This window comes from Capra hircus, chromosome 15 (assembly GCF_001704415.2).
Source record: "Capra hircus breed San Clemente chromosome 15, ASM170441v1, whole genome shotgun sequence".
Lineage (NCBI taxonomy): Eukaryota > Metazoa > Chordata > Mammalia > Artiodactyla > Bovidae > Capra > Capra hircus.
In genome coordinates this window covers 26953375-27081186 of record NC_030822.1, presented here as the reverse complement: position 1 = coordinate 27081186, position 127812 = coordinate 26953375, and the positions used below count along the sequence as shown (strand labels likewise).

The 127812-nt window shown below is 39.0% G+C and overlaps 1 protein-coding gene and 1 pseudogene across 9 annotated transcripts; both read left to right on the top strand.

Annotated features, from left to right (window-relative positions):
- On the top strand, positions 8675-90677 carry EMSY (EMSY, BRCA2 interacting transcriptional repressor). 9 transcript variants are annotated; one of them, XM_005690007.3, is made up of 22 exons: positions 8676-9032; positions 10716-10824; positions 16007-16106; positions 17899-17973; positions 19303-19344; positions 22755-22930; positions 24527-24679; positions 26611-26870; positions 35833-36109; positions 40494-40748; positions 51924-52073; positions 54792-54962; positions 60564-60700; positions 63179-63352; positions 65516-65714; positions 73756-73920; positions 75615-75770; positions 76779-76820; positions 79640-79791; positions 81697-82260; positions 83224-83724; positions 87736-90677. In XM_005690007.3, exons 2-22 carry the CDS (start codon positions 10755-10757, stop codon positions 87928-87930), a joined length of 4014 nt encoding a protein of 1337 aa, XP_005690064.1. In that variant the 5' UTR covers positions 8676-9032; positions 10716-10754; the 3' UTR covers positions 87931-90677. The 9 variants fall into 9 exon arrangements, with proteins under 9 accessions (XP_013825266.1, XP_013825263.1, XP_005690064.1 ...); XM_013969812.2 differs by lacking the exon at positions 83224-83724 and having other exon boundaries at positions 8675-9032; positions 87736-89774; XM_013969809.2 differs by lacking the exon at positions 73756-73920 and having other exon boundaries at positions 8675-9032; positions 87736-88465.
- On the top strand, positions 104154-109927 carry LOC102176059 (annotated as a pseudogene).

Genomic DNA, 127812 nt, shown 5'->3' with positions numbered 1-127812 from the left:
TTGCCTTGTACATTTCAGGTAGGATGTGTCTCTGTGTGTGTGTGTGTGTGTGTGTGTGTGTGCGTGCGCGCACGCGTGCATGTGAGCATTTCCTTCCCACAATCATTTCTCACCACATATATTCCCTAGGCTCTCCATAAGCACGTTCCTTTATTACCTCTGCCTTTAGCAAGGATTGGATTTGAACTGCTGGCCTTGACGTGGTAAGTTTAAAGCCTGCAGCATCTCAGCAAGTGCCCTCTCCACCCAAAAGAGACCTGATCTGGTCTCCCACTAGCTCACTTAGAAAATAATGATCAATCCTAGGGTTACAAGGAAAAAAAACTCTCACTGAAACTGACAAGAAAGCAGACACTTTCTACTATTTCTCTGCAGACTTCACAAGTGCTCAACACTTCTTGAAAGAGAATATGGCTCCGAGGCTTTCGTTCTGCTGGCTGGAGCAGAGTTCTAAAAAATGCATTTCATCTCCGGCAAATCACCGCAGAACGTCATAAACAGCTGGAAACTCTCTGAGGTGAAGACAAGTTGAATATTATGTCTGGATTTATAGTCCCCTCCCCCTTACCCCATGTAGCTGATTTCCATTTCCGACAGGGTTATTATTTCCATCTTTATGAAATATCTTGGATCTCATCTCAGATAATTACTAATTATCATCAGCTCCTCACCTGAGGCACCTTAGCGCTTGGGTGAACCTAATTTTTTTACTTAAAAAGTGAACTAGGGAAAACTTAATGTGTGAGATTATGTCTTTATTTCTATTTTCACTTGCAATTCCCTTTGGCTTTCTAATGATCAGGTCATTAATCAGTGTCAAATCACCATCCAGAGCACAGACAGTACTCTCGTTACTTGGGCTCCAACATGGATTAAATGGCAGCAACTTGTGTTTTTAGGTCTGGTGCTCTTTTGCGAGGTGGTGTGGTGATTATTTAGGGTACAGACAAAATCTCAGAGGCCATCTACGGTTTTTAGCCAAGAATGTACATCACAGCCTTCTGAAATTTGATAGAGCTTCCCAAGTTGTTCTGACAGGTACTCCCAGTTGAGGACCACTAACTGGGAATCCAATATCCCTCATTTCACTTCTATGTGTCCTACGCTTCCATGCCTTTGCTTCTCCTATTTTCTCTGCTGTGACACTCTTGATACCCTCCTTCTCTGTCTGGTAAAAATCCTGCTACTTTGTGAAGCCCAGCTCAAATGCTACCTCTGCTAAGGAGCCTTCTATGATGGAAATAATCCTTTTCTCCTTGATCCCATAGCACTCATTAAGTGCCACGTCATCGTGGACATTCTGTGTTATCACATTCTCCTATGGTAAATAGAGCTATCTGCATATGTCTACCTTCCCTACTCAACAGTGAGGTCCAGGAGGATAATGGTTATAACTTATTCATCTTCATAACTTCAGGGCCTGACATTCATTCAAAGAATAAATTGATACCCAAAAGAAGTAAACATTGGCCTGCTAAATTTAGCCAGATCTGGGCTTCCTTTGCATTTATTCACTAGGATGCTTACAAAGAAAGATGTGCAAGGATGTGAAATGTAAGGACCTAAAGGGCCATGATGTTAAGCTTTCAACTTTTTTTTTTAAGAACATCATTTTCCCAACAAACACAATAACTGCTTTTATCCAAATTAGCAGTGTAAGGCTAGAAATTGAAGATGGGTTTTCAGAAAAGCAGACAATCTCACCAAAACCCAAATCTTAATCAACTGGTTCAAATGGTGAACTTTTACATGTGGATATCTATTCATATAATCCCCACTTAGATCAAAATATAGAACATTTATAGCACACTGGCACGTTCCTACATGCTCCATTCAAGTATTTGCTGTCTTCAAGGTATTTACTTTTCACACTTCTAAAACTATAGATTATATCTGATGGCTTTTGATCTTTATATAAATGGAATTTCACAGTATGACTGCAACCTGCTAGTCTCTGAGCAACCCAGGTCTGCTGTCATAATGAGAAGGAATGAGTGTGTTTTGCATGTGAGAGGGCTATGAATTGTTGCGGACATTTTCCAAAAATAGGCACAGCATCATTTCTGGCCCTACATGTTCTTTCAGGACTCTACCACTCTTCCATCAAGCAATGGAATCTATTTCCCACTTTCCCCTTGAATTCAGGTGGGCTTGACTGCTCCAGTCAAGAGTATGGCAGAAAAACGGCTCAGACTTCCATAGCTTGATCATAAAAATGATAGTTTCCTTCTCTTCAGTCACTTATCCTTCAAATCTGGCCACATGTTGTAAGGATGCCCAGGCCACATGGAGATGCCACATACCCAAGAATAATTCCAGCAAAGATTCCAGGCAACAACCAACATCAATTGCTAATCATACGAATGAATGAGCACTCATATACTTCCAGCTCCAGACATCAAGTTGCCCCAGCTCATGCCCAGAGTAGAGATGAGTTGTCCCCACTAAACCCTACCCAAATTTGGAGATTCATGAGCAAAATAAATTGTTCAAGCCAAAGCAAAGGTTTGTTATGCAACCACAGATAACCAAGAGTCTGTAGTGTCTGTATGTTCTTGAGAAGAGTCTTCTGGTGATATCTGACTTTGGACAATTTTTTCTCTTTAGGCCATTGTAAAATGGAACAATAATTACTATGTTAAGGGAATTTTGAGGTTTAAATGAGGTAATACACTCCCAGGTGCTCTTTTTATAATGGGATCCAAACCACCTAAAGGAAATTAACACTGCATATTTATTGGAAAGATTGATGCTGAAGCTCCAATACTTTGGCCACTTGATGCCAAGAGCTGACTCACTGGAAAAGATCCTGATGCTGGGAAAGATTGAAGACAAAAGAAGAGGGCAGCAGAAGACGAGCTGGTTAGACGGCATCACTGACTCAAAGAACATGATTTGAGCAAACTCCAGGATAGTAAAGGACAGGGAAGCCGGGAGTGCCGCAGTCCATGGAGTCGCAGAGTTGCACACGACTTAGCGAATGAACAAAAATGCTACCTAATATTATTTCAACTTAGTTTCATCAAGCTGTTCTAGATTTACTGTTTTGTACCAAGTCCCTTTCATGGTACGTATGTGTCATATACATAAGTATAAACCATCTTTCTGTATACACATATGCAGGCACATCATAATACCGCAGCTTCTATGTTGCTTAGATCACTTGCTCTGGGGGAATCCAGCTACAATGTCATAAGGATGCTCAAGCAGCCTTATAAGGCGTCCCTGTAGTGAGAAACAGAACTCTTCTATCACTAGTTTGCCAACCATGTTAGTGCCCTACCTTGGAAGCTGATCCTCCAGCCCCAGTCAGCCTTCAGATGATTGCAACCTCTTAGAGATCCAAAGCCAGAGCCACTCTCCTAAGCCACCCACAGAAACTGCAAAAACTGTGTTGAAATTTTTAAAAAATTTTATTAAGTCACTAAGGTTTGGGACAATGTATTATACACTAATATTTAACTAACAGTTCAATCAACATGGGGAGGGCTGCAGGGATAAAACTGACCCAAGATTGAGGGCTGCTTTAGGGTCTGTGTGGAAGGATAGAGACGGTTGAATGGACTTGAAAGCGCTGATGAGACTGAGCTTGAAATAAATCATCTGGGAGTCCAGGGTAGAAAGCAAAATCAGAGGAGGGAACAGACTTGGAACTAGGAGACTGTGGACTACAGATTGCACTGAAGCTGAAGAGCAGACTTGGTGAGGGTAAAGGAGTAAGAAATCTGCAGTAAATGTGGAATACCTTGCTTGGTGATTTCAAAGGTGGAACAGTTCTGGAGAACAAAGTGCAGGATGCAACGCTGGGGAAAGGTTTGTATACCTTTATGGGGAGTACATGGGCCAAGCAATGGGGTAACCTAAGTAGGTTATCAGCAGATTATTAAAAATCTCCTTTAGAGTCTTTCATCCCTAGAGTTACAAAATGAGGGTGGAATGGAGTTTGAATGGCTTGATGGTAAAAGCCTTAATACAAGAGTAGTTGGCTTTAACAGAGAAGGCGATGGCACCCCACTCCGGTACTCTTGCCTGGAAAATCCCATGGACAGAGGAGCCTGGTAGGCTGCAGTCCATGGGGTCGTGAAGAGTTGGACACGACTGAGCGACTTCACTTTCACTTTTCACTTTCATGCATTGGGGAAGGAAATGGCAACCCACTCCAGTGTTCTTGCCTGGAGAATCCCAGGGATGGGGGAGCCTGATGGGCTGCTGTCTATGGGGTCGCACAGAGTCGGACACGACTGAAGCGACTTAGCAGCAGCAGCAGTTGGCTATAATACAGATGGTAGTGACAAATTAGAAGAAAAGTCAGCCTTTATTTCTTGTTCAGGATACTGAAGACGCGGGGAGGAGAACTCCATTTGAAAGAGTTTCAAGGGAAGCAGTGAACTTAAGGAAAACATTAGATTTTGGACAAGATTAAAAGGTGACAGCAGTGTTCTAGGAACAGGTTAGATGAGTAAGGATGTTTCTTTAGCTCAGCATGGGTTTGCTCATAAAAAAGCTAAAACTTTATTCTTTTTTAAAAAATATTTATTTTTGTTTTTGGCTGTGCTGGGTCTTTTTTGGCTGAAGCTGCGTGGGCTTCTCATTGCAGTATTTCCTCTTGTTATGGAGCACAGACTCTAGGCCATGTGAGCTTCAGTAGCTGCGATTCCCAGGCTCTACAGCACAAGTTCAGTAGTTACTCCTCAGCTTGTGGGGTCTTCCTGGATCAGGGAAGTGAACCCATGTCTCACGCACTGGCAGGCAGATACTTTACCACTGAGCCACCAGGGAAGCCCTACAATTTTATCACTAGCATCTATGCATGCTTAGTTGCTCTGCTGCTGCTGCTGTTAAGTCGCTTCAGTCGTGTCCGACTCTGTGCGACCCTGTAGATGGCAGCCCACCAGGCTCCGCCGTCCCTGGGATTCTCCAGGCAAGAACACTGGAGTGGGTTGCCATTTCCTTCTCCATTGCATGAAAGTGAAAAGTGAAAGTGAAGTCACTCAGTCGTGTCCGACTCTTGGCGACCTCATGTACTGCAGCCTCCCAGGCTCCTCTGCCCATGAGATTTTCCAGGCAAGAGCACTGGAGTGGGTTGCCATCGCCTTCTCTGCTTAGTTGCTCAGTTGTGCCCAACTCTTTGCAACCACATGAACTGTAGCCCACCAGGCTCCTCCATACATGGGATTCTCCAGGCAAGAACTCTGGAGTGGGTTACCTTCCTGACCCAGGAATCAAACCTGGGTCTCCTATATTACAGGCAGATCCTTTTACCATCTGAGCCACCAGGGAAGCCCGTTGGCATGTGGGAGCTTCCCAAGTTTTATGTAGGTGACTGATGTGTTTGCAATTCACAAAACTCACCCTGACTGTAGTAGCTGTATGGCAGATATAGTGGCAAGGAATACAGAAGTTCCTTTGGAGAAAGAGGGTTAGTAAAAAGGTCCATTTCACACAGGTGATGAGGCATCACCATCAGCCTACTAAAACAATGAGGTCAGCTACTTAGGAAGTAGAGACTATAGAACTGAATGGTTAGCGGGAGAGGGGAATGGAGGCAGCTGACAATGCAAAGGCCAGATCTTTTAATCATTTTTGGACCTGTTCCAGACTGCTCAAAGCACTTCTGATCCTTCACTGAGCCTAAGTAAGTAAGTAAAGTCACTCAGTCATGTCCAAATCTTTGTGACCCTGTGGACTGCAGCCCACCAGGCTCCTCAGTCCATGCGATTCTCCAGGCAAGAATACTGGCGTGGGTTGCCATTTCCTTCTCCAATTGTCAGTTATCTCCAGTTTACTTCCCTTTTTTCTGTCCCCCAAATCCACTTATTTTTGATCTATTTGATTTTTTTTTTTTTAATCTTGGTTGTTATCCCCTTTTAGCACACACCCTGGCTATACCAGTGTGGTAATACAACTTTTTGATGGTAAGAATCTAAAGTCAATGTGATAAAGTAGAAAGGGCTGGTTTCCAGTCTCACTCCTGCCATGAAATTCCTATGACTCTGGTTAACTCACTTCACTTCTTTAGACACCCAATTTTTTTTAATTTAGAAAATGAATCTTTAAGGTCTTAACCATTTCAATTTTCCTACCTGTACAATATCATAGGAGCTTAACAGATATTTTAGTCAGAGTGAAATCTACCATCTCCAATATAGTACTGCAAAATTAGAATGGTAGATGGCATGCATCTTGAAGTTTGTTCCAAGAAACATACTTAATCTGCTTTGTCAATAGGGGAATAACGTTTGAAATAGGTATTGTACTACAATACATTTCCACAGACCAGAGGTAGAGGAGAATGGTTCTCACTTTACATTTCCTGGAGTTAAAGTGACTTCACTTGAAATCATGGCTCTGCTACTTACTAGCCTGTTACCTTGGGCAAACTATTTGGTATCTCTGTGCCTTAGTCTCTTCATCTATAAAATAGGGGTAACAATATATCTCATAAGGCTACCATGGAGATTAAATACCTTTACTAGATATGTAACTGCATCTGTAAGAGAAAGCCCTAGATAAGTATTAGCTATTATTATGTGCTAGGCAGAAGAGTACAAACTCTTGTGCCTCTCCTTAAAGAGCTCACTGTCTGTCAGAAAGATTTTCATACAAATGACCGTAACTCAATGTTCTGCGTTCTGTAACAAGAACTTACTACAATAAGTGGTGTAGGAGCAGAGACAAAAAATGCCTCTCTTATCCGAGAGGGAAAGGTAGGGACAGGATAATTGACTTGAGAGTAGAGTTTGAGTCTGATCATTACAGAAGAGAATTCAATGTTAGGAATATTTCGGGATATGGAACAGCAAGAGGCATTGTGGGGAAGGTAGCTTCTTGCTGCAAAAGACAAATAGGTTCTGAGCAAAGGGAGGATGTGTGGTAGCCCAGGGCAGACTCTGGAGCCAAGGTGCTTAGGTTTAAATCCTGCCTTTACCATTTACTTATTATTTTTCTGGCTGAGTCACTGCAACATGGGAATTGGTTCCCTGACCAGGAATTGAACCCATGCCCCCTGCAGTGGAAGCACAGAATCCTAACTGCTGGACTGCCAGGCAAGTCCCACCATTTATTTACTATATGTAACTTTAAGCAAGCTAACTTCCTTCCTATGCCTCAGTTTCCTCATTTGTAATTAGAGATCAACAGTATCTACCTCATAAGAGTTTTAAGAATGGAATGAATATTTTAAAAGCTTAGAACAGTACTGGCACCTATCAAGCACAAGGATAGTATCAGTTAGTCGCTCAGTCGTGTCCAACTCTTTGTGACCCCATGAATTGCAGCAGGCCAGGCCTCCCTGTCCATCACCAACTCCCGGAGTAATTCTTGATTCATACACTAATTATGGTCAGAGCTGGTCTTATAAGCAGCTTGTCTTTCCATTTCTACTCCATTACCTGTCACCTTGACATATGTTGTAGAGGAAGACACTTGGAAGTCAGAAGACCTGGGGGAAAACCTAGCTCCCTTCAATTCCTAGCTTTGTGGAATAGGGTGAGTTCTTGATCTGTGTTTTTCTTTTTCATAGCAGGGAGTAATCTTATTTAGACTTGGCTCACTAAGATGCTATGAGACTCAAATAAAAGAATATTCGAAATCTTCTATTAAAGTTTCATTTATCATCTTTCCAAGAGTTAAGAAATTGGTCAGAAAACAGGTGATACTTTAATTTAGCAGGAAACAGATGGAAGAGAATGCACTGGAAGATTAAGGATGGCGTGGTGGGAGACTTATTTGTCCCACTTCTTGACTTTCTCAAGGGACAGACTTGGGTTCCAACACCATAAAATTTTCCTGGGCCTCAGAGAGGATTCTTAGCTACTGGGCAAATAGTACACACGTGTTGTTATTTATTCTTTTCTACCTAACCTACAATGGAGATCCAAGAACTTTTCTGTACGTTGTGTATCACATCCCAATAGGGTAAAATTAACCTAACATTTATAAGAAACTTTGTTAATATCATAAAGCAGATTAAAAACTCTTTTCCATTTGAACATTTTTACCAGAGCAGTCGTTTCCCAAAGAAAAAAATTTGAAAGGGAGGGAAATCACAAAATTTGATTAGATCTTCAACAATAGCAGGTACTGGCTTCGATCTTACGGCCGCACTAACTATATTTTGGGCCCTTTTTCTCATCCATTAAATAGGGGCAACAATACCCTCTTCACACAATTGTTCTGTGATTAAGAACAAAGGCTAAAGGGTGAACCTACCAAGTCGCTGGGCCTCAAATAAATCCCTTCTCCTTCTTGCCTTTGACAGAAATGGCACTATCATTCCCATTTCACAGGTGGAGAAACCCGAAGTCGAGAACGTTCGGGTCCCCCTTCTCTACTTGCAACTCCGCAACCCCAAGTTCGGGTACGCCCAACTGCGGTTTCCAGTGTCAGGTCTGGCAGCGCGGATGCTCTCTCCTCGAGCTGCGTCTGGCGGGGCTGGAGGCCGTGATAATTGCTCCCAATACTCTTAAGGAAGCCGAGCCTAATCAACGGCGCTTCAGGGATCAGCAAACTTTCCAACCTTTCCTAACCCCGCCTAGAATAAAGGTCGCAGAGAACCCTCTGCTCCAGCTACCGACGCCATCTTGGTCGCTACGTGTGACGCCACACGTAGCTGAACACGTAGCGGAGAGCCAGCCCATTGGCTGAGAGACGCGAGGAGAGGCGCGCGAAGCCGGGAGAGGAGGGTATGGAAGAAACTACAATCCCAGCCTTCTTTGCGCGTGCCCACCGAGAGCGAAAGAGGAGGGAGTTTGAGTTCAGACCACAATTCCCAGCAATCCTCGCGATGTCTCTCCTTTGCTTCCAAAACGTGGAGGAAAAGAGGGACAGAAGAATGGAGATCTTCTGGTGTCAGTTCTTCGAAAGGCGGGAAAGGCGAACTACACCTCCCGACTTGCAACGCGCGGCTGCGCCTGCGCCCTGAGACCTGTCGCCATCTTGCCCGTTCAGAGGCACCGCAAACAAACCCAATTCCTGGTGTCCCCTAGTCTTGGCGGAGGAGCCTTTTAGATGAGCTCAGAAAGGCCGGGCAGGTGGGTGACTCTCAGACAGAGTGCTGGGAAGAGCTGGCAGGATAGCCAGTATGAAGGACCGCCGGGCCAAGCATTTGGAGCCTGGCTTGGGGCGCCCAGCCCCATCCTCCGTTGTCTCCTAACGGGATCGTGGGGCTCCCCTAGGTGGGCTTAGGGGAACTGGCAGGCCTGGGGCTGGAATTGCGGGGGTCCAGCTCCTGGGGGTCTGCCGGTGAGTCTTGGTCGTCTACCTGGGTGTCCGAGCGTCTACTCTTTCTCTCCGTTGTCCTCTCCGCTAAGGAGGGAGCGAGGCGCTGATGCCTACCAGAGCCCTTCACTCCGGCTACTGGTCCTTACAGAGCTTGGGTCGCGGGCTTGACATTGGGGTGGGTGCTGAGCGGCACGGGTGAGGAGGGTGGGCGGGCTACTCTTGTTGTGGTGTTGCGAGAGAGTGCGTGTTTGGGGAGGGGGCGGGGCAGGCTAGCCTCCTTGACACTTGAGTGGGGGGAGGATTAGACGGGATTCCGTTTTCCGGAGCGGGCTCCGGCAACCTCTGCCCAGGTTTCCAGTGCGATGCGGCCCCGCAGTAAGGTCCTCTGGCGGGGACGCATCGGGATGCCGTGACGTGGTGCTTGATTCCGGCGGTCGCCGGCCACCTCCAAGATCCTGTCGGGAGGCGGGGACTGGCTTGTGGAGGGAGCGGATTCCTTTGGCTCTGCCCCTTCTTCCTCTTCCCCACCCCTTTTCTTTATGTCATTCTGCCGACTGGGGCGCGCAGTCCAGTTCTCCTTGCTCTGGGTTGGTTCTTAGCTGAGAGGACTATGGGAAGTAGGGGGAGGGGGTTCAACTCCAGGCGTGGAGCTGGAGTTAGCAGCCCTAGCTCTTGGAAAAGAGATGGTAGTTATTACGGATCGATGCCTGACTCCTAGTCTAGACACTGAGCTCGCTCATTCTTACATTCACTCATTCATTCATTCGTGTTACTCTTCTCAATCATTTATTTAACAGATATTTACAGCAGATCTGCTGTGGGCTAAGCAGGTATTGTGCAAGGGCCCAGCGCCGTTGTCTTTTTCTAGACCAGGGGATTACCAGTCCGAAGTTTCTGACATCTAAACTTTTGGGAAACGCTTTTGTAAAGAGTTCGGGTGTAAATTCATCTTTCATTGTTAAGACGAGGAGACAGTTCCATTTACCCACTTAGCATCTTAGGATCTTTGCATACTGTATCTCATGTAATTCATAGTGAGAAACCTGGCAGAAGTCAAGTGAATTAATTGCCCAAGATTACATAGGTAGTGGCACCTATTTATTAAATAATGTGCCTGCCACTAGAATAAGAACTTCACATACACTATTATCCAGTTCTCATAACTGGGTGATAAAACCTCTACTTTATAGTAACACATGTTCAAGTAGACCTGTTTACCCAGGATCACACAGCCAGTAAGTTGTAAGATCTAATTAAAGCCATAGGTGTCTGATACCTGTGTTCTTTCCATGTGATAGGCTGGAATAGTAAGCTCCCAAATGGTTAAGTTCTTCATTTGTCAGAAGTTGTAAAGTGTGGAGGTGAAATAGGATTTTGAGATACTTTTACTGGTTTTGCCTCTTAACGTGTGGCTATCCAGGTGAGTGGGCTTTTGAATGTACTTTTGTAATGTGGTCTTTTGTAATTTGACTTTTTGGTTTTTGCTTTGGTAGGAAAGACAAGCTCTTTGGGGCTACCAAAAAGAAGCAGCAATGCCTGTTGTGTGGCCAACACTTTTGGATCTCAGCAGGGATGAATGCAAAAGGATTCTTCGAAAATTGGGTATGATTTTCATTTTTGATGTTTTGTGCCTCTCTGTGGTGCTTTTTTCTTTCTATTTGGGTCATGACTGTTTGCATGGATGTCATATTTCATGCTGTGTTAGAAATCCCTTATAGGTATATAGTTCTTGTTTTACTCTTTGTTATTTCCTTAGTGCCTAGCATAGTGCTTTGTACACAGTAGATGCATGAATCATATTAATAACAATAGCAGCTAAGAATTCTTCACGGCTACTGGACTGAGTCCTTTACATTCAACATCTCATTTAATTGTCACTCAAACCAGATAGATATTTTGCTTTTTATGTCCCCATTTTACAGATGATAAAACTGAAGCTTAGAACCCAGACTAATTCTTAAGTAAGTCATGGGGTCAGAATTTCAACCCAGGGAATAGGATTCCAGTCTCACTTTAACATACTTTCAGGCTTCATGAGTGTGTGAATTACTTGTGTGTGCGTGTGTGCTCAGTTGCTTAGATGTATCTGACTCTTTGCGACCCCATGGGCTGGAGCCATATTGTTTCTCAATTCTGAGTTAATGTAAGCTATGCTGACTTTCCCAAATTATATTTTACTATCAGTAATAAAACACCATTTACGCTTGTAATGAATTATTGAGTGCTTCTTTTCCTTTAGGGCAGTCTTTCTCTAGCAGCATTTAGGGAGAGAATTAAGCCCTAATGCTAAGGCCTTCATTGTATGTAATGAACCAAGTTTTCTACCTGATTCTAGAATGGTATGTTATCTATTGTTTTGGGGACAATTGAGAAAAAAAGAGTTACTCATATCATTTTCTGTATTCTGTGATTCAAATGAGAATCCTTGGTTGAGAAATGTAGCTTTAGGCTCTAAGATTCAAGGAGGACATTTTTGTCTTATTTACCACTGTAGTCTCAGACCAGCACATAGTAATGACTCAATAAATGAAAAAAATAATTCGGAAAAGAACATTAAATATTTTGGCAGAGGATAGCAATTATTTAGATATCTGTGATTTTGAAGGAGAAAGTGCGGACTTTGAATTCACGTAGATTTAGGATCTTGATCCTGTTACTAATGACTGACATCCAAAAGCAAGTTGTTTAATCTCCCTAAATCTATTGATACTTTTGTAAATGAAGGGTAATAATATCTGCCTCATAAGTTTGTGGGTTAAGTGTATACAGAAAGGGCCTATCACAGTGTCCGACATCTGAGTATATAGCATTTTAAAGCAGTTGCTTTCAGACACTTATTTATTTGCAATTGAATCTTTTCTTCACAAGAAGTCTTTGTTGGAAATTTCTGTGGATAAATCTGAATCATAGCTAGTCTGGCCTTAACTGCTAATAACCTTTGCCCTTTTTATTTTCCCTTAGGGGCTACCATGAAGATTTCTATGTTTTAAACTATTTCTTAGCATTGTACTTTAGTACCTTGGTTTTTTTAAAAGTAAATATTCTTAATTTTATTTTTTAAAATTTAACCTTATAAGTTAAATTTTTACTACCCATTCAAGGTTTTCTATACACTGATAGGCAATTGGCCTAACTTGTTAGCTACCAGTTATAAAATTGGATTTGTATTTATTTCATAGCTGAAATAGTTACAGAGTTACTGTGATCTGTTCAGATCACAACTGTAGTCAGTTGCTTTAGTCTCTGGGCTTTTGGGACCTCAAATCAAGAGACTATGTTTAAATATAAAAATTTAAGCTTTAAGTCTTAAATTTATCCTTTTAGTCAGAGCTGTGTAGGTAATGTTGCTGAAGAGCTGCTTCTGTACTGAAAAGAGCAGCCTTCCTATAGGGAATGTCATTTTCAGTGATCCTTCTTTGGGGAGGTGAGCTTTGACAGTGATTTGCAGAATGACTTCCTCCTCACCCGTTGGCTCATTATCATAACAGTGAAACCTTTGAATTGCTTTCAGACACTAGCTCTAGGTCCAGAGTATAGAGAAGGTACTGTGTTTAAGAATTAGCTTAAAATATTTTAAGGATTAGCTTTTAAAAGATTCTTTAAAAACAGTTATAAATTATTTTAACATGAGATGTTAAACATTTATATTTTACTTGTGAAAGTGTTAGTTGCTCAGTTGTGTAGCCCACCAGGCTCATCATTCCTTGGGATTCTCCAGGTAAGAATACTGAAGTGGGTTGCCATTTCCTTCTCCAGGGGATCTTCCGATTTAGGGATCAAATGCGGGTCTCCTGCCTTGCAGGCAGATTCTTTACTGTTTGAGCCACCAGGGAAGCCCACATAGACATTGGCATAGAGAATTTCTATCTCTGTATAACTCTAACTTGGGGCTTTATGAAATATAGTATTCATATTGGGTGGCAGGTTTGTTTAAATGGAATGGGTTGAGGCTTTATTAAAATAGTTCAGATCTTTTGTTTTCTGTAGTTTTTCATGTGTTAATTATTTCACTATACTTAAGTGTCATTAAAGTTAACACTGTAATAGAATGGTATCAAAAATAATACCAGAAATTCTACTGAGCTTGATATTGTCAGAATCTTAGGATTCTCATCAAAATGGAAAGCCACAAATGTGAATGAGGTTGGGAAGCTAGCTGATGTTCTTTACAGTGAGTGAATTTCTCATTGAATGAAGGGAAAGTGTGCCTTGGATTGTGTACCTGTGAGAATTGTGTTCTGAGTTATACAGTTTTGTGTGCAGTTGCTACCTCTTCTATGCATGACTTTTTAGTTAGACTTGGAATGAGACTTGAGATGTCAAAAATCTTTGTGTTTAGTAAATTTCACTTTCTAAAAAATACTGTGAAATAGTGAAATTTCGATCACCATAAATTTCACAGGCCAAAAGTGAACCTTTTCCTTAAATCACTTCTCTCTGACCTCTCCATTTCTTTTTATGGTATTGTCATTTTCCTAAATATCTTGGAAACTGAAAAACCTGGTTTTTAATCACTTTGAGAATAGGGACCTTGTTTTGTTTATGGAGAAGGCAATGGCACCCCACTCCAGTACTCTTGCCTGGAAAATCCCATGGACGGAGGAGCCTGGTTGGCTGCAGTCCATGGGGTCGCGAAGAGTCGGACACGACTGAGCGACTTCACTCACTTTGACTTTTGTTTATATAAAGATTCGCCTTGGTACCTTGCAGTAGTAGTAGTGTTCAGTTAGTAGTTAGGTTTGAATTAGTGACTAGCCAAGTACAGACATATTTTTACTCTTCCTAGTATAAAACTCTCAAAATAGTGACTATTACTGGAAATTTAACATCTTTATGAAACATTATATGCTCTTTTACTCTCTGTTCTTTTTGCACATTTGCATTTCCCCCACCTGCCTAGAGCACAGTTCTGTTTCTGAGTAAAGCTTATACTTCTAGACTAGATGATATTTTTCCTCTGTGCCTTTACCACTGTATTGTAAACTGTGTCAGAATTGTCTAATGACTTGATTCACTGTAACTTTATTCTAGAGTTAACTTCTTAAGGCAGGGTTTAGCATACTATCTCGTATATATAATGGGACTCAACACTGATTTGTTGAATAAAATACTCGATAAATGAGGCATGAACATTTGGAGTATAGTGATTTCTTAAATTATCCCCAGTGTCTTTCTGAACTCTACTTTGGGTTCTGATAAAAGCTGAAATATGTTTTTTGGATCAAAGTATTTCCAGGGAAGCAGAGTTTGTCCTTCCAGAAGGACATGAAACATCTACCTAATGTCCAGTGTAGGTTGAACATGCAGGATGTTTACACATGTTTACACATGGAATAATTCAGTTGGACAAGACATGTCTATTTAATATGGTCAACTCACTCTTCTATATAAATTCTTTTTTTTTTGACAGAACTGTGGATAATACAAACTGAATGAGGCTACTATTTTACTGTTATTGTAGTATCTTGAATGCAGCTATGCATGCCTTAGATTGGCTAACATTCAGTATCTATTATATGTAAGGCATTGGCAAATACTGGCAGTAAGTTGGATCTATTAAGAGGATAACTGTAGTCTAGATACTTATTTCCCATCATTTTGTTTTCTTCAGGTCCACTTGTCTCATAGTGTTTATGGTTTGAAACAACTATTTTATTATTTCTCATGATTCTGTGGGTTGCTCATCTTGCCTGAGCTCGCTCCCATGGCTCTATTCAGCTGGAAGCTTAGCTGGTTAGTTGGGCTCAGCTAAGATGGCTGGGCCGCTCTCTCCATGTGACCTTTCATCCTGTGCTTCTTCACAGCTTGGTGATCTTAAGGTTCCAAGAGAACAAGGCCCTGTGTTCAAGGCTGCTGTTTGCATCATGTATGTGATGTTCCATTGGCCAAAGCGAGTCACATGCCAAGTCCAGAGTCATTGTTGGAGGTACTATAGAAAGGTAGTACATGAGGAAGTACACTGAGAAGCAGGCATGGTTCATTGGGAGCCATTGAGGGCTTTTTGGTTTTATAGTTTAACCACTACTAGGGACAACAGTTTCATTAAATAATGGTTGTTGCTGTGGAAAGTTAGTGAAATGAAACTGTCTGGAATTAGGTTTCAGTGTATTATGTCCTGATTTCTGTAAGAGCGAAAATTCACGTTTGCTAATCTGCCTTAGTCATTTTGCTGGTGGTTTCAATTTGTTGGTGGTTTCTTCAGGGTACCTTCAAAGTGTCTTCTAGGGCACTAGGTAAAAAAACTAGGATCAGAGATGAGAAAGGACTTACCCAAGGTCACACAACTAATGTCAGTGCTGGAGCCAGAATCTGGTCATTTGACTCTTGATCCAGTAGTTTTTCAGTTGCACACTATTCACAGATGGAATATAGGTTGAATTCTTAGGCAAGCTTAAGGAATTATTTCAAAATTTTATCAGTAAAGCTACCTATCAATAATACTAAGAACTTCTCTTAGCAGCCTTATTACACCACTGGGAACCTATTCGCAGTTGTTGGTAGCATCCCAGTTGAATGTTCTTCAGTGATGATATGTAAAGCAAAATATTTAGACTTTTCTTCCTAAACTTTTACACACATGACTTCTATGAGGCAGTAAAAAAAGAAAATAAGATTATAAAAGCCACATTTAATGTATGTTAGTACATAAAATTTTTAATAAGAGGACATTAATGAAATATTTGCATATTGATTTTTAGGTTTCCTGCCCTGAAGTTTCACTGTATATAGCCATAGTATTAAAATATTGTTGGTCTATTTTGATAAAATAATTTTCTTCTTCTAGAATTGGAGGCATATGCTGGAGTTATCAGTGCACTTCGGGCACAGGGAGATCTCACCAAGGAAAAGAAAGATCTTCTTGGAGAACTCTCAAAAGTTCTTAGGTAAATTATCATAAAAATTTGTGAGACATGACTCTAGAAATTTCATTTTGAGATATTTTGGTACTTTTCACTCTTACGCTGAAGACAGAGGTGTTCAAGTTGTTGGTACTTAGAGATCCCATCCCAGTTGTGTGCTTTGTTACAGAAAATTATGTAATTTACCATTTATTCTGTACTCTAATCAGAAAAGGTTTAAGGCAGGTTATTTTAGCTTTGGGCCAGTTGGAAAAGGGAACTATTTTTAACCTGGGTAAAGCAAAGAAGAGCTAGGAGTGACTGGATATGAAGATCTAGAGTGGCCAAGTGGCATTTGTTAGGGGGTAGGAGAAGACACTAGGAAGTTGTTGTCTTAGTTTATAGAAATGGGTAGTGATTATATCGGAGAAGACAGTGGCACCCCACTCCAGTACTCTTGCCTGGAAAATCCCATGGACGGAGGAGCCTGGAAGGCTGCAGTCCATGGGGTCGCTGAGAGTCGGACACGACAGAGCGACTTCACTTTCACTTTTCATTTTCATGCATTGGAGAAGGAAATGGCAACCCACTCCAGTGTTCTTGCCTGGAGAATCCCAGGGATGGGGGAGCCTGGTGGGCTGCTGTCTATGGGGTTGCACAGAGTCGGACATGACTGAAGCGACTTAGCAGCAGCAGCATTAGGGACAGTTGATCCCTTCAGCTTCCCATTAGTGTGGGACTTCAATTCGTTAAAAAAAAAAATCTGGTGAAAGGGATTCTTTGATACTTTGCCTTGATCCATTCTTAACATCTTGAGCTTTCTCAGAAAATTCAGTGCTGTTTTAACTGAAATTTCCTTTCTACATTTAAGACCATTTTGTCATATTTTTAAAGTGAATATAGGGAAGAAATTTTTTTCCCCCTACATTCAATTATCAGCAATGTAGCTATATTATTAAATCCTGTCTTAATGCCTCCATACTTAACAATTTATATTTTTCATTTGTTGTTTATATTGCCTCATAAATTCTGCTTTTAAGCCCCTTAAATATTTTAATCAATGGTATAGATTTAGCTTAGCAATAAGGATTATAGTTTCAAGGGTGGTATTTATTTTATTATTTATGAATGGAATGGGTATAGCCTTTTTTTTTTTAATTTGTTTAGATTTAACTTTACATATATTTAATCAGGATCAACATAAGCACATTTTTACCGTAGTGGTGATGTGATATAATGCAGAAGACACATAGCTTCAGTGTTGAGTAATAAAGGAGTAATATCCTGGTGTCAAGTTTCATAGCATATGAAACAGTATCTTGTCACTTTCATTTCTTTGTTATATTTACTGAACATAAAATTTTAGACTCTTAAGCTTTAGAAAGGACTTTCTTTTGAGGGCCAAAATCTCAGTAACCATGATTAGAGGTCATTCAGTGGTGTGTATTTTTAGATAAGAGGAACCTCTGCTAATCCTGACTATGGTCTGACATTTCTGAGTTTTGGACGTTAATGACTTCATATCAAACTGAATGTCTTTCTGTGATTTGTAATTTGTATAATTTGTACACATTTATAATTTGTAATTTATAATTAGAATTTAGTTACAGATTCTCTCTACAATTATAATTCTCTCTACAATTACACAGAATCAGTCTGAATCCTTTTCTATGACTTTAATTAAAGCATTTGAAGATATATATATTAGACCCTTGTCTTTATCTTTTTTCCACATCAATTCCCCTCCTCCCCCACAAACAAAATGTTGACTTAAACACTAATATAGAGAAGAACTGCCTGCTTGGCAGAGTTCTATAATGGCTATTTTTTTTCATAGCATCTCAACAGAACGCCACCGTGCTGAAGTTCGGAGAGCAGTAAACGATGAACGGTTAACAACAATTGCACATAAGTAAGCCATTAGTCATACCACCCCTGATTTTTCATGACGTAGTATACCATAGTTTTGAAACAGTCTTCCTATTGTGTAGAGATTCCTGAGTCTTTTATCTTGATAGTAATATCTCTGTACTCAGGGATCCTAATCGTAGCTGTGTTAACTGTTTATTTTATTGGTTATGTTTTGCATTTGGTTAGGCAAGCTCTAAGTACTCAGGTCAAATCCTGTTACAATGTAATCTCTGTGTACCTAAAGGGCTCAACAGTTTAACAGGTGATTTCCTTATTTGAAACAAAGTTTAATAACAAAGTAGCCCCAAATTTGACAGCCCCTTAGAGTTTCTTTGTAACAGTATTTGATATGTATACATATTGCTTTATAAATAAACATTATAAATTTTTTGACTAATATTTCATGTATTTTGAGATTCAGAAAAAAGATTGTAACATATAGCCTGGTTTTAAGAAATATGAATACAGTGTATTTTAATTTACTTTGAAAAGTCAACAAATACAATTATAAAGGATTCTTATCAAGTTGCTTTCAGATCATTATAACTATTTGATAGATGGGGTGGAGGGTGGTGGAAGATAGTACTGAGCATTAATGGAGTATGAATGGAGAGAGTGCCTCCTGAAAAATAGAAAAGAGCAGAAATTATCCTTTAAAATGTTAATGCAAGATGGTAGAAACATTTGATAAAATAAGGTATGTTATAGAAGAATTCATTTGCTTTTTATTTTTGTCTTAATGTGAACTAAAGCTAAAAGAAAAATTTTGGTACCTTTCCATTCTGTAATAAATAGTGCTTTTAACCCAATTGGCAGTATTAGTATTGACCCCGAAGATCCATTAGCTTCATGTTGCACTTCTCTGTTCCTCATTTTACTTGACTGATAAAATGGGGTACTACCTTTTTAACTGCATAGTTTGAAAGATAAGCAGTTTGAATTTGGAGATTTTTCAATGGTAGATATCTATGCACTGTAGAAATTTGGAAATTTTCCTCTAGTGACATTAAGTATTGTTAGGCCAACATGGCTGAAACATTTAAATATTAATGTGCTCCTTCTTTTAAATTTCTCTAAACTTTTAAATTGAGATACTCTAAAAATAGTAATTGAGCCTAGATTCTAATTTGAGAACTGGTAATAGGAAACTTATGTGCTAGATAATGAAGTAGTGAATAGTAGTTTGCATTCAGAGGCACTTAGAGACAAAATTAGTACCTTAAAAACATTGGAACAATATTGTGGGGCAATTAGTTATAAGTTGATGCATCAGTTTCATACTTAAAGATAACATTTATTTAGTCTCCTTTTCCTTTTTTCCCCTTTAAAGAATGAATTTATCCTTATATTTGGGTGAAAGACCAAGTTACAGGTATGCAAATAGGTTATTATTATTTCAGGCTTTTTCTTGTATTTATTTCAAAATTGAAGCTCTCAATTATTCAGGGGCACATACTTCATTTATGAATTAACCAAGCCCCTTGCTTTTCCTCCTCTTCTCCTCCTCCCCTTCCTAATACTGCCCACCCTTTAGCTATTTTGCTGCTTGAAAGTAGTCAGAGGGTGGGAAGGGAGAGGAGGTGAAAATTTTACTTAGTCATTTTACTACTTGTTAGTTGTTCTGGAAAAGGTTTGATGGAAGAAATTTTAAGTATTTGCCAAAGTATTTTGGTTAATATGCGAGTTTCTTTAATCTGTTTGACCTCTCCCTTTCCCTCCTCTCTCTATTAGCATGGATAATTGAGAGTTGGCTTCTACCTACCTGTTTCCTCTTTTTTTCTCTACTTTTCTGATTTCTTTAATACATGAATTTAATTTTTTGAAAAACGTTTACTTCAGTGTATAATTTTAAGCTTCTCAGGCGTTTCCATACTCCTGTTTTAATATTTTATATTGTGGTTTTAGTTTGACCAGATGTTGTATTTACTCGTGGAGCCCAAGGGGCAATGAGTGGGTAATGCTGAGGAAGACGTAGATCCCTCATTCTCTCCGTCTCCTTTGCCCTCTGTAGCGACAGAACAGAGGGGATTCTAAAGTAGTTCTAAAGATTATCTATAGGAGGGTTTCATACTCTGAGCCTGAAAAAAGTAACTTGAGCCAAGGAGGAATGCATCTGAACTGACTGCATTCCCTTTCTCCTCTCCCTTCCCTCCCCCACTCAAAACAGCAGCTTAGGCCAGAAGGAATGTTTGAAAGGTGAAAAGAAAGCCAAGAAGATTGAGCACAAAGGAGGTGGAAACAAAAGGAGTCGAGTGTCTGGGATCAAAGAAAAGCCTTGCTTGAACCATAACACGTTTTTATTATTTGATACTCTAATTCAGTTTTGAGACATGACAGAATATTATAGTATCAAAGCCTGGAATGTTAAGAGGCCTCACAGTTTTTAATTGGGCCACTCTTGGCAGCATTGTATCTAAAGAAAGTAGCTATCCAGAATGACTGATCTCTTAACTCCTTCCCCATCAGCTAGACATTCATGGATACTGTGTGAGCCTCTCGGTGAGGATTTCATGCTGGTGCCATGAACACCAAAGGATGCAAGGGCCAAGGTGGTTCTACTAGTGTCAGACTTCTCAGAAAAGGGGCTTGGAGCAAGGTTTCCACCCCCCCCCCCACCTTGCTATATTTAGTATAAATAAAGAGATGTTCTTTGAAACTTAGGAATCCCAGGGAAGCCATGGAATAAGATGTTTACAGAAACCTGGAAAATTCTTTTTAGATGATTTGTGCAACTAATGCATATTTACACCCTTATTAATAAGCAAATAGGAATTTTAAATCTAATTCTAACATGATAATTTTTCACTCACTTAAAAAAATTTGAGCACGTTTGCGTGAGTAGAAATTTGGAAGATTTATAAATCTTTTTAAAAGTTGCAGTTGTGTTTTTTGCACTGTAGATTCTGTCTTTTCAATAGCATATATATTTGTGTGTTTAAATTATTAATCTTCCATAATTTCTGCCACTATTTAACAGTGTACCAGGTAAGTGTAGACATCATTTTATTTGTGTGGTAAACTTTGATCAAGCAAATTTCTTAGCGACTTTCTAGTAAAATGGTAGCAAAATAGGAGTAAGCCAAGAAAATACTGAATAGCTTTTAGAACTTTTTCCCTTTGACAATCAGTAATAGCCCTTTTCTGTCTCTCTTGTTTGTACCATTCTCTGTTTCAAAACTAGCATCAATTTGGAGATTACATGCTAACAGATTTGTGAGGGTTATCGGGGTTTTAGGAATCCCTCTTTGCCGTGTCTTAGGTAGGCCTGTGTTAAGCCATAGGGAATTTGCAGATTTCCCACAATAACTCAGTTGGATTCATCAACTCCTAGAAATTTTTTTCTTAAACTGAATGTAAATTCTTCTCAAGTTGTAATTTGTTTCATTCCTTGAAAGTTTATAGATTAGACAACAGTGTCTAGTTAGTATAAATCAAAGGCAAAAGTTAGACATGAAGCACATTGAAAATTTTTATACTTTCTACTTGTGATGTGGCAGTTCATTTCAATAGCATGATGTATGCTTGTTAAAGGAGTGGTTTAGTAACTGTGTGACCCTAAGCGAGTTATTTAACCTCTTGGTAACTCAATTTTCCCATCTATAAAATGGAGATGATAATATTACCAATTTCATAGGATTGAAAGAATTATATGAGTTAATACAGGCAAAATATTCAGAACAATATATCACATATACTAAGTGCTAATTGATGTTAACATCATCACCATCATCATCATCATCATCATTCCACTATCCACTAACAAGGGCTTTTGTGTACTCTGTCAAGAATCAGTGGACATACAGAATCTTAAACTCTAGATTGGGTTGTAGAATCATTGGTTTTGAAAAAGGTGCAGAAGTATTTCCAACTTAGTGAAGAAATTGATTGATTGATTTTGGATGAATTTTAAACATCGACAGTCACCATTAGTTAGACTGCTGCCTATATTGAAGCCAAGCAAAGGGAAGCGAAAAGCTGTCTTTTCATGCTTCAACCTTCATTTGGACTCCTAGGGTAAAATTTGCTCAACAAGTTTAAAGTAAAATTGAGAATAGCGTCTGCTAAGGAATAGAGTTCAGTTGCCTCAAACATTTCTAAGAGTGCAGAATGATATAAATAAGTAAAATTAAAATAGCGGCAGATTTCTTCCAGTGTCCTCAGATCTAGTCTGTTTATTTTTAATAGAAAGGATAATAATATAACACATTGTCAGTGACACCTGCAGTGATATGTACAGCTTCGCACCTCCCAGTACCTAGTCTCCCTCGTTTACTGCCTCAGTTTCCCTTGTTTGAAAGCCTTAGAACCTCTGGCCATGCAGGCAGTTAGGATAATTTTGCAAAAATTCAGTGAATTTCATCCTTAATTATTAAGAAAAGTCTGATTTTTGAAATTGAGTAATTTTTACCTTTTTAGCCTAATTACAACATTAAGTTCTAAAAGTTGGTAGAAATACTCGTTTTCATCTTCAATACCAGCCAGATGTAAACTAATGAAAATAATGTTGATGTTTATTTACAAGGCATGGGATAGTTTTCCACAGTTTCAGAGATGTTCGTTTTAAGATTCAGATTATGGAATAAAATGTGTGAAAACCTAAGTGTATGTAAGATTCCTTAAATTCTGATTTTTATTCATAGTTTTGATCTTGCTTAAAATAAAGCCTCTCCTGTTCACTCAGGGTACTTTTTTTATAATTTGAAAAGTTATATTTGAATATATGTATTTGATTCAGTTTTAGCTATTGAGAACTCTTGTAGCAGCATTTTCTTTTTTGTTTAGTATGTCTGGACCTAATAGCTCCTCAGAATGGTCCATTGAAGGTCGTCGATTGGTACCCCTGATGCCCCGGCTGGTTCCCCAAACTGCCTTCACTGTAACAGCTAATGCTGTTGCCAATGCAGCTGTTCAGCACAATGCATCTCTTCCAGTGCCTGCAGAAACAGGAAGCAAGGAAGGTGAGTAAAGAAATATTTCAATGTGTAAGGATGACTTCTCTTGGATTCTTCCAAGAAAAGTTATCTTATTTTTCTTCTGTTTTTGTCCCAGTATTCAAACTCTGTGAAATGTAGTGAATAACTCTTGTTCTGACACTAGAAACTGCCAAGTTTTTAGTCTCAGCCAAAATTAAATATCCCTTTGTTCAAAGTATGAATTACATTAATCACAAAATTGCAGAAAGCCTTGGAATGAATTTTTTGATAGGAACCTGTCTTGTTAGAAGTAGATAAAAGGCCTTGGAAAATTAATAAAGCAATAGAAGTCATTTATAATAGCTGCCGGAGAAAGATGCTGAATTGATACTTTAGAAAATAAAGTTCTGTTCTTGTCTTCTGGAGTCAATGGTATATGCTGTTTCTCTGTTCCAGTCAATGTGTTTAATCTGTTAGGGGTTGCATGGCTGATGGAGAAGGCTTTCTTATTGTTATTTAATCTAGTCATTGACACATGCTTTAAAATTCCTTGGAGTCTCCTGAGGTAACCAAGAGTAATATTAAATTTGAGAGTGCATGTTTCAGTTGACTTCAGTAGCTTAGTTTGGTGTTATATGAAAATGACCCTGAAAATAATGCAGTTGTCAGATTATTTTGGGGAATTATCTTTTTTTGAGTATCTATGGATTGTGGAACAGAATGAGACATTCCTTTCATTCATGCCAGACTCTTTTACACGTAAGGAAGCTATATTTAGGGAGAGACAGTTATCAGTGTGCAAATTTGGCCTTCATTGAATTCCTGTTTTCTTTGTTGCAGGAGAGATACCTTTCTTCTCTGCCCTCTTTTATCGTTTCTGTTTACCACCTCTCTGATTCAGTGGAAAGAATATAGAATTTTTGATAGTTCTAATCTAGGTTTGAGTCCTCATTTGTCATTTCCTTGCTTTGTGACCTCCACCCAGTCTTAGCTTCTGTGAGCCTTGGGTTCCTCATCCTTAAAATGAGGATGTGGCATTGTGAGATTAGTGATAAATATATGGGAAGAATTTAGCATAATCCTTGGTAATCATTCCTGCTTGTTGCTGTTATTCAAGCAGTTAAAATACTGTGTTGTCATTACCTTAGTTATTATTGCACTGTTTAGATGGCAAGTGACTAGTGAGTTGTTTATAAGAGAAACTTACCTTGATTCTCTCTAGGGGCTAAGTTGGAAATTTCTGTGGTTAGGGAAAACTGATCCATCACTCCATCATTGATACTGCTATTAGTATTAGAAAAGAATATAAGTATATGCTTTTTGTCTAACTCCTGGTATGAATAAATAATAATTTTCATTTTTCTCAGTTTTGAACTTGGTTTCTTTGTAACTGTGCTCTTCTCTATTGTCAGTGCCACCTGTAGACAGCTGCTAAAATACTTGGGGAAAATCTAGTTAAGTGATGGTTTTCAGGAAAGGTTATTAATTTTTTTAACCTGTGGACCTAATTCCTAGAATTGGCTGCTAACTTCTGGTTATATGAAAATGTTAAAATTGGCCTGCAGTAAAAAAAATTATCTTTGTGTATGTGTGGACCGTTTTGGTGAAAGTTAACAGCGAACTTTTTTATCGTTCCTTCAGTAGTGGTTTGCTATTCCTACACAAGTACCACGTCAACCCCAACCTCTACCCCTGTTCCAAGTGGCAGCATAGCAACGGTTAAGTCTCCAAGACCTGCCAGTCCTGCCTCCAATGTAGTTGTCTTGCCAAGTGGAAGTACTGTTTATGTCAAAAGTAAGTGATATTCTCAGTGTTATCAGGGCCATCTTGGCTAAAAGCTGCAGCATAGGCTCTGATTAGATCTGCCTTCCTGATTAATTCATTGGCCCACTGGCTATTAGCAGTGGTTAGTTTTTGAACATTGTAAAGAATTCCTTTCTTTACATGTGACTAGGTATATATTGCTTTTTAACCATTTCCGGGGGTTGACTAATTATCCTTTTTTTGTTTTCTGTGGGGAATCTGCCTTAAACAGTGCTATCCTCTTAAGTATTCACTTGTTCTGATTTTCATAGAATACAAATGTGAATAGAAACTAAGGGAATGTGCTTATATCATTTATTTAGTGTTTATTCCTGTAATAGTAGTCTTTGTAGTGTTTTTAAAAATTATGCAACATATCATCTAATTGTTAAATTTCAGTGAAGCATTCTAGAGCATCTTTCTTTCACATTTCTAGTTGACTGTAATTTTTGAGGTTTATTTGCAGTTGTTAACCCTTTGATTCTACCCTGTGAAGCACTTTGATGTCCAGTTCATTTTTTGCTTTCAGTGTCTGTTATGTCAGTATTGATTTGCTTTTAGTGTTAACTCGAGATCATTACTATTTGACTTTCATTTTTCTCAATGTAGTTATAAACTTAATTTCTTTGTAACTTTTAGAGGTGGACTTTACTGTTTTAGACGGAAATAATTTTAGGTCATTGTCAGTCTTGGTTAGAGTCTAAAACTTGAAGGTATAAGGAGTTATATTTTATCACCAATTACATGAGTCATGCTGTGTGCTTTTGTAAATGTCTGCTTTATAAAGGTTTCCTATGTATATTGCAAAATTTTGTTTTTCATTTGATTGTTTTCTTAAGTACAAGACAATTGAGGCTTTAGTACATAAAGAAAAATTTTAAACTTTGGGAGTATTATACCTGATTTCTGTGAATTTAGCCAAAATGGTCTTTTAAAATAACTGTAGAGGTCTATTTTTTAATTGTTTTTTAAATGTTGAAAGTGAATCCCAAACATGAAGAAAGTATTTCACATAATATATAGCTTGAAGTAACTGAAAGTTTATTGCTTTATTCTCAGAAATCACACAGGCAACATTAGTTTGAGATATAATCATTCATTCTCCTGACTTCATATGTGCAAGGCACTGTACCAGGGAAACAAACCAATAAGACTGAGGTGTTGCCCTTTGAGAGCCCCTTAATAACAGGAGATGTGCAGACTGCCTGCCACATTGCCATGGGATAAGTGATACCGAAAAGAATGTATGAAGTGCTTTCCAAGTTCAGAGGAGACATGGATTAGCTTTGCTTGGAGTAAGGGAAGGCTTCACTGAGGAAATAGCTTACAGGATGATGACTGCTGGATGATGAAGAGGTCGTTGATGATATGTGGTGTTTCCCAAAGAACAAGAGTACATAGAGATTCCACATGGATAGAGTATGTGATAAATTGGCTTTGGGGAATGGTGAGCATGTCAGTTTACAAGGATTATAGGGTGGGTGGAATAGAGTATTGTGTTCTTAGAAAAATATGGGACCTTGAATGAGACAGTAATGATTTTTGTGCCTTATCTTGTAGGGAGGTAAAACTAAAAGATTTGAGGCAGGGCACTGGCCTGATTAGATGTGAGATTTTTATAACTTGTAGTAGGTTGAAAGGTAGAATGGAAGTGGAGAAATTAGAAGCATGTACAACTTTCAGGAGGTTGTTGCTGACGTACAGGCAGGAGATAAGGAGGTCTGACATGGCTGTAGGGTTAAAGAAAGTTGGGAAGACGTTCAGAGATAGCTCCCCTAAGGGAGGATTGATAGAACTATCTGATTGGGCGTGAGGCAGAGGGAGAGGTCAAGGATGACTGATGACACGATGATTTTAAAATGAAGTATAAAATACAAGGTTAGATTGCTATAAAATTTAACAATGTTGTTATTGCCTTATAGGTGTTAGCTGTTCAGATGAAGATGAAAAACCCAGAAAAAGAAGGCGAACAAACTCTTCTAGCTCCTCCCCTGTTGTCCTTAAGGAAGTTCCAAAGGCTGTTGTTCCGGTCTCAAAGACGATCACTGTGCCTGTGAGTGGCAGTCCTAAGATGAGCAACATCATGCAGAGCATTGCCAACTCCTTACCACCCCACATGTCTCCTGTGAAAATAACCTTCACCAAACCATCAACACAGACAACAAACTCAACAACACAGAAGGTATGTGGTAGAGGGAATCTCTGTCTGCCAGGTGCTGTTTTAATCTCTTTCAGTCAATGTGATCCAGATTTAACAAACATGCACTGAGTGCTTACTATGTGCTTGGCATTATGGTGGGAATGTTCACATCTTTCTTAATTTCTACATATAAAGCTTTGGGTTAGATATTATTATTTTACTTTTTGTATATGTTTTTGTAGATGAGGCTCAGAGATGCCACATGACTTGCCTGATATGGCATAGCTAGCAGATCTTCTAAGACTTCATTTATTTCACTTTTATGGTTCTGTTTGGAAAAAAATTAAAATATAGAGGATTCTTTAAGCCTCAATTTGGATAACTTTACCTTTAGGAACTCAGTATTTATGTTTCCAGAGTAATGAAGTTGTCAGACAGAGTTAGGTGTTTCATAGAAGAAAGGAAGGATATGATTAAGTGGATTATTGTTATCTTATTTTTTTAATTCTTGAAAGCTATCATTAATTCATTTCTAAACTCTTCTCTCAGTATGTTCAAGTCATCAGTATTTGGTCAGTTTTGTTATTAGAACCCTCTACTTCCGACACTAATCTGGAAACTGATGGTACCCTAGGCTTGTTACACACTGCTGTGTCTAAGATCTCCCTTCAATGTCATTCTGATCTTCCCCTTTCTTGGTTTATTTACAAATTTCCTGAAGTATATCCTCCAGTAACTTCTTGGTATATGGGTGGGGTGGAAAGTAGAGTTGTTAAGACCTTTTTTTGTGTGTGTGCGCACGCACAAGCGCATGTGTGTGCGTATATTCAAGTTGTATCCGACTCTTCGCAACCCTGTGGAATGTAGCCCTCCAGGCCCCTCTGTCCATGTGATTGTCCAGGCAAGCATACTGGAGTGGGTTGCCATTGGAACCCACTGGAGTGGGTTTCTCCTCCAGAGGATTCCTGACCCATGGATCAAACCCATGTCTCCCACATCTCCTGCATTGCAGGTGGATTCTTTACCACTGTGCCACCTGGGAAGTCTTTGAGACCCTACATGGTAGACTGAAAATTTCTTTATTCTCCCCTCCTACTGTCTTGATGTCAATTTAGCAAGGTAGGTATTCTAGGTGGGAGGTCATTTTCCTTGAGAATTTTAAAGATGCTACTTCACTGGCTGTTGGCTTACAGTATTGCTTTTGAGAAGTCCACTAATGCCATTATAATTCCAGACCCTCATTTTCTCTTGGAAAGCTCTTAGTAACTGTCAGAGTTCTGAAACTTCAAGGTAATTTTCCGTGGTTGTGGGTCTTTATTTTATCCATTGAGTTGTAGACTCAAGTGGCCCCTGGTATTCTAGTCACTCCTATCCTTCAATTCTGGAAAATTTCTTGAATTATTTCTTTGATTCTTCTCTTTTTTTGGATCACCTCTTATTCTGGATATTGAATGCCTAGATTGATCCTGTAATTTCAATCTTTCTCATCCCCAATTTCCATTTGTTTGCTTTTTCTACTGTAGTAAAGTAGTTAAAAGCCTGGATTTTAGAAGTAGACTTCCTGAATTTTGAATCCCATTTTTTGCTACTTACTAGCTATGTGACTTTGGGAAAACTAAACTCTAGATGTAAGTTTTTCTGTTGTAAAATAGTGAGAATAGTATATCTATTTTATAGGGCTTTAGGGTGTAAATAAATGAGATAGTAAATGTAAATGAGTAGGATAGAGCCTGGCACATAGTAAATGCTCTGTAAGTATTATTTTCATAATTTTTTAACTTTATCTTTCATTACTTGTCTGGAATTTTTCATTTTGGTTTTTTTGTTTAAAATTTCTAATAACTTTCTTGCTCTCTGAAAGTTCTTGTTTTTTTTTTTTAAATAGTATCTTGCTCTTTCATGGTCACTATGTTCTTTTCTAATGGTACGAGAATTAAAAAAATTTTTTTTCTTTCATATTTTCTCTCTTGTAAATTTCTTTTACTTATTTGTTTTGATCTCTGTCTTTAAGTTTCCTTAAATGTTGGCCACATCTATATATGCAAGTGGGCACTAAAAAGCTGATGCAAGCTTTGTGAGTTGGATGGGATGTAACTGGCTGGTGACTTTCATTGTGGGTTGACTTAGCTGGGCTGTTCTGTTGATAAACACTCAGTACCACTTTACCTCCACCAGTTGTCATTCTCATTAAGACTTTTTCATGGACTGGACAGATTCTTTAGAGAAGAATCTTCTAGTCTTCACCTATAGTAGTAAGCCTATCTGCTAATATTTTGGAAACGAAGAGAGGGAGAGGGCTGGATAGTCTAATCATTCAGTACATAGACTTTACTAAACCCCTCTGTTTTTACAATAGCACTTACTCTCCTCAGCCTTGTATCATCAAATTCCCTTGGATTCAGTCTCTCCCTCAAGAGAATAAGTTTTTAGTCTTCCTTTAGGATAAGGGAGGATAGCTGGGGATCTTAATGCTGCTTGAACAGGTTTTCAACTGATTTCCATTTTTTTAATCCCTCTGTTTTCCCCACTTCAGAAGCATCTGGTACTCTCAAGTTCCTGAGTCTTTCTGGGATTCTCTGAAAGCTGTCTTTTTTGTTTCTCTGCTTGCTGGTCGTAGATGTTCAGTTTTTTGAGTATGCTTGATTGGTTATTACTTCTCTGTTTTCCACTTTTCAAAAACTTGGTAGCTGTTGTCTCCTTTCTATTTTAACCTTTTGGGTTTATGTGCTTCTTCTGAAAAATCCCTTCGAACTGTTTAAGAGGGATTTGGGGGAAGGAGTAGAGGTGAATTCTTGTTTTCAGTAGTTTGTCTTTCCTACTTTTAAATCTTCAGATACATGATAACTTTCATTTAAAGAAGCTCCTTGAGTTTCTTGGAAAGATGTCATTATATAATATGCAAAAATTTTAATTTTCTTGATAAACTAGAAATGATAATGAGTTGATCTGTGGAATATAATTCTGTCTTCAGTCTTAGGCTGAGGCATCGTAGTTTAGTATTAAAAATCAGGTAAGGATTTTTTGTACTCAAAGAGGCCTGGGTTAGAACCCCAGCTCTTCCAGTATGACCTGAGATAAATTAGCCTTTCTAAATCTGTTTATCCATCTGTGAGATGAGGATAATACCTATTTTGTAAGGTTATTGTGAGGATTAAATGAGACTGGGTATTTTATTTTATTTGGCTGCATAGAGTCTTAGTTGTGGCACGTGGGAACTAGTTCCCTAACCAGAGATCGAACCCAGCCCCCCTGTATCAGGAACACAGAGTCTTAGCCACTGGACCACCAGGGAATTCCCGAGACTGGGTATTTTAAAGTACACAAAATGTATGTACTCAAAAAATGTTAGGTCCCTTCCCTTGCTGGTGTTTTAATGGAAAGCATTGTTACCTAACATTAACTTTCTAATCTTTTTTGGTAGACTTATATAAAAAGATTTTACTGGAAGAGATAAACCTATAAGTCAAGTCAGTGAACTTAAAAAAAAATTTATTTATACTATTAGGAATGAACTGTTCTAAATAATGAATTTATTTCACTAAGCCTCCCCCTTAATATATAGAAATTGACTATTTTTGCTGACTTCTTAAATGTTACACTGAACATAATTTTTGTATTTGATGGCTCTGGGGTAATCTTTCTGAATATCAATTTTTATATATTTTAATTTTTATTTTCTGGGCTAGCTGTATATTAGGTGTCTTTAGTCTGCTATACTCCAAGAATATTTAAATCTACTTCTGTAAATTTTTACTACCTTCTTTGCTGGATCCATTTTATTAGTAATTCTCTTCTCGTCTCCCTCTTCTCTTCTGCTCTTTTGATATTTGAGAAATAATGTAGCAAAGTTATAGCTAAAGAGCACCCACCTCTAGTCTATGTCCTTTTATTTCTTTATTCTGTCTTATTATACTTCTATTCATTATACTTATAACTAGTTGACATTATGTTCCTTATTTGTTCATTTTCTGTTTCTCCCATACAGTATAAGTTACTGAAGGTAGAGACTTGGTCTTATTCATTACTATTTCCTAGTGTTAGAATAGTGCCTGACATGCAGTAGGTGTTAACTAATATTTGTTGAATGAATAAGTATATATGGTTCTAGTAGTCGCTCTCAATCTCTCTTGAGCCTCAGTTTCCTTTAAAAACAAAGATAATAATAGTGCTTACTACTTAATTAATTGAGATGATTCATGGAAAGTACTTAACATAGTACATATGATGAATACTCAGTAAATGTCACCTGACATTTAAATTAACTTTTCAGTCTTCATAGTAAATGTATATAAAAATTCTTAAAATAGATGGGGGCTCACCTTTAAGTGAAATTGGTGAACTTTTTAATTTTAATTTTTCCTTTTCTTCTGAATTGTCAATTGAAAATGGATAGTTGGGGTTGTCAGACTTGTAATGCTCATAAGAGGACATATTTATCTCCAAAGTCATGCATGAGTCATCCCATAATATTCCAGACTTAGAACCGTAGATTTGTCCTACTGTGTTGAATAAACATGTAAAACAAATTAAATTGGCTTTCCTAGTGGCTCAGTGGTAAAGAATCCACCTGCCAGTGCAGGAGACATGGGTTCAATTCTGGCTCCCAGAAGATCCCTCATGCCATTTAGCAACTAAGACCGTTTACTGCAACTACTGAACCTGTGCTCTAGAGCCCGGGAGCCATAACTACTGAGTCCACGTGCCACACCTGTTGAAGCCTGCCTGCCCTGGAGCCTGTGTTCCACGAGAGAAGCCATTGCAATGAGAAGCCCATGCACTGCAACTAGAGTAGCCCCCACTTACCATACCTTGAGAAAGCCTGCCCAGCAATGAAGACCCAGCACAGCCAAAAAAAACAAAATTAAGACTTATTCATTCCACAAATATTTACTAAGTATCTATTTTGTTTTAGGTGCAAAACTATACTCTTTTACTTCATGTGTATTCAGTGCCATTAATTTTGTTATTTCTTGGAGAAGCTGAATGTGGGTAGGACTAATAGATACACTGGATTTTTGGTATGTTTTTTGTTGTCCTTTGCTGGATAATTGGATTTTTTTGAAATCTCTGTAAAGCTGTTACCATTATTCTATTCACCTTGAATTTCTCACAAATTCTATGGAAGTCAACTTAGGAATTACTTTACATTACGTATAATTATTTATGAATCTGTGGACTTGATTCAAATTTAAATAGGTCATGTATTTTCAGGGTAGACAAATTTCCACCTGTGTTAATGTGGGGCCTTCATTTTAAGTATAACATTGGTACAGCACTTATATAAACAAAGCAACAGAATATAGCTTTATGCTTTCACATGCTTGATTGATATTTTTCATTTTATCCTTAGGGTGCAAGTCCCAGCACTCTTAAGGAGTTTTTGTGAGTGCTAGAAGGTCAGTAATTTGAATTATGGCCTGAATAAACACTGTTTGGTTCTCTTGGTTTCAGAATCCCTTTGTTTTCCTTATTGTAACACGTAACTGAAGTACAAGTAAATTTTCTTCAAGGTGGATCTCTAATTTTGGATAACCCCTTTTCAAATCAGAAATTAGCTTGCAGACTGAAATCTCAAAATATATTTTATCATTTACACCTATAATCTAAAACATGCTTTCAAAGATTCTATATTTATTTTGCTGAAATGTTATTGTCTTAATATTAGAAGTCTACATGTATACTCTAGTTCTAAAATTAAAAATATTTGACCCAAGTGTGAATGCTTCCCTTTCCCTACCCATGACAGATATTGCCTGTTAAGTGTGGCATACTTTCCTGCCAAGCCTTGGCGAATCTTCATCTGTGCCGCAGAGTCCCTCTAAAAACTATGCTCTAGGAAGGTACTGCTATTAGTTCAGAATTGGCAAATATGAAACCTACCATTGCTATTACTACTATTAATTGGCTTGGCTAGTTGGTAGTAACTGTGAGTTCTTTGGATTCTCAGTGGTATCGGAATTTGGGAAAAAGATATATAAAATTTTTTAATGAAACAAAAGTAGAGTACATTAAAATAAATTTCCACATTAATTTGATATATTAAAAAATCAATTTCCAGGTTGATTTGATCTATAACAGCTTTACTGATATCCTTCTAACATTTATTAAGTAGTAGTAATAAGATATTACTAAGTACCATTTGTAAACTGCCAAATATTGACCACCTGCTATGTGCCTAGCACTATGTTAAATGCTTCACATCATTATCTCACTTAACCCTTATAATGGTTTGTAAGGTAAGTATTATTATCCCTATTTTATAGATGAAAATTGGAACATAGAGATTTTCACATATCCGGGGCCCTACCATTTGTTAGTAGCGGAGATTCTCTACTCAGAGTTCTCAGGTTCATTTGACTCTTAACTTCGGGTCTTTTTACCATCTTGGTCTACTTCTCAGTTTATATGATGGCTAATGGTTGTGTTTGTAATAGTGCTATGTAGATGTTTGCTGATTGAGTCTATATAGAAGTATGCTGGTCAACTCTATAGAGGTTTTTGCTGGTCAAGACTTGTATGTCTCTCTTGACTCCTCAAATAATCAACAAACTTCTTAAAGTAATGGACACTACTTAGAATTCTCTAACACTGGAATATAAAATAATAATGATATGACGTCAAAGCTTCTTTGAGATGTCAGTACTGAGTACAGACATCAGTAAGTTTGACTGACTGATTTAATTTCAGACATTCTTTAGGACTGATATAAAAATTTTTAAAAAGGATTTCTCCCTTAAATTCTTTGGGTTTTTCAAAACAATTTTCTGTCCTAGGTAGGTAAAAAGTAATTCTGGTTAAAGAGGAAAAATTCACTCAGTATCGTTTGGGGTATCACTAAACTACCATTATACTTGCCCAGAATAAAGCTGATACTACAGATTTACAAGTGGTTTTGTGTTCTCAACTGTAAAATGGGGATAATAATAGTAATCTCTGTGGTAAGATTGTTAGGAGATTTCAATAAACCAGTGTGTATTAGCTCTAGGAGCTAATCTTGATTCTCTTCTTTTCCTCAACTCTGCCATTTCCATACATCAGCAAGTCCTGTTGACTCTGTGTGTTAAAATAATCTGAATCTGATCACTTCTCTTTGACTAACACCCTAGTCCGAGCAGCCTCTACCATTTCTTGCCTAGTCTACTGCAGTGACTTCTTTACTAGTCTTACTGCTTCCACTCTTACCTCTCATCACCTAGCAACTAAAATGATATTTTAAACTATAAATCAGGTTTTGTTGTTTCTTTACTTAAAATCTTCCCGTGGCTTCCCATTATACTTAGTATATTTAGATTCTTTTCTCTGGTTTGCAAATTTGATCTGGCCTCTGCTTACTTTTGTAACCCTTCCTTGTCCTGTATGCTGTTGCTGCACTGGCTCTCTTTTCTGTTTTTAAATACATCAGACTAATTCCTACCTCTGATCTTTTGCGCCGTCCTGTTCCCTCTTTCTGAAATGCTTTCTCCTCTGTCACCTACATTTTTCAGGTCCTAGTGGTTAACCTTGAAGTCTCTATCCTGCCTCTTTTTTCCTCCATTTTCTGTGTCTGTGAGCAAATCCAGTTGGTTTTACCTTTAAATATATTCAAAATTTGTTCACTTTTCATCAGTTCTACTACAGACATTTTGGTCACCATCTTCTCTGCTTGGTTTTCAGGAGCCTCCTAATTTGTCTCCCTGTTTCTCCTGTCTCTGCCTGGCTGTACTTTTCACCTAGCAAATTGAGTAATGCTTTTTAAAAAGTGCTTTACTTTTTAGAACAGATTTGGATAGGAAAATTGAAAAAACAGTACAGAGAGTTCTCATATACTCTGCATGCAGTTTCCCCTGTTCTTAACATTTTGTGTTAATATGGTACATTTCCTCCAATTAATAAACCAGTATTGATGCATTAATATTAATAAAGTTCATGGTTTATTCAGATTTCTTTAGTTTTTACCTATTGTCTTTAGGTAAACATTACATTACATTTTCTTGTCATGCCTTCTTAGACTCCTCTTGGTTGTGAAAGTTTTTCATACTTTCCTTGTGTTTGAGGACCTTGACAGTTTTGAGCACTAGTCAGATATTTTGTAGTATGCCACACTTCTTCAAGTTATTTCATGTTTTTCTTATGATTAGATTATAGTTACGGGTTTTTAGAAGGAAGACCACAGAAATAAAATGCCATTTTCATCATATCATATCAAGGGTATACATATCAACATGATCTTACATCATCTAGTGCCCTATTACTTTACTAAGTCTGTCTGCTACTACTCTCTGTCTTATAAATTCCAATCCAACTTATTAGGTCCTTGAGGTTTCTTGAACATACCACGCTTGTTTGTCCCTCAGGAGCTTAGTATTTGCTGTTCCCTGTTCCATTGGATGCTCTTCCTCTAGGTAGCAGTGTGATTCAACCCCTACTTCTAGTTTCTGCTCATCTATCACCCGGTCAGAGAGATCTTCATTGAACATTTTATAAAAAGCCGTATACCACCCCCTTTTTCTTTTGTTTCTACCCTGCTTTATTGTGTCTTCCATTTATCTCAACATGACACATATTTACTTTTCTATGTGTTTACTGTTTTTCTCCCCTTATTGGACTATAGTTTAATGGAAATTAGAAATTTTTCTGTTTGGTTCATTCCACTAGCCTTAGCCTCTAGAACCATGCCTGGCACATAGTAGATGCTCAACAAATATTTATAAACGAATGACTATCCAAATTATTTTCTAGAAAAATTATGCCAGTTGATACTCCCTGAACATGCTGAAATGCTGCATCTTGTACAGCATGGAATGTTGTCTTTTAAAATGTTTGGTTAGTAAAAGGTGTTTCTCTTAAATACATTTTGGTGATCACTAGTAAAGGAAAGCTTTCATATATTTTTAGTGGTAAATTTCTTTTTCTTGAATTGCTTCATTGTGTTTCATAAACTATTTTTAAATTGTATGTAACTGTGAGTCTAGATACATTAGTAGTGTGATAGGTACATGAAAATAACTTATTTTACCTTCCTTAGGTTATTATAGTGACCACATCACCAAGTTCAACCTTCGTGCCCAACATTCTCTCCAAATCCCATAACTATGCAGCAGTCACTAAGCTTGTACCAACATCAGTCATTGCTTCCACAACTCAGAAGCCACCAGTGGTTATAACTGCTTCACAGTCCTCTCTGGTCAGTAGTAGCAGCAGTGGCAGCAGCAGTTCTACACCATCACCTATTCCTAATACAGTTGCAGTAACAGCTGTGGTTTCTTCCACACCATCTGTGGTCATGTCAACAGTAGCACAAGGTAAGTGGTAATTCATCACGAAATTCTGTCCCTGTAGTGTATGGAATTTTTTTTCATAATATTTTAATTTTATTGCCGTATAATTGATATACAATGTGTTAGTTTCAGGTGTGCAGCAAAGTGATTCATTTATACATAGATTGATTCTTTTTTAGTTTCTTTTCTCTTATAGATTATCACAGAATATTGAATAGAGTTCCCTGTGCTATGTAGTAGGTCCTTGCTGATTATCTATTTTATATATAGTAGTGTTCATCCCAAGCTTCTGATTTAATCCTCCCCCCACCCACAACACACACACATTTCCCCTTTGTGAAATTGTTATTTGAGAAAAGAAGGGTATTTCTCTTGTTGTTGTTCAGTCACCCAGTTGTGTCCGAGTGTTTGCGACCCTGTGGACTGCAGCATGTCAGGGTTCCCTGTCCTTCATCATCTCCCAGAGTTTGCTCAAACTCATGTCCGTTGAGTCGGTGTTGCTATCCAACCATCTTGTCCTCTGTCGTCCCCTTCTCTTCACATCTTCAATCTTTCCCAGCATCAGGGTCTCTTCTAGTGACTTGGCTCTTTGCATCAGGTGGCACAAGTATTGGAGCTTCAGCTTCAGCATCAGTCTTTCCACTGAATATTCAGGGTTGATTTCCTTTAGGATTGACTGGTTTGACTGGTATTTCTCTTTGTTATTATTGAAATAGCTTTAGGCAAATGAATATTCCATGCTTCCATTTTTTCATTCTTAATTTTCTCCAGGTATCTTTTGAATCTCTTGGGAACCTGTGACTTTGACTTCCCTATTTTCTCCTTTGTTTCTTAGCATTCTGTATATCTTTGAGCCCTAAGTTGTCATAGGAGAGCTAGACAAGACATCTCAGAGATTTCTCCTAAATTCAGTGGAATTCAATAGAGCATGAGAGATATAAAAATAAACTATTCAAATGTAGATATTCCAATGAAACTGTATGATTATTTTGAGTTTTTGTTTGAGATATTTAGTTTAGATATAAGTGCTAAGAAATTAAGGGATTTTCTTAGAAAAAGGTAAATCTTAGAAGAAGTGGTAATATATAAACTGCAGTTGTGATTCTGAGTGCAGGGCTTCTTCAGTAGCTTCTGTGTAGGTACCTGGGGCACTATGGCAGTCAGTGTCTGCTGCTTTTGGGGACTAAAGACAAACTGTTTTAGAGCTGATGTATCTGTTTCTAGTTATTCTTCTAGGGGCAGCTGGTGGTGGAGGGGGAAGAGTCTTGGTAACAATAAGACCTGGTGGAGGACTCCATGTTAATAAGTGTAGCTGTTGTTGTTCAGTCGCTAAGTCGTATCTGACTCTTTGTGACCCAGTGGACTGCAGCACACCAGGCTTCCCTGTCCTTCACTATCTCCTGGAGTTTGCTCAAGCTCATGTCCATTGAGTCAGTGATGCTGTCCAGCCATCTTATCCTCTGTTACCCGCTTCTGTTGCCCTCAGTCTTTCCAACATCAGGGTCTTTTCCAGTGAGTTGGCTCTTCTAATCACGCGGACAAGGATTGGAGCTTCAACTTCAGCGTCAGTCATTCCAATGAATATTCAGGGTTGATCTCCTTTAGGACTGACTGGTTTGATCTCCTTGCAGTCCAAGGGACTCTCAAGAGTCTTTTCCAGCACCACAGTTAGAAAGCATCAATTCTTTAGCACTCAGCCTTCTTTATGATCCAGCTCTCACATCTATATGTGACTACTGAAAAAAATCATAGCTTTGACTATGTGGACTTTTGTCAGCAAAGTGATGTCTCTGCTTTTTAATACACTGTCTAGGCTTGTCATCGCTTTTCTTCCAAGGAGCAAGCATCTTTTAATTTCATGGCTGCAGTCAGCATCTGCAGTGATTTTGGAGCACAGAAAAATAGTCTGTCACTGTTTCCAGTGTTTCCCCATCTATTTGCCATGAAGTGATAGGATCAAATGCCATGATCTTGGTTTTCTGAGTGTTGAGTTTTAAGCCAGCGTTTTCACTTTCCTCTTTCACCTTCATTAAGAGGCTCTTTAGTTCCTCTTTGCTTTCTGCCATTTAAGTGATACCATCTGACTGGCTCTAAAAGTAGAGTGCAGGGGAATTGTGTATGGTTGGCTCATGTGTATGGAGAGGAACTGTATGTTTGGAATATAAGAAGTCCTAAATTATACCAATTAGAATGTTTATACTGAATTGGTCATCTATGAAATAGGATAACTGAAATTTTCTTTTTTATTATGGAAAATTCCAAACACATAAGTAGATAGAATAGTAAAATGAATACCCATGTGCCCATTACCCAGCTTCAGCGATGAGCAACACATGGTCAGTCTTGTTTCATCTATACCTGCTATTTTCCTCTACATATCCCTGACCCGGAATATTTTGAAGCAAATCCTAAATATCATAATTTCAGTTATAAATACTTCAGTATGTATCACAACATGATTCTTCTCTTTTATCCCCGCTAGTTTTCATACAGTATTTATCAGACTATAAGTCATAAATAACCTTTTTTATCTTATCTCTTAAATTCATCTGACTCTTATTCTTCATTAAGTGAAGAATGGACTATTATTTATTACTCAGGTTGATTACTATTATTTTTCTACTTTTTATTGTTTCTCAGATAAATCCTCTTGCCACTGTCTTTTTTCTTTGGTGAGAGAAATTTCTTTTGTCTCATTCTTCTAATAATGTTTTATAGACTTGATGAATTACCTTACCCAATATTGTGACAGTCTTCTGCTTTTATTTTCCTCCTTGATTGCACTTCAACCTAAGTAACATGGTACTTCCTATTTTATTGTATACACTAATACTCCTGTTCTCTTAACTATATTTATTTTTTTAGTCTGGCCCTGAACGTACTTCCCATTTTCCATTTCTGTTTCATGAAATCCTCTTCTTACGAAATCCCTCAACCCTGTCAATTCAAATGTGGTCCTGTATAAAAGGATATAGAGAGCATAGATTAGTTAGGAGGTTACTCATGTGCACAGTTTACCTCAGTTAATACAAGAGTTCATTAATGCAATATAAAGGTTAAAGTTTTCAGATAGTTTAAAAATACTGTCTTTCGCTTGAATAACACTTTATTTTCTTTAAGTTTTAAAACGCTGGCACTTGAAAGGGGCTCCAGAGATAATCTAGTTTAGTAAAACTAAGCAATATAGCAGACACATGTCACCAAAATCCTAGCAGTCAGGGAGGGATGGAGGTGAGCAAGGTGGAAGAATAATGTGTAAATAAGATGAGTAAGCCCTCGAGCTGATTCTAATTGCATCTTTCTTTTGTCTTCTCTCAAAATTATTCCTCAATCTGTGATTTTACCTGATCCGTTAAACAACCCTTAGAGAATTATAGTGCGGGATAAACTCAGCATATAGGAAAACTGAGTCAGAGTGTCTTAAGATTTCTTCTTCATTTTTATTATTCTCCAGAAACATTTTACATACAAATGTGATATTTTAATTTTTTTCTGTAATGCAATATAAATGTCATAATAGGGCTGTGGGGGAGGAAGGTGTGAAATAGCCTGTTGGATATTTAGATTTTTATAATTAGGCTATTAATTTATCAGTTTCTCTTCATTACAGATAATAGTTCTATTGTGTTGTTGATGAATTGTAAGATTACTGATGAAAAATCTGGGAGAAGGAATAATTTTTCTCAAACTCATACCATCTGTAGTGAAAATTGTTGGTATTTTCTTCTTATGCATGCTTGCTAATACTAGCTTTGCACTGAAAAATTTCTTAAAACCTCTTATCACGAGAATTTTTTGCTATGGATATAGTAAACAGTATGCCCACTTGTACCTTTCCACATGATTATTTAATGACCCAGTTCTCAAGAAACAACTGATATTTGCTTTATTGGAAATGAGATACAGAAAAGCTGTTTTGCCATGCTAAATAATAAAAGGTGAATATTTCAGTATGAATTATTTTGTCTAATGCCATTTTTAAATTGACTCATTAAAACCCGAAAAGCAATATTTAAAAAACAGTATTCAAAACTTAGTTTGCAAAGAACAAAACCAAACTTAGTTTGCTTTTGTTCTTCTTTCACACTGAGAATCTATATTTTCTAAGAGAAAAACCTATTGAGAGATGTGTGAGAATATGCTGGCTGATTTTTCTTTTGTTTTGACTCTTCACCAAGGGAAAATGAATTAGTCTTTTAAGTGTTAGAGCAATGATGCCTCTCTTGAAAAGTTTGAGGACTAGATATCAGATATGTAATATACTACATACATTATATCTGACACTAGGTGTTGAATAATCATTGTTTTTATTGATCTACCTAGTTTTAAACTATTACCTACTATAATAAGCAGAAGTAGCTTTAATTATGCTTTAATTTTAAATGTTCTTTTCCTTACTTTTCTATAGGTGTATCTACGTCAGCAATCAAAATGGCATCAACCAGACTTCCTTCTCCCAAAAGCTTAGTGGGTGCCCCAACTCAGATTCTTGCACAGTTTCCTAAACAGCATCAGCAGTCTCCTAAGCAGCAGTTACATCAAGTGCAGCAACAGACACAGCAACAGGTGGCCCAGCCTTCTCCAGTATCTCATCAGCAACAGCCTCAGCAGTCTCCTTTGCCACCTGGTATCAAGCCTACCATTCAAATCAAACAGGAGTCAGGTAAATGGAAAAATGTTTACAGGAGATGGTAATTCTTCCCCAGTCACCAGTTCTCTGAAGTTTGTAATAATATATATGGATTTACTTCCACATATAGGCTCCTTAAGCACAAGAGTTTTAATTCCAAACTATATTCTGAGGCCCTCATGTTGGGGATATTTATATAGAGAAAACTAATGCTTGGGAATAGAGAAGAATGAAAAAGCAGTTTGCACAGCAGGAAGAGGTTTTCTTCAGTGAACTTTCAGGAGAGATAAAGGAAGCAGAGGAAACAAATTCCCAGATTTTAGAACTATACTCTGGAGCCCACTGGGGTTATGAGAAGTGAGCAGTGGAAAAATTAGTCTGGGGAGTCTTGTGTTAGAGGTCATATTGTGAATTTGGCATGAGTTGCTAGGTGCTAGGCAGAGGTACTAAGATTAAAACACACTGTGTACAGTGAAGAATGTGGTGTAACAGTTTATTGAAATCATCTCTAGCACAGTGGGAACTCAGGGGTAGGAGACAATAATGTAAGTTACTGAATCATAAAGGTATTGAATAGAAAGGCAGATAGGATAGAGTCTAAGATTTAAGGAGATTAAAAGCCTTATAACATACTTAATATCTTTAAAAGAAAATGGATTTATTTTTCCTCCATGGAATCTATATTTTATTTCAGGGTAGAACAGGACTTTGGGAGATCCTGATATTTTCAATTTTTTGTTTACTTTTTTGATAGGAACATTTTATTATTTTTTAAGAAGAGTCAGACATGACTGAGCGACTGAACTGAACTGAACTGAAGATGTAATTGATATAACATTGTATTAGCTTTATATGTAGCATAATGATTTGATGATATATGTATATATTACAAGATGATTGCTACAGTAAGCATCATCACTACACATAGTTGCAGTGTTTTTTCTTGTGATGAGAACTTTTAAGATTTACTCTCAATGACTTGCAATATACAATGCAGTACTGTTAACTATAGTTATCATGCTGTACCTTACATCCCCAGCACTTATGTGTCTTTTAACTGTAAGTTTGTACCTTTTGACTGGATCTTTGTACCATTTGGCCACTGCCTCACAGCTAGTATGAGGTATGGATAGTACAATGTATCAGTAGTCATAGGAAAATTGATCTCTTGTTTTCTTTTTGCCTGCAGTCTCTGTCAGGCTTTAGTTTCAATGGTATATGTGCTTTCAAGAAGGAATTGTAGTTTTCCTTTTCAAAATGCTCTAGAATTTTTTTAAAAAAAGAGCTTTATTGAGAGAGAATTCACGTACCATTCAACCCATTTAGAGTACTATTTAATGGTAGGTAGTATATCCTTGGTGGCTCAGATGGTAAAGAATCTGCCTACAGTGTAGGAGACCTGGGTTCAGTTGCTGGGTCAGAAAGATTCCTTGGAGAATGGAATGGCTACCCACTCCAGTATTCTTGCCTGGAGAATTCCTTGGACAGAGGAGCCTGGTGGGCTACAGCCATGGGGTCGCAAAGAGTCGGACATGACTGAGCAGCTTTCACTCGCTCCGTATATTCACAGATATGTGCAGCCATCACCACAGTTGATTTTTAGAGTATTTTCATCACTTTCAAAAGAAGTCCCACCATGACAAGCTCTTAACCTTAAGCAACCACTAATCTACTTTCTGTCTCTAGATTTCTGTATTCTGGGTTTTTATGTGAATGCAGTCATTTAATGTGTGATCTTTTGTGACTGGCTTCTTTTACTTCACAATGGTTTCAAGGTTCATTTATGAAATAGCATGTATTAGTATTTCATTCCTTCTTAAGGCCAAATAATATTTTCACATTCTGTTAATCCGCTTGTCCATTGATAACACGTTTGTCTTTGATTTTTGGATTCTAGCAACTGTAGTTTGTGTGAAGTGATGTTTCGTTGTGGTTTTGATTTGTGTTTCTCTGGTGACTGATAGTGTTGAGTGTCTTTTCATGTGGTTATTGGCCCTTTTTATATCTACCTTGGAGAAATGTGTATTTATATCCTTTGCCATTTTTAAATTGAGTTATTTGTCTTTTTATTATTGAACTGAAAGGGTTTTTTTTTTTGCTATTCATATTTTAGATATTAAAGCCTTTATCAGATACACGAACTGCCAACATTTCCTCCCATTCTGTGGGCCGTTTTTTCATTTCTTGATGATGTCCTTTGAAGCACAAGTGTCTTTAATTTTGATGATGTACAGTTGATTTTTTTCTTGTGTTGCTTGTACTTTTGGTATCTTATTTAAGAATCTTTTGCCAGATCCTAGGTTATGAAGATTATCCTTATGTTTTTCCTAAGAGGTTGATAATTTTATTGCTTAAATTTAGATCTTTGATCTGTTTTGATTAACTATGTAATGGTGTGAAGTAAGGATCCTACTTCATTCTTTGCATATTGAGCTTTGATTATCCCAGTACCATTTTTTAAAAAGACTGTTCCTCCTTCATTCAGTGTTCTCAGTGCCCTTGTGGAAAATCCACTGAAAACATGTATGACTTTATTTCGGGATTCTCAGTTGTATTCCATTATATATCCGTCTCTGTGCTGATTTGATTACCATTGGTTTATATTAAGTTTTGAAATCAGGAAGTGTGAATATTCCTGTTCTGTTGTTTTTTAAAAGATGTTTTGGCTATTCTGAGTCCCTTGCGATTCTGTATGAATTTTGAAATCAGCTTGTCAGTTTCTACAAAGGAGAATGCTGGTTTTCAGTGTATTAACTTTACACTTTTGTTAATTTATTTTTTTTAATTTATTTTTAAGTATTTTATTTTTCTAGTTATTTGGATTAGTATAGAAGTGCCACTGAATCTATTGATTTTACATCTGCAGCTTAGCTAAACTCACTTTTAGTCCTAAATAGTTTTTAGTGAATTCCTTAGGATTTTCTATATGAAATATCAAATCATCTGCAAATAGAGATAATTTCTTCTGTTATAGTCAGGATGCCTTGTATTTCTTTTTCTTGCCTGATTTCCCTAACTAGAATGGTAAAATTTTGAATATAACTGGCAAGAGTGAGAATCATTGTTTTGTTTCTAGTTTTTTCTATTCATAGAACTTCTTTCAGTGTCTGTTGTAAGGTGGTCAGTTAGCAACAAATTCATTTTCAATTTATTTGGTAAAGACTATTTCATCTGCAATATTTGAAAGACAGCTTTGCTGAATATCAGATTCTTGGTTGACGGATTTTCTTTGACACTTTGAACACATATTTCTACTGCCTCCTGGCCTCCATTGTTTCCACTGAAAAGTCAGTTTCGAACCCCTATGCAGTTCCCTTGTAAATGAAAAATTGTTTTTCTCTTGATGCTTTCTGGATTTCCTCCATGTCTTTGACTTTCAGCATTTTAAGTATGCTATACCTGTTTGTGGATCTCTTCATATTTATCTTCTTTAGTGTTTGTCCAGCTTCCTGATGTGTAAGCTACTGCTTTTCAATAAATTTGGGACATTTTCAGCCATTATTTCTTTGAATGTCCCCTTTTCTCTCTATTCCTTCCTTTTTGTAGTTACATATGTGTTGTGTACTTATTGGTGTTTCACATTTATGTTCATTTTTTCATTCTTTTTTCCTTCTGTTCTTCAGCTTGCATAATCTGTAACTGATCTATCTTTAAATTTGTTAATTCATTTTTCTGCTAGTTCAAATCTGTTCTTAAGCCCTTCTAGTGAATTTTTTATTTCAATTACTATACTTTTCAGCTCTACATTTTCCATTTGATTCTTTTTTATAATTTCTATTGCTTAATTAATATTCTTTATTTGATGCAACTTTGTTATCATACCTTCTTTTACTTCTGTAATCAGGCTTTCCCCTAGTTCTGTGAACATATGTATAATGGCTGTTTTGAAGCCTTTTTGTTGTTGTTAAATCTGACATGTGGTTGCTCTCACAGTTTCTGTTGACTGCTTTTTTTCCCCTGTGTGGGTCATATTTTCCTGTTTTTTTGCATGCCTCCTGATGCTTTTGTTGAAAACTGAACATTTTAGACATTTACATTGACATTTTAGATTGTATATATAGATAATGGACATTGTATGTTTAAACTGGGTACAGGTCTTCCTTTACCCTCATTCGTGATTTGTTACTGTTACTTGCATGGTTATTTGTTGTTTAGTGACTGGATCAGTTATTTTGTTGAAGTTAAGCCCCCACTGTTGTTCCTTAGGGAGATACAGCTCCAGGGATGCCCAGTCATTCTGAGATGACAGTGGTGTTGGTATGGCTCTTTCTTCTTTTTTCCTGACCACATCTAGTTGTTAAACTTCACTAACTGATTTCTCTATTGTATCCAACAATGCTCTGGAGCATAAGTTGCTCAACAAACTGTTGCAAATTGTGGCTTCTTTGAAGGAATAATTTCAAAGGTCTATTTTTGATATTTGTTCTTACCACAGGAGCGTTCCTTTCAGCTTCCTTACTATTCGGCTCTCTTCTACAAACTGTCTGGCCTATAGTCTATCTTAATCAAATCCATGATTCTACTTATAGAATTGCCTTTCATCACATCTGCCACTGTTTTGAGATACCCTTAGGTTTGAACTTTTCCACTGTTTTTCAGTTGCTAAGTGGAGTCTGACTCTCCGACCCCATGCACTGCAGCATGCCAGGCTTCCCTGTTCTTCACTATCTCCTGGAGTTTGTTGAAACTCATGTCCATTCAGTCAGTGATATCATCAAACCATCTCATCCTCTGTTGCAGGAATGGGAAACCCCTTCCAGGGCCCGCGAGTGGGCTCTTGTTTAACACTTGGAAATGAGTTGTCCAAGGAGACATATGAGCTGACAAAGCAAGAGATTTTATTGGGAAAGAGATTGCTTGGCAGAAGGCTGCAGACTAAAGGAACCCAAGAGAAGTGCTTTGCCACGTGGCTTGCAGTCTCTGGTTTTATGGTGGTGGGGTTAGCTTCCTGGTTGTCTTTGGCCAATCATTCTGACTCAGAGTCCTTCCTGGTGGTGCAAGGATTGCTCAGCCAAGATGGATGCCAGCAAGAAGGATACTGGGAGGTAGTTGGACACATGGTGTCTCCTTTTGACCTTTCCCAAACTCTTCTATTACTGTTGGCTTATTAGTTCCGTGTTCCTTGCAAGGACCTCCTGTCATAAAATAACTCAAACAGATGATTACTATGGTGCCTGGCCAGGGTGGGTGATTTCATTCAATGTGCTTCTCTTAACAGCCCTCTTCTCCTCCTTCCCTCAATTTTTCCCAGCATCAAGGTCTTTTCCAATGAGTTGACTCTTCACATCATGTGACCAAAGGATTGGAATTTCAGCTTTAGTATCAGTCCTTCCAATGAATATTCGGGGTTGATTTTCTTTAGGATTGACTGATTTGATCTCCTTGCAATCCAAGGGACTCCCAAGAGTCTTCTCCAGCACCACACTTCAAAAGCATCAATTCTGTGTCACCCAGCCTTCTTTATGGTCCAACTCTCACATTCATAAATGACTACTGGAAAAACTATAGCTTTGACTGGACGGACCTTTATTGTTGAAGTAATGGCTCTTCTTTTTAATACACTAGCTAGGTTTATCAAAGCTTTTCTTCCAAGGAGCAAGAGTCTTTTAATTTTATGACTATGGTCTCTGTCCGCAGTGATTTTGGAGCCCAAGAAAATAAAGTCTGTCACTGTTTCCATTGTTTCCCTACCTATTTGCCACGAAGTGATGGGACTGGATGCCATGATCTTAGTTTTCTGAATGTTGAGTTTTAAGCCAGCTTTTTCACTCTCCTCTTTTACTTTCATCAAGAGGCTCTTTAGTTCTTCATTTTCTGCCATAAGGGTGGTGTCATCTGCATATCTGAGGTTATTGATATTTCTCCTGGCAATCTTGATTACAACTTGAGCTTCATCCAGCCCCACAGTTAGCATGATATACTCTGCATGTAAGTTAAATAAGTAGGGTGACAGTATACAGCCTTGATGTACTCCTTTCCCAATTTGGAACCGGTCTGTTGTTCCATGTCCAGTTCTAACTGTTGCTTCTTGACCTGCATATAGGTTTCTTAGGAGGCAGGTCAGGTGGTCTGGTATTCCCATCTCTTTCAGAATTTTCCAGTTTTTTGTGATTGACACAGTCATAGGCTTTAGCATAGTCAATTAAATAGAAGTAGGTATTTTTCTGGAATTCCCTTGCTTTTTCTGTGATCCAATGGATATTGGTAGTTTGATCTCTGGTTCCTCTGCCTTTTCTAAATCCAGTTTGTACATCTGGGAGTTCTTGGTTCATGTACTATTGAAGCCTAGCTTGGAAGATTTTGAGCATTACCTTGCTAGCATGTGAAATGAGTGCAGTTGTGTGGCAATTTGAACATTCTTTGGCATTGCCCTTCTTTGGAATTGGAATAAAAACTGACCTTTTCCAGTCCTCTGGCCACTGCTGAGTTTTCCAAATTTGCTGACATAATGAGTGAAGCACTTTCACAGCATCATTTTTTAGGATTTGAAATAGCTCAGCTGGAATTCCATCACCTCCACTAGCTTTTCGTATGGTACTTCCAAAGGCCTATTTGACTTCACACTCCAGGATGTCTGACTCTAGGTGAGTGATCACATCATCCTGGTTATCTGAGTCATTAAGATACTGTTTTGTATAGTTCTTCTGTGTATTCTTTCCATCTCTTCTTAATATCTTCTGCTTCTGTTAGGTCCATACCATTTCTGTCCTTTATTGTACCCATCTTTGCATGAAATGTTCCCTTGGTATCTAATTTTCTTGAAGAGATCTCTAGTCTTTTTTGTCACATCCTCTACTGTTTCTGAGAGCACCCTTAGGTTTGAACTTCTCCATGCTCTGTTACAAATGAGTTCAGTTTCTCTGGGAAGAGGCTAGGGAGCTGTTTTAAGACCTGTTTTTGTCCTCAGTCAGCTCTGGAACTGTGGGGGTAGGGTCATGGCAGGCTTTTCTCTGAATGTTACCCCTCCTCTCTGAGCTGACAGCACTCAGTGAAGTCAAGTGTGGGAGAGTGGGCAAACAGCCTGAGATCGTCTTGCCTTGCTTTCCCTGCTGGTGGAGCCACTGTCTTACAAGCCAGAGCAGGAGTGGTCACGAGCCCAATATTCTCAGAGGCTTTTTGCCCAAGATAGAGCCATGGATTGGGGGCTGGGCAGAAGGGAGTAGCCACCTCTTGACCGCAGTGGCCTGTGACTTAGCAACAGGTACTAGGGAGCACGATGAGATATACTGAAGTCCTTCTACTGCTCAGAAGAAAGCCCTCCAGGAGCTGGAGAAGGAGGAAACTCTGTGCCCTCTCCTCAGTCTGGAGAGGAGTCCCTGCTTCACCTAGGGAGGGATGAGGAGGAACAGGTCTTAGTTTAAATATTAGAGATCTCGAGACCCTGTCTTACCAAATGTATTCTTGAATAGATGTTTTTCGTTTGGTCTTGGGACTGTTGCCAGAGCCTTTCATTGGTTGGTTTTATTTATTTATTTTTTTAAAATAATTTTCACCAGTTTCATTGTCAGCAGAGCTCCTCATGTTTTCTTGTCAGAAATCAATCTCTCGAATGGTAATGTTTTGCTTATTTTAAATTGAGGTATAATTGACATATAACATATTATTAGTTTGAGGTGTATAACATAATAATTGATATATGCATGTATCATGAAATGACCCCAAGAAGTTTAATTAACATCCATTACCACACAAAGAGGAGAGTGAAAAAGTTGGCTTAAAGCTCAACATTCAGAAAACTAAGATCATGGCATCTGGTCCCATCACTTCATGGCAAATAGATGGGGAAACAGTGGAAACAGTGTCAGACTTTTTTGGGGAGGGCTCCAAAATCACTGTAGATGGTGACTGCAGCCATGAAATTAAAAGACGCTTACTCCTTGGAAGGAAAGTTATGACCAACCTAGACAGCATATTAAAAAGCAGAGACATCTAGTCAGGGCTATGGGTTTTCAAGTGGTCATGTATGAATGTGAGAGTTGGACTATAAAGAAAGCTGAGCACCGAAGAATTGATGCTTTTGAACTGTGGTGTTGGAGAAGACTCCTGGGAGTCCCTTGGACTGCAAGGAGATCCAACCAGTCCATCCTAAAGGAGATCAGTCCTGGGTATTCATTGGAAGGGCTGATGTTGAAGCTGAAACTCCAATACTTTGGCCACCTGATGCGAAGAGCTGACTCATTTGAAAAGACCCTGATGCTGGGAAAGATCGAGGGCAGGAGGAGAAGGGGACAACAGAGGATAAGATGGTTGGATGGCATCACCGACTCGATGGACATGGGTTTGGATGGACTCTGGGAGTTGGTGATGGACAGGGAGGCCTGGCGTGCTGCAATTCATGGGGTCTCAAAGAGTTGGACACGACTGAGCGACTGAACTGAACTGAACTGAACCACACAGTTGGCTTCCCAGGTGGCTCAGTGGTAAAGAATATGCCTCTCAGTATAGGAGACACAGAAGATGCAGGTTCCATCCCTGGGTTGGGAAGATCCCCTGGAGGAGAAAATAGCAACTGACTCTAGTATTGCCTGAAAAATCCCATGCAGAGAGGAGCCTGGTTGGCTACAGTCCATGTGGTCACAAAATGTTGGACATAACTGAGCAGTTGAGCACACCACACAGTTTGTTTTGTTTTGTTTTGTTTTGATGATGTTAGGGCCAAAATCTTGACTTTCTCTGCCTTCTGAAGCCGAATTAAAAAAATACAAAGACAGAGTTTGGAGGAATTAGAAAGATGGCTTTAATCCTCAGCCAGCAGAGGGCGGAGGAGCCTGATAGGCTACAGACCATGGGGTCACTAAGAGTCGACATGACTGAGCAATTCACTTTCACTTTTCACTTTCATACATTGGAGAAGGAAGTGGCAACCCACTCCACTGTTCTTACCTGGAGAATCTCAGGGATGGGGGAGCCTGGTGGGCTGCTGTCTATTGGGTTGCACAGAGTTGGACACGACTGAAGCGACTTAGCAGCAGCAGCAGAGGGTGACACAACAGCCTCGTGCCTCAAGAACTGAGCCTCCACTTCTATGCGGAGTCTAGGAGTTTATATAAGATGAGGGCTTGCAGTCAGGAGTCAATGATGAGGAACAAAGGTGTAAGGATCTTGTATTCTTCCTCTTGCATTGTTTCAAGAAACAATGATAGGGTGGCATCAGGTAACCCAGTAATTGAATCTGGCAGTTTGGTATCCCTGTGGCCTTCTTTGTGTAGTGCAAAAAGAGAAGAACTATAAGGGGTGGTCTATGAAGCGAGTGCTATAAAGGTGAACACAAGATTCAGGATGTAATTCACACAGAGTCGAAGGATAATAGGTGCAAAATGTAGCTCATGTCGAGTTAGGGGGCAGAAAAGCAATCTTAGTTACAGACTAGAGATTAGGTTTGATGCTTTTGAATTGCAGTGCTGGAGAAGACTCTTGAGAGTCTCTTGGACAGCAAGGAGATCAAACCAATCAATCCTAAAGGAAATCAACCCTGGATATTCATTGGAAGGACTGATGCTAAAACTCCAATCCTTTGGCCACCTGATGCGAAGAGTAGACTCATTGGTAAAGACCTTGATGCTGGGAAAGATTGAGGGCAAGAGAAGAAGGGGCTGACAGAGGATGAGTTGGTTGTATGGCATCACTGACTCAATGGACATGAGTTTGAGCAAACTCCAGGAAATAGCGAAGTACAGGGAAGCCTGGCATGCTGCAGTCCATGGGGTCGCAAATAGTCGGACACGACTGAGTGACTGAACAACAACGACAGATTAGGAACGGTTAAAGTGAAAAATAGGAATGATCAGGCCTGCTGACTGTTCTCTTTACCTTCTTTGTTCTGAGGAAAAGGGAAAGAAAAAACTTAATTCCTCTTTTTTCCTGTTTACTGCAACAATGAGAGGAATGGTTTTAAAAGCATAGGAGTTAGCTTCTTTATGTATCTTAAGCATTCATTAATGAGATAATTCTAAAATTCATTTTTCCCCTACAGCTTTATAGTTGATGATTTATTATAATCAGAATTTGTTTATACGGTAGTAATACTTTTTTATCTATTGAATCCTTGCTATGTAATAGGCAACTCACAGTTTTCCCATAATTAATCTTCACAACAATCCTAGAAGGTATATATACTAATATTATCTTTATTTTATGAATGGAAAGCTAAGTCATAAAGATCATTAAGTAATTTGACTAATTATGCATAGATGTTATTATTTTAACTTCTTTGTTGGTATTTTATAATTATTTAAGGCTATTAAATAAATATATTTGTTTGCTACCTCATATCTTAACCTAAATCACCATCCAAAAAAGTAATAAAAATTTTAGTTGTCTATTGAAATATATTCTGTTCCATGAATTATTTCAGTGAAGTTTAGTGGGGAAAAAGTGTTAGCAAAATTTTCCTTCCTTAGTTAACAGCTATTAGGACTTAAATTTGTTGTTAGCATGAGAGATTTCTTTTATTTATTTTTTTTTTTTAATTTTTTTAATTAATTATTTATTTTTTTTTGAGAGATTTCTTTTAAATGGACATCTGAAATTTGGAAAGTCAGTGTAAAAGTAACATTTAAATAAATTTGAAAAATATATAAAAAATATAACATCACCACCCTAATATTTTAATTTTATTTTTATATATTATTTTCAAATTGTTGTCCACATGTGTATTTTATGTAGATTCAATAACAGCATATTCTGTACTTTTGGCAAAGTGAGCTATTTAAATACTTTAAAGTAAGTTTAAAAATAAAAGGTTCAAAAAGAAAATGTTCTTGCTTTTTGTAATCTTAAGAGGGTAGAAAAATCTTTGATAGAGTAGAGAATATATAAAAGCTACATCAACTTTTATTTTTGTCTTCTTATCCTAATCCTTTCATCCCAAGTATTTGCATAGAACACAGATTGTCTGTGAAAGTTAAGATCAATGGCTAATTTGGTTTGAAAGCTCTCATGTGATGTAATCATAGACAAAAATCATTTTTCATTAAGAACTTGTTAAATAGTTTTTGTAGTATTTTAATTATATTCCTGAATCAAAGAAATTTGGAAAGATAGGAGTTTGAGGGATAAAAGTTAAAAGAGTATAATTCATCAGTATGAAAGAAAGCTTCTTTTTAGTCAAGACTCAGTAAATGTGTACAACTGCTGCCCTCTTGGGTTGATATAAAGCACGTTATTAAAAAATAATTTGTATTGAGATTTATCTTTCTTCTTTCAAAGGTGTTAAAATCATCACACAACAAGTTCAACCAAGTAAAATCTTACCCAAACCAGTGACAGCAACTCTGCCTACCAGTAGCAATTCCCCTATTATGGTGGTTAGCAGTAATGGTGCAATTATGACAACTAAACTGGTAACCACTCCTACTGGTAAGTTATCTTGAGCATCAGTCCATTCATTCATCATACTCACTGAGTAATTTCTCTGACCCAGTAATTTGCTTGACATTGGGAATATAGAAATTCAGGAGACAGTTCTTCAAAGAGGCCTCTCTTGACTCTTCCCTCCTCCCAACTTGAATTAGCTCTCTGCTGTTGTCATGGTCCTCTTTTTTTCCTTGTAACACATACTACAATTTCTAATTACTTAGGTACTTTTTTGTCAATTTGTTTGATGTTAATTACTTTATTAGCTCATGAGCTCCATGAGGATAAGGGACCGTGTCTGTGTTATTCACCATATGTATGTAGAGCTCATCTGTAAGTAGGTGTTCAGTCAGAATTTGTTGAGTGAATGAAAATACAGTCCCAGCCCAAGAGAATCTCACCCTGGCGAGGCTGAGAATCTTTGCTACATTATTGTATGGTACGTGTTAGTCTGACTGAGAGAAGCATTGGATGCCATTTTACCCAGTTATGAGAGCGTCCAGACTATGGCCCAAGGAAGTGACAGTATAGAGCATTTGAAATCGGACCATCCTTTGTGACTTTGACCAGTTTAATTCCTCTCAGTCTTTTCCGTTGTCTATTTCTATGTGATCATAATGCCTTTACTAAATCTGGTATGTTAAGTCCCCAGGAGAGTGCTTTACTAGCCATTACTGTAATAGCCATTACTATTAATTATAAATAAATAAATTAGAATTAGTATTATCCATTGCTGTTATTTTAAATTTCTGTAACTCATCAGACTCTTTGAAGAGGGCCAAGTTTAGATGATGAGATGAGATTGTTGGATGGCATCACTGACTCAATGGACATGAGTTTGAGCAAACTCCAGGAGATAGTGAAGGACAGGGAAACCTGGCATGCTGTGGTCCATGGGGTTGCAAAGAGTCAGACATGACTTAACAACTGAACAACAACAGATTTAGATGATAGAATCTGAAGAGTGTAAAATGATTCCTTTCTCAAGCTTATAAGCTATCACCTGTTGGCCATTATGTAAAAGTGTGTATAAACATTACCCTTAATCTCCCTTAAGCTTTAATGTGTCCGTTTTCAGAGACAAAGCAGAGACTTATGTTAAGTAGCATCACATGGCCACACAGTCTGTAAAATACAGGACTGGAATTTGAATCCAGATCTGTTTGACTCCCAAAACTTTTTTTAAAAGGTTGTGATAAAATAGAGATAACGTAAAATTTGCCATTTTCACCATTTTTAAGTGTACAGTTCATTGGCATTAAGTACATTAATGTTGTTTTGCAGCCATTACAGCCATCTAGCCCCAAAACATTGTTGTCTTCCCAAACTGAAACTGTCCATTAGACAATAACTCTCCATTCCCACCTTCTTCCAATCCCTGAAAACTGCCATTCTGTAATACTTAATCTTCTTGCAAAGCCTATGCTTTAAAAACAGTTTTTCTTTTATTGACTCTATCATTCTTCACCCAAAACTTTCTCCATTTTGTACAAAGATGTGATTCCTCATGTTAAGGAAAGGTAGTGAAAAATAATATATGCTTATGTATCTATATTAGAATAAATGTTTCTGCAAATTTTAAAACAAAAGCTAAAGTTGAAATATTTTCCAGTTGTAATTAATTCAAGCTATTTATCTTCATAGCATATTTATTTTGTACTATATTTATTTTTCTGATTTAGATGTATGTTTGTAATCAGTTTAATTCTACTTAATGTTCCTCTGCTTCTTCCTTTTTTTGGGTAGTGATTGTATTTTAAAATGGTAAATACTAACTGGATAAAACCAATTTTAGGGGGGTTTTGAAAATGATTATTACAGTGACTTCTGAACCTAATTATGAAAAAAATGTTCTCAGTTGAAGAAGGTGTTACCTGAATTATCTTCTTTCTCTCCAAAACTAACTGTTCTTAGGAACAGTTTTAGAAACTTAGGAATAGTATTTCTGAGTTACGAGATGTGTGAGACGCTACAATAGGCTAATCTGGTTAATTTTTAGTTCCTGTTTGGGGAAAGGAAAAAGTCCTAAAAATAGTGGAGAGGAGTGTAAAATCTTTTTGAGAGATATGAAGAAAAATATTCTAACAGGTCAGTTAAAGTTGAGGAAATATGTAAATAGTGAATTTTCTCAGTAAAAATATATTCCTGGCAACTCTTGGCAGCTACAGCTTTAATCTCTAGTAAAATGATGGAATAACTCTTTAATGATGGAAATGTATTTAGAGGGTAGCAGAGTACAAAACAGTAAAAGTTTATGAAATTTTAGGCAAACAATATACTGCCTTATTTGCTGAGTGCTGACATTGGATTTGGCACTGAGAGCATAAAACAGATGCAGAGACCTTGAAATCTAGAACAGAAATATCTAAAATGCTCTGGCAGGAAAGATAATTAAATTTAAGTTTCTTTTGGCACCAAGCTAGTGGAAGAAGGGTAGTGGAAGAAGGGAACAGAGTTAGTTATACTTTTTCTTGGGGTTAGTAATTTGATGCAACACATCACAAAATTTTATGTGTAAAGTTAATTCAAATTGAGTTGGCTGTAGTTCTTGCTATGTGCATTGAAAACTGGCTGTAAATTGTTACTTAATGGCTTGACACCTTGAAATTCCATTTTCAAGTTAAAGCAATGTAGATTACATTGAATTACAGTTAAACTGTATAAATTGTCATTCTTCTAAAAGTGATGACAAGTTTTTTCTTGGCTTTTCCCTTTTTATAGGCACACAGGCAACCTATACTCGGCCAACAGTGAGCCCATCTATAGGTCGGATGGCTGCAACCCCTGGAGCTGCAACCTACGTGAAAACTACCAGTGGTAGCATTATTACAGTAGTACCCAAATCATTAGCTACCTTGGGGGGCAAGATAATTAGCAGTAATATAGTTTCTGGTAGGTATATCTGAAATATGTTAAAGGTATAGGTGACCAATAAGAGGAAAAAACATTTCACTGTCAAAGGATACTGTTTGATTTCAGTTTTCTGCTTAGAAATCTAGAACTTTGTTTTTAGTCCTTATGTCTAGTGATTGAGTATAGTTTTTTAGTTCCAGTATAAAATCTTTACATGTTAAAAGTTTTAAAATAGAAAGAACATTTAGTTGCTTTTAATCAGAATGGAAGGGTTATAGTTTACATTTGCATAGAGATGTTTCATTTATAAAATATTGTCCCATCTATCAGTTCATTTCTACCTTAAAACTCTGAAATAGTTGGTATCATCTCCAGTTTATAGGTATAGATGTGTTTTACATTTCAAAAGATGAACTTGACCTGTCCAAAGCTACATAAACTAGACAGTGAAAGAACTAGTATTTATTTGTCTAAATATGTTTGTGGGATCATAATCTCAATTACTAACTAGTATTTATTTGTCTATATATGTTTGTGGGATCATAATCTGATAGTTTCAATTACTAATGTCACTTTAGCTTATTAAAAATAAAAATACTTAAATATTTTTATTTGCTTTTCACCATTTATAATGGCTTTTTACTTTTTAAAAATATTTAACTCAGATAATGAAAGCTAATATTTATTGGTATTTTAGAACCTTACCTGGTTTTTAATGGCTCATTTATTCCTGCAGTATTTGAGTTGTGTACCCTGAAGTGGAATGTTAACATGGTATCTATTTTCATTGAATATTGTTTTATAATTAAAATGATGTAAATAATCTCTGACCCGGCAAGCCCTGTGGACTTTCACTGTCTACCATTTTTGTAGACTAGCCGTATTTTGTATGCCCCCAGTGAATTGTTCTGACATTTTAAAGTGAAGGAATTGAAGTTCCTGGCGGTAATATGATGTTGCTGATAACTCAAGGAGTGAAAAAAAACAAGGCAGGTCGTGGTATTGGCATGAAGCTTTATATTTAAAGCTGCTAACTTTGGCTGTACTTTTTAAGTGTAAGTGAGAAACTTTGATGTTTGCCAAACTAAGGAGGGTGAAACCAGTAGGGAAAGAATCATCATACTCCAGCTTTTAAGAGGATATTTTAAATAACACAGTTAAAACTCAGATTGTAATTTATTACCTGACAATATCTTTAAATAGTATAGAGTACACACTTAAACATTTTTCAAAAAGTAATCATGTTTTTTATTAGTGTATAACTTTTTATGACCATAGGGTATTTCTTTACTTAGGTATAAGTTCTTAATACCATATAGCTTGAAGGAATGTCATGAAGCCTCTTGTTTTGAAACCTTATTTATGATTTAGCTGCTTTGTATGAGGTTAGAGCAGTATACACAAGCACATTTTCCTAGAAGCAAAGAGGCAGTGAGGTTTATACCCTTCACTTGTAAACATATCATCTACCTTTGTTCTAAAATATAAAGTAACTGGTGGTTAGTTGCTATTCCAAGTGTATGGATATATAGAGGAAGAGTTCTTAAACTTTTTCAGCACTCTAGGATATAATGGACACACAGTTGAAATAGCTTTATTCATTGCGTGGAGCTCGTTTTGCCTCTACCTCTACTTCATTATTTGACACTTTCATTCTAAAGAACTTCTCTCATTACTGAGTACTTTAAACTAACCCTTATGTTATGTGTCAGTGTTTCTTACTATATTCTCGCTCCATGATACTGGGATTATTGGTCAGTTTTTAAATTTTTCAATCCCTGTCTTTTCACAGAAACCAATAAGCCAGGTTGAATGAATTTAGACAGTTTTCTACCTTCATCTATGATCAGATGCTGGATGCTAGAGTCAATGCCGTCACCATCCCCACAACAAAAAAGAAATGCTTTGCTTAAAATATACTCATACATCTGGCTTTAAGAATAGAAGGCTTTAAAAAAAATAATACTTTTATGTTTATTTTGGGGAATTTTGAAAATACAGAAAGGTATACAAAGAAAACTAAAAACTATAATTTTTGCCATCTAGGGAAATAATCTGTGTATATTTCTGTTTATTCCTTTTTCTATTTAGATTTCTGTATAAATGTTTTTGTGCATATATGTATATTTTAAAAATTAAATTTAGATCTATATAATTAGTTTTAATCTTTTTTCATATGATAATATCATTTTCTCATTCCATTAAATGTATTTTGATACCTCACACCCCAGATTAATGACTATACAATATTCTTTCCTATAATGCACCATAATTTAACTGTTTATTCATTGCTGAATGTTTTAGGTTATTTAACAATTTTTTTCTCATTGATAATCCTATGAAGAATATTATTATACATAAATTATTATATGAAATTCTTATTTCCTTTGTATAATGTCCTGGAAGGCAAATTCATGCTTCCAAAGTACTTTTAGAAAGATAAGTTTTTATTTTTATTAGAATAAGCAGTTAAGTTGAAGGCATGACTGTTTTTGCAGTTATTTCATTTATGCAGTCAAATATTTACTTATATGTGTGTGTATATAGATATATATAGAATTATCAGATACACAAGTCTGTTGGCGAGCTTTGTTGAAAGTTGGTTGAGAAATCACGTCTGTTTTATGCAGAAGATGGATCCTTTAGAGGTAAACTCATTATCTTGAATCTAAGGACTTTATGGAACCTATGACAATGGCAGGACTTGATTTTGATTCCCCTTGTCTTTAGTACAATGTCCAGGCAAGGGGCTAGTGTTTGTATATATTTGTTCATTCGTTCATTCATTTGTTCATTCTTTGAGCAGAGTAACATATAAAAAATTACCCCCAAAACCAAAATTGCCAGAGTGCTTTAAGAATCAGTGAATAATAAAATATAGGATAATTAATTTGTGTTCTTTAAGCCTACATTCCATAATGCTCAAAGTTTTACAGGCATCTTATCTTCGAATAGGAATCTCTGGAATGCGTCAGTGTCATAGCCTTTGATCCAAATGTGATTCACAGTTACTTGCACCTATTGTATTTTGACTCTATAAGTAAGGACTGTATGTCTAGGTGAGCTCTCTAATATGCTATGAGCTAGATGTGGGGTTGGGTGCTGTGATGCACAGTGATGTACACAAGGGACATTCTGTGCCCTACAGAGTGCTAAACAAGTGAACTTCATACATTCTCGTGTAACATGAGAACTATAGGCTGAATACTATGAAAGAATAGGGGAAGGCTTTTTAAAAAAAATAATACTTCTGACTTCAATATAATAGATATCACCTGAGATACAAAAATATACTATTAGAATTTTAAATTTTTATAATTTGATAGTTCTAGTTATAAATTGTATTCTATCTTAATATAATGCTATACTTGCTTTTCCTTATGTTATGCCTTTTTCTTCAGTTTTCTAACACACCGCCTCCCATTTTGTTAAGCTAGTGAACTTGATTTGCAGCTGTCTCACAAACTGACACACCTGTAATAGAAAGGATTTGATATTTTCATAGTTATAAAGATAATTCATTTGTTAAGTAAGTTTTGTCAAAAATGTGACCCTTATACTTTGCTATAAAGTTAAAGCTTGGTTTATATTTCCTTCAGCTAGTATTTAATGCTTACTTTCTAAAAACACTTTTTTATTAACCAAATATTTGATGAGGGAGCATTGTCAGAGAAGGCATCATAGTCAATCACATGAGGAATTGGAGTTAATAAGAGTTAAGTTGATATAAGTAAATAATAGGCAGCTTGGTTTTTGTGGCTTTTAACAGCTTACTATTCACAGACCACAGATACAGGAAAAAATACTTGTGAAACTGGCCCAGGGACAAAAGTGCTTTTTTATGTAACCTGAGCATGTTACCTCAGACTGATGAGGCATTAGATGATGGCAAGCATATTGTATTGTAACAAGATTGCCAAAAATTGACATATAACTAGAACATTCTTATTCTTATCAATCTTATTTCTGAAACTAGTAGAGAATGCTGAGGTTTCCCAGTAGAAAATAATAAAATTTTAATTTTTCTTCTCAAGAGTATGTTAATCAGTCATGTATTTAATGTGTATCCATTCTGTGCTTAGTCATTTGAATAATGATATGCAAGCCTGTAGAAGAAAAATATGATTTGCCTGTTTGCATAGCCAGAGGAAATTATAGGTATAAAGGGTGCATTGGGTCTAGAATGCTCAAGGACTGATGTGGAAATCAGCACTCTGAAGAAGAGATATATATTGGGTAATCCTGAAAATTAGAGCCTGATGGAACCTGAAGGGCTAAGCTGAAGAGTTTGGTCTTTGGTGGTAGATAATAGGAAGCCGTAATAGAAGAAATTACTCATTAAACTATAGAGTTTATGGTGTACATTGTGCAGTGGGAACAAATAAGATTTATAAAGGATTTTGAAACCCAAGAAGTGAAGTTGAAACTAAATACAGTGAGGATTTGGAAGGTTTCTGACCAGTTTCACATGTTGTTGGTTCTTGGCATGATGAAATGAGGTGGTGTTTTTTTTTTGTTTTTGTTTTTGTTTTTTAAGAATGTTTGCTATGGCAGGATACATCAGAGCTATTTGCATGACAGAGAAGCTTGAAATAGGGAGAAGATACCGGAAAGCAAGAGAGATGTAGGCCTGTCTGTTGAGCTGACATTGATAACATTTCGAAAGAACATATTTGTTATGACAAATTTAGTTCATTCGTATACTCATTGAATGATAACTTGAGTAATTGCAATATGGTGTGTGTGCTAAAACACTGAGGAATCAGTGGTCTAAAAAAATATGGTTGGAGTTAAGGGGCTTCATTTTGTTAGAGGATGCAGAGTGAAGACAAGGCAAGAATCAAAGATTTGCACCAGGATTTCCAATTTGAACAATTAGAAGAATATAGGGTATGAATATGATAGGAAGATAAATTTAATAGAAGAGAAACATATTGTGGAAGGATGTGTGGGAGAGGGTAAGATACTAATGTTTGGATCAGTAGATATAAATCGATTATATAGATCTTAATGATTGAAAATATAAATATATATTTTTAAGTATATAAATTAGGGTTTCATTGTCAGACTTTTCAGAGTGTTGCAAATTATGAGTACACATTTCATCTGACTTGGTCTGGGACTAGTGTTCATTTTCTTTTTTGTTCTCATAAAAGTAAATGACATTTCTTTTTCATAAATTTTCTCTACAGTCTAGTGTTACATGAGAATTTTGATATACATTTACCCTTTTTTATGTTCTTTTTTTGAAGTGTTTTCCTGTCATACTAGTCACACAGGTAATACTATTGAGTTTGGGAGAAATATTTGTCATGAAATAGTCTAATTTGTTCCAGTTAACTAATCAGAAGGAGAATATCAGTAGGGAAGCAGGTGGTGATATATTTAGATTCTGAGTTTGTTATGTAGGTCTTCAGATTCCAAAAAGTTGAATGCTGTAAGAATCAATTCTTAATATTCTTTCATTCTAGGACAACTTGTAATTTATTATTCCAAGGCCTTCATTTTCATCCTCATGACAGCTTTGACATCATCTGGGGTGACACTGACTACATGTATTTAATTGTGTACAACATAAATAGAAATAACCAAATACACTAGTCCTTAACTCAGGCCTCCTTTTCTTCCCCCTTCTCTAAGGAACGACTACCAAAATCACTACAATCCCCATGACTTCCAAGCCCAATGTGATTGTTGTGCAAAAGACTACAGGAAAAGGAACGACCATTCAAGGCCTCCCGGGCAAAAACGTTGTCACAACGTTGCTAAATGCTGGAGTAAGTAAGAGCTTGAACTACAGACTCAGCAGTCCACTAAGGATTTCAAAGACCAGCTATATAAATATTTGTCTAAGGACTTTAGAACCCACAATGGCTAGAATGGCTTGATTTACTCCTACTGTGATGTAAAAAACACCACCTACTGATGCTATTTTTTACAGTAATTTCTAAAACATGTTGCTCATGGCTGTGTTGCTTATGACCATGATTTCAGTCGTAGCTTGGTTCAGATGGAAGATTCTACCAGCTTAACTCAGAGGGAACTCCATCAGTGGACAGTTTTGTTCCTGCTTATGGCCAGTAGATACCAGTCTAGTATTGGACGTAGGCTAGGCAAAGAGAAATATTTGGTGCTAAGACTAAATTAATGATAAGGATTTGTTACTTTCACTTTTACTTCTCTGAGCTAGTGGAAAAAAAAATCAAGTAAATTAAAGATGCATTTATAATTCTGAAGGCAGTTGTTACGAGGTTAAGAGATTTGAAGTTAGCCAAACCTAGGCTTTGTCTCTGAGTATCATAGGTGTTTGGCTAACTTATTCAACTTCTCTCATCCATAATTTCCTCATTTGTGCATTGGGAATGATGATCTCTACCAGTGAGTTTGTTGAGTAATGAGTAACTAACTGATAACTGTTTTAAAAGTGCTTAAAACAGTACCTGGCACATAAGTCCTCAATAAATTGTTTTTTCTTACTGTTACTATTCTTTGTACTTAACTATAGAGGTTTGATAGTATCTCTACTTTGTTAGAAAAAAGAATACTATGCTTCATTGTAGTTGATCTCTAGTGGCTTCCTTGGCATCATAGTCTTTACAGGGCTGGTGGGTGTCTTAAGTATTAGATTTTTTCATCACGTAGGAAAGCGTAGATTGTTCCTAGCTCAGTTCACAAAGTAAGCCAAAAATAAAGCCAGAATTAGAATATAGATTTTCAGAAATTACATGGTTTGTAATTTCATGGAACTTGATATTAAAAGAGAGGGGTACCATGTACTCTAGGTCCTATGGTCATATAGATATAAAAATAGTATATGTGAGTACTAGCTGCCGTATATATCTAATAGGAAAAAGTTTGATGCAAGAAATGATAGTCAAACAAGATCAGGGTATAAGACCATCCTCTTGACCACATACGTACATGCACTTATACTCGTAACTTGCTTACCTGTGCCTGTACACACACACACACCTGTGCATGTATGCACACACACAACCAGAAGAGCTTTTTCAAAAAAGAAGCCTGCTAGTTTGTTTTGAATGGGTCTTTATAATTTTACTTGGACAGGGCTCATTGAGCTTCTTAATAAAAGGTCACGCCTACTTGCAAACTAGCAGCTCTTGGCAAATGATTATAGAGCTCTTTCCAGAGATGCTGCCGTGAAGGGTGTGTTATGTATTAAAATAAGTAATCACATGGTTGGCAGACACTCCATGTTTTCCTTAGATTATTGCAGCAGATATTTAAACTTGTGAAGTTTGTAATCATTTAACCTAAATTCACAGAGTAATTACCTTTTTGCCAGTTCACCTAGGTGTTTTGTTTTTACTGGCTGCTTAATTTCAGTGGCCACACACTTAGGTGATGGTGACTGAAAAGAAAAACTGATAAGGTGAAAAAATTTTAGATATTTTCCTTTTTCATTTTATAGATTTTAATTTTTAAAATTTTTGTACTTTGGTAAAATGACTGTATTTGAATTTAATTTGTTAAGCTCAAGTATTGACTCCATAAATGATCAGAAAATAGTACTTAAAAATAAAGCAGATGAAAATTTAGAAAATGGTGAAAAGTTAATGGGCTTAAACTATCTAGTTAATAGACTAAAGTGATATTAGTAACATACTAATGTGGGAAATGTCCTAAGTTTTTTCTTTGTATTTTCCAGTGTAACTTCAGAAAAAATGTTAATATCGCTGCTGATTACATTTCTTGCCCATACCATTTCACATAGACATTCTTCTGTATAGCCTTATAACTTCATATTTGGGAAACTTAGTTTATTTTGTATGTGAACATTTAGCTGTTGGTAGAATGCACAGTAATTTTTTTATTACACATATGTTTATTTCATATAAACTGTCACATAAAGATGAATATTGGGGGAGCATGACCTGTAGTTCCAACACTTAGAGATAACATTTTAGTATATACTCTATAATTTTTGACTCTTTTAGTATATACATTCTGTGAATGACAGAGAATACTAAGTATTCTTAAATAAGGTAATTTTTAAAATTCACTCACCAAGAAATATTTACTGCCTTCTTTGGACAGAAGGTTGGTTAGGTGACTTCTAATCATTTCAACTAGGTCTAACATTTTTGATCACCTGGAAGCTTATACTTTGTTGCACAATTTGCAACCCTTTCCTCATCATCCTGGTAAAACTTTTCTATGATTTTTCAGTAAAAGGAGTTATTTTTCCCATTTAAATGTATATAAATCTCATGTATTTACTGACTTCAATTTAGGGAGAAAAGACTATTCAGACGGTGCCAACAGGAGCAAAGCCAGCTATTATCACTGCTACAAGACCCATCACCAAAATGATTGTAACTCAGCCAAAAGGTATAGGTTCCACAGTTCAACCAGCAGCTAAAATCATCCCAACAAAAATTGTTTATGGGCAGCAAGGGAAAACACAGGTATGCTAAGATATGGTGATTTTTCTTGACTGGTATATTTCAAATTCCTAAAATTCCAAGGTAGAAATCTGAACAAAAAGATGAGTAACATTTGAAGAACCAGATTATTAAAAGTTATGATTGAGTGTTTATAACCATCTGTTTTCAAAACCTGTGTTTCTCTTTTCAGTACTTAAAAAAAATTAAATATTTGTGTCGTGTCATGAGCAAAAGTTAGAGAATAGAATCCCCTTGGAGTAAAATTTGCTGAAGGTGTATGTTGTTTGAGAAGTAGATGGTTGAAAGAGGATAGTAATTATTCATAATCTGTCAAAGAATATTTTTGTAAGCTTATATGACCTTTGAAAGCACTTGAGATATTTACTTATAAATTTTATTTCCTTGAAACATAAATAATGGAGAAAGTAGAGATCTGTTCATTTTTCAACCAGTAAATGATAAGCGAGCTTTTCTAGAAATTTATCTGGGGAATTGAGGCTCAGGATTTAATCTTGTGTTGCTGGGCTACTGTTTACTTTGCAGGTACTTTACTTTCTTGAGAATATCAAAGGAAATGATGTCAGCTTTGGTTGAAAAATGCTATTTTAGAATTTTTGTAAAAGATAATAATTTATCTATAAACTAATAGTTTGCCTTTAGAGTCAGTTCCCTCAATATTATAGCCAAATAGTTTATATATCAAAACCATTAGTTTTGTGATTTTTCTAATAAGGTCAAATTGCTTTAAATTTCAGTGGTAAACAGTTACATTTGCTCCATCATCTTTGTCATAACCGATGTTTTCATTTTTGAATTTTTGGAAATGGGTGACTTAATAGAGTCTGAAAGATTTAGATTCTTATAAATGGAGAAGTAAAAAATAATTGTGGTAAAGTAACATTTTCATTGCATGTACCCCATTGGAGTTAACTCCTGGAATCCACACTTTGAATTGAATGGTTCAGTGTGAAACTTTCTTTGCATTTCACTTGTTCTGCTGTCTGCGGTTTTGACCTTTGCCAAGGATGATCTGTCACGTGTTCCTTATTGACTATAGTAGTTGTCTAAATTGTGGCTCAGCGGTAAAGAATCTGCCTGCAATGCAGGAGACACAGGTTCAATCCCTGGGTGGGGAAGATCCGCTGGAGGAGGGAATGGCAACCTACTCCAGTATTGTTGCCTGGAGATTCCCATGGAGAGAGGAGCCTGGGGGGCTACAGTCCATAGGATCACAAAGAGTCGGAAATGACTGAGCATGCACACATGCCCAGTTGTCTAAATTAGTGTCCCTTTGGAGATTTCTTAAAAGATGACTTAGGTCCTAAGCAAGATTACTTTGTACAGGTGTGTTAATTAGGAATTTCATTTCGTTTCCAAAAAGAAACCTGAAGAACAGTGGCTTAAACAAATTAGGGTTTTATTTTTATTATGTTGATAAATATTTAAAGGAAGGAAGCCCTGGACTGTTATTGTGACTCAAAAATTCTCCTGGGAGATCTGAGGAAATCTTTCCTCTTATGCTGACTATGTATAGTATACATGAATACTTAAATTCTATCACACACACACACACACACACACACACACACACACACACACACACACACACACACACACACACACACACACACACTTCCTGGGAGATCTGAGGAAATCTTTCCTCTTACGCTGACTATGTATGGTATACATGAATACTTAAATTCTATCACACACACACACGCACTTCCTGGGAGATCTGAGGAAATCTTTACTCTTACGCTGACTATGTATGGTATACATAAATACTTAAATTCTGTCATACACACAAACACACACACACACTTCCCCTGGGAATCTAGGCTCCCTGTGTCTTTCTGTTCTGCTGTCCTTAGCTTGTGGCTATCATTCTGCTATATAACTGCAGATTGTAAAATGATTCCTGAAGTCGTTATAGGCAAGAAAAAACAAGGCAAAGCCTCTTGTCAGGATTGTAGCTGTTGTAGCATGAAATGTATATGTGGCCTGGTATAACTGATTCATAGATTGAATTTGTCTGTGATGTTCAATGCTGTGCCCAAAGTATAATAAGTGGACAGAGTACTGTTTTCCATGTCAGGAAAATATTTGTTTTATTATGATCTAGAAGTGAAACATATTTTAAATGCTCAAAAATTTATACTGGTTGTATTTCCACTTGTCTTCTAGGTTCTTATTAAACCCAAACCAGTGACATTTCAGGCCACAGTTGTTAGTGAACAAACAAGGCAACTGGTCACAGAAACATTACAACAAGCATCCAGGGTGGCAGAGGCTGGTAATTCATCTATTCAAGAAGGAAAGGAAGAACCACAGAGTTATACAGATAGTAGTTCCTCTTCTACAGAGTCCTCCCAAAGTTCCCAAGGTAAGTCCCATTTTACTTCTGATTTATATAATTATTGCTGAGATAATACCCTAGTTCTAAAATAGTTGAATCTAAGGATCTCAAACAAACATGTATACTTTGACTTGTCAGTTCTTTTGATTTTATTGTCTTTTGTTTGATGTGAGCAGACATTTTGTTTTTGGTAAGGCTTACCATTCTTTCTTGCTTGGCTTATGTTCATCAAATAATTCATAAACTAGGTGATGATTTTGGCAGATAGGTATTATCAAACTGGATAGAGCTGTGATTCCTTTTGTTTGCTTTGAGTAAGTAGAAGAAGTGTACAAGAAAGTGAGTGTACCTTTTGAAATGATTTTTGCTGAACCTTGAGAAAGGATCATGGTGGCCAGAGATGGGCCTATAAATGGGCTGTATGTGGGTGTTCATACATTGCAGTTTGCATGGAATAAGTCTTAGTTTATTTGTGTTCTAGAATAATAATAGCATTCTCTTTCACTCTCATAGGTATTCCAGTTTAGATGATAGTTGTCTGGTTGTCCTAATTATAAGGAAGGTGATAAGAAGCCAGGCTCCATAATAGGGAAACTAGTTATAGTTAGTGCTATTTTAATTATGTTGTTCTAGGGAGTCACTTGGAGAAGGCAATGGCAACCCACTCCATCACTGTTGCCTGGAGAATCCCATGGATAGAGGAGCCTGGTGGGCTGCAGTCCATGGGGTTGCAAAGAGTCGGACATGACTGAGTGACTTCACTTTCACTTTTCACTTTTCACACATTGGAGAAGGAAATGGCAACCCACTCCAGTGTTCTTGCCTGGAGAATCCCAGGGACAGTGGAGCCTGGTGGGCTGCCGTCTGTGGGATCGCACAGAGTCGGACACGACTGAAGCGACTTAGCAGCAGCAGCAGCAGGGAGTCATTTGAAATAAACTCAATGATCGTAAGCTTTGAGATTTTCTACAAATCTAGTACCTGTGTCTGTCAGTGACCTTAACCACCCATATTGATCATAAACTTTGAGACTTTGTACAAATAGACCCTGATGCTGGGAAAGATTGAGGACAAGAGGAGAAGGGGGTGACGGAGGATGGGATGGTTGGATGGCATCACTGACTAAGTGGACATGAGTTTGAGCAAACTCAGGGAGATAGTGAAGGACAGGGAGGCCTGGCATGCTGCAGTTCATGGAGTTGCAAAGAGCTGGACGTGACTGAGCAACTGAACAACAACAGCAACAAATCTAGTACCCGTGTGTGTGTCAGTTACCGTAACTACCCAGGTAGTATATTTATGCCTGTGCTTAGAAGCGCTGATCTATTGAAACAGAACTGTTTATCTATTTTTGATCATTCCTCACTCACTCTGTTTCCTCTCCTCATATCCACATTATTCTCTCTGGAATGCTTTCTTAGCATCTTTACTTTTTCAATGCAGTTTCTTTATATTGTATAGGCATTATTATTTTAACTCTTTAGTGGAATCATCCTACATTAGTCTTACTAATGATTCATATTGCTAATTATTCCATTAATTCAATTTGAACATTTATTTTAAAATTTATACTATGTAGTAAGCTTTATGAGAAAGCTTCACGAAGGAGGTAGCATTTGAAATGGTCTTTGGAAACTCACTGATAAAAAAATAAAATATTGATTTTAGCAAACAGTATGGCTCTCATTTTAGAAAATGGATAATTTTCTTCAAGATATTATCAGTAATAGTAATATTTTCTGAATCAATTTAGTAAGGTTTAATTTATCATTCTATATTAGTTATGAATCAGTTTATGTCTGATTATAGTGGGGTGATATTTATTCTATTTCTTTTAGACTTACTGATTTGATGTGTATAGATTCTATTCTTTAACAATAAGATTATTTTTTCCTCTTTTATTTTGAAGTCTGTGCTTATTTGAATAATTCCAGCTGTTTTTTCCTTTGAGAAATATTTTCATAAAAGGCAGGTAAAATGTTTAGGTTATGAATTGTTGCTGAAATGGGAACCTGAACAGTAAATTATATATACACAATCTCAGGTTACCTTTGAAATTGCTGGTTTTTTCCTAAGGGAGCTATAAGCCAGTCATTACTTCCCTAACATGCCATTTCATTAGGGAGCCTTTAGTTTTCATTCTAAGAAAGGGACAAAAGTTTGACTATTTTTGGAAGTGATTGAGTATAAATTTCTTGCTCTTTGATCTGTTATTATATGTGGCATCATTTATTTTTACTTGTGTTATTTATCTTTCATTGCATATTACTTCTTTTTAAAATATTTTATAATACAGAAAAAAACCACCAAAGAGGAATATCTAATATAGTTAACTGTAAAGCCAGTTTTAAAAAATATTTATTTATTTGCTTTTTATTTGGCTGTGCTAGGTCTCAATTGTGTCATGCAGAATATTCGTTTTGCTGCACAACTCTCTAGTTGTGGCACACAGGCTCCAGAGCGTGTGGGCTCAGTAGTTGTTACATGCAGGTTTAGTTGCTCCACAGCATGTAGGATCATAGTTTCCCGAGAACTACTAGAGATCAGATCCATGTCCCGTGCCTTGCAAGGTGGTTTCTTAACTACTGGGCCACCAGGGAGGTCCCTAAAGCCAATTTTTATAATCTTCACTTACTCCTCTCCCCATTTCACTATATAGTTTCTTAGTACATTTTTCAAAGACAAGGGACTACATATGCTGTGGGAATATATATGCTGTGTTATAAGAGAAAGGGATAAAGGTTTTGCTAAGTCTAAGACTCAAGTTTGGTTTTCATACCTACTGGGAATATAAGCACTATATAACAGTCCCTTTTTTCCTTTATATTATTTTTGTAGTTTTTAGCCCACCTTTGTTTAGTACTGTTAATGTAATTTCAAATTTATAAAAAGTTACAGGAATAAAAAGAACTTCTGTGTATAGTCTTTTACTAGATTCACCACCTATTTATATTTTGCCCTATTTTCTTTGTTGTTGATTCTCTTTCTGTGCCGCCCCCTGTGTGTTTATAATTTTTGAAATTTTTAACCATTTGAGAACAAGTTGTTGATGTCATGCCCTTTATCTCTAAATATTTATATTTGTCGGATTATATTCCTTAAGGGTTAGTCTCTTCATAACTAAAATACAGTTATCAAAATCACTATTTAAAGTTTTAGTTCTATAATATACAATCCATTCAGATGTCATCAACTGTCCAATCATGGTCTTTATAGTTTTGCCACTACAGCAACCTACCCCCACCACCAGTCCACAGTCCACATCAATGCTATGCATTACATTTAGTTGCATTGTCTGATGTTTCCCATTTAATTCAGCATGAATTCCACAGATGTGGTGTATTCTTAGCTTTATCTTATCAGAAGGCACTCATGTCAGTTTGTCCCAATATTGATGATGTTAATGTTGATCTCTTGGTTAATGCCTTCCCTCTTTTATTTTTTTTTTTTTTGCATTATGAAATTACCATATGTCCCTTTGAGATTAATGGTAATATATGGGGAGATGGTTTGAAACTATATAAATATCATATCCCTCACCTTTATCTTCTAGTTTTAGCATCCAGTGATAATTTTCTAAAGTCTATTATTTGTTACCTAGTTGATAGATGGCATTCTACTGTAAGAATAGATCAACTTTTCTTGACTTCATATCCTTTTTCTAGTGACTTTCTTTATACAAGTCTTAGAATAAAGATGTCTTTTTATGCCAAAGGATTCCTTGATTCTATTTGTGATTTCTAAACTTTTCCTACCACTCCCTGCCTGAAAGGAGAAGCAGTTTAGGCCTTATACATTATTTCTGAACTGTCTTCTCACAGGCTAGAATAGAGACTTTCATCTTCACCTTGTTATGGCACTTTCCTTAATCACCCTGGGAGGGTTCATTACTCCTTCTATACTTGGCTTCCAAAATTGCTTTGTACTACCAGCTAGTTTATCATTGATCATTTTATTTTGTACTTTTTTTGTTTGTTTAATACAATTATTTTCTCTTCACTAGGCTACTAACTTCTTAGAGGCAAGCATTATACTCATCTCTATATATTCAGTATTTAGTGAAGACGTTAACTAGCTCTAAGTAGACACTCAGTAAAGTTTCTCTGAATGAACAAACAAAACAGCAACTGTAACAGCAGCTGTGGCACAGGGTTAAGCTTCAGCCTTATAAATTCATTTTTGTTTCCTGAGTCCAAAACATTTTTTTCTTTCTGGGGTTTCTCCTAACCTAGTGGGTGGGACTTTTAAGTTCTATACACCTGAAGTATTTTTACATACTGATAGACAACTAGATGACCAACTCTGATAGTTCAGGATCGTACTTGCCTAGGTCGCTAAATGAAAATTGGGCCACATGCCTTCCACAACTCCTCAGCTTTCCTTCCTATTTGCATCTTCTTTTTTTCTCTTTTTCACTTGGGAACAAGGTTATTGGGCTTATTGTGTTCCATATTTTTTTTTTTAAAGAAAGAAAAAAACGTTAAAAGAAAAACTTTATTTCCAAAAAAGGTTTTGAGTAGACTAGCTAGAATACAAGATTATGTGAAGTAAAATGGAAGAGAAAAAGAAGACAAAACCAAGGGTAGTAATTTAAGATGGAACTTGTATGAGGCAAATATGAAAATGCATCCTATAAAGACATTGTTTTAAGTAACTTGGATTCTAGGATGATTTTTCCAGAAGCTTCATGATCTCAGCAGGTCATGGTGAGGGTAAGAAATGAATGAAGGGTAAGCAAAACATACCGATACTTATTGCAGAACTTTTCAGAGTCATCATATGGTGATATATATTGTGAAAGATGAAGAGTGGCATATATAATATAAAATGCCCCCCAACGTTTTTTGAGCATGGAACCCTTCTTTTGCAAAACATCTTAAAGAACTAAGGTTCTTTAAGGAACATTTGGGGGAAAGCTGTGTAAGCAGTTAAATACTGTGAAGGCTTTGTTTTTTATGACAGTGTTTCAAAGGGAAGATACCTATTACATCATGGAAAAGATACAGACATCTTGGGTTTAGTATAGAATAGATGGGTTAGATGCGTGCAGCATCTGGGAATCATTTTTATGAAGAGCAGTAGGTGGAGACAGGACATTTATCATAGAGAAGAGAAGATGAAGATTGGGTTGGGTTGTGGGGAACGTAGGAACTGTTGTCAGTTATTTTAAGGACTGTGACATAGAAGAGGGAAAAGAATTGGTCCTTGATAGGTACATGGGCAGAACTAGAACTGTTGAGTAGCAATCAGAAGACCTGTTTCCACTCCATACAAGAAAATTTTCTAAATGTCATAACTGTGCAAAGATGGAAAGAAACTGCCTTGGAAAACAGTGAGTTCTCTAGTGCTAGATTCCTAGATTCTAGTGATATTTTGAAGATTTTAACATAAGATCGATGATAGTATTAAACATACTTTTAGATTTTATTTTTCCTAGCTGAGAGGTCTCATGTTTAGTTGAAAGTAGCTCAGTCGTGTCTGACTCTTTGCGACCCCGTGGAATTCTCCAGGCCAGAATATTGGAATGGGTAGCCATTCCCTTCTCCAGGGATCTTTCCAACCCAGGGATCAAACCCAGGTCACCCGCATTGCAGGTGGATTCTTTACCAGCTGAGCTACCAGGGAAGCCTGAGAGGTCTTATAATTCTATGTAAATGTGATAGAAGCTTTTTATAGTAAAGACATAAGAGACGTTCTTCCGTAGAAATGCCTGAGTCTGCCTTCGGATAGTGTATATCTCTAGTACATAACATGTAGTATATGCCCAGTAAATGTTTGTTAAATGACCTCTGGGGAAAGATATCTGAGGGTCAGTAGGCCACCATCCCAAAGAGAGGTGGAGAAGTCTGGCTGGATGCACACTGCGTAATCAAATGGAACTGTTGTATCAGGCTCCTGCTGTCTCAGTCATTGCACTCTGACCTCAGCATCAGATTTGGTAGGCAGTAGATTTATCTCGTCTAAGTGTGAGCCAACAGTAGAGAGGAAAATCACTCAAGGAATGTTTTTCACGTTTAGGTTCACACTCATTCTGTGTCACAGCCGTTGTGGTTGCTGCACTGATGCTTTGTATGGTCAGCTGCACTTTTTGTGTATGGGCAAAAAGAGGAAAACCAGTCTCCCCAGTCCCTATGGGATGATGTTATGTGGGGTGATGTGTCTGATTAGGTGCTCCTTGTAGAAGTGTGTTTTCTTTTTCCAGTCTTGTTTTACCTTCTCTCTTCCAGTGCAGTTTTTGCTTTCTCCTGGGTAGTTAATATGTGTATTTTACAGAGTTGGGTTGCAAAGTCATTCTTTGCCTATAGGTCCTTGCATCTAACCACGGGGTACTTATAGCATCATGAGAGATTCTTAAAATTGAGAACTAAGTTTATATAAAATGAATGATTCCCTAATATAATCAGTTCTCTTCAAGTTTAATTTCTCATATATGCTCTTAGAATTAGTAAAGAAAAACTGCCATAGGCCTCACATGGCATTTGATATTACTACATGATGTTGTTCTTCAATCATCTAGATTTTTTTTTGAAACTTTAATGGAAATTGTACATCCCTGGTGTGGCATATAGTCTACCTAGAGTTTAGAGGATAAGGTAGGGAACAAATACAGTTTTGTTTTTTTTTTTTTTTTACAGTTTTGTTTTTATGGTAAATAAAAATTCTGGATATTTTGTATATTGATTTTGTTTTTTTGGGGAAGATAGGGTATTCTTTGTTTTTGTTTTTGAAGAGTCATTCCTGCTGCTTCAACCTTTTTGAACAACTTTGTGGTCTTCAAAAATATAAAATTCAGAGAAGGGTGAACTTAAGTTATACTTATTCTTGGTTTTGGGGCTGCATGAATTATTTTCTGTGATATTTTCACTGACCATTCCAACTCATAGTAGTCTTTTTCTTTCTATTATATAATTGCCCTAATCATTTGACTTTTTCCCAGGATACAAAGCTACACACACACACACACACACATTTTATGTCTCCTCCATTAGAATCTAAACTTGGGAGTAGGAGTCATGCTTTTATAGCCGGTGTAATTTCTATGTGGTATCTTGAACCAAGGAGTTTAGGAACTTAACAGTAGTGTAGTATACTACACTTAAACTACTTAGTCCATCAACTTGTTCTGTAGATGGAAAACTCAAATAATTTGTTGTTTGATTTTATGTGTCTAATATTTACATGCATACTTATATAGCATGGATATAATAAACCTTGAGTTAGTTAGGGCTATAATTTATTTTGAAACTAACAAAAAGGCTTAGAATTGAGAAATTTTCAGGCCACAACCAGAACAACAACAACAAAAATAAAACATTTCTATTGTCCTTCATAGTTTATAAAGCTCTTTTACAAATATTATTTCATTATACCCTCAGAAATCCTATGAGGTAGAGAGGTAATTTTATTGTTGCCATTTTAGAAATAATGATACTAAGACCCAAAGAATCAACTTGCTGGTAATTGCTAGAGCTGGGACTGTAACCTAAGACTTTGAATTCTGAATGTTATACGTTTCCTATTATATCATGCTGCTTCTAGATCATTTATCCAATTTTCTTGTCAGTGGACAGGATTTCCTTTCAGTAACTCCAGTAAGTGTTGACTGAATGCTCAGGTTGTAATACAGAACACATTTTTAGGTGCATTGGGGAAAATAAGACTCATACCGCATTTCGTTCTTATGGTACATGGACATGCACCCACCTACAGAAATGCACACCTATTTATTATAGCAGTTATGACATTGAATTGTAATTTGTCTCTTTACATGTCTGTCTCTCCAACCAGATTGTGTGCTTCTTGAGCATCCTTTGATTATTCTGTGAGCTTCTTTGTATCCTCAGTGCCAAGTGTAGACTGGCACATAGGTGCCCAGTCTGTTGAATCAATGAATGAATGAATAAGACATGAAAGACATTATGTCCTCTGGGAGCTTACAGTCTTTTTGGGGAGATAAAGCATGAAGTTTGTAGTAAAACAAAGATTTTTTCAAAAGAACAAATTGTTTTTTTTTTTTTAAGAGAAACTTTGTTTATAGGGTTTTTTTTTTTTAACTAATATAAAACAGATTCCCAGCCTGTAGTTCATGTAATTGCTTCCCGGCGTCAGGATTGGTCAGAACATGAGATTGCAATGGAGACTAGCCCCACCATAATTTATCAGGATGTATCCAGTGAATCACAATCAGCTACTTCAACAATCAAAGCTCTCTTAGAACTCCAACAGACAACAGGTATGAATTCACATGCTCAGCTGAATGAAGCATGTTTTCTCTAGAGATGGGTTGTGCTAAAGTACTACTACTGTTATATTTTCTTTGTTATTATTTGAGCACATTTCCCCCCTCTGGACTTGTCTATAATCATTGGTTCAGTCTGTTTACTTGTCAGTTCATTAAGATGTTCACAGGAGTACTGAAGGATAGATAGACTGTAGTCTATTGTTTCTATCAGAAGAAAGAAGAAAAAACAGCACAGTTCTTTTCTTCTGTCTCTCCAGCTTAAAGTGGACAATCCTGTTGCCTTTTGTCACCAGAAAGGAGTAGGTCTATCGATTTCTAAGCACAAGGATAAATGCAGTACGTTTGCCAATTCTATTCAAGAATAGTAGAAGGCAAATTGGAGGGCCCCTGCCATCCTGCTTGAGCAGTTTTGTGGTCTTAAAACATTAAGGGCCTTGCTAACATTCTAATTTGTTTTTTTATCTTCTTACTTCTTTGTATAATTTAACAACCTGAGCTTCCATGCAAAGCTGTTCTCATTTAGCAAGATCCAATCAGTATTTCCAGTTATTAAATGTCTTCTATAAACTCTAGGCAAAACTGTGTTAGTTATACTGACTTTTCTAGTATAATAGATCAGATATTGTCACAGTCCTTGGGGGGGGACCTTAGTGATGATCTCGTCCAACCATTTCATTATGGATAAATATACTGAGACCTAGAGAGGTTATCCAGTTGGCTAGTGGCAGAGTGAGATTCCATGTCTTTTGATTCCCAGTTCAGTGTCCTCTCTACTTGTGGGGTGACTTTTGTATTCCTTTGGTTTTGTTTTACTTTCTTTAAATGATTATCTTGATTTTATCATATTTTATGCTTGGTGAGAATAATCTGAATGATTGCTTACTGGACTTAATTACTTACTGTTTGTTGTAACATCCACTCTATACTACCCCCAAAATACTAGCATTTATTTTAAGTCTTTTATTTTTTTATTGGTGTTATTTTTGGCTTTAGGCATTTCCTTAGCTCCTTGTCTTTGACATACTCAACTATTTCCGTTAATGCCTTATAGAGGGTGAAAACCAAATAATTTTGTAGAAAAAGTGATAATTTAGAAAGTTATTCTATCCATGGAAACCATTCTTGATTCCAGACCATTCCATAGACATTTTTGCAGAAACATATTCTCCTAACAATGAATATTTTTATTCTTCAAGAGTCATAAAAATGTAACATTTCTTTGGGAATTATCTTGAATTTTTAATAGATCAAATTAAACCGGTCACTGTGTGGTGCTCTTCCGGGCAGTTGTGTCCTGGAGCAAATAATGCTAAGTAGTGCTTACTTACCCTTTGTTTTCAGGTTGGTGAACTGAAGAATACCAGGTACTGCCTTGACTAAGGGTAAAGGAAGTGTTCTAAAGGGAGTATGTACAAGGGAAACAGATCCAGTTGTTTGGCCTAGTGATAATAGGGGGCAGATTTTAGTCTGAGTGCATATGCGTTCTTGCTGTGCTGCTGAGTATGCTTGTACAAGTTGTGCACTCTATAGCCATCCAGTAGTCTGCTGTTTTGTTTTCAACTTCCTATCTTCTTAGTCACTGCCCTTGTGGCACCCCAGAGGTCTTGTTCATTTTTCCATGGACAACTCTGGTTTTAGTACTTGTTTGTAATAAAGTTAATTTTTCCCCTGACTTTTTTATACAGTGAAGGAAAAATTGGAATCTAAACCAAGACAACCCACTATTGACCTGAGTCAAATGGCAGTGCCTATTCAGATGACCCAGGAAAAGAGACATTCTCCTGAAAGTCCATCAATTGCGGTGGTAGAGTCAGAACTAGTTGCTGAATACATCACTACTGGTAGGTGTCCTTTTAAAAAGTAGTATGAAGGTAGGAGTGCTACCTTTCTGGATTTCATGGGATGATTGTGGGAAAATATATTTTTTATATTTCTCGATCTCTTCCAGTTTTCTCTGAGAGCAGATTCCCATTGTCTTTGGGATTCACCCTGGTTTTAATGATTAGAGGGAGAAAATTGATAGATTTTACAAAGTTTGCAAGTAATATAAAACTGTAGTTGGCCTTAAAGAATATCTGTGAACATCAGGCAGCACTGGTAGTGAGAGGATAGAATATCTTTTATGGGGGAATAGATACTCATATACATTTGAATTTTTTAGTTTTGGGGAAGGGGAAGTGGGTCAGGGGTGAAAGAAAGTATAAAATCCAACCTTCCTCCCCCTTTTTAATGTAAAGAAAAAGATGTGGAAAATTTTAAATCCTTGTAAATAGTTAAGAGTTGTGATGGAAAGCACATTAGGTATTTATGTGGTCTGGCAGCAAAACACTGATGATGTTTTTGGATGGCATATGTAGAGAAGTGAAGCAGGAAGGATAATAGATTCTTTCATATTCTGGTGAGACCACACCTGGAATACTGCTTTCTGTTTTGGGCACTCTATTACTTTGCAATTTGGAGGAGTTCAGAGAGTAGTAACATGAATAATTAGGGCTTAGGAGAGATGACTTATGAGGCAGTATATAAAGAACACCTGTCTTCTGTTTTCTTAACCATAAGAGAACATAAAGTTGCAAATATTTAAAGGATGAAAATACCAAAGTGGAAAAGGAATTTTTTGACATAATTTTGGGAGATATTGTTAAGACTAATGGATTAAAATTGCCAAAAGGGAAAATCCAATTAAAAATTATGTAAAGCTATCTAGCATCTTTCTTTAGAGATACTTAGCAAAAAGCAGAGAGCAGTATGTTGGGAAAATCAATAATAACCTCTGGGGATAGACTAGATTATCAAACGGTAAATAGATAAAAAGACCTATGATATCTTCCCTTACTTATCCTTTTCAGAACGCACTGATGAGGGGACAGAGTTTGCTTTTCCCCTTCTAGGTAAGTGGTGTGCATCCATTTGTAGTAAAAGTAACTGAAGATAAAAGATGATTGTTTTGGGGGCAAACCACTTAATGGATGCGCTCTACTCTGATCTGGTAGAGGAAAGGTAAGCTCTCTACTCAGTAAAAGGGAGAAAGACTTTCCTTTTGCAGAGTAGTGGGATTCTTTCTCAGAAATGAGCAGTCTGACATTGGAAAAATAAGAGTTGTTTAAAGAAATAAGTGACTGTTTTATGGTGTTTACATGGCCCAGTTAAAGGTCACTTCAGCGGTTTTCCAAATATCTACTCTGTGACCTCCCTTCTATAATCTTCTCCCATCGTATCCTCAGCCTCACTGAGTGGTTTTTTTCTCTCTACTTCAAAGTCAACTTCCTGACCCTCTTGTATTATTCTGCAGTGGGTGTTATTTTTCTTTAACTTACGTACACTCTGGGGAATTACTATGAAGAGATTTTAGTTTCTTGAATTTATAGTATCTTGAGGATTATTCTTAAATGGTTTCAGTTGATCATCTATGGAATCTACTTCATTTCTTAATAAATGTAATAATTATAAAGATTAGTGTGGGCAGTAAAAATGTTCCATATAATCTGATAATTTCGTCAGAAATTATATTGATTATTTTTCAAATGTCATTCATTTCTGATGATACTTCTATCAGTAAAAAGCTTCACTGATTTGCTTGCTTAGTTTTAATATTATTCATATGATTTGTTTTTTCTCTTATTCAGTTGTATTATAAATGATTTCAGTATTTGTTATTTTAATACAAACCATGACTCCCTTTTTTCCAGTTTCGTTGAGCACATATGAAAGATTGTATTAACTCATATAATTTAAAATGTATATATAAAGCTTATTGTGAAATGCAGTAAGATACTATAGTGCATTTATAAAAGAGTACTAATGGTGCTGCCTGTAACCTCATATCACATGTAGGCATATATATAGCAACAATAGAAAAACTGCATGTGTGGGACTTCCTTGGTGGTCCAGTGTCAGACACTCTGAGCTCAGAGCTTCCAATGTAGGAGGCCTGAGTTTAATTCCTGGTCAGGGAACTAGATCCTACATGCTGCAACGAAAAAGATCCTGCATGCTGCAATGAGGATCAAGGATCCTGCATGCAGTACTGGGACCTAGTGCAGCCAAATAAATAAATATTAGAAAAATTTTCAAAAAAAAAAGAAAGATGGCATTTTTGAATATAGATAAAATGTGTTATAAAAATGAAGCTTATTTATATTTCACTGGATAGTTTTAAAGTTCTATACTCACAATGGCACTTTACATTGATTTTGTAGTGATCATCTTATCCTTGGGCATTTGACTATGAGTTTTCTAAGTATGGAACCACTACTACTTGAAATTGTAGATCAAGATATATGAGAATTAGAACCATGGATTATTGAGGTTTTGATAGTCTCAAAATCCTTAGCTAATTTTACAGATTTATTTTTATCTGTTTCTGATTCAAAAAGTTGGTTTCTAAAAACTATAGACATTTTTAAAGCTCTGTAGAATAAGAATTGTTGAGTATTTATACTGTTTAAAAAGTTGAAATTGAGGCTGATTAAAAGTGATAGTTTGGCATCAACATAGATGTGTAGTTTAAATGTATAGTTTACTCCATGGGACCTTCCAGCAAGAGACTAAGAGGTGGAATTATTTCTTGAACTGTACTCTTACTCATTTGTTTTGGATGAGCTGAATTTGAGAAGATGAAAGAACACTAACTTTTCTGTTATTCTGTTAACTTTATATTTTGGTACTTAACAATCTAAGGACCATTTTCAATTCATTACTTCATTTGGTCCTCTTCTAAGAAATACAATTTTAGCCCAATAAAAAACAAAAATAAAATAAAACCTAAGAACTTTAGAGATTAATAACATAGAGTTTAAGTGACCTCTTCAAATTCATATAGCTGATTGGTGGCAGAGTGGGACAGAATCCAATTGTGACTATTAATCCAGTTCTCCTTCTGTAGTATCACCTTGACCTTCTAAATCTTTAGGATATGAGATAGTGTTTTGTATATAAAGGAGTGAATGCTTCTGGTTTTTGTATTACATTTAGAACTGGGATCAAGAGGTTAAAAACTTGTACTGTCTCACTATCCTTAAAAATATTAGTCTAGGATTTGATTTGGAGAAGGCAATGGCAACCCACTCCAGTACTCTCGCCTGGAAAATCCCATGGACGGAGGAGCCTGGTGGGCTGCAGTCCATGGGGTCACTAAAAGTCGGACATGACTGAGTGACTTCACTTTCACTTTTCCTTTCATGCATTGGAGAAGGAAATGGCAACCCACTCCAGTGTTCTTGCCTGGAGAATCCCAGGGACGGGGGAGCCTGGTGGGCTGCCGTCTATGAGGTTGCACAGAGTTGGACACGACTGAAGCGATTTAGTAGTAGTAGTAGGATTTGCTTGCAGAAATTGATTGTTGTTTTGTTACCTTAATGGGGTAAAGGTCACTGGAGAAAGAGCACAACTCACAGGAGGATATAGCTTTAAGGGACTTGTTCCTCCTTTGTGATAATAGTTTTCACAGTGCTTCCACATACATTTCTCATCTCATCCTTATAATAGCTCTGTTATTCCCATTTTACAGATGAGGACACAGAGTCTCAGAGAAGATAAGTGACTTTCTCAGAGTTACACAGCTCATAAATGGGCAGACTCTGGTCTTCTGCCTCCTAGTACCACACTTTCTCTCTGTGATGCAGTCTCACAGACAGTTGTTTAAAATGACTACTGGTTACAGATGCTGTGGTGATTTCTGGAGAAATATCATCACCTCCTCTATTTTCAGTCAGCCACCGCTCCCAGCCCCAACAGCCCTCCCAGCCTCAGCGGACCCTCCTCCAGCATGTGGCTCAGTCACAGACTGCAACACAGACATCCGTGGTGGTGAAGTCCATCCCAGCTTCTTCCCCTGGAGCAATCACCCACATAATGCAGCAGGTTGTATCTCTTCTTTTTCCTTCTACCTTCTATAGCTGCTTCCTTCCTGAAATAAGATTCAGTTTCATCTCCTATTATAAGAGGGGAAATAACTGAGTTAAAGAGCGTTAGTATAGTTCTTTTCATATGTGAGGGGTGAGTAAAGGAAATGAACTGAGTGTCTTAACACCAGAAGGTAATTAAGAAATAATATTCTTGGATCTTCTGTGAACTGTTAATGTTTGAAAAGGGTAAAGCTATCTAGATGAATCTATGACATCAGAATTGGTCACTGTTTCTATGTATTTTCTTGTTATGGAAGGGTTTATCACTGAGGCAAGATTTTCAAATGAAATAGAAGTTGGCTTCTTTAAGCTGTTTGATGCTGAGTTTTTCATTTGTTTTAGTTTTTTGCTTTCATAATGAATCCTTATGGGAACATTAAAAATAACTAGGTAAATATTATTTGACTTCTTTTATTGAATGTGACCAACTGAAGAAGAGACTGAACAGGAAGGGAAATGAATTAATATAAAACAGAAAATGTGGTACCAAGGGTAATGGGGAAAAGGTAAAAAATACATTGATATATTGATTTTGTGCCAGATACTATGCTTTGAGCTTTAAATGCTTTAACTTATTTAATTCTTGTTATGAGCCTGCAAGGTGATTATATCATCCCTCTTACAAATGAGGAAACTCATGCCCGTAGAAATTAACCTATTCTGGATGGCAGAACCAGGATTTAAATCTAAAGAATCCTGCCTCTATTATAAAGTGATATCATAAATATCAGATTTAAGCATGACTTATCATTAGTAGCCACATAAATTATCATTACTCAACTGGTAGCAGTTGAGCATAATTACAGGCAAACTACTCGAAAGGCATGAAGAAATTGTTGAATTAAAAACCTGTTTATGTAAGGTCATTGTGAGATAGGGGAGAGTTTCAATTTGATCTCAGAGTTTTAAAGTTTAAGTAGATGTGTAGCATTTGATAAAGCAGTGGGAAGGATGGGATTGGGATGGATCTTCTGTCACTGAGGGAAAGCAGATGGCCAGAGATTTTGCTGGGTGTTAGCTCTCAGCCTGGAGTCTGGCCCTCATCTGGCTGTCCTGACATTGACTTTTCTCAAGACACCCGTGGAGGTCGGACAGCTGGCTCTAACCAAGATCACTCACGATCGCCGCCGCCTCCCGGCGCTGTTGTGACTGACATCAGGCCATCGCTGTTTCTCCTGACAGGAGTGCTCTTGTCGCTGCCGCAGTTTCCTTCCCTCCTGGGAGGGAGCCGGGTGTGGGAGAGCCGTTGCCTGGTGGGCGTGGAACCTGGGCGAGGAGGGCCGGGGCAGAGGGCAGATCACTCAGACCTTGCTAGGCCTGGCCACCCGTCTCCACCCTTAGCAAAGAGGCCCTCTGCGGAGACTGGGATGGGCAAGGCCCTCAGACAATGCCTACCTTCTGGACCGTGCTGAATGGGTGCACAGCACAAGTGGGCATCTCTGAACCTTGGATTTTCTCTAGATACTTCACTTCTGGGTTGCTGTGTTCTTCCTTTGGATAGATGAACAGCTCTGGAGCTGTGTCCTGAGCCAGAGACCCTTTTCTTTTCCCATCTTGTGCTGTGCTTACAGAGCATCCTTATTTTCCTTACCTTTTAAGTTCTGGGCCCTCTGAGAGTTTTCTTACTGCAGTACATTTGCCAGTTTTTGCGGTACTTAATGTCTAAGAGTTGAAATTTTAAGAGTCTCAATCTAAGGCTGCCTTTAGATTTAGAGACCTTGAGAGTTTTTTGGTCTTCTTAGGTTCTCCCTTCTGAAAATTTTGAATGATTCTCATAATCAAGTCTTTTCCAATTTGAGGAAAATGTAGCAATATAGGTGTTTTTCTTATTTCATTCTTACTTTGTGCCTTTTTTACTTAGGCATTAAGCAGTCACACTGCTTTTACCAAACACAGCGAGGAACTTGGAACTGAGGAGGGCGAGGTTGAAGAGATGGACACTTTAGACCCTCAGACAGGCCTGTTTTATCGATCTGCCCTGACTCAGTCACAGTCAGCTAAGCCGCAGAAACTTAGCCAGCCACAGCTGGAACAGACTCAGCTGCAAGTGAAAACTCTGCAGTGCTTCCAGACTAAACAGAAGCAGACCATCCACGTGCAGGCAGACCAGCTCCAGCACAAACTCCCGCAAATGCCCCAGCTTTCCATCAGGCATCAAAAACTCACCCCTCTCCAGCAAGAACAAGCACAGCCCAAGCCAGATGTACAGCACACACAGCATCCCATGGTGGCCAAAGACAGGCAGCTTCCTACCTTAATGGCACAGCCCCCACAGACTGTAGTACAGGTGCTTGCCGTGAAAACCACGCAGCAGCTCCCTAAACTGCAGCAGGCTCCGAACCAACCAAAAATCTACGTGCAGCCCCAAACCCCCCAGAGCCAAATGCCGCTCCCAGCCTCTTCAGAGAAACAGCCGGCAAGCCAGGTAACGGAATATTGATAGCATGCAAAGTTAAACTTCTCTGTTCACGGAAAAAAATGAAAACATCACGACCCTATCGTGATTAGCGGTGCATTCTCCTGGCAAGAGGAAACTCAAAAGCCTCATTACTCTGGTATTACTTTACTCCATCAGAAGGTTGACATTAGGGAAGAAATGTACGCATTAATATAGGAAGAAAAAAAGCATAGCACTCAGAACTTGAATTTCCAGGCAGTTTTTAATGAAATAACTTCAGCATTGATCAATAATGCATAGATATACCTAAATTATTTTTATTTTTTTAGGCATAAAGTATTTATTTCCATGCCTGTAATCTCTTATTTCTGTGGCAATAATGCTGATAAGTAAACTACAGTCTTTTAAGGAGCTTCATTGACCGTCTTCATTTGTAGTTTACACCACCACCATTTGGTTAATGAATTTATCTTCTAGATTTCAGAGGAATTATCTGTGAATATTGAAAAGAAAAATTATATTAGGGAAAATTAGTGGCTTTGGAGTGATGTATATGTATATGTGTGTGTTATAAATACATATATATATATAGAATATGTTTGTATAAATGTATTTTGAAGCAAAAGATTGAAAAAACCCTACTTTTATTTTAAAAAGCTGAAGATTATATGAAATGATTTGAGATGGGTTTAAGGTGTACTGTGTGGGGATGTAAATCCCAAGGAAAACAAGGCTGCTGTGACTTTTTTTCCTTTACTGCTATGAACCTTGGCTGGCTAAACAAAGGTTCTTTTGACCCCTCCTCTTTCGCTAGGTTTCTTAAAGGTAACCAGATACTTTCCCATCAGCCCTCTTATTGAAACACCAAGCTTCAAAATATCTTCCTAGTATACAGCACAAATGTTTCTTTTGCCATTATTGTCTGGGGTGTTTAATAGGTTTTCTCAAAGATATGTAGCTGTAACACACACAACCCCAATTTGTTTTCAGGTGGAGCAGCCAATTATAACCCAAGGATCCTCTGTTACAAAGATAACTTTTGAGGGGCGCCAGCCTCCCACAGTTACAAAGATAACTGGTGGCAGTTCTGTGCCTAAGTTGACATCACCAGTTACAAGCATATCTCCCATTCAGGCCTCTGAGAAGACAGCAGTGTCAGACATTTTGAAAATGTCTTTGATGGAAGCTCAGATTGATACAAATGTAGAGCATTTGGTAGTGGATCCCCCAAAGAAGGCTCTTGCCACTAGTGTGCTCACTGGTGAAGCAGGATCATTACCCTCCACCCATGTGGTGGTGGCAGGGATGGCGAATTCCACTCCCCAGCAACAGAAATGTAGAGAGTCCTGTTCAAGTCCATCTGCTGTTGGCCCTCCCCTAACGACAAGGAAAATCGATGCACCAGGAGTGCCTGCGACAGGCCAGTTCATGCGTATTCAGAATGTAGGCCAAAAGAAAGCTGAAGAGAGCCCAGCAGAAATTATCATCCAGGTAAGAATCAGAAGGAACACAAGGAATCTTGGGTGTCTTGAGGGTTGTGGGTTTGGTGTGTTTTGGGATGTCACAGGAAGAGTCAAGCCAAAATGGCAAAGAGATTATCAAATTTGATTTATTACCTATTACAAATATACAAGTTTATAATTATTTTCTGAAACAGAATCCTAGAAAATTGATAGATATTATCACAGCAGTACACCTTAGAGACAGTCAAGGGCCCTGAGCCCCTGTGTCTGCTTGATTCATAGATGCAAGCCACACTTGCCAGTGTTGACTCAGCAGTCAACCTACAAAATCAGCAACTTTCCAGGTCAAATTTTGGGCTTCTCAGTCTTTGCCTAGAGTATAAGTAGTTTGTACTCCTGGGATATAACTGGATTGTACTCCTATTTCAAGTTAATTTCAGAGACCCTTGTAGAAACACAGTTCTTGATCTTGATCCAAATTTATGGTTTTCAGCACTATAAAACCTTAATTAACTGAAATGTCTAGAGAACCATGTTGTAAAAGAATGTTTCTTAGTAATTTAATTTTATAACTAACTTGGGATTAACCGTAAAGCTTTGCTTTTTATTTCAATCATTATATTATTGAAAAATCTTATTATGGTTACTCTCCTGCCTTGGTAAGTACAGGCTAGTGAACATGACATTATTGACAGTAGATTTTCCTATGCCTCACATTCCCTTCATTCTATAATTCATCTGTTATCATATATAATCCAGACTGAAGAGTTACTGGGTCCAGACTAGCTTTTAGAAGTTGTGTTTTATTTCCTTCTCTCCTTGCAAGGTTTCAGGTTTTTTTCTTGACATTTGTCATTTTTTGCTTAGAAGGTATCAGAGCAGCACATTTTAGTTAATTGAGAATTTGGATTTATTGAAATGCAGATAATCTAGTATTTACTATGGATGGTAGTATTTATTGTACTATATTGTGTGAGTTAGACTATTCTGTAGTAAATTTTGCCTTTCCTGTGATCCCAAGCCATGAAAGAATGCAAGTTGACCGATATTAACCCAGATAGGATTTATCTTAGTATAGGGGAAATGCTTAAACGCAAATAGATCTGGCCATTGAATTATTCAAACATTTTGTTCCTGTCAAAACAAATAGTGAACTAAATAATCGTTGACCAAATGGATTTGTTACGTGTTTTTTCCCCCTGAAGAGGTAGCATTGCCTGCTAAGTCGCTTCAGTCGTGTCTGACTCTTTGCGACCCTATGGACTGCACCAGTCTCCTCTGTCCATGGGATTCTCCAGGCAAGAATACTGGAGAGGGTTGCCATGCCCTTCTCCACTGAAGAGGTAGGGTTTGGTGGAAAAGGAGGTTTCGTGGCTTTGCTATTCACTGTGTGACTTTGGGCAAGACTACTTAACCTCACTGTGCCTTAGTTTCCTCATCAGTAAAATGGGAATAAGGAATGCCTACTTTACGTGGTTGACATAAGGATTATATAAAATTGAGATGAAGCACTTAGCACAGTACCTGGCTTGTAGTGATTGCCCAATATATGATAGCTATTCCTATTTTTACTAATATTTACTGTGGCCCCTGGCAGTTTAAGTTCTTTAAATTTGTATACTTGCTAAATTGAAAATTATTTTGAATAGCTTATGTGGAAATTATTTTCTATACTTCATGAACAGGGGTTAAAATGTAATTTGCTTCCTGTATCAAAGATGATAGCTAATGAGTAGGTTCTCTGCAAGATTACTGAGCTAATTTTTAGCATTTACTATGTGCTGGGTTGATGTGTCACTGTGTCAGAGGGAAGAGCAGCATTAAGGACCAAGCTTTTGGAGTCAGAAATATCTAGATTTGAATCCCATAATCCTTACCTACTTTGTGGCTTTGAGCAACAGTTAACCTCTGTTCCTGTGATGAAGGGAAAACAATAACAGCTCAAAGAGTTGTTTTGAGGATTGAATAAATATCTGGTTAAGTGTCCTATATAGAGTAATACTCAATAAGGATAGCTCTTGTTGTTATAATCATCACTAACAGATTGTTGGAACATTTATTTTCAGGTCTCAGTAGTTATGCTTAGCTTTGACCCAAAGTATTGATTTTTACTCATTCAGTAAAATACCTACTGACTTGAGTGAAGGAAGTCTGCAGAAGTTCCTTGATTTCTTGAAAAGTGTTCTGTAAAAATTCAGCATGTTTAATATTAAGTACCTTGTAGACAGATAATCCATATTTCTTTTATTCATTCATTCATTCCACATGGATTATTTGACCTCTGTGTTCCAGGCACTGTGCTAGGTGTAAGGATAGAGGAGTACACAAGATGAATGTATCTTCTATTTTAAAGGAGTCTGTATGTATATAGAATTCATGGAATTTAGATCTGTAGGGATATTTAAAGCATATCTTTTCTAATGATCTTATTTTACACAAAATTAAACTAAAGCTTAAGAAGGGAAGTGACTTATTCAGAGGTCCACAGCAAGTCACAGCTAGAGCTGAACTAAAATTCTGACCCCACCAGCGACTTTTTCACAGTGATCAGCTGCATGGAACAAGGGCAGGAGCATGAGGGAAGACAAAAAACTTTACCACTTTAGAATCAATGCCTAGGCATTTTACACCATTTTCTTGAGAGTGTTAAAACTAAATTTGCATCTCTCCTCAGTGGAAGGTTGTTTTGATTAGGTATATTTTCAAAATGCTGATATTCAACTTTGCTCCTGGGTTCTTTATGTTAAAGATACATCATTCATTGGGAAAGTTAAGAATCCTTTGGCAATGCAGGAGACCGGAGTTCAATCCCTGGGTTGGGAAGATCCCCTCGAGAAAGGAAAGGCTACCTACTCCAGTATTCTGGCGCAGAGAATTCCATGGGCTATATAGTCCTTGGGGTCGCAGAGTCAGACATGACTGAGCAACTTTCAGTTTCAATGTGTGCCAGACCCTGTTCAAAGGTCTGGGTATCTAGCGGTGAAAAAGATAGTCAGGATATGTGCTCTGGTTCAAACTGTCTTGGATCTTACATTCTAAGGATGAGAAGAAAACAAAGAGATGATAAATCAATAAAGCAAATGTACAGAACATAATAGGGGTTAGGGGTGGGATCGACCCAGTACTCTGGTTCCCCTTCATAGAAGGAAGGCTTCTCAAAGCCTTTTACTTGAAGCATTTGAGCTAAGATGCAGATGATAAGAATGGAACCAGCCACGTAAAGATTTAGAGGAAGGATATTCCAGAAAGAGGGGAAGAACTAGTGCACACACCCTGTGGCACAAGTGAGTTTGCAAAAGGCTGGAGACATAGTAAGGTTTTTGATTTATAGCAAGAACAATAGGAAACAACTGTAGAATTTTCAGTAAGGGTATGTATGATATGAACTGATACGCCTTTTAAGAAGGTATATAATAAAGTTGAGAAAAAAAGAATCTGACAAGGCAATATGGCCTAATACATGTTTATCTTTTGGTACTTTTATTGTTTAAAAGACTGTTTGTCCTCTCTAGCCTTATTTTCAATAAAGATTATTAGAATGTGACCCAAACAAATAAGTTCACCTTTGAACTACCAAAGGGCTTAAAAATATTGTGGTATCAGTGGATTAATCATTCATCTTGCAGAAGCAAAATCTAATGCATTTACATTTAAATTTTGCTTAATGACCAAATAAAAATATCCTCAGAGTCTGTCTCTTGAATTAGGCATGGACTTCAGCCTCCTTTGTTAGAAGAGGCACCATCAGGGAGTGGAGAGATCACTTTGCGTTGTAGAGGACTTGGATTTGAATCCTGGCATCCTAGCATTAACGCTGACCAACTGTGTGACCTTGATTAAGTCACTTACTATCTTAGTTTCCTCATTTGTAAAATGGGAATAGTATTAAGCATCTAGCATAGTGCCAGGCATCTAGTAGTTGTCCAGTTAATGTCAGTTTCCTTATTTCCTTCCTTGTTATTGTTGAGGACATCCTTCTGTTACCTTTTTTCTTTTTTTTTTTTTAACCATGAAGCTTCTTTCCTGTCTTCTCTTCCAGGCCATTCCCCAGTATGCTATTCCTTGCCACTCCAGCTCCAACGTGGTCGTAGAGCCCAGCGGGCTCCTTGAACTGAACAATTTCACCAGTCAGCAGTTGGATGATGATGAGACGGCCATGGAGCAGGACATAGACAGTAGCACAGAGGATGGAACTGAACCCAGCCCCTCTCAGAGTTCTGCTGAGCGATCCTAGTGTTTGGACACAGGAGTGCACTTTAAAACCTACTTGGTTACCAAGTGTCCAGGGAAGCCCTTGTATTTTGATGTCTAAAGAGAGCACTTTGCCCATGCTTAGACTGTGGACCCTGAAACAGCAGTGTTTCAACAAGAATTGCTGCAGGAGTAGCATTTTAAAACAAGATAAAACTCACAGGGGAATGTACTTTTTTTTAGAAAAAGAAAAAAGATGCACATCTACGGTGACATAAGACCTGATATTCTTTCTCTGTTGGACCATGGCTAATGGAAAAGTTTGTCTTGCAGTGGAAAGAGTCTTTTCCTGTGAATGTTCCTCAACTGGTTTCTACTGAGCAAACACCATCAAAAAAGGAGAATGTGAATAGTTTGTATTTTGAAACAGTGTGTCAGGAACAGTGGTTTTTTAAAAAAATCTTGTATGTTTTTGCAAATCCCTCCAAGTGCTGAATTGGTTAACATTTTACATCTCCTCAGTTCATATTTTATAAAATAACTAGTTCTTTGATACTGGCATTAAAGAATCCTTGTTAGATGGTGGAAATCAGGTCCCTAACCAGTGGGAAAAGCTTTTTTGGGTGGTTTGTACATTCTCACCAGTTGTATGCTAATTTATTGCGTTGTCCTTCCTTTGTGCTCTAGGCAGCACACTTGCTTTCTATTTATTTAAATGTAAACATTTCAAAGCAGGCCATATTCCTTCTGACAAATTTCCTGTAACCCAGGAGTGTCTACCCTTTCCACCTCCCACCCCCTCCCCCTTTCTCCTTTAAGAAAACTTATGAGAAAATGTTTCATTGTGAAACAGAGGAAAAGAAATATTTTCTAGTCCAAAGGAAATGTTCAGTTATGTTCAGGAAAACAAATTATTCATATGATGCTATCTTAACACTGAAATTGCACATTCATGTTGGACTGAGACTTTGAAAATAACTTTTACATACCTTTGTTTAACCCCCTTTGAAATGTATAAAAAGTTCATTTACAGTTCTAAATGTAATGTTTTTAAGCATTCTACCTTTTTAGGACATGATTTGTTTAAGCAATATGTATGGGTCTTGTGATCACTGTCTGTCACAAGTAGAGTGAAGGGTAAGAGGGTGGGAATGGGTGAGTCAGTTTTGACAAGTTGTGGCAAAGGAAACTATACTTTTCATTTTTTAAAAAAATGTAAATAGAAAAGTTTTTAACGGTTTTATATAGATTTCACTATAAATAAGCATTTTAAGACTGACAAATGTTGAACTGTATATACATATATCAGCATAACTGCCCAATTTTTTGGTGCTGAAGTACTGTAAAGTAGAATTCATCAATGGTCTCCTAATTTTTACATCTATATCTGGAAAAAAAAAAACAACTGTGATCCTATAGTTAATAAATTCCCACTAGAGTGACACTGAAGATTTAAACACAGGCATTCACAGATGCACTGATTTGTTGTACTTGTCATTATTTCTGCTACATGATAATGACTTATACCCATAGATGGAGCTGTTGGGTATTATTTTGTTGTACAAATTCCTGTTTGAAAGACTTTGTGACTGTTTCTAGTTAAGTAATTTTTTTAACCTTTTGGGTTATAGACTTCTTTGAAAATCTGATGACACTTTGAACTCTCACCAAAAAGTGAAAACTCTCACATGCCAATATACATATTAGGTTTTGCAATTTTTAAGGGTTCGTGGGCCTCTAAGCCTATCTATGTGTTCCAGGTTAAGCCCTCTGTTAACGGTCAGTCCATTACTTACAGATGTAAGTTTTTATAAAATAAAATATCTTAAATATTCATGGATCAGGTAACAGCAAACTTGAATAAAGTCATTATGTTCTACTTCTGCATATTCCGGCACCATAGCATACCTGTGTCCCTTTGAGAATTTAGCCTTAATATGTTTCAGCAACTAAAATGGCAGATGAAATTTCCATAGTCTGCATTTTTAAAAATTAGTATATATTTTAACAAATTATCAAATGAGGGATTTAATTTTTTTCTTTTAAAAACTGTTAAGGACAGCATGAATTTCAATTTATTTGACAAATATTAATTAAACATCTTCCTTGTGCTAGATGCTAGGCTAAAGCACCAGGTATGTACCATAGTGAATAAACAGAAAATCCTTCCCTTGTGGAGTTGACAAGCAGGGTTACTGGCTGATGAAATGGATATGAAGGCTAAAGCAAAGAAGAAACAAGAGTGGCTCTTAGGTTTCTTAATTTAGTGGGTGGATGGTAATGCCATTCATGGATCTCTAGGCATCCTTTAACTGAAAATCTTAGCCTTAGATCGTTTACTGTTTCATATGTTTAAGTTCATAAATTTAAGTTTACATCACCCATGTGAAAGGTATTCCAAGATTACAATGCAAATGCTACAAAATGAATAAAACCCTAACAACTGTTATAAGCAGTGATAAGAAAAATCTGTTTGGTTTAAAGGAAATTTTGATAAATGCTTCATACTAGCAGTTGGAGTTTATGGTGAAATTACAGAACTTTAAAAAAATGAGCAGTTTTACTGAGATTACTTCACATCATACCATTCACCCATTTAAAGTATTATAGTTCAGTGGTTTTTTTAGTGTTTTTAGAGTTGGGCAGTCATCACTACAGTCAATTTTAGAGCATTTGTATAACCCCCCAAAGAAACCCTGTATGCCTGAAACCACCACCACCCTGGCCCTGGGTGTCCTCTAATCTTTCTGTCCCTATGGATTTATCTGTTCTGGACATTTCATCTAAATGGAACCATGTAATATGTGGTCTTTTATGACTGTCCTCTTTCACTTAATGTAGTGTTTTCAAGGTTCATTCATGTTGCAGCGTGCATCAGTGCCCCATTCCTTTTTATGACTCAGTAATAGTCCACTGTGTGGATATACCACATTTTGTCCATCAGTTGATGGGCATTTGTGTTGTTTCTACTTTGAGGCTCTTATGAATGATACTATTATGAACATTTGTGTACAAGTTTTACGTAAGTTTTCAATTCTCTTGGGTAGATATCTAGGAGTGCAATGTCTGGGTCATGTGGAAAGTATTTTTAACAGTTTGAAGAACTGCCAAACTCTTTTCTACAGTGACTGCACATTTTATATTCTTGCCAGCAGTGTTGGAGATCTCCAATTTCTCTGTGTCTTGGTCAACACTGGCTGTAATTTTAATTGTAGTTATGCTAACATATGAAGGGTCCTGATACATATTCTCTTGATGGCTAGTGATGAGTATTTTTTCATGTGTTTATCGGCCATTCATACATCTGTGGAGAAATGTTCTTTGCCTGTTTATTAATTAAATCATTTTCTATTTTTTTATTTAAATTGAGAACTTTTGAAGTACAGAAATATTACTACTATTAAAAGTAGGTTTTCTGGAAATTAATTCATCACCCTTAAAATCTTAATCAGGTGCTTGTTCTTCATCTCTAATGTAGCAAATTACTTAACATCCTTAAAAATGTATAGAGCTTTATAGTTGAAAATGCTTTTGAATACATTTCAATACACTGCTGTGATAGGAGACTTCAGTAGCACCTGGGATGGTGCAAAGGAAATGGTAGTTAGGTTTTGAGTTCCAGGCTCCTGTTTATTCGTCATATGAACTTGAGGAAGTCACATTTTCCATAATTCTGATCCTGTAGAATTATTGTGAAGATTAAATGAAATTGTTTATGTGAAAATGCCAGGCACAGTTGTGCTCTATTTTGTAAGCCTTTTAAGTTTGGTGATCTATTTTTTAAGTCTAGTATTTGTACCACTACCACTTAAAAAACTGAGGGCTCAGAGACAGGTGATGAGCCTGTCCTCACAGGTTAAATGCTAGTAGGCATCATGCTGAGCCATGAGTTGCTACTTTCCATAGAAGAGTATATTTGTGCCACCAGACACAGGACTGATCTTTGGAAGGTCAGAGGAACTTGGCGTTGGTCTTTAACGTGATCATCGTGCCAGCCTAACATGCCTTCACTCAGAGGTGCTCAACTCAGTTTAATTATGTGTCACAAACTCCTGATAAGAGGAAGTAGAGTGAGAAAGCACCATATGGGCAAGGCCTTTCCAAGAAAGGACAGTGAGAAACAGTCTTTTGCCTCTGCTTGGAGGTTTATAAGCCTTTATGTAAGTGAGGTTTGATGACCTGTATAGAGAGAGAGAGAGAGAAAAACACTGTACAGTTGTACTTGTGAGAAGGCCCACCCTTGCCTTTTTCTCTCTTCCTTACTTACATATACAGTGTACCTGAAAACAGGTACACTTTTTTTTTTCTTTTTTTTTGAAGCAAGCCTGAGTTTGATTCCTGACAAGCCATGTCAGTTTGGACAAGCTCTAAGGGGTTTAAAACAGCAGAAGATGGAATGAATTATAATTCCTACTTTTAAAAAACTGATAGGTGAGCAAAATTCCTCCAAAGTGGTTCTTTCTGACTTTTTCTTTCTCTTCCAAAACATATCAATAGTTACTGTATACTTGCTTTGCATAGACATCAGGGACACAGTTAGCTGGGGGAGAAGCCCTTGTCCTCATGGAGCTTCAGCATAGTAAAGGAGATAATATTCATCAAAGATCACACCTAGATCTATTCAGTGTTCAATGCTGTGACAGAAAGTGCCATGATAGCATATGAATGGGGAGGTTGGGGAGTTTTCCTTCAGGAAAGATTGTTTAACCTGTAATCTGAAGGAAAAGGACTGAGCTAGGCAAAGAGGAGGGCAGCAGCTGTCCAGTAGATGGACAGCAGGTACAAAACCCTTGTGGTGGGAGGGGACTTCTAGGCCAGTGTGGCAGCAGTTTGAAGAGCAAGCGCAGTGAGTACAGTGGGAGTGGAAAGTAGAGACCAAGCTATATGGATCTTACAGCTTGTTATAAAAGTTTGAATATTTTTTTGTAAGAACAATGAGAAGTCATTAAAAAGTTTTAAGCCATTCGAGCCAGTAAAATGAATTAACACTTTTATAAAATATTTGGAGTTACGTTGGTTCATTGGAACAGAAGAACATTTAACATTTCTTTTTTGATGCCAGTCTCATCTCTTCATGTCCTTTTTCTCTAACATCTACAGTGGTTCCCCAGCACTGTGGAATCTGGTATTCAAGGTTTTTAGCCATAGCTTCAGCTTAGGTTTCTGGATTCATCCTTCATTTCACTACCCTGGTCTGCTGCCTGTGTCCCCCACCACACACACAGTTTATGCTGTGTTAGAAAGTCTCACTCACTCCTCAAAGCCCAGCTTTCACCTCCTTTGCTAAGACTGCCCAGATCTCTTCAAGGAGAATTCATCCCACCCCACTGCTAGGTTCCTCTAGCATTTTGGGAGAAACGTGTGTTTACTAATCATTTATCATTAGTGAACTGTTTGTAGCATGTGAATCTTCCTTATAGACATCTTTTTGGGAGGGGGTCAGTTCAGTTCAGCTCAGTCATCTCTGACTCTTTGTGACCCCATGGGCTTCAGCACGCCAGGCTTCCCTGTCCATCACCAACTCCCAGAGCATGCTCAAACTTAAAGTGTTGCCAGTTTTGTTGATCTCTTCCAATAAATGATTTGACTTCATTGATTCTGTTGTTTTTTATATTCTGTTTAATTTATCTCCATTCTGTTCTTTATTATTTAATTTCTTTTGCTAGCTTTGGTCTTAGCTTTTCTTCTTTTTCTAGTTCCCCAAGATGTAAAGTTAGGTTATTGATTTTGAGACCTTCATTTTTAATGTAGGCATTTACAGCTATAAATTTACCAGATGCATTACTTCTGCTATATTCCATGCATTTTAGTATGTTGGGATTTTTTTTTCCCATTCATCTCAGGCATTTTCTAGTTTCTCTTGTTATTTCCTCAACCATTGGTTATTTTAAAATGTGGTTTAATTTCCACGTATTTGTGAATTTTCAGTTTTACTTATTTTTAAAATTATTTACTTTTGGCTGCACTGGATCTTTGTTGCTTCATACAGACTTTCTCTAGATGCAAGGAGTGGGGGCTACTCTAGTAGTGACATGTGTCTTTCTCATTGTGGTGGCTTCTCTTGTGGAGCACACAGGCTCTAGGGCACACAGGCTCAGTAGTGGTGATTCTTCGGCTCTATAGCACAGGCTCAGTAGTTGTGGTGCGTGAGCTTAGTTGCCCCATGACATGTAATCTTCCCAGACAAGGGATCAAACCCATGTCCCCTGTATTGGCAGGCAAATTCTTAACCACTAGACCACCAGGGAAGTCCCAGTTTTACTTCTTTTATTTTTTTTCTCCATTCTACCATAGATATTCTATCCATGATTGATGAAAGTGGTGAACTGAAGTCTCCACAAATCTCTATTATTGTGGAATGATTTCTCCCTTTGGTTTTTATTAATATTTGCCTCATGTATTCTGGAGCTCTGTTTGATGCATATATCCTTATAATTGTTTTGCATGGACAGAGGCGCTTGGTAGGCTACACAGTCCATGGGGTCATGAAGAGTCGGATACAACTGAGCAACTTCCCTTTCACTTTTCACTTTCATGCATAGGAGAAGGACATGGCAACCCACTTCAGTATTCTTGCCTGGAGAATCCCAGGGACAGAAGAGCCTGGTGGGCTGCCATTTATGGGGTCGCACAGAGTCGGACATGACTGACACGACTTAGCAGCAGCAGCAGCTTGATGAATCAACCCTTTTATCATTGTATATTGTGCCTCTTTGTCTCTTAACAGTTTTTACTTAAAATCTATTTTTTTCTGATAGTAGTATAGTCACCTTAGCTCTCTTTTGGCTACCATTTTCATGGAATATATATTTCTATCCTTTCACTTATATTCTATTTTACCTTTAGATCTAAAGTGAGTCTCTTGTGGATAGCAGAATGGATATTTTAAAATTTAGTCTGCCAGTCTTTTTGAAAGGAGAGTTAAATCCATTTACTTTCATGTAATTATTAAGAAGAAACGATTTACTTATGCCATTTGGTATTTGTTTTCCAAATGTCTTATACCCTTTTTATCCTCCATTTCATCCATTACAGTCTTCATTTGTGTTCAGTTGATTATTTGTAGTGAAATGTTCTGACTCCTTTCTCAATTCTTTTGTGTATATTTTTTAGATATTTAGATATTTCCTTTGTGGTTACCATGGGAATTACATGGAATGTCTTAAAATTACAGCAATCTAATTTGAATTGGTAATTTTGATAGCATACAAAACTCTGCCCTTATATTCATTTGCCTGTGTAGTTATTGGTATCTTTATTTCTTCATATGTCTTCAAGTTACTATCCAGTGGCCCTTTGTTTCAACCTGAAGGATTTTAGCATTTCTTTTAGGGAAGATCTATTGGTAATTAAGTCCCTCATTTGGAAATGTCTTAATTTCTCCCTTATTTTTGAAAGTTTTGCCAGATATTGAATTCTTGATTTTTTTTTTCTTTAGCACTTTTAAATATGTCATCCCACTTCCTTCTAGACTCCATGGCTTCTGGTGAAAGATTGGCTGTTGGTCTTATTGTAGAGCCCTTGTACATGATAAATTGCTGCCCACTTGCTTCTTTTAGAATTGTTTCTTTGTCTTTTGAGAGTTTGATTATGAAGTGTCTTAATATGGGGCTGTAAGTTTATTCTACTTGAAGTTTACTGAACTTGAATATGTAGATTCATGTCTTCATCATCAAACTTGGGGAAATTTTCAGTTATTTTCTATTCAAATATTTGTTCTGCCCTTTCCTCTCTGTCTTCTTCTGGGACTTCCATAATGCATATATTGATCTGTTTGCTGGTGTTCCATAGGTCTTTTAGACTCTGTTCATTTTTCTTCATTCTTTTCTCTTTCTGTTCCTCAAACTGGATAATATCAGTTGTTTTATCTTCAAATTCACTGATTCCATCTTCTGCATTTTCAAATTTGCTGTTGAACCCTTCCAGTGAAGTTTAAGAACTTACCAACATATCTCCCATTTTCCCAGCCCCTGGCAACCACCATTCTACTCTCTGCTTTTATAAGTTCTACTTTTTTAGATTACACATATATGTGAGATCATGCAATAGTTGTCTTTCTGTGCCTTGCTTATTTCACTTAACATCTTCCAGATTCATACATGTTGTTGAAAATGAGTTTTATTCTTTTTAAAAGCTGAATAATATTCCATTGCATATGTATACAAGAGAGTTCCAGAAAAGCATCTATTTCCACTTTATTGATTATGCCAAAGCCTTTGACTATGTGGATCACAATAAGCTGTGGAAAATTCTGAAAGACATAGGAATACCAGACCACCTGACCTGCCTCTTTAGAAACATGTCTGCAGGTCAGGAAACAACAGTTAGAACTGGACATGGAACAACAGACTGGTTCCAAATAAGAAAAGGAGTACGTCAAGGCTGTATATTGTCACCCTGATTATTTAACTTTTATGCAGAGTACATCATGAGAATCACTGGGCTGGAGGAAGCACAAGCTGGAATCAAGATTGCCAGGAGAAATATCAATAACCTCAGATATGGCAGAAAGTGAAGAAGAACTAAAGAGCCTCTTGATGAAAGAGGAGAGTGAAGAAGTTGGCTTAAAGCTCAACATTCAGGAAACTAGGATCATGGCATCCCGTCCCATGACTTCACGGGAAATAGATGGTGAAGCAGTGGAAACAGTGTCAGACTTTATTTTTGGGGGCTCCAAAATCACTGCAGATGGTGATTGCAGCCATGAAATTAGAAGACGCTTACTCCTTGGAAGGGAAGTTGTGACCAACCTAGACAGCATATTAAAAAGCAGAGACTTACTTTGTCAGCAAAGGTCCATCTAGTCAAGGGTGTGGTTTTTCCAGTAGTCATGTGTGGATGTGAGAGTTGGACTATAAAGAAAGCTGAGTGCCGAAGAATTGATGCTTTTGAACTGTGGTGTTGGAGAAGACTTGAGAGTCCCTTGGACTGCAAGGAGATCCAATTAGTCCATGCTAAAGGAGATCACCCTTATAGAAGAAAGTGAAGAGGAACTAAAAAGCCTCTTGATGAAAGTGAAAGTGGAGAGTGAAAAAGTTGGCTTAAAGCTCAACATTCAGAAAACGAAGATCATGGTATCTGGTCCCATCACTTCATGGGAAATAGATGGGGAAACAGTGGAAACAGTGTCAGACTTTATTTTTGGGGCTCCAAAATCACTGCAGATGGTGACTGCAGCCATGAAATTAAAAGACGCTTACGCCTTGGAAGAAAAGTTATGACCAACCTAGATAGCATATTCAAAAGCAGAGACATTACTTTGCCAACAGAGTTCCGTCTAGTCAAGGCTATGGTTTTTCCAGTGGTCATGTATGGTTGTGAGAGTTGGACTGTGAAGAAAGCTGAGCACCAAAGAATTGATGCTTTTGAACTGTGGTGTTGGAGAAGACTCTTGAGAGGCCCTTGGACTGCAAGGAGATCCAACCAGTCCATTCTGAAGGAAATCAACCCTGGGATTTCTTTGGAAGGAATGATGCTAAAGCTGAAACTCCAATACTTTGGCCACCTGATGTAAAGAGTTGACTCACTGGAAAAGACTCTGATGCTGGGAGGGATTGAGGGCAGGAGGAGAAGGGGACGACAGAGGATGAGATGGCTGGATGGCATCATCAACTCAACGGACATGGGTTTGGATAGACTCCGGGAGTTGGTGATGGACAGGGAGGCCTAGTATGCTGCTATTCATGGGGTCACAAAGAGTCAGACATGACTGAGCAACTGAACTGAACTGGACTGTATATGTATACAACACACACACTCTTTATCCATCCATTTGTTGATGAACAAATGTCTTGGCTATTGAGAATAATGCTGGAATGAGCATGGAGTACAAATATCTTTTAGAGATACTCTTTTTATTTCCTTTGGATATATACCCAGTAGTGGAATTGCTGCACCATATGATAGTTTTATTTTTAATTTTTTAGGAACGTTTTTACCTTTTTCATGATGTTTTCATTTTAATAATTATATATTTCATCTCCAGAATTTTTGTTTGGTTCCTTTTTATAATTTATTGTTATTCTCCTTTGTTTAGACATCACTTTCCTTTATTTCTTTCTCCATGTTATTCTTTAGCTCTTTGAGCATATTTAAGACAGTTATTTTATTTTATTTTTATTTATTTATTTATTTATTTTTTAAAGACAGTTATTTTAAAGGCTTTGTGCAGTAAGTCCAATGTCTGAGTTTTCTGGGTGACTTTCAGTTAATTGATTTTGTACTGCTGAATGGATTGTACTTTACTCTTTATTTACATACTTTGATTTTTTTGTTGAAAAATTAACCTCTGAATATTAAGATATAGCAACTCTATAGACATCACATTTTCACTTTCCCCCAGGATTTGAAGGATTTTTGTTTGTTTGGTTTGGCATTTTTTGTTTTTTATTTTGATTGTTAAAGGCTATAGTGGTTCACTTGTCTAGTGACTTCTCCTAACTTCTTTTCCACCCCTAGAAACTTTTCTTTTTCATGTGTGGTCACTGAAGTCTCTATTCCTCAGCATGTGTTAAACTAGTGTTTTGACAGAAATTTCCTTGAACCCTAGGAGCTAAGCAAATATACACACACATACATACCTCCTTATATTTGCAGACCAGCTTTGTGCTGTGGCCCTTCAACACTTAACCAGACTTCCACTGAACCTAGAGACCATCCTAATGTGAAGCTTGAGGCCTCAGTCCTTTTCCTAAGTATGTGCATGGCTTTCTAAATTTCTCCTAATATACAGCTGCTTTTGAATGCCCTAATTTCAAAAAAACAAAAACAAATGACTCCCTAGTCTGTCTTCCCAGTCCTTAGGTGATTTATCAGTGGTTGACGTCTCAGCCAAATCTTGTTCTTCAGGTGTGTGTAGGTTGTCTTTCAGCCATACCATGTTTTTAAGCAACGTCTGCTGCTTTTTCAGCCAGAGTGAGTTTTTATTTAAGTGAGACAGCAATGAGTGCCTTGCTTTGGTCCTTCAAATAACCCTGAGGCAGCTTAGAACAGATGTACACAATAATTTGCAAATACAGTTTGCTGTCCTCTCAGAACCAGAGACCAAGCCCCTACACTGGTAACTTGACATCTTTAAGCCAAGTCAGGGAGAGAGTGGGATGAAGGCTAGTAAAATGCCATAAAGCTTTCCTTTTTTTTCTATCTCATTTTAAAAAATTCTGGTAAAATATACAGAACAAAATTTGCCATTTTAAGTACACAATTCATTGGCGTTATGTACATTCAGATTGTTGGACAACCACTACCACTGTCTGTCTCCAGAACTTTTTCCTCATCCCCAACTGAAATTCGTTACCTGTTATGTAGTAACTCCTATTTCTTTGCCCCACACCCACTCCCTTACTAACCATCCTATACTTTTCAAGTTGCCATTTGCTTGATTCATCATTTGGTTACTACTGTAAACCTTTGACTATATTCCAGAGTCTGACAAATTGGTTCTGACAGTTTCTGCTTATTTTCATTGTTTCTGTGGGACCATGGGAGCTTGGAGTTGACTACCATTTATCTGCCATCACCATCAAGATTTTGTCCTGAGCAGTTTGGAAGAGTAGAATAGCCGTTAAGTAGGAAAGACTTTGGGGAGATCAAATTTTGAAAGAGGGTATCCAGGGTTCCGTTTAGCATAAATTAAATTCAAGATACCTGTAAATAGGTAGGGGAAAAAAAAAGAGGTACAAGGGCTGATCCCTGGTCAGTCCAGCACATAGGGGTCAGGAAGATGAGGCAGAATCAGAAAAGGGGACAGAAGAAACGACCAGAAGGATGGGGGGTGAAGCTGGAGACTGAGGTGGTAGTATCTAGGAAACAGCTAAAGAAAGCTGCTAAGTCAAAACGAGAACTCACAGAGCTAGTCATGTGAAGTCATTGGTGACTTTGGGACGAGCAATTGTGGTGGAGTTAGGGACAAAAGCTAGAGAAGAATGTGAGGAGGAAACTGAAAACTGAGAATAAAGATAATGAGTTGCAAAGACAGTGAGTTGCTATAAAGAGGAGCAATTGCTAAAAAGGCACGTGAAGTCAAGAGGTTTGTTGTTTTTTGTTTTGTAACTTAAGAAAATGGCATACCTGATGGGATTGATCCAATGGACAGAAGAAAGTTTATAATGCAGGAGAGAGGAGAATTGCTCATGTACTGTTCTTGACTAGTGGGAAGGGAAGGGATTTGTGGAGGTGTTGGGTTCATCCATTACAACACAAGTAAGTTCAGGAACAGGAGGGTAGGTGGGGAGATAACATTTACATCAATTTTCTGCTGAGTCTCAAATCCATATCTATAATATTATCTCTTCCCAGAGCCAAAATCCACTGCCTTGACTCATCCCCAACTGGATTTCCTAGAAGTACTTCAGCCTCAGGCTGTCCCAAACCAGAATAGATCAATTCCTTTTCTTCTAATTTATGGTTTCATTCATTAGCAACCCCAGAGCTGATGCTGGAAGGAGAGTAGATATCTTCCATGGGCAAGAAAGTAGGAAAATGGAATAGGGATAACTCAGAGATGGTGGGAAATTGGGATATGGGGTGACTAGGGAGCAGTGAGCTCAGAGCAGGCCCCTGGAAGCTATTACACACCCAGAGGTCAACAATGCAGTCTGTCAGGGTCTCGTGGAGTTATCCATGGTTTTTTAAATGATCTAAAGGGCTATTTATCTTCAGTTTTTCTCCGTAGCATTAGGTTGTTAACCAGCTGGAAAAACCTGACAAGCGCTTTTGCCTCCTGGGCCTTGTATTCCTTCCTACTACACTGTACTTACCCCTGATTCTTGACCAAAATGCCTTCTCACCCTCCATCCCAAAGGTCACTTCCAGAGATACTTTCCAAATTCTTCCCCCATTACTGTTGAATCTGTCTCCTTTATAGCTCTTCTGAATTTTCATTATGGCTTCCAGTTTTTGCTCCATGAAAGTTTGCTCTAAGAATTGAATTCTTCTTAGTGTCCCTAGAATAGGATCTGGCATGGATGAGGCATCAACCAATTTGTTGATTGTGTAAAAAAAAAAATGGACCATTCTGGTCCTGGGGTTTGCTCACAGGTGCACAAATGCTTATTAACATTAAAATGCACAAGCAAATCCCAGCAATAACATCCTTATTGCAGGCTGTTTTTGGATGAGGATGTTATTGTTGTGAGATATTTGTGTATCAGCCTCTCTGGACTCCAAGCGCAGTGCCCTCCTCTGCTGTCATTTGGTCTGGCACTTCAAAGTGCAGGAAAACCATGGGTGGTGATTTTAGAATCTTATTCAGAACCCTCAGGGAATGAGTCATTTCATGCTGACGACTTTTCCGGATTGCCACAGTTCAAATAAATTAAGCAACAGGACATTGTTGTTGTTGTTGTTGTAGTTATTGTTGTTAATTTTAACCTCTTCAGAAGGTAAATTTCAGAAATATATTATCATACCATCCCAAACATGATCCTACCATCTCTTGTTTCTTCACAATCTTCATTATGAACATAGTTATAATGATTTTCCAGCTCAGCAATGAGAGTACACAGCCTTGCTAAAGGAGTGAGAGGAGGCATAAGTCAGGCTCAGTCTTCTCCCTGGAGCAGATCCAGACTAGAACCCCAAATCTAACCTGGAGGCAACCAAACTGCCCCAGGAGTCAGAGGGGTAAGTGGCGGTGGGGGCAGGGGAGGGCAGAGGCAGGCTCTGACCTGAGCGCAGGACCAGTGAATCTCCTGCTACTTTGTGGATTTGAACTCTGAGGATTTGTTAAAATGCAGTTTGAGTCAGTAGTTTTGGACTCAGTTCTAGGCTGGCATCGGAGTTCTGCATTTGAAACAAGCTCTCGGGTGATGCCAGGGCTGCTGGACCACAGACCACACTTTCAATATCAACACTTTTTGTTGACCTACCGGCGGTTTGCTTTTAACCGTGTGTGGGTTTTCTTGGGAAGCGTATCTTCAGTGAGTCTTTCTCCAGGGCGTCTTGCAAGCGCCTGATGGCCTCTGGCAGCGAGCACATAGTGCTCTAAGTTCGCAGAGTGCTCTCACAGGCCCTGTTTCCCTTCATTCTCACACTAGTCCTGAGAGGCAAGTTAGCACCATTTTCCCAGCTGGGAAACCAGTTCCTGACATCTCCATGTTTCGTACTCTTTTTGTGGTTTCTTGCTGCCCCCATCACACCTGCGCCGTGTGCCTTCCACAGCCCCGTAGACTCAGCACAGTGGGGATGCACTGGGGAAGATGGTTGTGTGTGCACGCATGTGTATGCCTGTATTAAAATCAAAGGCTTATCAACAGCTGGAGCACACGGGCCCATGCCATCTCACTTAGGACACCCCGACTGAGAGTGACATTTTTCTCCTCTCAAATCTCCCCTTCAGACGATGACCTCACCTTGTATAGACCAAACGCTGAACTCAGAAGTGGCAGTGACCCTCTGCAGTGTATACTGAGATGCTGTTGGCACCTCACGCATTGCTCCTTTAAAGCCTTTCCATTTCAGGGCCGGCTGGCCAGACTCCGGCCAGCATCAGCCTCTCCGCTCACCTAAGGGCTTCTCTGGCACAGGGACCTGCGTGTGCCCTATGCAGGTGCCGAAATGCTGGGAAATTTACAGCCCTCCAGTTAACCAGGGAATGATGGGAGTGGATATGAAAAAATAACCCAGCTCTCTCACCTCTTAATTTGGGATAACTTAAGAGCATCTTCCACTTGTTAAGCCCCAGTTACCCACAGTGGTAACTGGCTTGGTAATGTTGCCTTAATTTGCTGCCTTCCCCTCTCTGCCTCACTCCCCGACTCCTGTAATAATGTTTCCTGGGGCCCCCTCCTGAATGAAGGACTTACACGTGGTGATTCCTTGTCTTGTGCTCTGCTGGGGGAACCCAGATTAAGAATCTTCTCCAAACCAGTATTTCTAAGGACCTACTTACATCTGGGCCCACATGCCTGCCTTCCCTCTAGTCATAATGGAGAGAGCATTCCGACTCCTTAGTAAGGTCACACCATCTCCCAGGGTCCTGGATGATATCCTCCCGCTTCTTTTATTGAATGCTGATTGGTGCGTGTGTGTGATGACACTATCAAAGACGGGGGAAAGATCCACCTGGAAGGATTAGAGGAAGTAGTAGCTGTCACTCACACAGGGCCAGGAATAGAGTTGGTTCCCACCAGGAAGACTGGAAAGCTACTTATTTCACAAGGCTGCAGGTAGAGTGCTCAAAAGAGTTTCGCCTCAGTCGTGGGGAATCATAAGTCCTGGCTGGACAAATTGCCGTTTTTTGTCCTGCCTAACACATCTTAAATACCCCAAGAAGATCAAACTGTTTCAAACCCATTTAAGTGCATCCTAGAACAAAGCTCAAGAATCTTCATAAAAATAAATATCTAGCATTCAATAAGATAATAGTCACTATTACTTGCATCGAATAAAGATGATCAGAAATGCAAATAAGCAGGAAAGTACAACCTACAATGAGAAAAATCAAATAAAACAGACACAGGCTTACCCCAGATGTAAAAACTAACAGGAGAATATTTTAAAATGTCATTATCACTACATATATGTATTGAAATATTAGATGGAGACATTGAAGATATAAAGATGCAAATGAAACGTTTAGAGGTGAAAATTATAATATCTGAGATATATGTTGAGTAGGGTTAACAGCAGATTAGGCATTTCAGAAGAAAGATTATGGTGCTTAATGACAATAATAGAAATTATCCCCAGTGAAACACAGAGAGTAAGAAGAAAACATCTTAAAATGAACAAGAGCATCAGTGGACTGAGAAAATTTTAAGCAGTCTAATATATGTGTATTTTGGCACCCTGGAGAAACAGAAGAGAGACAGAAGAATACCTGAAAATAATGACCAACACTTCCCCGAATTTGATGAAAACTATAAACCCACACATCTTGGAATCTCAGTGAGCTCCGTGAAAGAGTGTACATAGATGTTTCATAGTCAAATGCTCAAAAGCAATGATGAAAAGGAAACCTTAAAGCACTAGGGTGAGGAAAAAGACATGAAGGAACCAGAATAAGGATAATAACAGATTTCCCTTAAGAAACAATTCAAGCAAAAGGACAGCAGAATGATACTTGAAAGTACAGAAGGAAAATGCCTAAAAAGACATGAAGGAACCAGAATAAGGATAATAACAGATTTCCCTTAAGAAACAATTCAAGCAAAAAAGACAGCAGAATGATACTTGAAAGTAGAGAAGGAAAATGCCCATCAACCTAAAGTTCTGTAGCCACTGAATGCAAGTTTCAATGATGGTTTTTCACAACACAATGTGATTATGTGGGATTTTGTCCTTAAAGGGAAGCCAGGTGAGCATACAGGGGAACAAAGAAGAGACAGTTCAAATAGCAAGACAATGGATTTAACCCTAACCATATAAAAAATCTGGGCTTCCCAGATGTACTAGTGGTAAAGAACCCAGCTGCCAGTGCAGGAGACATAAGAGATGCAGGTTCGATCTTGGGGTCAGAAGGATCCCCTGGAGAAAGGAATGACAAGCCACTCCAGCATTCTTGCCTGGAGAATCCCATGAACAGAGGAGCCTGGCGGGCTGTAGTCCATGGGGTCACACAGAGTTGGACACGACTGATGCAACTTAGCACACACTCACATAAATAATCACATTAAATGTAAATTATCTACTCTCAACTAAAAGGCATAAAGCATTAGATTAAATATAAAAACACGACTCAATTACGTGCTGCCTCCAAGAAACTCAGTTTAAAAAAATCATAAATAGTTTAAAAGTAAGTGGATTGAGGTACAAGCTACTATGTATAAAATAACGCAAAATTATAGAGCAAAAGAATCGGACACGACTGAGCGACTAAACACACACTCCCATTGTACATAACATGGAATATAGCCAATATCTTGTAATAATTTTAAGTGGCGAATAACCTATAAAAATGAATCATTATGTTGTACACCCGAAGCTAATATAATATTGTAACTCGACTATACTTCGACTTTAAAAAGTAAATGTAGGGACTTCCCTGTTGGTCCAGTGGTTAAGAATCTGCCTGCCAATGCTCGGGACAAGGGTTTGATCCCTAGTCTGAGACAATACCACATGCAGCAGGACAAGTAAGTCCTGCATCACAACTACTGAGCTCATGTTCTAGAGCCCATGCTCTACAACAAGAGAAGCCGCCACAATAAGAAGTCCATGCTCTACGAATAGAGAGTAGTTCCCACTCACCACACTAGAGAAAGCCTGCCCGTAGCAATGAAGACTCAATACAGGCAATAAATAAATAAATACAATTTTTAAAAAGTTAGTTAAAAAGTAAATGGATTGAAAATATATATGCTATACTATCAATAGTACAAAAAAAGTTCCAATGGCTCTATGTGTCAGATAAAGTAGATTTCAGAGCAAAGAATAGCATCAGAAATAAACAATCCCATTTCCTAATAAGAAAAGGGTTCCACGTGCATGCTCAGTCATGTCTGGCTCTTTGCGACCCTATGGACTGCAGCCTGCCAGTCTCCTCTGTCCATGGGATTCTCCAGCCAAGACTATTGGAGTGGGTTGCCAAGCCCTCCTCCAGGGGATCTTCCTGACCCAGGGGTCAAACCTCTATTTCTTGCATCTCCTGCATTGGCTGGTGGATCCTTTACCATTGAGCTACCAGGAAAGCCCTAAGAAAGAGATAAACTCATCAAAAGCACGAAATTCTAAAAGCATATGCATGTAATGAAAGAATTTCAAAAAAAAAAAAAAAGAATTTCAAAGTGTATTAGAGGGAAAAAGCTGCTAGAATTGCAAGGAAAAGTAAACAGATTCACAATTACCTTCAGAGACTTCAACATCTCTTTCTTATTAATTAATAGAAAAGAGATAAAGAAAGAAAGCATTTACCCTGAAAAATGGGGGAGCCCAAAGCAACAACATTATGCTAAGTGAAAGAAGCTAACCACTGCACCATATACTGTATTGTTGTTGCTGTTTAGTCACTCAGTCATATCTGACTCTTTGTGACCCCATGGACTGTAGCCCGCTGGGCTCCTCTGTCCATAGGATTCTCCAGGCAAGAATACTGGACTGGGTTGCCATTTCCTTCTCCACCATATACTGTATAATTCCATGCATATGAAGTATACAGAATAGGCAAATTCATACAGAATGTAAATTCATGGTTGCCTAGGGCTTGGGGTTTTGGGTAGTGACTGCCATTGGGTACAGAGTTTTTGTCTTTTTACAAAATATGATGTAAATGTTCTAAAATTGTTTGTGGAGAAGATTGTCCAACTCTGTGAATTAAAAAATTGAATTTTCACTTTAAAAGGGTAAATTTTGTGGCTTGTGAATTATATTTCAATTAAACTGTTATTTAAAAAGTTGTTCTAAATTTTGTAACTAATTCTTGGATTAAGTGTTAGACAAATGCCTGATGGCTTCTCACTGCTCTTAGGATGACTTTCCAAGCCTAACCCTGGTGCAACTGACCCTATCCAGCTCATCTCCTCCTTCTGTTCATTCTTGTGCTCCAGCCACAGTGGGCTTCTCTCTGTTCCTGGACATGGCAAACTGATTCCTGTCTCAGAACCTTTGCACTTGCTGTTACTTAGATCTTGAAGTCTTTTCTACAGAACCGCTTTCTTCTCATCAACCATGTTTCATCTCAAGTATCAACTTCTCTGAAAGGCCTTCCCACATTGTCCTGCCAAAAGCCTACTTCTGATTCCATGTTACCTTATTTTATCTATTTCATGCAATTTAGTTCCTTAAACAACCTTCTTTGTTTATTGATATATGTGTCTACCTGCTCTAGAATGTAATGTAAATTCTTTGAGGAATAGGTTTCCTGTCTTGTTCCCTGCTGTATCTATAGTTTTTAGAACAGTGCCTGGCTCATGGTTGTTAACTGAGTAAGCGTTACCCAGATCAAAGAAAATCACCAGAAATACACACTGCTGGTAGAAATAATGGCACTAGGGAGCGAGGCATGAAGGGTAGAAGGAGTGGATGAAGGTCAAAGGTCATGCCTAAGTGACACCAAGGGGGTCAGGTTGACTGCTCTCTGTAGGTTAGCAGGCTCAAGTGCTAGCGCTAGAAAGATGCTAATGCAGTAGGAATAGATGTTTCTAAACTTTTCTTTAACAATTTTTAAAATTAGAAATATATAATATATACAGGAGAGTATATAGTATTTTATACAATGTAGAAAATAATTATAAAGCTTCCCTGGTAGCTCAGATGGTAAAGAATCTGCCTGCAATGAAGGAGACCCAGGTTTGGTACTTCATTTGGGAAGATCCTCTGGAGAAGGAAATGGCAACCCCCTCCAGTATTCTTGGCTGGAAAATTCCGTGGACAGAGGAGCCTGGTTCATGGGGTTGCAAAGAGCTGGACACGACTGAGCAACTAAATACAAACATTCATGTAGTTACCACCCGAGTTAAGAAATGGGAACTTGCCAGTCACCCTGCAAGTCTGTGTGATTCTTGTCACATTCCTCTTCTCAGGACAAAACCACTCTCCTGATTTTTTTAAAATTTTATTTATTTATATAACTGTTGTGGGTCTTTGTTGCTGTGTGTAGGCTTTCTCTTGTTGCAGCGAATGGAGGCTACTCTCTAGTTGAGGTGCACAGGCTTCTCATTGCAGTGGCTTCTCTTGTTGCAGAGCGCAGGCTTTAGGTATGTGCGCTTCAGTAGCTGTAGCACGTGGCCTTTTTAGTTATGAGCCCAGGAGACATGATGCAGGGGCTTAGTTGCCTTGTGGTATGTGGGACCCTCCTAGACCAGGGATCAAACCCATGTCCCCTGAACTGGCAGGTGGATTCTTAACCACTGGACCACCAGGAAATTTCCACTTTCCTGATTTCTATTATAGTTATGCAGTTGCTTTTTTTTTTCTTTTTAATATTTTGACATCTACTTGTCCATGTTAAAGAATGTATTTTTCAGTTTTTGAACTTTATATAAATGAAGTTATACTGACTGTATCTTCTATGATTTGCTTCTTTTACTCAACACTGTGTTTCTAAGCTATTTCTATGATGACAGATATGGCTGTTCATTATTACTGTTGTATAGGACTCCATTGACTGAACATACCACAATTTATTTTCCAGCCTACCGAAGGGGAGTAGCTTTTAGTTTTTTGCTACGCTAGAAATATTTTTATATATGTTCACATTTTCCCAAGCACAGTATGTGTATACTGTTTTCTCTGGAGAACCCTGATGTTATACTCAGTTTATTTATTCATCTATTGAAGGACATCTTGGTTGCTTCCTATTGGAGCATTTATGAATAAAGCTACTATAAATAAACATTCATGTAAAGGATTTTGTATTTACTTAAATTTTCAATTCACTTGAGTCATACCCAGGAGTGTGATTGCTGGGTTGTATGGTAAGTCTATATTTAGCTTAAAAGAAACTGCCAAAGTAGCTACACCATTTTGCATCCCCAGCAGCAATGAAAGAGTGCTCCTATTACTTCACATACTCATCAGCATTTGGTATTGTCAGGTTCTTGGACTTTAGCCATGTTATTAATTGTGTAATAGAATGTCATTATTGCTTTCATTTGTATTTCTTTCATGACAAATTATTTTGAGTGTAATCATATTTTTAACTTTCAGTTTTCTGATTATTTTTAAGGTTGAGTTTATTTCATATGTTTATTGGCCATTTGACTTTTCTCTTTATGAAGTGTTCAGGTCTTTTTGCTCATTTTTTCGATTTGATTTTTATCTTTTTCTCATTATTTCCTAGAACTTCTTTATATATTCTGGCTATAGTTTCTTTTCTGGTGTAAGGCATTGCACATGCTTTTACTTACTTAATGGCTTGCTTTTCACTTTATGATGCCTTTTGATGAACAGAAAACCTCTATTTGAGCACAGGCTCTAGAGCTCTTCGTGTTGCATTGTGTGGGCTCTAGAGCGCACGAGTTCATTAGTTGTGTTATACTGGTTTCTCTAGTTTGTAAAACTACATGGGTAGTTTTTACACATGGGTTTAGTTGCCCCTTGATACTTTGAATCTTATCTCCCCACCCAGGGATTACCAAGGAAGTCCCCGAAAGTAAATAGGCTTAACTTCTTTTGCCTAAGTCCTGCACCCCTCCCTGCTGCCCTCTGATCTGGTTCCTCCGTGCTTACCCTCCAACCCTATTCTCCATTCCCAAAGGAAAAGGTCCTATCTGGCATCGCCTTACAGGGTAAGGACGGGCAGAACTGAAAGGGAAAACAGTAGAGTCTTGTTAGTGGGTAGGAGTTGTTAGGACAAGCTCTTGAATGCTCATCTGTTAATCTTTTTTGTCCTGTCACAGCTTTAAATCATAGCAGTAATCTGGATGGAACAGGGATCACTATACAGAATCTACCGTGCCCAAGGGAATCTTATGAGGGACCCTGCTGTTTTCCCCTGTATTTTCCCTGTTGCTGGGCAAGAGGCCAAGGTGATCCACATAGTAAAGTCCTGGGGTTGAGGGTAGGGAAAATGAGAAAGAACTGAATAGCTTGGGGTTGGAGAAATTTTTCAGGGCATTTGAGGTGAGAGGAGCTGAACTAAGAGGATAGAAGTGACAGGAGGAGAAAGTGGATTCTCAGAGCATCACATGGAGTGTGTTTAGATTCATTTTTCTTTTCAACAGAAGCAAGCAAAGAATAAATTGTTCTAAAACTCCACTAAGGCGGCAGCCACTGTGAGGAAGGTGGCTGTAGAATATGTCAGTATTAGTTTTGAAGGTAAACAAAAGACACATTTGCACAGAATACAACTGGAATCCCAGAACTGAAGGAAGAATTAGGAGTAAAGAAGGAAACAACTTCGAAATTTGGAAGATGCTTGTCAGGGCATCATGCTTGCAGATGATGACTGTGTAATGATATCAAGATAATTTAAAATTGGTGATGTTTTCATTAGCCATTCTCAGTAATGAGCGCAAGAAGTGTCAGAAGAAGCAAAGAAAAATTTCCCAGAAGAAACTGATGCCTTAGAATCCAAACTGAGATCAATTCAGTGGGTGTTAGACTCGAAAGTTGAGTTATAATCAAGATTTGACAGCAACATAAGCCTTGAGGTGAAGTGAAGTCGCTCAGTTGTGTCTGACTCTTTGTGACCCCATGAACTGGAACACTGCCCATGGAATTTTCCAGGCAAGAGTACTGGAGTGGGTTGCCATTTCCTTCTCCAGGGGATCTTCCCGACCCAGGGATCGAACCTGGGTTTTCCGCATTGCAGGCAGACGCTTTACCATCTGAGCTGCCAGGGAAGCCCACTCTTTGTGACCCTGTGGACTATAGCCCACTAGGCTCCTCTGCCCATGGGGATTCTCCAGGCAAGTATACTGGAATGGGTTGCCATGCCCTCCTCCAGGGAACCTTCCTGATCCAGGGATTGAATTTGGGTCTCCTGTGTCTCCTGCATTGCAGGTGGATTCTTTATCACCGAGACAGCAGGGAAGCCCAGTTCATTTGCTTATTTTATACATAACAGTTGTACTGTTAGGAGAAGTACACTGATTGAAACGGCCCACCCTGGCCAGGCACCATAGTAACCATTTGCATGAGTTTTATGATAGGAGATCCTGATAAGGAATACGGAACTAATAAGCCACCACCATCCGGAAGTGTTTGGGAAAGGTCGAAAGGAGACACTGCGTGTCCATCCACTTCCCAGAATCCCTCTCGCTAGCATCCATCTTGGCTGAGTGATGCATGCGCCACCAGGAATGACTCTGAATTAGAATGATTGGCCAAAGACCACCTGGAAACTAATCCCATCATCATAAAACCTGAGACTGCGAGCCACGCAGCAGAGCAGTTCTCCTGGGTTCCTTACTCTACTGCTCTCCACCCGGGTGTCCTTTCCCAATAAAATCTCTTGCTTTGTCAGCACATGTGTCTCTTTGGACAATTCATTTCCGAGTGTTAGACAAGAGCCCAGTTTCGGGCCCTGGAAGGGGTCGCCCTTCCTGCAACAGTACCTCTTAACCCTAAACCCTCTGCTTCCCTCTCCCCACTGGTAAACACTAGTTTGCTCTCTATATTGAACTTGAATAATGTTTAAATTGAAATGACTTCCTTAAAAAGAGGAGGAGGAATTGTTCTGCTGGCTTTATCTGCTAGGTATACTTCTTAATTGCAATGCTAGTCTGACACTGAACCCTGAATGTCTTTGGCTTCAGAAGGACTCCACTACCTGCTTGCTATGGATGTACAAGGCTGTGTTAAAGAACTTTAAGGATGAAGAAACTGAGGGTCTGAGGTGGTGGGTGCCTTGCCCCTAGTCACAGAACTAAGAGATGTCAGAGCATGGACACAAATGCAGCTGGGTCCGACTTTCTAGCCTGAGGTCTTTGTCTTGCTGCTCAGATGGCTCTCCTTTGATTGGCCGCTGACCCTAGCTCACTCCTGCCCCCTCACACTTCCTATTCCCCTCCCCTCCCCCTTGTTGTCCTCAGGGCCAGGCCTTGCCTCAGGGCCCAGCTGAACCTGTACCCTCTCCAGCTCCTGTTATATCAGCCTCTAGAGACATCGCCCCCTGCCTCCTCAGTGAGAAGGAGAGAAAGCTTTTTGCATCCTGACACTCTCCAGACAGCCAGGCCCCAGAGCTTGCAGCCAAGTGGAACCCCTCCGGTGCCCCCAGCCTGGGCTCTGGGTGCGCTCCCCGTCACAGCCCAGGAATGTGGGCATCCGAGTATCAGCAGCAGACATGCTGGCTGTCAGCCGAGCCAGGGGCCCTGATAACTGACAGGAGCTGAAAGAACCATTAGAGAGGAAGGCTGGGTCCAAGGGGCACATTTCAGGGTCGCTGGGCTGCGCAGAACAGCACAAAGCAGCCAGGGCTGGCAGCCTCAGAGAAGCCATTGCCTAACAGGCCTCAGTTTCCCCATCTGAAGAATAGGGATGATATTTCCTTTTTTTTTTAAAATTCATTTTATTTATGTATTTGTTTTTGGCCGTGCTGGGTCGTCATGGCTGCTGAAGCGTTTCTCTAGCTGCGGTGAGCAGGGGCTACTCTCTAGCTGTGGTGTGCAGGCTTCTCATGGCGTGGCTTCTCTTTTTGCTGAGCACAAGATCCAGGGCATATGGGCTTCAATAGTTGTGGTGGGAGGGCTCTACAGCACAGGCTCAGTAGTTGTGGCACATGGGCTTAGTTGCTCCACAGCCTGTGAGATCCTCCCAGACTAGGGATCAAACCCCTGTCTCCTGAACTAGCAGGTGGATTCATTATCACTGAGCCACCAGGGAAGCCCCAGAATACTTCTTGACTTGCCTGCCTCACCAGGCTGCTGTAAGGAAATGAATGTGATTGATTATACCACCCGATTTTATTGCCTACCCCAGCCGGTCTCAGAGAACCACAGGGGAAACCAAGGCCCGAAGAGGGCAGCTCACACCTGGGGCTGTTAATAGAGCCAGGCTCAGCCTCCAGGTCCGTTTCCCCAACCAAAGCTCTTCTCCCTATTCTCAGTCCCTTCTGTCCTGAACACACTCGGGTAGAAAGGATAACTTCCTGCACGGGGGACTGGGATGAAGCAGAGCTAGTCCAAGGACCTGGGACGAGGCCAGGAGAGCCGGGCTCCAGGCTTAGGCTGTCATTGACTTAATGTGAGAAACCGGGACAGGGTTTCTCCTCTTAAGGCCATTCTTTTCTATAACGTGGGGGCATCACCATCAAGAGTGCTTCTTAGGCATTCATGTGCTGGTGAATTGCTGGGATCTTGTTAATAGGCAGATTCTGATTCAGCAGGTCTGGGGCAGAGCCTCAGAGATGCCATTTCTAACAAACTTCCAGAGTCTACTGATGCTGCTGGCCCTTGGACCACTTTTCTTCTTCTTCAGCTAAGACAGCAAAGGAAATGATTTACTGTACACGTTACATTCAGCCATAACTGACAAGAAAACTAGTCCATAATATCACAAGCCCAGGGTAAAGGGCCAAAAGGAACTGCTTTGATGCAAGCATGGTGAGTCTCTCAAAGGTGGTCGAGGCAATCAGAATGGCCGTAGATGTCTCAATTTCATTGAGACAAGTTCTAGATGGTAGACACGCAGTCAAACAATTTTGCGTCCCTGGCCTCTAGCTTTCATTGCTTCTGTTCCTGTGGCTTCCATGGTGTATGAGTTTACTTGGACCTCTGCCTCATCTTTCTTTTGCGCTTCAGCCTGCACATTTACTTCTTCCTCCATTTTGCTCTTAAGGTACGGAGGTTTCTCCGAAAAAAGCCCTTGGACCACTTTTTAAGAACAAGAGCCTGAAGGAGCCCTAACAGCCTCTGGTATGGCCTTTAGTAAGTGTCTGGGGCTCTGAGATGTCTCCTTCCCTGCACCCCAGCAAACCCCCACCCCGAGGCTGTCCAGAGGTTCCTGACACTCTGCCTGGGAAACACTTCCTCTCTTCTCTGAGGCTCTTCCCTCCATCCACTCCTGCCTCACCTTCAGAAGCAAGAAGTCTCAAGTTGTTCCTTCCTCCAGCTGGGACTTGCCTCATGAAGACCCTCCTCCAGCCTTTCATAGGAGCCAGAGCCCCGTCTCTGTTGAGGATGTGAGGAGCTCGTTCCACAGCTTCCCAGCTCCACGGGGAAGGCTGGGAACCCTTACAGGGCAGACTCCCAGGAGCCCCTCGTCCCGAGGCCTGGTTCTTGTCTCTGGAGTGGGGCCACCTGGGCTTTCCTGCCCTCAACACCCGCCCAACAGCAGCAACTACTGCAGTAAGATTTATGTGATGCCATTGGGGTTTTTTTAAAAAAAGGAAAAAACAGGGTGTGTGTTAAGAAGGAAGGAAGAAACCCAACATTTATTAAGGTCCTATTGTGTGGCAGGCATATTCACAAACATCTCTTCCTCCCAACCCTTGGCCCTGGAAGGCACTTGCCTGAAGGTCATGGTGAGGATGGAAAAAAAAATGAAGCCTGTGAAACTCCTGAGTGACTTGTCAGCAGTTTGAGGAGTGGATAGAGGCCAGCCTGGTTTCAGAGCACAAAGAAAGAGGAGGCTGGAGCAGGCAGAGGAGGGGCATCCAGCGCTGGTGGGGCCTGTTGATCACAGACGGAGTGGAACTTCTCTCTATAAGCAGTGGGAGCTGGTTAGGATTAGGCAGATTTGGGGCCAGGCTGGTGGGTGGCTGTCTATGGGGTCCCACAGAGTCAGACACGACTGAAGTGACTTAGCAGCAGCAGACTGGGTCTCCAGAAGGACAGTGTGGCCAGAGTGGAAATGTGTGGAGGGGCACTGCTACACGTGGGGCGCTGCTACACAAGGAGGTCCTTTCCTACCCTGGGATCGTGAACTGCTCAGGCTGTGTAGCGGTTGTTTGTCTACATCCTAAGTATCTCTATGGCACGTTCATGTCCACAGCCCTAGTTCCCTGTCAAAAACCCCAGGAGGGGGCAGCACAGACCTCAGTCTCCCCTTTGGGAGACAAGGTCCAAGGACCGCCAAAGGCTTCCCCGAGACCCCCCTGGGATGAGTCACTGGGCAAGAGTTGGAACCCAGGCTCCCACAGGCTATGTTGCTGCCAGGACTCTGGGGCCTGGGAGGGAGAGAGACCGGAAAGCCGGGGCTCAGCCCGGGTCAGCCAGCGTCCATCACCAGGAGCATCACCAGGCTGGCCCGGCTCAAAATAGCTCTCCAGACGCAAGGAAACATTTTATCCTACTCTGTTTTCCCACCAAAGAAAATAAACATTCCCAAATCTCAATGGGGCCAGACTCCAAAGAGGGGGAAAGAGAACGAGAGCAGGCCTGGCCGCCCACTGAGAAGCCGGGTTTCTGTCCTCTTAGTTCCTTTCTTCAGGGTCAAGACTCTGCTTTATGACATGAGTGTGGCGACTCCCACGACTTTCCCAGTGGTGACTGGCTTTCTCTTGTTGTCAGACTGCCCTTTCCCAGGGGTCGCTCGTCTCAGACATGGTGACAATACTGGCAGGCTGCGGAGACCATGCTTGAGGGGTATAAGTATGGATTGTTTAGGACACGACTCTGCCCTTGAGGGGCTTACAAGCTACTGAGTGGCAGGGCACGGCTTCCTCTCTCTTTGAGGAGCTCTTGGAATCTGGGGGAGAGAGCACTAGCGTTTACTGAGTGTCACCCAAGCGCCAGAAACTCCCACAGACAGAGTCATCCCATTTGACCCTCACAAGCCTTCGAGCTGTATGTTATCACTTCCCATTTTCCAGATGAAGAAACTGAGGCTCAGTATGAGCATGAAATCTCGAGGTTTCATGACTTGCGAATGATAGATATAGGATTGAATCATATGTTACGCAGCTTTAGGACTGTCCTTTTCATCCTGCTGGCTCTTATGGGGCCCACTTGGAGACTGGCCTGTGGATTGAATGAGCCCTGGATGCACTCATGTACAGAGCTCTCCCCTTCTCCCTCTGGCTGTGGGAACCCTAGGTCCTGGGACACAGAAACCTTATCAGGAAGACAGAAATGAGGCTGGTGTTAAGTTATGCATTGAATTGTGTTCCCCCAAAAGATCTGTTGAAGATATAACCCTCATACCTGCCAATGTGACCTTATTTGGAAATCAGATCTTGGCAGATGTAGTCAAGTTAAGAAGAGGTTGTAGGGTGGGCCCTAGTCCACTATGGTTAGTGTCCTTATAAGAAGAGGAAAGATTGTCATGTGAAGACAAAGGCAGAGATTGGAGTTATGCTGCCCTAAACCAAGGAATGCCTGAGACTACTGGAAACTAAGAGGCAAGGAAGGATCGTCCTCTGGAGGGCTTTGGAGGGAGCATGACTGCCAGCACCTAGATTTTATAGTTCTAGCCTCCAGAACTGTGAGATAATACCTTTCTGTTGTTTTAAGTCATCTAGTTTGTGGTCCTTTGTAATGGCTGCCTTGGCAGACTCCTATAGCTGAGGTCTGCCTGGTGTCCACCCCCCTGGCTTCCTTAGGAAGCAGGCAGACTAGAACTTGTAGGAGAGAAGAGCTCAAGTCTCAGCTCCATGAGGGAAAAACTTCTCCCAGTCAGAATGAGTCTTCAGCAGGGGCTGCTTCAAGGGAGTGAGGGTCACATCGTAAGGTGGATATGTGAAGGAGTAGATGGACCTTCTATAGGAATATTCGGTTGTCTCCTTCTTACTGCTTTTTTTGGGATGTCATAAATGTATATACAGATATAAAAATAGAAAGGATCGGCCTACTGATAAGTTTTCTATGTATTATGCAAACATGTTTTCTAGTTAAGGGGCTTCTCTGGTGGCTTAGACAGTAAAGCGTCTGCCTGCAATGCAGGAGACCCAGGTTCGGTCCCTGGCTTGGGAAGATTCTCTGGAGAAGGAAATGGCAACCCACTCCAGTACTCTTGCCTGGAAAATTCCATGGACAGAGGAGCCTTGTAGGCTCCAGTCCATGGGGTCACAAAGAGTCGGACACGACTGAGCAACTGAGCATGCCCTTGTTTAATATCTGGTAGAGCCAGACTTCCCCATCTGCACTTTCTTCTTCTGGAATGTCTTCACTATAGTTTTTAGTATTTATTAAAGGTCATTTAAAAAATCCTATCCCTGCCCATTTATATTAAAGTTCTCTTAAAATAATGCTACTATCACTATTAATCTGAACGATTTACTTTAAAATTTGTATAACTATTTGTGTAATAAAAGTTTAAAATTTGGGGATATAGTCATAAAAATTTTTAAGTGTAGATAGCAATATACATACAATGTATTTATGTCTACATTAGGATGAAATTTCTGGAGAGGGGAAAGGCTATCCACTCCAGTATTCTGGCCTGGAGAATTCCATGGACTGTATAGTGCGTGGGGTCACAAAGGGTCGGACATCACTGAGCTACTTGCACTTCACTATGATGAAATCATTCTTCATACACTATTCAGCCATTTGACTTTTTCCCTTAGACATATGTTCAATATATTTTCATGTCGTCAAAATCAAACTGACAACCCACTGACTCTGGAAGAGGAAGACCCAATGGCTGGGGCTGTTGCAACCATGATTGCCCAGTCAGTGACCTGAATCAAATAGTCATCAGAATGCTGGGCAAATAAGAAAAAAAAGAACTGCCTCATTTAAAAAATGTTCACAGTGTATCCCATTTTAGAGAAGTACTCTAATCTAGTCAATCAATTTCTTGAGGTACAATGATACTTTCAACAGATCGTTAAAAAAAAAAATTCTAGGGACTTCCCTGTGGTCCAGTGGATAAGAATCCTCCTTCCATTGTAGAGGATGCAGGTTTGATCCCTGGTTGGGAAACTAGGATCTCACATGCCTTGTGTGCTCCTCAACTAAGACCCAAGGCAGTCAAAAATATATGAATAAATAATTTTTAAAAATTATACTTCCCTAAACAAACTACCTTCCAAGAATTGTGGCCATTTACACTCCCACTAACCCTGGATCACAGCGCCTGTGGGATTAAAGTCACCAACACATGGTGTTTTCAAGAAGGGAATTAGACAGATACTTCAAAAATAGAGCAAAGAACACGATAGACATTGTATGCCATCACCCAGCTTTGCCCCATATTTACCGCATGAGCTTTTTATTACATTTTCTTTGGAAATTAAAAAGAAATTACGGACATTTCACACATAAGTAAAAGTGGGGCAAATGAGCTCTGACCACCTTCAACAGTTATCAATTCATGGCTAACTGTGCTCCATCTAGACTCCCAACCACAAGTTAATGAAACAGACACCAAACTTCATATAATTTCACCTGCAAATACTTCAGCAAGCCTTTGCAAAAGATAGACAGTTTCAGACCTTAAAAATGAATGATTTTCTAATATAATCAAATACCAATGTAACAAATTTTACTGGTTGTCTTTTTACATATATTATACATATGTACATATATATAAAGTATAATAGATAATATGTATATTCACTTTTATATATATTTTTCTCTTTATGTATATATATTTGCTTGAATAAGGATCCAAAGTAAGGTCCAGACATTGCTTTTGACTGTGTCTCTTAAGTTTTTCTTTTTAATTTTGAAACAAGCACAAACACAGAAAAGTGGCAAGTACATTACAAAGAACTTCCCTTCCCCTGAACCTTTTGAGCGTGAGTTGTGTACCTGGTTTCCCATCACCCCCTGAGTCTGTACTATTTCCTATGAAGACTGTCTCCTCTGTGATACAACCAGCAACACCAGGAGGCTAACAGGGAGTCATTGCTACCATTTACTCCTCAGACCTCCTTCAAGTGGCCAGTTGCCCCAGCAGTGTCTTATATAGTCGGAGGACCCAGTTCAGACACACTCGCTGTGTTTAGATGTCATGTCTCTTTAGCCTCCTTCAGTCTAAAAAAGTTCCTCAACTTTTGACTTTTAAAACCCTGACATTTGGGGAGTGACTTTCTAGACCAGTAGGAATTTGTCTGACATTTCTTCATGATTATGCAACATTAACAGGAACAGTCCAGGAGTGACCCTGTGGTTTTCTCATTGTCTTCAGATGGCGTGTGATTTTGACCAGCCCCTTTACTGATGAAGATAGAGGTGATATCTGCTAGTCTTCTCCACAGTGAAGTTACTCCTTCCTCTTTCGTGATTTCATAAATACTTTGTGAAAATGTCTCATTTCTCATTAAGCTTTCAATTTATTCATTTGTTTATATCAGTGTGTACTTATGATTTTCTGTTTTATTCACTGGGCTGTACTTAGTTTTGTGATCAAATTGTCCCTAGCTTGACCAGTCCCCTCAAGCTGGGTCATGTATCCTTTTGAAAAGTCCCCGTCATTCTTGGATACTTCCGTAATTTCTGGCACAACAAGATCTTCCAGGCACATCTTGTACTCTTCCTTCCCCATCCTGTGATTAGGCATTCCCTAAGGAAATGCAAAGTGGTGACATTCTAATTCTATTATTCTTTCTTTGCTTATTAGCAAGGATTCCTTCATTCCAAACAAAATTTAAAAACTTCCTTTTCATCAAATACACGAGTTCATTTATTTGAGGTAGTTTCAATAGCAAGTCAGGATAAATATCTTTCCCTTTACTTGTCAGCTTTCATAATAATGAATTTATTTTTTAGCACGCTCCAAAGTTGATCAGTTAGACTTTTTGCTTCCAGTTTTATTGACATATAGCTGTTCTAAAGTTTAAGGTGTACAGCATAATGTTTTGATTTACATAAAGCGTAAAGTGATATCATAATAAGTTTAGTGAGTGTCCATCATTGTCATATAGACATGTAATTAAATTAAAGAAACAGAAGGCAATTTGCCATGAGAACTCAAGATTTACTCTAACTACTGTCATATATAACATACAGTGGTGTTAATTTCATTTATTGCATTGTACCTTTCATCCCTAGCACTTGTGTATCCCAGAAGTGGAAGTGTGCACCTTTTGACGATCTTCATCCAATTCCTTCTCCCCCAATTTCCCACTTTTGGTTACCACAAATCTGATCTCTTTTCTAAGAGTTTGTTTAGTTTGGAAATAAAATTGACCTACAGCACTACCTTAGGTCCTGTTACACAACATAGTGATCCAACATTTCTATACATTTCAAACTGATCACCATGATAGGTCCATTATGATATGAACAAGTATTGTTATGAACTTGGTGACTTTTAGTATTTCAATATATGTGTCATTATTGTTATGAAGTTCAGATGGTCCCATAACTGGTCAGTGGGAGCCTGTCTTGGTTTGTTTTTCCATATGAATCTAATCATGAGGAAACAGGAGAAATCACAAGCAAACTGAATTCTTTCCCAATGAAAAAGTTCACTGGGAATTTTGTTTGGGATTGCACTGAATTTACAGGTCAGTTTGGAGAAAACTGACTTCTTCAAGATAGCAAGTCTTTCCATTTATTAATGTGATATACATCTCTGTTTATTTGGTAAAGAACTTGTCTGCCAATGCAGGAGACTTAAGAGACTCGGGTTTGATCCCTGGGTTGGGAAGATCCCCTGGAGAAGGATGTGGCAACCCACTCCAGTATTGTTGCCTGGAGAATTCCATGGGCAGAGGAGCCTGGTGGGCTACAGCCCATGGGGTTACAAAAGGACATGACTTAGCGACTAAACCGCAACAGCAACATCTTTTAATGAAGTTTTATTAATAGCCCTGTACATCTTTTGTTAGATTTATTTCAAGATATTGCACATTTTTATTAGTACAAATCATATTCTTTTTAAGCTGTATTTTCTAACAAAAAATGGAAAAAATGGTAGTATATAAAAGTGCAATTGACTTTTGTGTATTGACTTCAATCAGACAAATTGCTAAACTCTCTTCAGTCTAATAATTTGACCCTAGACGATTTTGCTTTTCTAGGTAGAAAGTCATATTAAATCATAACAGTTCTCTTCCTTTTCAATCCTTAATTTTATTTCTCTTTTGTCTTACTGTGTTTTCTGGAACTCCTAGTGCAATGTTTAATGGAAATGGCAGTAAGTACTCTTCTTTATCTTATTCCTATTTTTAAAAGAAGCACTTCTATTGTTTCAGAATTTAGCAAAATGCTTCCCATAGATTTTTTGGGTAGATATCAGGTTTAGAAAATTTGTTTATATTACTAATTGTGAAGAGTTTTATTTAATTGCAAATGGATGTTGACTTTTATTTTTTCTATCATTTATTAAAAGTAATTCTAATTCTTCCCTTTAATCTGTTGTTGAAAGCAATTCATTTATAGGTTTTTCTAATGTTGAACACTGTGGTCAGAGAACATGGTTTAAATGATTCTCTGGAGTTTGTTGATACTTGTTTTATAGCCTAGTGTATTATCAGTAGGCAAAGGTGGTCTATGTTCTTTAAAACTGGGTTTATTGTCCAGTTATTGGATACAGGATTCTAAATGCAAGCATTAGATGGCCAGAGTCTTTCTGATGATTTTTTAATGTGATCTAACAAGTTCTGATAGATCTCCTCCTGTATATGTCTTTTTTAAAGCTGTGTTTTCTTTTTTTAAAGCTGTGTTTTCATGTGTTATGAATTAAACAGTTTTATATCTTTCGGGTTAATTGAAATATTAATTATTTTGTGATGGCCCACTTTATCCCTCATCCTGTTTCTGCCTTCAAATCTGTTTAGTCTGATATTCATTTGGCTACACCAGATTTTTTCCTTTTTGGTTAATATTTGTCTGTTTCATCCTTTGAATTTTCTGTGTTCTTACAGCTATTTTTTAAAAAACTTTCTTTAACCATCTTCACTTTGCTATTGTGATTCAAATTATTTCTACTGTATAGCACATAGTAGGTACTCAGGAAACCCGCCATCGTCACCCTCGGGTGTCTTCGAGGCCTTCTAGGGGTAGGGGACTGGGAAGGGAAGTGAGGTCTCGTCTCACTATTACCCCTCAGTCTGGGGGGCCTACAGGACATGGTTTTTCCTGAGAAAAGCATGGCGTTTCCAGAAAGACCTGGCTGAGAAAACCCCACTAGTCTGAGGCCACATAACTGTTTCCTAGAAACTAGATGTGAGTGAAACTCTGCTGGTGCCCGAGTCACAGCATACGTTTCCTGTTTTTCATCCACGAGCTAATAAAGTTATTTCCTTCACAGGCTGCACTGCTGAGCAGGAAGACCCTGCTGCCTCAAGGCTGGAGGCCGGCCCTTATCCACCGCGCTCCAGGCGAGGGAGGAAGTGGCCTGGGCTCTCCTGGGGGAGGGGCTTCCTCCCGGGCAGGACTGCTGTCGACTCTCCTCCCCACACACTCGACCCCTCAGCTGCAAGGGGGCATCAGAGCCAGCTCTACCCCGACAGTCCCCAGGGCTCTTTCCCGGGGCCTGGAGCCCTCCGTGGGTGTCCCGACCATCTATCTGGTTCTCTTGGAAGACCCCTCGATGTCTGAGCAGCACCTCAAATTTCACATGTCCCACACAGATCCCTTGCCTCACACATGTCCTTCCTCACAGTCCCCATCTCTGTGGTTCTCTCACCATCCACCGGCTGCTTAATCCAAATGAAGGGCATCACTGGACCCCCTGCCCAATCCGTGTAGCCTGTTAGCCAGATGACTTGATCTGGGCTCCCCAGCTCCCGCCTAGACTCCATGCCCAGCAGTGTGGAGAGGGCTTCTGGGGGGCTCTCCGGGGCAGGGATGGGATGATGTCATCGCTTTGCCCCAGCACAGTGTGGCGTTAGGGAGACTACTCCGGAAGTTGACGGTGGAGTGAATGAATGAGTGAATGAATGGGCAGGATTCATTCATTCCTCAGGATAACAGCCTGCTGGGCCACCTCTTCTAACCATCCTCCCTAGTTGGGGAGGATGGCTTCACCATTGGCCCCCGCTCCTTCTTCCAAAACTGCTCCACTTCTCTCCCACATAAGCAACCCTGCTGCAGACATAACTCTGGTCACTCCTCCAGGGCAGGGCTCTGGGGGTGGTGTGGTCTTGCACAGTGTCGACTCTAGGTGCCAAGGATACTGCACTGGGTCCTTTGTTTCTGATTCACTCAGACATTTCTGGAGCCCAGAGTATGTGCCATCCACTTGGGATATGACATCACACGGATGAAAATTTGCTTCACCTGAGACTCACTCGCCAGAGCGGGGAGTTGAGGCCCCATAGCACCCAGTCACCAGTATGTCCAGGTGAGCTGGGGCATCCGAAGGTGGGCTTGGTGGGTACAGCCACGTGGTAACAGGGCAGGAAGGCTGTGGGGAGCTTGCGCAGGTAAAAACCTGGACAGCAGGCCAAGCTGCAGGGCTGAGCCCAGCTCCCAGGATATAGTTTCACAGAAGGATGGAGGGTGATGGCCCTGGGGGGCTGGGATCTACCACTGGTGACCCAAACAGGCAGTCAGTGAGAAGGTCATGATTTAGGAGTCAGGCAGCCCTGACATACTGAGGAAGCCACTCTCTGAGACCCAGTTTCCTTTTCTGTAGCATAGATGTTAACAACCCTTGTTTCACTAGAGAATGAAATGAAAGCACATTAGGCAGGCCCCTGGCACCTGTGAGGGGCCAAGCTGGGGCCATGGGAGGTGGGGAGCTGTATCAGTCCTGGAACAGGGGACAGGGGCCAGAGCTGCTCAAAACCCCTTGCTGTCTTCTGCTCAGGGTCTCTCAAAGCTAAGACAGGGGATGAGGCTTAGGGTGAGGGGCAGCGGAGGGCGGAAAGATTTAGTCTTGAGTTAGGCAATGTACGCACATGAGCACAACGCTAGCGAGCTTCAGGTGGAGCGGGTATCACCCTGAGGACATGGAGGCTTGGAGTGGAAGTGGCCTGCCACAGGTGATGGGCACAGCTGGGCTCCAACCCCAGTGTGCAGGTTCCCGCTCAGTTAGGCCCCCTATCTTGCTTGCGCTGAGGTTGGGGACACTACCCCAGCCCTCACCTCCTTTCTCAGAGTCACAACTCTGGAGCCAGCTGATTGGTAGACCTACCGCTGCATTGTTGAGCCTCTTATCCACCCTGATCAGCTCATCTTTTATTTCCAACCCAGCCTGGAAGCCTGCAGATGCCCAGTGGTCTCCATTCTGCTCCTAACTGGGCCCCTCCGTGTCTTGGGTTGGCCTCCCTGCTGAATTCTAGGGGGGTTGGGCCTCATCTGTGTGTCACTAGCACCCAGCCAGGACCCTGGCATGGCGTGGAAACCAAGAAAAGGTTTGCAGAAGAGGAAAGAGGTAGAGGGTAGCCTGGGTTACCAGAATGCTCTGAGTGGGTGAAATTTCCCCACCCCGAAGAAGGGAAAGACCCCCAATTGTGGCTCCCCATGGTCCTAGGTACACAAATGTACTTAGGTGCATTTGGCTATTTGTTTCCAAATTGCAGTCAAATACACGTAATATACAGTTTACCATTTAACCCTTTTTAGCCACAACTCAGAGGTATTAAGTAATACAAGTTCTTGTGCAACCATCGCCACTATCCAGCTCCAGGACTTTTGCGTCACCCCACACTCTTGGCTGTCTTTTTCTTGTTTTTGGCTGTGTGCTCCCAGGAGAGCAAGCGCCCTGCCTTGGAGCCTCAGCTGCTCATTTACACACCAGGAAGCACGGCTGCCTCACAGCTTGTTGTGAGACTAAAGGAGGTGGGTGTGGGCCATGCTTCCCGGGTCAAGTGGGGTGCACCCGGGAGTGGCTGTTATTCTTCCCATGTTGGCACAGGCCAGCTCCTCAAGGGCACTTCCTAAAGGCCAAGGTTGCATGTAATGAGTACGATAATTGTGGCACTATCATGACAATGAGGCATGAAAGAGAGGACGCCGGCCAAAGGGGAGCCAGGAGACCTAAAAATTCTCCGCTGTGGACTGTTTGTGGCCTCAGCCGTATCCTGCCCCTCCGGGGCTTCTCTTTCTCCTTGTACACAGAGGTGCACAGAGGGCGCTTTCTTGTGGTACCGAAAGCTGCTCCTTCTCTGTCATCAACCTCAAGCTTCCCCTCACCTGGGCCAGGAAGCTGGGTGAGCAGTTCCCTGTGCATGCAGAGGGGAAGTCAGTACTTCCCAAGGGCTCTCTGCTCCCTGAGCATCTTGTGTGCTGGTCCAGCAGACCACAGGCCCCTGGAGGACAGGGGCACTGGCTTTCTCTCAGCCACCCGTTCATTCGCCCACACACTCACTCACTCACTTGTGTGCTGTATGAACTCTTGTCTGTGCCAGGCCCTGTGCTGGCTGCCTGTGTGGACTCCTGGTCTGGTGAGAGGTCAGAGCCAGGCCCGGACAGGGTGGTACAGTGCTGGGCCTGCAGGGACAGAATGGTATTCCCGGCACCCTGTGCCCGGCAGAGGGTGGGGTGGGAGCGGCCTGCGGTGCAGACGTGCTGGGGCAAGTGCCCATCTCCTACAAGCTCTATCTCCTTATCTTTAAAGCAGCCACCACAGAAGGGGGTTGTGAGGAGCCAAGGATGGGGGTGCACGTGGCAAAAAAAGAGCAAAGCTGCTCGGCGAACATGGTCTCGTGTGAGCAGAGACCACGGTCAGGTGGCCCCACTCGGGAAATGCTGCTCCTGTGTCTGTCCGTCTGTCCCTTAGCCAAGCCCTCCCAGCACCTGCTGGAACAGAGTATGGCAGACATCACACAATATGGGCTGTCACTTCTGCGAGGTACTTCTTGAGAACCCTTAGAGATGCTTATCTTCACTGAGCTGGCGTTCTCAGAAGGGACCTGCTGTTGGTTGAGTGTGAGACGGGTCCGCGACACAGCAGTGCCAGCCCCAGGCCCCGCCCTCCAGGTCCTCGGTCTTGTGGGGAGAAGTCAGGTGTGACACTGCAAGCGACCTGCTCCCTGCGGGGTAGACCGCGGGACCACAGGCCCGTGTTCCAGTGGGGGTGGGGCAGTGCTGAGCAGAGTGATGGACTCAATTCATGGACGGAGGATACGATTGAAGCTGAGGTAAAGAACTGTTTGGGCCAGTTCTAGTGTTTAGTCTCAATAGCACCACCCACCCACACACACACAATTTAGTTATTAAATCCACAATCCCCATTTTACAGATGTGAAAGCTGAGGCTTAGTAAAGTCACTCCCTCTCCAAGGATCATGCTGTTGGCAGGTGGTGAGGCCTGGACTTGAATGCCACGCCACGCCCTGTTACCTCACACAGTCTTTCTCTCTCTCCTTCTGGGGACCTGCCCTCCCCTCTGCCACTCTCACGATCCCATACTCTGACCTCCTCCAGGTTTCATCTTAAAAACCACGGTGCCCAGAAGGCTCCATCTCATTTCCTGCTACAGGCTTCCGAGTACCTGGGTGCAATCCGCGAGAAAGCCATAACTTTGTAATCCCTACTTCTCCCACAGCCCAGGCCTGGGACTGTCTTCCTAGCTCTGGGAAGGCCCAGGTACACGGGCTCCACCCTAGGGTGTGGGCATGGACAAAGCCTCTTTGTTCCATTGCCTGCCCAAAGGCTCTGCCTGAGCAGGAAGCTGTGCCAACCGAGCGTGGGTTTGCTGATGAGGCAGCGAGGGCCACGGATCCACAGATTCAGTACCTGGGCTCTCATCCCCACCTGAATGTCAGTATCACCTGCTGCTGCTGCTAACTTGCTTCAGTGGTGTCCGACTCTGTGCGAACCCATAGATGGCAGCCCACCAGGCTCTGCCATCCCTGGGATTCTCCAGGCAAGAACAGTGAAGGGGGTTGCCATTACCTTCTCCAATGCATGAAAGCGAAAGGAGCTTATAAAAAAAATCATAAGGCAGGGCCCCACCCCAGACCCATTATACCAGAATCTCTGGGTGGGGCCTCAGTTCAGTTCAGTTCAGTCGCTCAGTCGTGTCCTACTCTGCGACCCCATGAATTGCAGCACGCCAGGCCTCCCTGTCCATCACCAACTCCCGGAGTTCACTCAAACTCATGTCCATCGAGTTGGTGATGCCATCCAGCCATCTCATCCTCTGTCGTCCCCTTCTCCTCCTGCCCTCAATCCCTCCCAGCATCAGAGTCTTTTCCAATGAGTCAACTCTTCGCATCAGGTGGCCAAAGTAGTAGAGTTTCAGCTTTAGCATCAGTCCTTCCAAAGAACACCCAGGACTGATCTCCTTTAGAATGGACTGGCTGGATCTCCTTGCAGTTCAAGGGACTCTCAAGAGTCTTCTCCAACACCACAGTTCAAAAGCATCAATTCTTCAGCACTCGGCTTTCTTCACAGTCCAACTCTCACATCCATATGTGACCACTGGAAAAACCATAGCCTTGACTAGATGGATCTTTGCTGGCTAAGTAATGTCTCTGCTTTTCAATATGCCTTCTAGGTTGGTCAGAGCTTTTCTTCCAAGGAGCAAGTGTCTTTTAATTTCATGGCTGCAGTCACCATTGGTAGTGATTTTGGGGCCCTGAAAATAAAGTCTGCTACTCTTTCCACTGTTTCCCCATCTATTTCCCATGAACTGATGAGACTGGATGCCATGATCTTAGTTTTCTGAATGTTGAGTTTTAAGTCAACTTTTTCACTCTCTTCTTTCACTTTCATCAAGAGGCTCTTTAATTCCTCTTCAGTTTCTGCCATAAGGGTGGTGTCATCTGCATACCTGAGGTTATTGATATTTCTCCAGGCAATCTTGATTCCAGCTTGTGCATCATCCAGCCCGGCATTTCCCATGATGCACTCCGCATGTAAGTTAAATAAGCAGGGTGACAATATATAGTTTTGACGTACTCCTTTCCCAATTTGGAGCCAGTCTGTTATTCCATGTCCAGTTCTAACTTTTGCTTCTTGACCTGCATACAGATTTCTCAGGAGGCAAGTCAGGTGGTCTGCTATCTCCATCCCTTTAAGAATTTTCCAGTTTATTGTGATCCACACAAGCAAAGCCTTTGGCATAGTCAATAAAGCAGAAATAGATGTTTTTCTGGAACTTTCTTGCTTTTCCTATGATCCAACGGATGTTGGCAATTTGATCTCTGGTTCCTCTGCCTTTTCTAAATCCAGCCTGGACATCTAGAAGTTCATGGTTCACATACTGTTGAAGTCCAGCTTGGAGAATTTTGAGCATTACTTTGCTAGTGTGTGAGATGAGTGTAATTGGGCGGTAGTTTGAACATTTTTGCCATTGCCTTTCTTTGGGATAGGAATGAAAACTGATCTTTTCCAGTCCTGTGGCCACTGCTGAGTTTTCCAAATTTACTGGCATATTGAGTGCAGCACTTTCACAGCATCATCTTTCAGGATTTGAAACAGCTCAACTGGAATTCCATCACATCCACTAGCCTTGTTCATAGTGATGTTTTATAAGGCCCACTTGACTTCACATTCCAGGATGTCTGGCTCTAGGTGAGTGATCACACCATCATGGTTATCTGGGTCATGAAGATCTTTTTTGTTATAGTTCTTCTGTGTATTTTTGCCACCTTTTCTTAACAGCTTCTGCTTCTGTTAGGTCCGTACCATTTCCGTCCTTCATTGTGCCCATCTTTGCATGAAATGTTCCCTTGGTATCTAATTTTCTTGAAGAGATCTCTAGTCTTTCCCATTCTACTATTTTCCTCTATTTCTTTGCATTGATCAATGAGAAAGGCTTTCTTATCTCTCCTTGCTATTCTTTGGAACTCTGCATTCAAATGGATATATCTTTCC

Bases quoted from the DNA above. Each gene is read 5' to 3' on its own strand.
- EMSY (XM_005690007.3), top strand. From the start codon at position 10,755: ATGCCTGTTGTGTGGCCAACACTTTTGGATCTCAGCAGGGATGAATGC. The intron at 76,821-79,639 runs GTAAGTGGTGTG...CTCTATTTTCAG, and splicing joins GTTTGCTTTTCCCCTTCTAG to TCAGCCACCGCTCCCAGCCC. The intron at 83,725-87,735 runs GTAAGAATCAGA...CTTCTCTTCCAG, and splicing joins CAGCAGAAATTATCATCCAG to GCCATTCCCCAGTATGCTAT.